The sequence below is a fragment of the Amblyomma maculatum genome, chromosome 10 (genome assembly GCF_055883805.1).
Source record: "Amblyomma maculatum isolate TAMU_Amacu chromosome 10, ASM5588380v1, whole genome shotgun sequence".
Taxonomy (NCBI): domain Eukaryota; kingdom Metazoa; phylum Arthropoda; class Arachnida; order Ixodida; family Ixodidae; genus Amblyomma; species Amblyomma maculatum.
Window position 1 is genome coordinate 179,409,433 of NC_139353.1, and position 144,179 is coordinate 179,553,611.

The 144,179-nt window shown below is 48.2% G+C and overlaps 1 pseudogene; it reads right to left on the reverse strand.

Annotated features, from left to right (window-relative positions):
- Positions 1–46,733: 46,733 nt before the first annotated feature.
- Positions 46,734–90,746, reverse strand: LOC146178030 (uncharacterized; annotated as a pseudogene).
- Between the last annotated feature and the right edge of the window lie 53,433 nt (positions 90,747–144,179).

Genomic DNA, 144,179 nt, shown 5'->3' on the forward strand with positions numbered 1-144,179 from the left:
TTTGATGGAGGCGAAAAGCAAGGCGCCCGTGTGCTGTGCGATGTCAGTGCACGTTAAAGAACCCCAGGAGGTCGAAATTTCAGGAGTCCTCCATTACGGCATCTCTCATAGCCTGAGTTGCTTTTGGACGTTAAGCCCCACAGGCCAAAACAACCAACCAAGCTACATGCTACGTGCAGAAAGACCCAGTTGGCAGTACATAACCGCCCACTTCCTCGATGCACGCCGAGCCTCCCTGATGTGGAGGTTCGCAAGAGGCATCTCCCCAATCACAAGGCGTGCCTTCGTCCCTGCGACGTCGGGAACTATTGACCTGTGTCCCTTCTGCTTGGCACAATCTTTCTCGACTGCCTAATTCCCACAGCACTCCTAGAGATATTTTCGGCCTCCCGGGGATCCCATACCCCACTGTGCGCTATTTCAACCCTCTTCCAAATGGAGGGCGCGAGCAGTTTGTCTTGACACTGGCAGAGGTCAACTATCAGGTGTGGTTGGCTCGCTGCAAAGCGGCCTACTCGAACAAGACTCCGAGCCTCCATGAAGTCAAGGCCAAAATGAGAAAATAACTATTGTTCCACATAGAGAGAGAGGAGGAGAAAACATTTGCGATGATACTGTTACTATGGGGGTAAGACATCGGAGCGCTGAAAAACAAGACGTTAGGGCAGGGAGCTCATCTGGTAAACGGCAGCGCGTCCGACACGAGAGTCGTTTTCCAACATCTTTCTCCTTCACTTGTGTTGTAAGCTTCGTCTTCTTTACTGTTACATTTTCCCCCTGGGCAGACGAAGCCCCCGGGCGAGGTAGTTATTCGTTTCCACGAGAGTGACACGGCTTCATCCGGGCGACATGGGTAACTTCGGTTCTGACTGAGCGACGACCACTGGCTGTCATACATGCTATTGGGTAGTTGACTTCGCTGACACGCTCAAGCACAACGTAAAGGCCAGCGTAATGCGGCAACATTTTCTGGGCTAAACCACGCTTTCGGAGAGGTCGCCAAAGCCACACTCACCCCCGAATGCAGAGATCTAATTTGACTTCGACTTGACTTACGGTGGTCTCAAGTCAGCCGCAACGCGTGCTATAAACCGAACTTGACTTCAACGGCAACTTGCACTAGACTTGACTTGCACGAAGTCAAGACCCATCTTAGCGAAGACGACCCATTTTTCAAGTCGGCCCCAGTGCTGTCTTGAAGCTGACTTCGTTCGTTTTTTCAACATGTCTGCCACCCGAAGAGACGTCGCTCGCCGCATTCCTGCCTTCGAGTTCGCGTGTCATTTCATGGATGTCGCGTTCTAGGAGGCATATCGTATGCCTGCGATACCTCGGCCACCTATTCGTAACCGGGGAAACCCGATAAAGCTTTAGGACGACCAGGAGTTTCTTGCACGGTACCGCTTCACGAAGACGACGGTGCGAAGGCTGCTCGCTATGCTACCAGTGCGGGAAAGCGCCGACAACAGGGGCCAGCCAGTGCCTCCTATGCTCCAGCTGCTGTTGGCACTGAGATTTTACGGCGCGGGAACATTTCAGACCGTGACTGGGGATCTCGTCCGAATCCCGCAGTCTACTGTGTGCCGTGCCGTCGGGAAAATGACATTCCTGATTGGAAAGCATCTGCGCCCCTTGCTTGTTAGCTTCCCTCATGTGTCGCAGTTTCGGCAGGTGATAAGGGACTTCTACAGTGTAGGCGAGTTCCCCGGCGTCTCGGGGTCCATCGACTGCACTCACGAACGCATCAAGAGCCCCGGTGGTCCAAACGCGGAAGTATTCCGGAACCGAAAGGGCTACTTCTCGATCAAAGTGCAGGTAAGCAGTGATGCCCTCCGTACAGCTGCGCATACACGCATTTTCTTTTAGAACGCACGTCCGCTTGTCTCGAGCGCTACAGTGGGGGATAAAATATAAAGTTAAAGAATAGCGCAGCGCTTCTTTAGGGCTCCTTTGCAGCGCAGCTTTGGACAAGTTTACATCTGCATGCGTTTAGGTTCTTGCAATCCAATACATATTTCCCAGGTGTTTCCGTAGCTAAACTGTTATATCGGCGTTAACTGACGTAGAAAAAAAACCCTACTATAGGCGCTAGTTTACGAGCCTAGGAAATGCACAGGTACCGCGAGTTGTGCTGACTACCATTTGCCCATTTGATGCAGGCGGTCACCGGGCCACAGCTGCAGTTTTACGACATTGTAGCCAGCTGGCCCGGGTCGGTGCACGACAGCCGCATCTTTGACAACTCCCGTGTGCGGGTGCTGTTTTAAGAGCGGCGTGTGCCAGGAGTGCTGCTGGGGGATGCTGGTTATGCCTGCCATCCATTCCTAATGACGCCTCTGGCAGACCCTGGGCCAGCTAACACACCCAGAGGAAGGTAAGTCAACATGAATACAGTGATACTGATATTGTAAACTTGGAGCACAAAAAAACAGCAATTATGCTCGCTACCAACTTCACTTTTGCTGTGCCGGGCAAGCTGCTCACGTCGTGACATCCCATCTCGAACAATTTCACGGATGGCGCACAGGAGGCTTTGAGATGGCGATTCTTTAATACTAGCCACTGTAGTCACATTTGCGAGCCGTCCAAATTTAAGTGTAATGCGGCGAGTCTTTAGGGCCTCTAATGTTCGGCAGTGCCGGATAACGTTAGAGACCGAACTCAAGTTTTCCTTGGCAATGAGGAAGTGGTAGACATCTTCCGCAATGCCCTTGAGCAGATGGCCTACTTTATCGTCTTCAGTCTTCCTGCTGTCGACGGTCTTGCACGACTTGAGTACGGCCTCTGTGTAGGTGGGGCAAGTTTCTCCGGCTGCCTGGGCCATCTGAGCAAGCGTCTGCTCGGCCTTTTTCTTTTTTGCAGCTAGGTCACCGAAACATTCCTTGATTGTTTCGACAAAACTTTCCCAAGTTGTCAGGGAGTCCTCGTGGTTCTATACCACATCAAGGCGGTTTGCACAAAAAAAAAGACATTGGCTTCTTTAGCCACTGAATCCCAGCGGTTATAGCGGCTCACACGTTCATAATGAGTGAGCCAGTCATCAACATCTTCCCCTGCTTGGCCGGAAAAGAAACTAGGCTCGCGAAACGGTAGCATCGCACTCGTGGTGGTCGGCAGCACATCGCGAGACGGTGGTAGAGGGTCCCGTGTTGATGTTCGGGGCTGCTCGGTAGTCTGCTGCACTCTTGTTGGAAAGGGTGGGAGAACAGCGAGGCGACGGCTCCGACGTAGCTCCAGTGGTTGAGGATGCGTCTTGAGGGTAGTCGTACCCAAAACCTGACCACCAATTTGTTACGACGGGGGTAAGACGTCGGAGCGCTGAAAAACAAGACATTAGGGCAGGCAGCTCAGCTGATCAACGGCAGCGCCTCCGGCACGAGAGTCTTTTTCCATCTTTCTCCTTCACTTGTGTTGTAAGCTTCATCTTCTGTACTGTTACAATATGATCTGGGAAAGGAGGTGCGTTCCTTGTGGAGCTGAGGGCAGACCCTATGCCGGGACGTCATTGGCCGCCGCCGCTGCCCGAGTTTTTTGAAGAATGGGGACACCCCATGGTGATCTTCAAAGAAGAAAATGGAAGATTAGAAGTGAGAGATTAGAAAACATGCTCACATCAGGCTTCGACCCACCGGGGGGGGGGGGGGGGGGCGGACGTGGTGCATATGCACTGCTACACCGGCCCGGTGGGAACAGGGCGGATTCCATGAGCCCCTTGGCTGGGAAAGGCCCACTCCCCGAGACAAAAACCCCCAAACCTTATGGTGCGACAGGCCTTGCCTGGGGTAGCACAGGTTGAGGTCTGTACCCTCACAGGAGGATCGCACCTAGTGCATCCTTTCTTCCATCTGACAAGGGAAGTAAGGGGGCTCGATGCCTATGACTACCCCTCGTATGTGACACGCTTGTCACTGAAACCGCTTCTGTTGCGTCAGACTATCTCTGGGCAGACGCTGCTGCGCACCGAATTGTTCCTGCACTCCCCCCCGAGGATCCACCTGTCCGGCGCTGCGTTCCTGTCGCGGCTGCCCGGGGCCTGGATCAAGTCATGGAACGACCTACCCCGGCACTGCGCCCGTCCAAGGCGCAGTGCTTCACATTTACGGTGCCGGAACCTGTTCCGGCGGACAGCCTCATCGACACTATGGAGGAGGTTGTCGTAGTAGGGGCTGCAGTACCTGCAGCACCTTGAAGGTCTTCGTTTCCTGGCCGCCTGTCCGGAAAAGAATTGCCTCTAAGGCAGATGGGAGCTCCGGTGGTTTATGTGACGGTGTACTGTCTTCTCTCGTGCGTCAGCGACAAGGCTCTCGCTGTGGCGCTTTCCCCGTACGGAAAGGTCATCAGTCTCATAAGTAGCGTTTCAGTCTAGGATCCACGTCCGCAACGGGACGCGGCTGGTCAAGTTGGAGATGACGCGGTCACCCCATCCAACTTCCTGACGGTAACTGGGACCCGCGTGATGCTGGAGTATCGAGGAATGAAACGCGTGTGTTCTAGGTGCGGCGTTGAGGGCCACATTGGCGCTGCCTGTTAGGCGGTGTACTGCGGTCGTTGCAGCGCTTACGGCCATGATAGTGCGAGCTGCCGCTCCGCTTGCAAGCGCTGCGGCGGCGAACATCAAACGGTTGAATGTGTTGCACCGCGCTCTTATGCAGCGGCTGCCAAGTCGTCCTCGGTGCCTGGCGTGCAACCCGAAAAGGCCGCGAACCTGGAGCTGTCCGCCGGCACCCAGGAGCCAAGCGGGGACGCAGAGAAGGACGACGACGAGGCCTTGACGACCACGACTGAGGCCCTCTCTTACGGGGCAACCACGGAGCCCTCCCCCTATAGCGAGCCTGTGATGGAGGTGAGAACCTCTCAGAGCGACTTCGAGACTTTCACAGACGTACTGGGCTTTGAGTCCCGAGCATTGGAGTCGCAACCTGTGGCGGGCAAGCACACGCACGCGACAAGCTGCAGACCAATCCCGCTCCACATGTGAAGTCGGCCAATCTAGAGGCTCTGCTGCACGCCCCGCGCCTCCTGCACTCGGTGGCTTCCGCCCATGTCCTCCCGAGTAAGGAGGTTATCCTGTCTGGCGTTACGGTGGCAAGATGATCTGGCTCCGCGAGGCCGCAGCGCCTGAGTGCGGGCCGCGCTATGAAAGTGCCTTTGGCGGAAGTGACGGCAGGCGTCACTTTTCCGGCACAGAGAGCTGTGCATCTTCTTCGAACGCATCAGCGCCACATGAGAAGCTGCGGAAGACACCACAGGGCTCCGAGATGGACTTCTCGGACGCCAAGTCGTAACCACCGTGGCGCCGCCTCTCAGGCTCAACAGCCGCTGCGGCCGCGGCTGCCCCACCTCCTCCTCTTCGCCTGTCTGGCGGTGGCTTCGACGAAGCACAGTCGGCGCCGACCAGCAGCCACCGCTTCTCGCTCCCGGCCTCCCAACGGTGAACTGCGTGCGTTCCGTGCAGTGTGTGTGTGTGTGTGTTAGACTATGGCTTTAATTGCACAGACGCGCGCGCCACACGGACCATGTGGCCGCCCGGGCCCGTAGCAATGAGCACTTCGTCGCATCCTGGCATCCTCTGCAGAGCTATCAGCTGAAGCTTCAACACGGAGCATCAACTCCCCGAGCGCCTCTCAAGTGCTAATGACACGTTTACAGACATTGCCCGTCGAACTTTTCCGTAAGTCTGTTATGTTCTTCTCTGTTCCTTTGTTTCTGTGATATGTATAGTCATCTTTGTTCCCCCTACTTTTTATGATGGCTCTTTTTCATTTTGAATTCTTTAACGCGCAAGGCTTTCGCCACTTTGACAATCAAAGGGAGGTGCTTCATTGTGCGTGTTTGCATCGAGTGGATGTTTTGTTTTTCTTCTGCACCCCGCCGATGTCCTTTCCTTTCGTTCTCGTTTTGATGTTGAGGCCTTTTTTTCGTTAACGGACTCACGGTGTTGTGGCGTAGGCGCGATCTGCCTTTCACCAGCATACAGGACATGTGCTCATTGTACATTAGGCATAGATGGGCGCGTGATTGTCGTTGACGTTTTCTGGATGGCCGCAGGACTCGTTTTGCCAACGTGTACGCGCCAGTCACGCGTAGTTTGACAAACTTGTTCCTTTGGTCTATCCCGACATACTTTCTCGACGACGCACCCTTCTTTCTTCTCGGAGATTTCAATTGTGTTTTAGACACAAAGCGCGACATCGGTGGGCCTGGTGAGCGCGCCTCCAATTACTACGCGAAAGAACTTGGAAAGCTACTGGAATCATTACGCCTAGAGGACGCGAGGGCCACTCTTCACGACCATTTCGAGGCAACACGAGTCTGGGGCCAGAGCTCGAGCCGAATAGATCGAGTGTAATTACATCCTCTCCGCCATCGTACCTGACTTGCTACAGTGTGAGGTATTGCCTTTCCCACCAGGCCTTTTATTTCCCGGTCACGGGTACTCTGCGGTCAGCCCCGAGCCATGAAAACAGCCCCTTGACGTGGCACATGGATGCAACAGTACTACGCGATAAAAAGTGTCGCACTTATATACGCGGAGAGTTGTGCATGTCTTTAGCCACAGTTAGTGACATAATACCTGCTACCTGGGACGCGCTCAAAACACGCTGGCGCGATGTCCTTGTGCGTGCGGGGAAGGCGCGACGTGTCCGCATTACGACCGTGCTGAAGGGCGTTCTGCGGCGTTTTGCGCATCGTACGTGGCGGCGAAACCCTTACGTTCGTGATGCGCGAATATCTCGAGACGCTGCGCGAGAGTTATCCCCGCATCCTCGAAGACCGTTCACGTCGTTCACGTGCATCACTCTCCGCTGGACCATCAAATTTACCGCTTGAAGATGCCGTGGTCATCGGACACACTCGAGCCGTTGGCCAGCGCAGTAACTGACGAACTCGCGTGGAGAGCGTCACGCTTGTGGACAGTACGACGTCTTCGGGAACCGCGGACGTCCGCAATTCGTTTACCGAGCATTTGGCGGCCCTCTTTTTGTCGCAAGGCCTCGCCTAGGAGGAGCATTTGCAAGAAGCTGTCGGCTCCTTCAGTAGGCCTCTTCCACAACTTCCAGAAGACGCATGTTCGGCACTTAAGGAGCCGGCAACTTTGGAGGAGGTGCGCTGTGCTTTAGGCGCCATAAACCAGTCGACCGCTCCCGGTCCTGACGGACTTGAAACCGATTTTTATTCCACTTTCTTTGACATCCTTGGTTCATGTTTACTCAGGCTCGTAAATTGTTTTCTGGCAAACTGCGCCAAACCACCCTGCTTCAGTATTGACCGTATCGTTCTAATTACAAAGGAAGGCATCATGCCGTCAAGTTCCTCATCGTGGTGACTGATTACCCTCCCTAACACCGACTATAAACTTGTAGCCACATTTCTGGTCCGAAGGGAGCGAATCTACCTACAGGATTTGGTTAGCCCATACCTGTCCTTTTCGGTACCTGGATGATCGGTGTTCGCTTCGCTGACACTGACGAGAGAAGTCTTCTAATACGCCTGTGCCAAATGGATCACTGGAGCTTTTGTTTCCTTGGACCAGGCAAATTGTTACTTGTTCGCCGTGCTCCGTCATTTAGTTTTCCTGACGAATTGGTTCAGCTCCTACGCGGCCTCTACACAGATCTTAGCAATGAACTAGTACTGGATGGACAAATTGCCGGCAGCTTTCCGATTACGCGGGGAGTGCATCAGGGGTGCCCGCTCTCGCCGATATTCTTCATACTTTTGCTCGACCCGCTGCTGCGTAGGATCGCCGCGAACAGGTGTATTCGAGGTGCTCCATCAGTAGGACAGGAGACTGTCGTTGTATCTGCATACGTGGATAACATTTCACTCTTCGTCGGTGACAATGACAGCTTCATTGTTTTTAAACATCTTTTCAGAATACGCAGCTGTATCTTGTGCGCAGCTCAACACGAAGAAAAGTAACGCACTCCGCTTTGGTCAGTTCAGGGGCCCTTTAGCCGCCGCCGTACCGTTTGTGGACGCAGGGCGTACTTGGCGGTCTGTTTGAGCCAAGCGGGGTCATGAGACGTAGTTCGCTCGCTAGCCACGCACGCCCTTTCTGACGCAGCGCGTTTCAACACGCTTAATGCTGAAGTTAGTGTCGTCAAGACACGAGCGTGCGCTTTCACCCTTTATGTGGCGCGTATCGCGCCGTATGGTGAACAGACTCGTGTCCCTTACAGGGACTTTCGTTTGTGATGGCAGGACAGCGCTAGTCGCCCGTCACATCCTACTCCTTCCGAGGAACAAGGGAGGCCTTGTCCTGCCGTGCATCCCGACAGTGGCTCGAGTGCTCGCGTTAAGGCTGGTGGAGAGGCTATTGGCTGACGAGTTTTACCCTGGTCGCTCGCTCATCCTGTACTGGATGAGCACGGCGCGCCGTGTGCTTACACCCGAAATTACCTTGGTCCACAGGCAGACAGACCTCGACATTTTTACCGCGAGGTTGCCGAGATAAAGTCAACTCTCGATGCACACCTGTCAGATGTTAATGTAGGCGACCTACCAGCCATACGCATCAGCGCATTAGTAGCCGTTCGCATCAGCTGTTGAGCAACGAGAGACCGCTGTACCCAAATGGCGAGCGTGGGCAGCTTGTCGGCTGCCAAATGAAGTGCGAGATTTTGGCTGACAGGTGCTGGGCGTCCTCCGCACGAGACAGCGCCTTGTTAGATGGGGTATTGCACCCAATGACCAGTGTGCCAATTGTGGTGCTATCGAGAGTCTCGCGCATGTTTTTTTTTTCGAATATGTAGTTGCAAGAACAATGTGGCGGCTCACATATAGAATCTTTAACGTCCGCATGAACCCCGGCGTGAGGCGCCGGCGCAACCCTTTTGAACACCTTGCGTTCACTGTGGTTCTGTTTGTGTTATGGCGTCGCAGGTGCCTCGCTATGGCGCGCCGCACTCCCGCCTGAGCAATGTCCCAGCCTTGCAGAGGCCGCGCCTCGTCATCTAAAGTAACAGTTAGAAACGGACGGCGAGACGCGGTTTCTGCAGCGCTTGCACAAGCGCTTCTATGTCGTACGGGGTAGCAGATTTGAGATGCCTGTCGTCCTTTACCTGACCCACCCCCCCCCCCCCCCCGTTTACACTGTTACCCCTCTCTGAGGAACCATATTGTTTTAGTTCATTATGTATATGTAACTTATAGTGTTCTGTAGAGTAAAGCTTTGGTTTGTGAGTAATGTGCGTTTTTGTATCTATGTATGTACGTACCCAATAAATTCTCTTTATGATGTCACAGCCAGATAGCGCATGCCAAAAACCGAGGCATCCATGTCTGTGCCACCTGTGGAAGGCCCCTCTATATTGACCTGTTTAGCACACATTGAAGGGCCAGGTACCGCATCAGAAAACGCGAGGCATCGTTTCGGTACCCTGGCCAACGTGCGCACACTGCAGCAACAAGGGCAGGCTAGCGTCCCGCTTTGGTGCGGACGACCGGCTTGGCGCATGCCGGCGATGGATGACATGCAGCAGGTGGACCTCCCCGCATGTCGAGCTCACTCGAGGAAAACAGCTTGATGAGTAGCAGAGATGCTGCCTCTGTAAACTTGTGCTTGATTTGGCATCCATCGCCGGGTTCCAGAGTGGCCGCTGGGTTCCCTGCGATACTTGACAGACACCGTCATGTCGGCCGTGAACTGCAACGCAGGAGGAGTGCGTCTAGGAACTTCGAGGTGAAGATTGGCGCATGAAGCACTCTTTGACGGTTCCTAGTATGCACTGACAACGTCATCGTCACTGTGAAATCCTTGTTATCTCTTGCTATTTCATTTTTTGTGACTTTAGGCTCTTGGAAGGTGTGGTATCTATGTAGGATTGCCTTCCGAGGGTACTAGCTTTTGTGTGTAGTGTGTTCAGGCAGTGTGTTGTATTCTTGTGGTGGATGATGCCCTTAGGAAAGCCTGTAATGTGTTTCCCATGAGCATTTTTACCGTGTCTGTGAGAGCACAAAGATGAAGTCAGAGAACTGCATGGTTTTTCATGTCTGGCGAAGTAGCTCGTACCACTTGGAACGATATAAAACACAAAGCAGAGAAACGTATCGAGCCAGCTAAGACATTTCACCTTTTTCTGAGCGGGCATACCTAATCGAGACCAGTATTGTTGCGAGCCCTTTTTGAAGGGGAAAGCTTCACAACAAAGGTCGGAGTCAAGCCTCGCATCGGCCCTATGCTGCAAAAGCCAAATTCTGCACATGCGGGAAATCAAGTAACGTCACGTGCAGCGCAGGTGGCCGCCGTCGCCGCCGCCGACTGCGTAGCCTGATCTTTCGCCCCAGCCGCACGCTACTGCGCATGTGCTCCGCAGCTACTACGGCCTGCTCGCCTCCTCGCCATCGTTTAACCTTTCAAAGCGAAAAGCTTCACTTTGAGGGTTCCAACTCGACCTTGGCGGCTGCGTTTCGATGGAGGCGAAACGAAGGGGCGTCCGTGTGCTGTGCGATGTCAGCGCACGGTAAGATCCCCAGGTGGTCAAAATTACTCCGCAGCCCTCCACTACGGCTCCTCTTTCTCTCTTTCCACTTTCACTTCCACCTCTCTTCCTTCCTTCCTTCCTTCCCTTACGGCGCGGTTGAGGTGTCCATAGTAAACAAGTCATACAATTACTTCGCCTTTCCCTTCCTGTGAATGAATCAATCAATAATTTTGAGGGTCGGAGCCGAGCTTCGGGTATGCCGTAGGCCGAGACGTCACATCCAAGCCCAGCTGCGCAGCTTGCTTCTGATTCAGTGTGGGCCCGGAGCCGATTTTGGTTTAGGCCTAATATCTCGGCGCGAACCTCCGCCTCCGTGATTGGCGCATCTAGGCCCTCGTTTAAGGGTCCTTCGTAATTCGGCAGGGGTAAGGTTTGTGTGTCGTCTATGTACATGTTAATTAGTTTCGCCTAGAGTTCCCCGTCCGTGCCCTCGAACACGTGTCTGGCTTTCGTCAGTCTTATGCCCGACTGAGTTTTCGAATTGTCAGGATCAAGTAGGTGTCTGAGTAGGCTCCATGTACTAGCAAGCCTCATGTTCCCTTCCATGCTGTCACGCCTACAACACCAGTTTTGTTCGCAAAGTTTTACTGCGTAATCCAATCTCTTTGTTCTATCTTGCTATCCTTCTCCTAAGGTTCCTGTTCCATCTTTGCGACCGGAGACGCCTCTCCATGCCGCATTTCGCTAACCACATATGAAGGAGTTTGCTGTCAACCGTCACCGACGCATCGTCCTCCCATAGGGTCGTGGTTGCTTTTCCTACTTGTTTCTTAAGCGTCTCTGCCCACTGCTGTATGTTTTGAATTTCATCTCCCGATTCACTGTTTTCTCTGATTTGCCTAAACCTCTCCCAATCGGTGATTTTAGGCTTTTAGAAGCGAAGCGTCTTGGCGCCCTTGCTCCGAAATTTGGACGATAATTCCATCCGCACGCTCACCAAATACATTAGAATCGTTTGTGATACAGGCCGCCTCCCACAACAGTGGAAGACGGCAAACGTAATTTTAATACCGAAGTCAGGCAAACCCCCTAAACTAGAGAACTTACGACCAATCTCTCTAACATCCTGTATAGGGACATTGATGGAGCGTGTAGTCCAAACGCGACTAACGCGTTTCATGGAGCTTAACGACCTGTGGCCGCACGAAATGGTTGGGTTCCGACCCGGCCTGTGCACACAGGACGTAATGCTCCGCTTGAGACACGACATCATAGAAAGCGAAACCAGGGACGCGAGGATACTACTAGGTCTAGACCTGACAAAGGCGCTCGATAACATAAAACATGCGGCAATTCTTTCTGGCCTCCAAGAATTTGGGGGTCGGAAAGAAAACGTACGACTACGTAAAAGGCTTCCTGTCGGGTAGAACGAGAAAGTTTCAGGACATTGAATCCTTCACCGTCAAACTAGGAAGCAGGGGTACGCCACAGGGTTCGGTCCTGTCCCCGTTCCTCTTTATATGTTGCCATGCGAAACCTCCCGGCAGAACTCAGAAAAACGGAACACTTGAAAATCAGCATGTACGCGGACGACGTCAACCTGTGGGCCACCCAGGGGTGTGACGTGAGCGTCGAGGAGCGCTTGAAAGCGGTGACGGACACCGTGGTGTCCTACGCTGCCGAAAGGGGCCTCTCGTGCTCTCCACAAAAATCGAATCTGTTTATCTACAACCCGAAGGCGCTCAGGTGCAAGCGCCAGATAAACATCAGCGTAACAGTAGACGGCCAAGCAATGCCAAAATTCGAACAAATTAGGATTCTGGGGCTGTTTCTACAAGCAGATGGGTACAATGATACAACTGTAAAGAAACCGAACGCGTACGTCACGCAAGTCACGGGTCTGTTGAGAATCGCACTCAAGGGTCAGGGCCATAAGGAACGAAGTCTCCTGAAACTAATGCAGGCTTACATCACTAGCCGCATATGTTACACCGCACCATTCCTAAACCTTTGACGTGACCACACATGATACACACTGCAAATATTATTCATCAATATTGCGAGCGCCCACACTGAACTGCAGGGTACCATGTGCAGTAACCGAGAACTCACACTTTCACAGAGAAACACATCATATTTTGATGTAGATTGAGTATATACACCTTCTTCACAACGGTAAAAAAAAATACCGCTTTTCAAAAAATGTCTCGAATGGCATTGTTTCAGAAATAAGCTCTTTGGCGCCCGTTCCTGGGTTTCGCGTCGTCGTCGCTATCGCCGTTTTCTCTAGTAACCAGTGGTCTGTAATTGCATATACATGCCTTGCTCGAATTATTTGCCTCAATCTGCCGAAAAGCTGAAACAGCGGATTTACTGCGCTCAACTTTCGCATTAGGAGGTACCGTAATCGTCGCTATTTTTTTATTTTCTTCTCTGAAGTGGTCAGGAGGTAGCGAAGACCTTTCAAATATACAGTATCAAGGTTGCCTATTGTTCGGAAAATAGGCAACCTTCTGCTGTATAGTTGCAATGTATTCGCTCCGTCCTGGCTACTTCACAGAAAAAAAGAAAAAAGACGCCAGCCAGCACTCCTGCACCTACGGCACCGTGACTTCTCTTAACTTCTAGGCACTATATCTTAACCTACCGCCGATTTTGCCACTAAGGGCCCATCGTGAGCAGATATCTGCATCGACAGCTCCTGCTGACGGTAGAGGTTGTTCCTACCCTTTATTTCCTACGGCCGCTTATCTGCTCGGCAAGAGACATATCGCCCAAGGAAGACAAGAAAGCCGCCCATTCTGGGCGACATTCGGCGCTCTAAGCGAATATTGGACTCAGACGCTCAGCCGCTGAGCTAAGCCTAACCCATCGCCGACAGTGACGGCGACATTAGCCGTCACAATGGGAGTAACGGTTGAAGGTCGCACCGTAATCGCAGCAGAGCTTGAGTTTGGTGACTGGAAACCAGTTATATACAAAGCCTATGCGTCAAGACCAGCCACGTCATCAAGCCTATCTCACCGCTCCGGCAACGCTACCAGAGAAGCATATAACCTGAATGCTCGGCAAGCGTACCGTGGAGGTGAAACCACAACAGGCAACAAGACGCGGGCCCGCCTTCCGCCTGCGACCATGGAGGCCCGTATCGCAGTGCAGCGCAGCAAACAGCTGCCACCACTCCCGCCGAATGCTGTTCGAGTAGTCGTTTGACCGCGCGGTGGACTGCGACTTCGAGATATTCCAACACCTTGACTCTTGAAAGCAGTGTAGACCGAGCTCAAAATCACACTGCCAGGGGACTTTTGCGTGCTCATTCACCCGACCAACAATACGTTCACCGTGGCGACGACACACATCCCAACAGTCGAGACGCTCAAGACCTTGACCTCGCTCAGCATTGGAGGGCGAGCCTACCCATGCGCGGCCTACGTGGCACCCCCCCCCCCCCCGCGGGCTACCAGAGGTGTAATCACAAAATGACGACGATAGCCCAACGCAACTATATCAAGGTCTGGTCCGGAGGAATCCAGAGCACACCATACTAGCCGCCCGGCGTATGGGCAAGATTCATTCTATTCTAATAAATTTGACGCTACCACAGTGCCGGGTTCCATCAAATACATGAGAGCCATGCACCGCTGCACCCCATACCGCGGCTGCCCGGACGCCTGCACCAACTGTAGACAGCCGGGTCACCGTCATGACGTATTCCCAAGCCCGAAGAACAATCTATGTCACCACTGTGGAACGCAGCATCCACAAGACTATCCTTGTACGCCCAAGTGCATTCTCTGAGAGGGTCCTGACGGAATCGTGTAAAGTACGCAGGCTTCACCAGCCACGCAAGCAATCAAGCCAGCAACAAACTCAGCTACAAGAATCGGATGCACCCAAGGACCATTTTTCCCAGTTGTGCGAACACAGCCAGCCCCACCAGCATAACCATGTCTGGACATTGCCGCTAAAAGAAGTTAGAACTGATGCTTGGGCGAGTTGGTATGCCATTCTGAAGAACAGCGCGACTTGGACAAGGACGGAAGGCATACGCGGACAGGCTCTAAAACGAGCCTGGGACGCTTCTGGCTCTTCATAAGGGCAAACAACCACGACCGCGAATACCATTCTACAACCAGCACGCCTTTGCGCAATCGCAGGAGGAGGCAGCGGCGGCAAAAGCGGAATATTCAGCAGCGCGAGCAGAAGCCGCCTCTCTTCGTCATCACATCGCCAGACGGGAAGCCCATATAAGTGCTATTGCCACTGGACCTAAAATGTTTCCCCCACAACTGCTTCATCTCAGCCTTCCCCATCTAACTTACCCAGCGCCGATACCTTGTCCACATCTCAAACGCTAGTTCCACTCCTTGTTTACTACCAATGGAAGCTGACACGGAACCCCTTAAAAACACTACTGCGTGTATAACGATCCCACCCTACACCCCCAACTCACTAGACAGCTTGCCAACCCTATTTGAGTCCTTTGCTGCTCGATTTGAGGCACATTAATCAGGAATGTGCAACACTCAAAGCTTCAGTAATCCCCATAACGCAAGACAACGCTATTCTTAATCACAGATTGAATGCCCTAAGGCAAGAATTCTTTGATTGCTATATAGATGTTTAGGCTGGGCTAATACTTACGCAACCCGCCTTCTAAAGCGTAGAAAACCCAAAGGAGCAGGAGGACAGGAAACTCCTCTGCCTGCTATAGTTCATGAATCCCATCCCTCCGTTTCGTCTACCCCTCCGATATGTTCTCATGATGGCATACTGAAACCATAATCTTACTGTTTGTCAGTGGAACTGCCGAGGCTTTGGCCAGAAGCGTCATGTAGTCCACCAACTGCTGACCTGCGTTGACATCCTTGCTCTACAGGAACCCTCCAACCCATTCACCCTCCCCGGCTACCCACCCATTTTGCCGAACTCCTGTTCCCTCTCGAGTAGCCTTTTTAGTTAGTCGCTCTCTCACCCCCACTACACATCCCCTAGCGATTGCAGACATTGATAACCTTTTAATCGAACTTGTGCCACAACTCACATGAGCGAAAGGTGTTTTTATTTCAAATGTATACAGTCATCTTAAGTGCCATGAAAACAACTATGAACGGCTATTTACGCTTGCGAAGCGCGCAGCTAACAAGTTTCCCATACTCATCCTTGGAGATTTTAACGCTCCACATACAGCCTGGGGTTACCCGCATGACACACCGAAAGGATGTCGCGTGAGGTTAGACATGCAACAAACTGGTCTCTCCCTTCTCACCGACTTTACCTTTCCTACCCGCACGAGAACCAGTGTCTGTAGAGAGACTATACAAGACATTACTTTCGCACATCTCCCTCACGCGTATTGGCGCAATACTCAAGAGAATTTAGGAAGTGATCATTTCACCCTAGAAATTCTTTTAAACATTCAGCTGCCCTTTAGGCCTCCCAAAGGTTCAGCTTTCGCGAAGTGGGATTCTTTACAAACATGTAGAGCAGTCTGCGCCTACGCCCCTGTTAACGACATTACTGAATGGTCCAAACAACTCCAAAACATTGTACAATCAGTATCTTGTCTCCTACCAGATGACTGCCCCAGCGGCACAGTTGATTCCCACCTCCTACATTTATGGGAGGCTAAAGGCGGTCTAGAACGACGCTGGAAACGGCAGCGTTGAAACCGGGCATTAGACGCCACCTAATCCGTCTTAAGAAAAAGATAGAGGCGCATGCAGTGGCTCTTTCACGACAGAATTTGGAATCCCTATGCAACACGTTAGATGGAAATATGGGTGTTTCATAACCCCGTGTCGACGCTTGGCCAGCGCCACGACGCTTTAACCCGTCGTTGTCCGGCTACATAATAAAGTTATACATACATACCTGAGTGTGTCGTAGACTTGGAACCTTTTTGGGCGCCTAATATACTCAAGTAGGACTAGGACTACCCAACGAGACAACCTCATTAGACTAATGCATACTTGCGATACACCTCCACCGGACCTTCTCCTAGAACTACGAGATCACTACTTCCCCAAGTACCCTTTTATACCACATCCCGACTATTCAGGGCCTCCTAACAACTTCTTCGACAACCCCATCACAGTACCAGAGGTGCAGGTTGAGCTACAGAACCTTAACACACCGTCAGCCCCCGGTCCAGATGGAGTAAATAATGAGGCATCCGGAATCTCGATTCCCAACCTATTTCCGCCCTTACCGAATGCTTTAACGAGTGCTCGCAATGGGGAAGTCTCCCACCGCAATGAAAAGAGGCCAAAGGTGTGCTTGTACCGAAACCTGGGAAACCTCCGCTAATTCCAAACCTTAGGGCCACCTCTCTCCCCTCTCCTGTGCGCAAACTAATGGAGCATATACTCCATACCAGAATGTGTCAATATTTAGAAGGCAAAAATCTCTCGCGCACCTGCATGTCTGGATTTCGTCCTGGCCTTTCTACACAGGATGTCTAACAGCTCAAACATCACATTCTTGACAGTCAAACCTATGACAGCAAAGCCATCCTAGGTGTGGATCTGACAAAAGCATTTGATAATGTTACACATTCAGCAATCCTTCAGAATCTTACAACCCTGGGAGTCGGAGCCAGGTTGTATAATTAGGGCCGATATGTCCTCACCAAGCGCACAGATACACTTACCTTTGGCGAGCACTGCCTTCCAGAGATCACACTATGTGCACGAGGTACGGCCCAGGGCACCATCCTCTCCCCTGTACTATTCACCATATTACTTCTTCACCTATAAAAAAAATTAGCTCCAATCCCCGGCATTCATTGCAGCCTCTACGCCAACGACATCACTATCTGGGCTAACCGCGGCAGCGATGTAGAAATAGAACGATACTTACAACTGGCACTGAACCCCATCGACACTTAAGTAAGGAAATGTGGCCTAACGTGTTCCCCTTCAAAATCAGAACTCTTTCTCTACCGCCCCACGCAATACGATACAGGCAGTCTGCCAATTTCCCTCCAGCTAGATACCCATTCGATCCCACTAGTACCCAAAATCCGTGTGCTGGGTGCAGTTCTTCACTTCCATGGTGAACACGAAGAAGTCATAACAACTGTCAATACACAATGTCAACAGACCACTCGGCTGATTCGCCGCATAACCATCCGCCGGGCAGACTTGCGCGAGCGAAACACAATTCGCCTCACCCAGGCTTACATTATAAGCCACGCCACATATGCCCTCCCATACCTCCCCCGCAAACAAAAGGAGAGAGACCGGGTGAACGCGCTCCTACTTCGTAGGGGGGGCAAGTCATACGACTTGCACCCCCCACCCCCACATCTAATGCCCGACTCCTTAAACTCGGTGTACACACCACTTTTAAGGAGCTGAGAGAGGCTTATTAACGGCACAATTATCCCACCCATGCAACTCGGCGGCTGGCCACATTTTATTATCTCACTTAAACATTAACCCAGTTACACACCCCATTCACAATGTCCACCTTTCTCCTAACCTCCGCTCTGACCTCATCATACCTCCCATACCTAAAAGCGTGCACCCTGAGCGAGACCAGAGCAGCAGAATAGCCAGGGCTCACGCCCTTCACGGACAATATATAACGAGGACCAAGAGGTGGACCACGAGGACGCAGCGGAATATACGTCATGCTCCCGTATGTCCTGACTGTAGCCAATAGTCCAGCAAAGTTGCTTACTTCCAGCTTTATAATCACCACTTCCACCACAGAAGTAGAGGAGGCAGCCACTGCGCTTGCTCTCATCTATACATATGCCACAAAAATTATCACTGACCCCAAATATGCGATTCTAAATTATGCCAACGGCTATATATCCCGCACCGCTGCTCGCATATGATGCTTCTGGAGCTCCGACACCCCATAAGCTTCATCTGGACGCCAGCACATGCCGGCCTCCCGGGCAACAATGAGGGAAATTCCCTAGCCCGAGGTCTTACTTTCCGGGCTAAAGGAATGAAGCCCCCTCTACAGGCAGAGGAGCGCTTTCTCTCCTTCTGTGATATTCTCTTGTACTACTGGGACAAACGAAGGGAATATAGACCTTCAGCCCCCTCTCTCATCATAGCGCAGATCTTACACTGGCGAAGCTTGCAGACTCTTACTGCTTCATACCCTATGATACTACATGTCCGATACCCAGACCAGTTTTCCTCATCATGCAGACTGCGGCAAACCAGGACACTTCCTACACATCCTTCTTACATGCCCCACCTTCCCTCATCCCCCATATCCGAACGTCGCAGAGTCCTGCTGGGAGTCTCTCATGAAGGGCACCTCAAGTCAAGACCAATGGAAGATCATTTCCAGTGCTATGAGGAGGATTGCTCTTCAAGGACTTTCTTTTGCGTTAAAAGGGTGTCTCCCACGTAGTAAGGGAGCATTCAAGTGCCATCCAGGGGACTTCCCCCCACTATTTGTTCCAATGGCAATAAAATGTTTCTACCACCACCACCTAACCCCGCCCCCACCTTTTCTCATTTCTTTCATACCCATCTGACCCCCTCCCCCTTCTCCTCCCTTCCCCTTCTCCCCCTCGACGATCCAATTACTTATAGCTGCAAGAAGCCCTGCGTCATGCACCCTTGAAGAAGGTGCCGAGCCGGCTTCGAAACGTAGGGTTTTGTAAAACAAAAAAGTATGGTTGGTGAAATTTCAAGGTTCACTTAGTTATCAACACAACAAAACAGGGAAACCAGTCGAAATGTTTAGCTTTGAAGCGAATTTAAGACGCTGGTGAGCTTAAACGCGCTCGACATGAAAGTCAAGAAGAGTTTAGCTGCTGGCTAACGGCGCAGAACACTGGAGAAATTAAATTCTTTAGATCCCGAGGTAGTCACTGCTTTTCGCTGTATATCTAGGCATAGCAGAGCTAAGCCATCTTGAATTTTTTTACTTACTCAAAGTGGCCAGTCCTCCCGGCACAGTTAGGCAGCGGTTAACTACTGCTTCTGGTTCGTATCTTTGGAACGAGAAGACTGGGAGTTTCGAGGGCTCTTGTCCGCTTACCAACAAAAATAGTCGCTTTAAGTACCCGAGACTTTAAAATTGTGTGCCGCGCGCCGGCCCTAAAAGCCACCTGGCGCATCATCGCTGATGTAGTTTACCGTTGCAAAGCACTTACGGAGTATCTCATGGGGTCCCCTCGCCGTTTGTTTAGAATGGCGGCATGCACGGGCCCGGCAACTGAGAGACCACCAATGTTTTACATCTGTTATTGTTAAAAAGATAACAAAAAACCCATCGATTTCTCGGGCGACACTGCAGTTAAAAAGAAAACTGAAACGGATGAAAAAGAAAAAAGCAACTAGTAATTCTCCGGAATTAGAACAAAAGATCAGTTTCCTTAGTTCTCAGCTCAAACAGAACACTATCACCGACAAACAGCATTACTTCGAAAAATCGTTACCCAAATTTATCTCTGAGTCTCCCGGGAAATTCTGGTGTTTGGTCTCCCCAACATCAAAGGTTAAAAATGAGTTTGAAATCAAAGGTGTTTTGGTCAGTGGTGCACAAACAGTATCTAATGAATTCAATGAACATTTTAAGTCCGTGTTTAAGGATGAAAATAACATTTTTCCGAAATTTGAAGCTTCCCTCCCGCCTCTGGATGACGTTGTAGTTAGTGGGCATGGCATTTTAAACATGTTACTTAACCTTGACATAAACAAATCACCTGGACCAGACAACATAACGCCTTTTTGAAAAGATACGCACAATGGACATCTCAGTACTTATTTGTTATATTTACACGGTCCTTACATGAGGGCCAAGTGTCGAGAGAGTGGGGGACTGCTAGAGTGAAACCGCTTCATAAACGTGGAGACAAGCAATTAATCAAGAACTACCGCTCTATTTCACTCACAGCAACTGCTTGTAAACTACTTGAACACATAATTCACAATCACATATCAAACTTTCTCGAAGCTAATAATTTTTTTACTAAATATCAGCATGGATTCAGTAGGGGTTACTCAACTTGTACACAGTTAGCAGTAACTATACATGATTTCGCCTCGTCAGTTACCAATGGAACGCAGATTGATGCCGTATTTGTGGACTTCTCGAAAGCTTTTGATAAGGTTTCTCACGAAAAGTTAATTTATAAACTGGATACAATACTTCATAACAAACAATTAGTAAAATGGATTTCATCCTACCTTTCAAATAGAGAACAATTCATTGTCTTTACCCACAATTCTTCTGACAGGCTTACAGTTTACTCTGGCGTCCCTCAGGGCTCTGTTCTTGGTCCTCTGCTGTTTTTAATATATACTAATGATATTGTCGTTAACATTCCTGTAAAAATTAGACTTTACGATAATGACTGTGTTATTTATACAAAAGTGAGAAATGTATCTCATCAACAACTACTTAATAGTGCATTACAAACAGTTTTCGCATGGTATGAAGCATGGCAAATGTACATAACTTTGAAAAAAGTGTACAAATGAGAATCACTCACAACAATAAAGTCTTACCCTTCGATTATTGTATTAACAGCATGACACTAACTGAAGTTGACAGAATATAAATATCTAGTGCTCTGGGTCAGTAACAATCTTAGTTGGAATAAACATGTTGATCTCATAACGTGTAGCGCTTTCCGTAAACTCTTTTCTTGAGACGGGCATTGCGGTTGTCTACCCCATCTGCACGCCTGCTTGCTTACAAATCTATTGTTCTGCTTACCTTAGATTATGCTTCAATCATATGGGACCCGTTCACGCAAACTAACATGAATAAATTAGAGAAAGTTCAAAAAAGGGCAGCACGATACATATATAACAATTACCGGCGTACATCAGTAACACACCTTTTAATTCAAGCTGGCCTTCCGACAATAACTGATCGAAATCGTTGTGCACGACTTAAAATTCTGTACCAATTAATTCAAAGACACTACAGATCAGAACTCACCGATTTGCTTGTTTTTCCGTCCGGATACGCAACCCGACAACGCCACCAGCTAACTTTAACTCCTTTTCGCGTTCGAAATAACTGCTTTAAATACTCATTCTTTCCACGAACTATTTCCGATTGGAATAACCTCACTAACAATGAAGTACTGCAGCCATCACTGATGTTGTTCCCGCAACATATCACGTAGTTGCTTTTTATTGTTTTTGTTATTTCACTGTAGTGTTGTATATTTTTGGTTTTATTCCTAATTGTGCAGAAGAGCTTCAACTTGCACTGTAATTATTGTTTATTTTTGCCTGTTTTGTTAAACTGCTTAGTTTACATTCCCACCCTGCTAAAATCCTAACACTGGGATTCCAGTATCAATAAATAAACAAATACATTATGAAATCGCCGTATATACTGCAAAAACATTATCAAACTTTGAGCTTATAAGGAAATGACCCCCACAGACATATGTGAATGCGTAGAAATTAATTGTTTGAGCAACGATTAGCGCAGAAAGGCTTATAATAGAAAACGGAAGCCGATAATTACTGCCTCTCTCGCCGCCGATGCCTGCGTTTTTATTTGGTTAAAAGCCGGCAGGCTCTACCAGCGGCCGACCGCCTTGTGTCGTCGTAGGGCGTAGCATCATCCGATGCATGCCCGCTGTGTGGTCTAATATGATTGGTTTGCTTGGTTTGGGTTGTTTCGTTTGTTGGGTTTAACGTCCAGAAGCACCTGAGGCTATGAGAGACGCCGTAGTGGAGGACTCCGGCAATTTCGACCACATTTTGAATCATGTTTCGCACGACTTTTGTGTAGCACACACGTTCTTGCACCTAGTGCCTCGTATGTTGCATGCTAGAATGTATTGGCAGAGCCGTCACAGTGACAGCGTTATAAAGCTTAATATGTGCATATGCATGTAAGTGCTTTGAAAGAGGAGGGGCCTGGCTGTTTTGCGGGGACGTCCGCAAAAAGCTAGTTTTCCAATGCTGTATAGGATAAGAACAATGCTCCACACATTTAAACGCAGGACTGGCAGCACTGGGACGTTTCTACAAGGTGTATCCTTATTCTAAACGGCAGTAACCAAGCCTATTGTTCCGTACTAATAACGGAGGGAAGTGTTTTTTACTTTAATTATGTCCGAATCCATTAAGCAAGAAGGCTACACAACTGTTATTGTTGCAAAGAACCTGTATGAGATATATTGCTACTGAGCGGTATTCGCTGGCCGTGCTGACGAAAAAGAAGTGCGACAGGCTCCCAGAAGAAGACGCAGACGAGTGCTTTTGCTGTGCGAGTGCTGTGCTGTGATCATCCTCAGTGGTGTGGACAACTGCCGTACTGTGAATATTTCCCGTAACATCTCTTGGTGGAGGTGAATCTTTCGATCCCCGTCCCAAGCTGGATCTCCGCAGTGGCCGACGCATCATTACCACCACTATGACTACTGACGCCGCTACATCTACTGCCGCCGCACCTGCTGTCAGAATGGCCCATCCCCATCACCCCGGAACCTTCTGTGGGACCGACGACGTTGATGTCGACGACTGGCTGGCCCTATGCGAATGAGTCAGCAAGCACAACAGGTGGGATCCCACACTTATGCTTGCTAATATCATCTTTTACTTGACTGGGACAGCGCGGGTGTGGTTTGAGACCCATGAAGAGGACCTCATATCTTGGGATATATGTAAGCAAAAGCTCCACGACCTCTTCGGAAAGCCCATGGGCGTCACCTTGCCGCCAAAAAGGCGCTCGCTTCGCGCGCGCAAACGTCTACAGAGTCTCACATCACCTATATACAGGACGTCCTATCCCTGTGCCGCAAAGTCGACCACGCCATGCCTGAGGAGGATAAAGTCGGCCACATATTAAAAGGCATTGCCGACGATGCTTTCAACCTTCTTTTATGCATGGATTGTTCTACCGTGGACTCTGTACCACAAGTGTGCCGAAGTTTCGAACAAGCGAAACAGAGGCGCATATCTCATCGTTTCGACCGTCTACCGAACGCGGCTGCAAGCTCTTCCTGTGTCGATCTTCCGTCTCCTCGACCGCCAACTAATGACACTACTTTGACCCGCATCGTCCGCCAAGAGCTCAAGGCAATGACTCCTGCAGCTTCACTCTCGCATACCCCCGACAATACCTTGGCTACAATATCACTCATTCAGGCTGTTGTTCGCCAAGAAGTTGCCAATATGAGTCTTCCTTCTACCTGCCGCACTGACACCGTGAATTCAGGACCTGCCCCTCCAGTAATTGCAGCTGCCTTACCCACCGCCGGTTTCTCGCCCCGATATCGGTACCGCAATCCGAATGAGTGGCGAATATATTCAGTGTATGTACATGACTGAGTGCTTGTCAGACCAATAAGTGTCTCAGAAAAAAGTGGTTTAGTTTTGTAGAATATTATAAAAAATAAGTCTCCTAAAACGATGAAGAACTCCGAATATTTTCTAAGTTTTATTCTTGTTTTGAACGGCAGAGTGACCTGTGGTGGTAAAAACATCTTCAGTAGAAGCTTAGCCCTTAGTTGATCTGAGAGGAGGAATTCCGACGATTTTGTACGAGGCCTAAATTTGTTGTGAACGGCATAGCGACCGGTGATGTTAGAAACCTATTTCATTGCCACATGTACAAATAGTGGGTGCGAATCCACCTGTATGGCACTTGGGTTCTCCCTTATAGCACGGGAGACACCCTTACGAGGCAAAATAAACTCCTTGAGGAGCAATCCTAATAGCACTGGAGATGATCCTGCGCTGGTCTTAGTTTGAAGTGCTCTTCATAAGATACTGCCAGTAACATTCCACGATGTTCGGTGATGAGGGATGAGGAAAAGTTAGACATGTAAAAAGGATGTGTAGGAAGTGTCATGGTTTGCCACAAAGTCTGCGTGATGACGCAACCTGGTCTGGTAATCTCGTATGATGAAGTGTAGGGTATAGACCAGTTCAAGTTGGTAAGCTTCGCCTGCGCTATGGTGAGAGATGGTGCTGGGGGCATTTATTCCCTTTGCTTGGCCCGGTAGTACGAAAGAATATCCCAGAAGCAGAGCAGCCGCTCCCCGGCCTGCAGAGAGGGCCCCATTCATCTAATCCGGAAATGAAGTCGTCAGGCTGGGGAATTAACCTCCTAGTTGCCAATGAGGCCGGCATTTGCTGGCGTCTAGATGAGGCCCATGTAGCGCCGGGGCTGCTAGAAGCGTAAAAAGCATGCAGCAGTGTGGGATATATATCCGTTGGCGCACTTTATAACTGCATTATCAGATTCTGAGATACATTTTGTGAAAGATGTTGAGATGAGAGCAAGCACAATGGGCACCTCTGTGGCGGAATTGGTGACTATCGATCTGCAAGTAAGCACCTTTGCATATTGTCTGCTACAGCCCGACAGGGGACCGACGTCCACGTAGACCAAGTCATGGTCCTCGATATATAGTTTATGTGAAGAGCGTGATCCCTAGCTATTCTGTGGCCCGGGTCTTGCTCAAGATCCATGTTTTTAGGGATTGGAGGTAACATGAGGTTAGGTGAGGTGAGTTAGAGGAAAGGGAACATCATCAATAGGATGATGTTCCCTAGTTGGATAGACAGGATATTTCTGCCGTTAATTTAGCCTCTCTAAGTTCCCTGAAAGTGTTGTGTATACCGAGTTTGAGACGTCGGATGTTAGATGTGCTGAGGGAAGTCGTAGAGCCGTTTCTGTGCAACTTCGTAGACGCGCGTTCACCCTGTCTTTATCCTTTTCTAGGGGCGTTACGGGATGACATATATGGCGCGGCTTATAATGCAAGTTTAGGTTAGGCAAAGTGTGTTTCGCTCCTGTAAGCCAGCTCGGCGATTAGATATGCGGCGAATCAGTCGGGTGGTGTGTTGGTTTTGTGATTGGACAGCAGTTAGACATCATGCGCGTCGTGGGAGTGAAGAAATACACCCAGCACGGCGGATTTTGAATAATATTGGGATCGAATTGGTATCTAGCGGAAAAAGGAGGACTGTCTGAATCGTATTGCTTGGGACGGTAAAGAAGGAGTTCTGGTTTTGAAGCGGAACTACTTAGGCCACGTACCACACATATGCGTTGACGTTGGTTAGAGCAATTGCATCTGTTTCTCTATTTCAGCATCACTGCCGTAGTTAGCCCAGACAGTGATGTCATCGGCGTAGAGGCTGAAATGAATGTTGGAAATTCGAGCTAATTTTCTGCGTGAGTGAAGATGTGCTATGTTGAATAGTATATAGATGAGAGGACGTCTCTCTGGGGCATACCTCGTGCACCTAGGGTGATCCCTAAAAGGCAGTGGTCGCCAAAAGTAAGAGTGGTTGTGCACTGGCTGAGGAAGGCTCGGATGTAATTACACAACTTGGCGCCGACTCCAAGGGTTGTAAGGTTCTGAAGGGTTGCTGAATCTAACATTATTGAATGCCTTAGTAAGATTTACACTTAGAATAGCTTTGGTGTCATAGGTTTAACAGTCGAGAATGTGATGTTTTTGCCATAAGAAGACATCCTGTGTAGAAAGGCCAGAGCGAAATCCAAACATGCAGGTGGGCATGATATTCTACCCTTGTAGATATAGACATATTCTAGCGTGGAGTACACGCTCCATTGGTTCGCCGACCGACGAGGTGAGAGAAATAAGCCCGAGCTTTGAAGTTTGCAGGGGGTTCTCAGGTTTTTTTTTATAAAAATAAACATTGGCCTCTCTCTATTCCGGCCTGGCACCTTTGCCAGCACTCGTTAAAGTATTTGGTAAGGGCGGAAATAGTTTGCACATCGAGATTCCGGAGTGTCTTATTATATACACCACCTGGACCGGGGCCTGATCATGTGTTAAGCCTCTAAAACTCAGCCTTTTCACCTCTGATACTGTGATGGGTTGGTCGATGAAGTCAAGTGATCCTGAATAATTGGGTTGAGTTGCAGAAGGGTACATGGGGAAGTATTGATCCCGTAGTTCTTTGAAGGGTTCCGGCGGAGCTGAAATCGCACGTATGTACTAGTCCAGTGAGCTTTTTTTTGGGTAGTCTTAGTAGAGTCTATTAATTGCCTAAAGATGTTCTAGGTCTGAGACAGACACATATATTTATCTAACTTGTTGCCTAACGATTTTAAATTCTGTCGTGAAAGAGTAGACTGATGGGTTTATTGAAAGGAAAGGCAGAGAGGTTGGCCAGAATAGTTTTAATCTGGCTTTCTACTTAGCACTGGGAAATGAGAAGGGGAACAAGAAAGAAGATCATGACAGCTGACGATGTAGGTGAAGGCATATGAAATATATTATACGAATGAAATGGTTTTAATACAGGTGAACATTCAATGAAGGACGGACGCACACGGCTCAGAAAAACTCGGATCAGTCTGCGCGCGCATCGCTTCCTCTGCTTCTGCTGCTTCTCAGTAAGCCGCTACGTGGCGTAGCGATTCCTCCGGGCAAACGATTCTCGTCCTCGAGCAAATTCGGCAGATCGAAGATGGCAGCGCTTCAGGCGAGCCACGTGAACAACTTGTGTCTTGCGCGATCGGCGGTTATCCGTCGTGACTTTGGTGATGACGTAATTCACATCATTGAGTCGGTCCAACACGACGAAGGGCCCACCGAACTTGCAGAGAAACTTGTCATATAATCCTGGCTTGCGAATAGGCGTCCAAAGCCAGACGTAGTCTCCAGGGGAGTAAGCAACTGCACGATGATGCAGATCGTAGTGTTCTTTCGAGCGGCTTTGAGAAGCCAGTGTGCGTACGCGGGCTATACGACGGGGTTCTGCGGCACGGCATAGTATCTGGGAAACAGACGCATCGTCGTTGGGGAAAATGGGAAGATGGTGTCTAAGAAAACGTTGGAAGTGTTTGCATAGAGTAAATAGAAAGAATAGCCAGTAACTTCATGATTTGCAGCGTTATGAGCGTATGTCACAAACGGTAGCACTGCATCCAAATTGTGATGGTCTGACTAGACGTACTACATGGACAGCATGGTTGTCAAGGTGCGGTTGGGGCGCTCGGTGAGACCGTTCGTCTGCAGATGGTACGGTGTCGAGTGTCAGTAGTGTGAACCACAAAGTCGGAGCATTTCTTCCATGACATCAGCAGTGAATTTCCGACCACGATCACTTATAATAACACGGTGTGCGCCATGGCAAATAATAACAGAATGCAAAAGAAACGACGAAACATCAGCAGCCTTGCGGTAGCGACAGCAGCGCTCTCCGCGTATCTGGTAAGATAGTCAGCGCAGACGATAACCCAGCGGCAGCCCTCTACAGTCTTTGGAAAAGGACCAAGCAGGTCAGTTCCAATATTTTCAAAAGGTGAGGTAGGTGGCTTGACGGGTTGTAAAGGCCCGGGCAGCGTGGCTGTGCATGCCTTAAGTTGTTGGCATTGTTCACATATCGCGAAGTACTCCTTGGTTGTCTTGGCCAATAAAAACGCTGGTGAATTCGGTGCAGGGTACAACAGATAGCCCTTTGGATTAGGCAACACTCCCGCGACGTTCAAGCGATTTATGGACCGTGGCCTCAAATGGGAAATATGCATGTCTAACCTTGATGATGTTATCATTTTTGGAAGACCTTCCAAGAGCGCAATGAGACCTCCACAATGTTCTTGAGTGCATTGGCAAAGCTGGCCTCATTTTGAATTCGAAGAAGTGCCATTTTGGAGTCCGACAAACTTTAGTTCTTGGCTTCCTCGTCAACGAGGATGGTATCAGGCCGGATCCGCAGAAGATTGCTGCAATACGCGACTTCGAAACTCCACGTACCCTGAAAAGTCTTCGGAGCTTTCTTGGACTCTCTTCTTATTTTCGTCGCTTCATTGCTGGTTTTGCGTAACTTTCCCACCCCCTTAGTTCTCTGCTGCACTAGGATTCGCAATTTGTGTGGATCCCAGAGTGCGAATTCTCTTTCAATCTGCTCAAGTCTTCTCTAACTTCAGCACCACTGCTACGCCATCGCCATTTTAACCCTTCTGCTGTGACGGAGGTTCACACTGACGCCAGTGGCGTCGGTCTTGGGGCGGTACTTGTGCAGCTGCATAGTGGGGCTGAACACGTTGTTGCATATGCCAGCCGCACGTTAGCAAAATTTGAACGGAACTACACAGTTACCGAATTGGAGTGCCTCGCAGCTGTGTTCGCTGTGCACAAGTTCCGACCACACCTATGTGGACGCTACTTCGCCATAGTTACTGACCACCATTCGCTATGGTGGCTCATCGGACTTCGCGATCCATATGGTAGTCTGGCGCGCTGGACATTACGCCTACAAGAATACAACTTTGGTGCCGCGTACAAGGGTGGAAGACATCACAGACTCAGACTGCTTGTCACGGCACCCATTGCAGACTTCCGTTAACGATGAAGACAGCTTCGACGGGTGTTCAGCCTCAATCCCATCGACGTTTCCCAGTATAGCGACCTTTAGGCGAGAACAACGCAACGACCGGTCACTACAACCTCTTATATAAGAGGCAGAAGGAAGAGCAGAGTCAACGCAGTTTACTATCGAAGACGGTGTTTTGTTCAAGAATAACTACTCAGTTGACGGTGCTGCCCTCTTTTTGGTCGTCCAAAATATCTCCGTGCACACGTTTTGCATGTCATGCACGATGACATTAACGCTGGACATCTAGGCTTCTGTCGCCCCCAGCCCCTCCACCAAAGGTAATGGATGCAATGGTTTTAATACAGGTGAACGTCGAATGAAGGACGGACGCACACGGCTCAAAAACCCGGATCAGTCTGCGCGCGCCTCGCTTCCTCTCCTTCTTCGTCACCTTCTGCTTCTGCTGCTTCTCAGTAAGCCGCTACGCGGCGAAACAATATATACAGGCACCGCAGCTTGCATTACAAGGGTGAATCGAGTCCGGTGGCGCACAAACAGCGGCAAAGAGCCCGCTGTGCCTGGACACTCTTCACCTTAACCTGCCAAGCCCCAACAGCAGTTCCTCTGACAGAGGCCTCTTGTTCAAACGCTTCAAGAAAGCGGCTAACATATTTCTTTTACACGCATACACTGGGCATGCTAATAATATATGGTCAACAATCTCGGGGATGCCACAAGTTGAACATTCCGGGGAGTCAACTTGTTCATTTAAATGTACGTACCTGGTCAGGAAAGCCACATTTAAATGAAATCTATGTACCACGAATGCATGATGTCACCGATAATCACGAGGAAAATACAATTTAAATGTTCCATTGAGCATTTTTAGGCGAATGTGTCGCGCGTCTGGCTGGGCCCAGTAAGTTGTCGTAGCATTCTTCATACAGCTCGTACGAAGTCACGCCATATCCACTCTTGAAAAAGGTACAGCTGTTTGGAAGCCATTGCTGAGAGCGCTTTTCGCTTCTACAAATATATTTCTCATTTCCATACAGCCCGCAGTGGGCAGGAATTCACTGAAACATTTTCCTGTGGCCTTGCAGTTCGGCAGATGTGAGGAGCTCAATAATGTTTAGTACCAGGGACTGGTAGGCCGAGTGGCGTAAGAAGTTTTAAAAATTTTGCACTGCTTACTTTTAGTCCGTGAGTATACACCATTTTTTAGGTGGTTCCCCACATGTGTAGAGAATGGATTCCCGAATGGCTACAAGGGCAGCAGCGGGTGATATAGAGGAAATGTAGATGTAGAAAGGGTGACGAAGGGAAATGTAGAGTCATTTTCTGAGCTGGTATGACCACAGCTGCAGCGGATAGCAGTGCTGCCACAGATCGGTCGGTGTATACGTGAATATAATTAGGATGGTGGAAACCAGCGAAAAGAGGACGCGTTAACAAGGAAGGAGTGTACAAGAACGACGCTTGTGCATTCCTTCTTTGTTAACGCGTCCTCTTTACGCTGGGTTTAACCTTCAACTATGCACCAACTGGTCCAACAAGCTCCGCTTCTTGAAATCTATATTTAGAATATTCTGGCAAGATGAGCGCCAGAGTAAGTTGTTTGAGACCACTAAGTAGCACCGTTGATTTTTTTAGCAATCAGGGAACAAAAAGGTGCACCAAAGGTAAGGCGTATCCATCACCCATGATGGTTGGGCGGGTCGATGTGGGAGGGCATATCCTGTCGGTACTTGCGACTGATGGCAGCGGAGTGCACTTGTAAAACTGCAGTCCGGCCGATTATCCAGAATCTTGCTGAGTGGGTGAAAACGGGGTCTTGTAAGTGCTCGTAAATATACACGAAGTGGTTCGTGTGACAAGCATATGCATACTGGGCGAGCATGTGACTGTGCAATTGTGCCTTTGTTAGAGGTGCATCTGGACAGTCCAAGGCATATATTCAGTACCTGCGCTTGCACGCTCTCTGAAGTCAGCCAGCAGGAAATGCTCATATTAGAGAGTACTGGGAGACTGTACCGGATGTACGTAGCCAACACACAGTCTCGTAAAGCCGTATCAAGTAGCGCTCGGTTGGACCCCATTTGATTCCAGCTATTAAACGAAGTACATGGCAAATATTGTTTAGTCTTTTCTTTACGATATTAATATTTTTCGACCAAGATGGTCGGACTTCTGTAATTACTCCCAAGAATATGTTCCTGGAGACGTTAGGTATTACAACTCCATGAGGAGTAATCGGGTAGCGGCTGACATATTTTTCCGTAAATGTGACTGCTGCACACTTTTCTACCACTAGCGTGAAAGAGTAGTCGCTGCGTGCGTCTCTATCCCTCTGTTAAGATAGGCGAGGCGGCGTCTATGTGTCCGGTTGCGACGCCACTTCCAGCGTCGTTCTAGGCCGCCTTTAGCCTTTCATACATGTAGGAGACGGGAGTCAACCGTGTTGCTTGGGGAGTAGTCTGGTAGGGGACAAGTTAGTGATTGGACATCGTTTGTAGTTGTTTAGATCATTTGGAGATATCACTGATGGGGGCGTAGGCGAGCTGCACTACACGTTCGCAATGAATACCACGTCGTGAAAGTTGAACCTCTGGGATGGCTACAGAGCAGGTGACTGCTCCAATCCTTCCGTAGTAGGAAGTTAGGCAATTGGCAGGTAGGCAATTGGTGTCTAATTTGCAAAGAGTAAGACTACACAAGTGTTATTATAGCAAAAAGTCTGTACGACATGTATATTGTGCTTATGTACATGAATGAGTGGTTGTCAGGCCTATATGTGTCCCAGAGAAATGCACTTGACGTTTTAAATTTTTATGGAAAGTAAAAGTCTCTTACGAGAGACTCTAAATTATGTCTTGTACAGCTGTTGTGTGGCGCGAACGTTCTGGTGCCTAGTACGAGCATGTTTCATGCCTGAATGCAGTGGCAGAATCGTTCCAGAGATATTTTCACGGAGCTGGTTATGTGCTTAACCATGTATATACTTTGGAAGCGGAGGGGTCTGGCTGTTTTGCTGGGAAGCCTGCAAGAAGCCATGTTTCGAATGCTGTACAAACTAAGAACATTGGTTTAGACACACTTAAATAAGGAATTAACCACACAGAGAGACGAAGCATCGCTCCAACGATTTCAAGCAGGCTTCCTTATTGTGAACGGTAGACTGACCACGCCTATCCTTCCGTACTAGGAAGCTAGGCAAGTGTTTTTGAATGTCTCAAAGTCATGATGTATGGTTCTAAAGAGGCAACGATACACATAAGTGTTATTATTACAAGCAAAGCGCCTGTAGGATGTATATTGCGTGTATGTGCGTGATTCAGCGCTTGTTAGATCAATAAGTGTCCCAGAAAAATACTCTTCGGTTTCGTAGATTATTATGGAAAATAGAACACTCTCGCAGCTCCTTGGTGCCTGTTTCTACGATTCGCAGTGTCGCCTGTCTTCCTATCTTCACCAGGAATTGAACCTACATTACTTGTATCCCTAGCCTAGCGCTTTAACCAACTGCGCAATGGTCGAGATTGTGAAACGTACATCACAATTCTTGTCTACTGTAAGGATGATAGCGATGTCAATGACGCTGCAATTAGTGATAATGACAAGGATGACACTAGCACTAAAAATCGCGGTGGATTTAGTTGATGATGTGAGCAAATGTGATGCACCGTGTGCACCAGCAAAGTTTAGGCGTCGCTTTTATGCAGCATTCTCAAAGGTTTACAACGCAGCACTGTGTAGCGCGTTCCTCCATTTTGCCACATCACCATTGTCTCTCGTAACCAGCTCCGCGGCTTCAAATTTCCGAAGACATTCTACATCTGCTGCATCGAAACCGCACGAGAGCCTTGCTGGCTCTGGACCTCATCAAAGCATTTCATAATATACAACATCACTCAATCCTTGACACCCTCTCCAGCCAGGGTGTAGGAGAACGCACCCACTCATATATCGCAGCCTTCCTCCGCGACCGCACTGCGGAACTCAAACTCGGTCCTATAGAATCCCCCACCTTTTCTTTAGGCAATCGCGGAACACTCCAGGGATCAGTCATCTCCCCCTACTATCATCATCACCCTCATCCCAATTGCCCACAAACACAACTCCCAAACCTCTTTCACACCCTCTATGCGGATTACATTAAACTGTGGACAACCATGGGAAATGTAGGAAACATACAGGACACTCTTCAAGGAGCAGCGGATGTAGTGGAAACGCAAGAAATACCCATCGGATTAGCGTGCTCCCCCACCAAATCCGAACTCCTGTTGCTCCACCCAAACCGCTGCCTTACCAATCAATCACTAGCCTCCATACACATCACCATAGATGGAGTACCCGAGGTGAGCACAATTCGAGGTCTGGGCATGCTCCTGCAAAACAATGGACTCAAGGTAGAAACAATCCTGAAACTGACTATCACCACCCACCAAACTATAACACTCATCAAACGAATAGCGTACAGAGACAGAGGCATGCAAGAGCACGATCTCCGGCGCCTTGTACTGGCATTCGTCATCAGCCGAACGGTTTATTCACTCCCGTACCTCTATCTTACAAAGGCAGAAACGGAGAAAGTGGACGCAATCATTCTTCAGGCATATAAAACAGCACTCCACCTCCCGAAGCATACTTATATCACACGGCTCCTGAATATCGGAGTGCACAATACAATCTAACAACTAATGGAAGCTCACAGTACTGCGCAAATCTAGAGTTTCCTCCACAGAGACGAGCAGGTTCATTCTCGCCGCGCTAAAGCTCCAACCAATTGGTCTACCCACTGAAAACATTCACCTGGTCCCCCAACACACCAGGGACAACCTTATCCTAAACCACACCCCCTACAACGCCTACCTAAAAATATGCACCCTACTCACAAGAAGGTACGACGAGAAGCTAGAGCCAAGGCGTTACACAAAGCCCACGCGACTGACACGAGCAGCCTATGTAGACGCGGCAGAATACAGTCACCCCACAGCATATGTCATCAGTGTGATTCCTTGTAACGTCAATAGTTTCTTCTGCCTCTGTCAAAGCAAAAACGTCGATAGAAGCCGAAGAGGCAGCCATAGCGCTAGCCATCTCCTCTTCCACTCCCAAACTCGTTTTCAGCTATTCTAAACCTGCCATTCAAAATTTCGCAACAGAAAAATACACCCAGTCGCCCATCAAATTTTAACCTCTGGCTCCACAGCTCCCCGAGCAATTCACATCATTTGGGTACTAGGCCGTGCAGTCAACCCTGGTGACGAGGCAGCCCACTCAACTGCTCGAGCGCACGTCCACCGAGCGGCGCATACCGAAGACTCGAGAAGCACGCAGAACATACTTCTCATCTATCATGACATAACACTTCACTACCGAGAACAACGACTCTTATATGCTCCACCACATACCTCACTCTCGAAACTCCATCAAATAATCTGCAGACAGCTACAAGCCAAACCTCTTCCCTCCCCAGCTTGGCTGACCTTGGCATATCCTGGATGGTACAACTCCTAGAGGCACTTTCGATCACATAATGTTTTTATGCAAAGATTTCAAGCCACCGCTTCAATGGGACCTCACGGACTAAGAGGGTCGGAAGATCGCGGTCTCCAGCTCGTACCCGGCAGCACGAAATATGCTGGTTGACTGGGCTGAAGCTGTCGCTGCCAGGCACGGTACCAGCTGCGATCAGGAACCACCTCAATCCTTGTAAAGTACCCTGGTTCCTAAAATAAATGTTTTACTGCTATGGGCTGCTTGCTGCTCTGGCGGTGTGCGCTTCTGGCGCCATTCAGATGACCGCAAAATAAGTGGGACAAATAGCATGCATTTCCTTCCCTGTGAATTTCTGTGGACACATGCACCGCATAGCAACAGTCCCGTGGTGACTTAGTGTGTTGGTTTATCGGAAAGCAAAGGCACAGTATCTGTCACATTTTAAGGCGAAAGTCTATTGGCTCATTGTCATAATCTTGAGTGCGCGAGACTTTTTCACGAGATTCTGCTAGATGTGTTCTTTTCTAGCCTGGCTGGCATCTGCAATCCCACATTTTAACGCGGGCCAAGGACCACCAAGTGACAGAAGCGACGGTGTACCGTCCAAACACGTTTGCAGGAGAAAGTGTGACCAATACAGAGCATTTTCTTGGTTTGGCGCCTGTAGGCAGAAGAAAAAAGAAAACGCACGAGCTTGCTACTGGCTCTGTAGCGGTCCCATCTCAGCTGCCTCGTGCGGACAGCAAAGAAAATAGAGAAGGAAGTAAAGGAAAAATGAAAGATTTGTTTTTTTTTATCGATATTTCTTAGCTCTGCTATGCGTGGATATACGCAGCGAAAAGCAGTTACTACCTTGGAATAAGAAGTTAATTTCTCCAGTCATCTGCACCATTCGCCTGCAAATAAACTCACCTTGGCTTTTATGTCGAGCTCGTCCAAGCTCACTGGCGTTCTATATTTCGTTTACAGGAAAGGAAAGGCGCAGCATCTGTCACTCACGGAAGGCAAAAAGCGCCGCCCTTCGAAGTTTAAGCACACTCGTTCCCGCTTAGTCCTCGTAACTGACGGCAGATGGGTGGCATCACCTACTTGACATCACCCTAATTGATTCGCTTAACTATTTTAGTCTTTAGTACTTACAAATTGCGCAACTGAGCATCCGTCACTCGCGGAAGGCAAGAAGCGCCGCCCTTCGGCGTTGCAGCGCACTCGTTCCCGCTCAGTCCTCATAACTGACGGCAGATGGGTGGCATCACCTACTTGACATCACCCTAATTGAGTTCCTTAACTATTTTAGTCTTTAGTACTTACAAATTGCGCAGTTGAGCATTCGTCACTCGCGGAAGGCAAAAAGCGCCGCCCTTCGGCGTTACAGCGCACTCGTTCCCGCTTAGTCCTCATAACTGACGGCAGATGGGTGGCATCACCTACTTGACATCACCCTAATTGATTCGCTTAACTATTTTAGTCTTTAGTACTTACAAATTGCGCAATTGAGCATCCGTCACTCGCGGAAGGCAAAAAGCGCCGCCCGGCGTCGTTGTAGCGCACTCGTTCCCGCTTGGAACTCAGCTGGCAGCAGATGGGTGACGTCATATCCTTGAGGTCAGCCTAATTGATTGACTTAACTGTTTTAGTCTTTTGTACTTTCATATTGCGCGCCAGTCGCAGCATCTGTCACTCGCGGAATCCCGCTATCATTCTCACGTAGACAAGCGGAATTATGGGAAGTCCTAATCGACTATCTCAATGAAAAATAATCTATCCTCAGCAACCTTTTGACGGGTGCAATAAATCTTATTTCTCTCTCTCTCCTCTATCTTACGTCAGCTACAAAGCAGCCGTCCACTACGGCTCCTCTTTCTCTCTTTCCACTTTCACTCCCATCTTCCTCCCTTCCCTTACGACGCGGTTGCGGTGTCCACAGAAAACAAGTGAGACAGTTACCGCGCCTTTCCCTTCCTATAAATAAATCAGTTTAAATCAAGCCCTACAAACTGACCAGCCGGTTTTACTTCTATAGCTGTTATTTGAAGTTTTATATTTTTGCCACTCTGCCATGACTTATCTGAATTTGTTACTCTTGTCTTTTTCACCTTATTTTACCCGCTGTTTCTGTTTTGTGTTTTTATCTTATCTTGTTATTTTCTATATTTATTTTTTCTCTACACTTCAATATTACTTTTATATTTATGATCATGTATGACTGCTGAACAACCCTGTTCCACCACCCCCTCCCTTATTTAATGTCCCGAACGGGACCTTTAAGGGTTAATAAATGATGATGATGATGATGATGAAGACCTTGAGGCAGAGCGGTAAAGCGCTCGGCTGGGGATCCAAGGGATGGAGGTTTCATTTCTGAATGGAGATTGCTAGGCAACGCCAGCAGAATATGGCGAGGATGCTGCGCAGCTGGCCATGGCTGAAGCGCTCGGTCTGGGATCCAAGGTATGAATGTTCGATTCCCCGATGGAGACTGATTTCTTTTTATATGGAGAGGAGGCGCATATCTCTTAAGCGCTGCTAGGCAACACCAGCAGAATTTGGCGAGAGGGCTGCGCAGCTGGCCTCTTGGCTGTGGCGTCACGGCACACGACACGCAGCATACGGCATACGCGAAGCTCGGCTCCGACCCTCGTAGGGAAGCTTTTCGCTTCACAAATTCCTGGGCCACTCCGTAAGGGAAGGGAGTAAGGCGGCAGTGAAAGCAGAAAGAGGTGCCATAATGATGGGCTACGTAAAACTTAGACCGCCTGAGGATCTTTAACATGCGCTGGCATCGCACAGGACACGGATGCCTCTTCATGTGTTGTGCAGTAAGGAAGGCGCAGTATAATTCGGGTGAATACTTAAACGCACTCATGGGCGTCCTGGTTTTCGCCTTCCTTCTGTAATGTTTGATGCCGATACCCAGGAAGGCAATGTGGACTATTCCATAGATCAGTCCTGGAGGTTGCAAGAGAATGCCGACGACCCTCCAGGAATATACCGGGAGCTCTGCCAGTGAACCCGACCGGACAGAGAAGAGGGCTCCATCGAGACACCACGGACTGCACCGAAAAGAAGCGAGTTATTAAACGCGGTTTTCTGACCCGGCTGTTTCATGAGGCAAATGAACTTTCGAATTCCGAAGGAGAAGATATTCTTACGTTAAAGCATATTCACGCAACGCTGCAAACGTACAAAGACTGCCTATGCATGCTAAACGAGAATTAAAGGTGACATTTGTGCAGAAAAGACCGTATCTGCCCTAGAGTATCACAAACGGGCTGTGCAGACAATCATGCTTCTTTGCTTCTACATCAAGACCCTTCAGGCTCATTCTGCCGACAGCCATTGTTCTACGAAGAAAGCAGATTTACCAGAGATTTTCGCCAAATCATCTTTCGACTGAACCATTTACTCTGTAACTGAGCTTAAAGAAAAGCAAGTCCAAAGTTCTACCACGGTCGCATCGGTGCATCACATCAATTTTCCCGAGTGGCTCCTAAGATATCATCGGAAGGACCTGACTACAATGAGATACCGCTCAGAGTCATGAATAAGAGTAACAAATTTAAGTAGGACCAGAGTGATGCCGCCAGTCAGCGGGGAGTGTCGCTGCCGTATTGTGGAAACACCTTTGGCAGAAGCACATTGAAACAAAGGACCGATACAGGTAGCGGCATCCCAGAGTAAAGAAAACATGTAGTCAATTACATGTATCAATAAGCGGATGAAGGATTCTGAGCAGTTTACAAGGACGCTTGCTGTCGAACCGCCAAATATAGAAGACTGCCAGCGAGCGCCTGATAAGAGACCTAGGGAGCGATCATTCAAAGGATTGTACATTGTCGGCTTGGAGAGGTACAAGACTTTCAAGGAGAATCTTATAGGGTGTAGCGAGGATTACCTCATACATCGCCCGTAGAAGCCATCAACAGAGGATGATGAAAGTATTCAGTGGCCCTGAGCTAATCAAGAAAGACTGTGAACAACACAGATACTCAGCCTACCTCGAAGAGCTCTGTATTGTAGATTCTGAGAAGCCTATGCGAGAGGCAGACCAGCAACAGTGATTCCAGTAGACACGCCAACCTCTGTAGACCTTACAAAATTTGTGATCGTGAGTGCGGAATTCTTCACTGTCGAAACTGACGCATAAATGTGCTAAGCACCTATCCAACCTCTCTTCGGGTCCGTCTTCCCGATTTTGCGGAGAAATTTTGAAATTGATCTGGGAGCCGGCCACCGCCACATTAGGCCTAGGCCTAACCATCACTCCCTCGACTTCACGGCCCACCAATGGCGGCATGCTGGGTACTGAAGATGGGACTACTGATACTCTATCGAGATGGGACCAGGCCATGGAGGCTCGACGCATGGCTCCCCCGATGTCCTCTCTGCCCAGCAAGCCACCACGAGTTTGACTCCTGAGCCCCCGAACGGCACATCCACACCGACGCAACCTATGCAAGGCAAGTCATCTTCAACCGTTCTAAAGCGTCCGCCACCTTTACCCAAGCACCCGACACGAGCCATTAAATTCGCGGAGGCCGCGACCTAATTAAACACAACGGGGATTATACACTGTGTTTAGAAACCTACGCACTGCAGCGACCGATAGACGCTGTGCTAGCACAGGACGCCATCTGAATCAACCCCAGGCACCATTCATTCACCATCAGCACGCCAGCCGAAAGCCGTGCCCGCCGATATGTACAACTAGCCCAAGTAGCACACATTAAGTGGCCCACCTGGGGCCCGTATGGGCAAGTTGGGCTTTGCCAACCATGATAACACCCATGAGGGCCCCCTTTAAGGATCAAGTGGGCAAGTCCAATTTGGACTTGCCCCTGCTTTTTTCTATCTGGGCATCATATAGGCGTGGAAAGGGCTGAGTACATTCTCCCCCATCTGGCCCTCAAGAGTCCCGCTAGGAGAATTTTAGGGCCGATGCAAAGAAAATTTGGGCTTTGTGTGCAAAAAGCCTTGGCTAATCTAATTGGGGCTACCCGCTCAAAAGTGCAACAGGTCCCGCATAGGACGCGGCGGGGCTAAATACGGGTATGCCCACGCATTTCCTATACGGGAACCTTGAGGGGTTCTGGGGGGAACATCAAACAGGAATGTAGGCTTCATGCAGAAAATTCCTGGGCTGTCCCAAATGGGCCTGTCCATCAAAAACCTAGATAATATCCGCATGGCCTGTAGCGGGCAGGAAAGTGTTCCTTCCTGCTTCTGCCCACATCGGTCTCTTGTGGAACACTTTAGGCACATATGGTGAAAATATGGGCCTAAAGGGAATAGTAGATGAACTAGCCCAAATGGGGCTGCCCACTTAAAAACTGAATAGGTCCCGCATGGTTTGTATCCGGGCTGAAAATCGGGCATGCCTCCACGCCGCCCACATGGGTATTTCTTGGGTTAATTGCAGGCAAATGCAACACATTTTCGTACTCCATGCGGTAAAGAAAAAGATAAGCCGAATTGAGGCTGCCCATGAAAGGCCGCAGTGGGCCCCAAATTTGCCGTAGGCGGGCTTACCGCTCTGAAACATTTTCACCCTATATTTCAGGCACCATTTCATTTATGAAATTCATCTTTTACTGGCCGCTAATTGCATCTTCTGGATTTTTCACATATCCGTGCCATGAATAAAAGCGATCTAATGTTACTCTAAAGACTACGTTAAGTTTGCAGTATTGGCAGCAAATATGCAGCAGTAACTGTTCCGCTTTACGAGTATGTACTGAACTACCTCAAATGTTTCCTGCGCCATTATTATTCTACATACACCACCGAGATAAATATTCAGACCAACCTTTGGGGGGTGATGTTGGCGAGCCTACATAATTGTAGTGAATTGGTAATAAATTTCTGTTATGTTACTGAGTGTCGAATACAAGATAAATAAATAGCGCTCAATGTTTCACACTTAATGATTAATGGAACTTGGGCAGCCCCGAAAATACAAGATTCAACACATGAGTGAAGCACGGGGGCGATCCCGAAACGGAATGGCCTCCTTAAAGCCCGCGCTAGAACAATTGAGGTATTGGAGGGATTAATCGACATTAAATTGAAAACTTTGATCAATGGAGCAGCACTGCCTTCATAAACGTAGGCGCCATTAACTATTCTTGTATGCTGCCCATATTCAGCTATCTGGGCTGAATGCGGGCAGCCCTATTTGGGCTGTCCACACGGGTGCAGATTGGGACCAATTGTGGCAAAATTGGGCAGCCCACGCGGGCCCCCTCTAGGTACGTATTGCAAATCCCGCATCGAGCCCGTATGGGCTGCCCCCACGGGCCCAACGTGGGCCCCCACGTTATAGCCCATTTTGTGCTACCTGGGAGAATATATAAAGATAATCGACCAAGTCTACCCAATGAACACATATATCGCTCCTCTGGACAAAATCATTCGAGGCATCATTTATAATGCTATCATCGACCCGACATCTGAAGAAATTTTTACACAGTTACAAACGTTCAACCAAAGCTCCTCTTATCTCATCACCGATGCACGCCAACTCGGATGCACCAAATCTGTTCTGTCCAACTTCATGAATACCAAATCGGTAGCTAAACAGCTGCGCTTCTGTGGAGCGGCCTACCATTGCCATCTATTCCTCGCCGTCGTCCGCGACATCGCAGCGACGTGTGCACAGCACCCAAAAAGGACTTATGCCAAAGACGTGGAGATACCCATTTACCGACCGGCCCTCCAACGTGTCCACCCCAGTGCATTCTATGCGGCGGCTCCCATTTTACAGGCTCCCGCGATTGCTCGGAGCAATTCAAAAGACCAGCCGACAAGAGAATGACAACCTCGACAGCTAGTGCCGACTTCGAGCAAACAACCCGGAAATCCCAGCGCAAGCACCCGACGAGTCCCATTAACCGCGTCCGCTCCAGGTGCACCGCGTCCGCCACTTCGACCAACCCCAAGAACCGCTCGCCGTCCTTCCCGCCCCTGACTGACCAGCCTCCGCCGGAAAATAAGGTGAGCTGGGGCCAACGATCTTCCTGCATGGTCCAAGAAAGTAAGCACCTTAAAGAAAAGCTGGAAACTCAGGGCAAGTAAATTCAGCAACAGAATGATCAAACAAAAAACTCAATGACCATATTGCAACGCTCACTCATCAACTGCAAGCGCTAATTCCCATGCTCTCCCCTGCAGAGGGAATTGAAAGTTCTTACACTCCCCTCCCAGGTCATCCTACCCCACTTCCACCTTGTCCTCTCACATACAACAACACAGCATCTACCGCTAAAACTCATACACCCGCCAAACGGAAGGCACCTCACCAAGACATTCCTACAGGGGTCGACTCCCAAAAGCCTGATCTGGTCGCCGCCATAGCTTTACTCGAAGACAAGCTTGGGGGAAAATTTTAACCTATGACCGCCAGCCAGAACGAATGGGCAGCTGGAGTAGATGCACGGATAGCGGTGCTCGAGCAGCAGATGCAGCAGCTACAGATCCAGATTCAAGCTGCTCTAGAAAAGCTACTCTCTACCCCAGTATATCAAATATTCCCACCCGCATCCTAGCCCTAATATGGCAGGATGTCGACAGGACATTTTGGTGTGCTAATTGAACTGCATAGGCTTTCGTTCCAAGCTTAGTAATCTGCAGCTCTACATTCAATCCCTTCCATCCGAAGAAACACCAACGGTAATCGCATTGCAGGAAACAAACTCCCCTGTGCAAAGGCTCAGTTACACTCCTCATACATCAACTAACTGTCATCCGTACAGACTGGAGACACTGGTTCATCGCAACTACACAGCAACTGATCACAACATGGGCGTTGTAGGTATCGACTTCCATTTGATAGAGCTGCTTTCCAAAGAGCGGAAAAGAACGAGTCCAATAATTCTGAATATATACAGCCCCCCGAAAGAAAAAATCTGCTCCTCTAATGGCGGCCATGAAAAAAAGCTCTTCAAAACAGCGGTAACCAACCGTTGATAGTTGCAGGAGAGTTTAATACCCGCCATATCGCATGGGGATACAAAACGACCTGCACTAAAGGCACCCGACTCTGGACACTTCTCCAAAATGAGGGCATACCCCTTGTCAATGTTGCACAACAGTACATGCGCATCGGCAACAGTGCAACAGTGTACAGAGCAACACCACCCCCGATCTTACACTCACGGAAAACATAGCACAATGCTATTGGATAAACACGGAAGCCTCTCTTGGTAGTGATCACTATATACTTGAGACCTCTTTCTCACTAGCCTGCAGAACCCCCGTGCAAAGCGGAAACTCAAAATCATCACCTGGGATCACTTTCGCGATCTTTGTACCGCCGCCCCGAAGTAAATTGACCACCTTACAAATTAGCTGGCTAACCTCAACAAGGATGTGAACATGGCCACATCAGAAATGCCATGCACACAAAAGTCGGAGGTGATTGACAGCCGATTACTCCATATGTGGGAAGCCCACTCGAGCTTACAGAAGGGATGGCTTAAAAACAAACACAATTGCACCCTGAAGCTACGCATCTCCGCTCTCATAAAAGAAATTGAGACGTACGCAGCACAGCTCAGTCACCAGCTGCTAACCAGCAAACTAGAAACTGCACTACCGAAATTTCAGCCGCCTCAGCAAAAGGAGGCGATGGAAAGCGACGCAGAGCCTAGCATGGAAAACAAACTAGAAGCTATGATGAGGAAGATACAGGAATCAATTCCCTCCATAGCATCACGACAGATAGCGAAAGCGATGACGATTCGCAAGTATGCTAACACAAGGAGACCCACGAATCCCGTAACTCACAAGATGCGTAGGGTGATCAGTGAGGGTGAGAAGTTACAGCAGCTCCCCCCACCCCAGAATAACAATCTCCAGGCACAACATGGCGGGACGAACTAAGGAGAGTCCTATAATTTTAACACAGTGGAATAGTCGAGGCTTTAAATCAAAGACTAAGAGAGCGGACCTTAGAATGCACCTTTCCACGTACGATCATACCCCGGCAGTGGTGGCCGTACAGGAGCCAGACGGGAACGCGAGCCTCACAAACTACAAAACGTTCCAACTCAAACCCCTAACATGCATCCTCGTGCACAAAACTTTCACAGACAATTTGCTAGATCTGGAATTACAAGCCAGCTTTTCATACGTGATGGTGACTCTCCTGCCCATAAAAAAGGATGATCCGCCGCTCCACATCCTGAACGTGTACTTCCCACATAAAGCAAAAAATGCAACCTTCTCCACGCTCTTGAGTAGGGCTATCAGGGAAGCGGGACGAGATCCGTTACTAGTGTTAGGAGATTTCAATGCGCAGAGCCTCTCATGGGGCTATAACCGAGAGGACTACGAGGACGGAAGCTAGCGGAGGCAGCGTCCACATTAGGCCTAACCCTTTACACCGACCAGGCGTACCCCACGCGAATTGGGAACTCGGCGCAGAGGGACACTTGTCAGGACTTAACTTTTTCAAAAAACGCGAGGCGAGTGCAGTGGACGAATACGGAGGAAACATTCGGTAGCGACCACTGTCTGATCAACATAACGATCCGCACTAAACGACTTACGAGTTAGACGGGGCAGACTAGGACGCCGGACTGGGCGAAATTCAGAAAAGAATATAATATTAGTGCTATCCAGGAGCAGGGATACCAAGCCTGCACTAAACAGCGGCTGACCAGTCTGCGTTCGACGGAAACGCGGGTAAAGCTCTCTGAGGTGGTGACGGATGTGGACACTCACCTCCTCCACCTCTGGGAAGCCAGACGCAGCATGGTTAAAAGATGGCGCAGGCAGAAACATAACCGCAAGCTAAAAACCCGGATCGCGCCGATAACGAATGAGACGGCAGAATACGCGGCGCAACTCGCGGATGTTAACTGGGTAGAGAGGTACAACGCGGCAGCTAGGTAGATGTCTTGCAAAAACACATGGCGTCTCTTCCAAGCTCTCATAGATCCAAACCAGACGCGCACCGAGTCGCAGAAACACCTGCAGAGAGCAATACATGCATTTCAAGGAAATACTGCCTAGTTAGCGCTGAAGCTCCGAGACCAGGACTTGAGCACGACCCAAGACCCAAGGAGAGAAGCTTACATGTACAGTGGAGACGAAAATGTTGAGTTAGATGAACCTTTCAAACTGTACGAGCTCAAGGTAGCCCTAGCGAGAATGAAACGCGGGACCGCGCCAGGAAGGGATGGGATCACGGTAAAACTCCTAGCAAACCTACCAGAGCACGCGTACCAATCCCTCCTAGAACACTTCAATTCGATCTGGACGGGCGAAGTTCTTCCCACCGAATGGAAGATGGCACTCATAACTTTCATCCCAAAGGCAGGCAGCGCCATAGATACGGACAACCTCAGGCCCATTTCTCTCACGCCGTGCGCGGGCAAATTGATGGAAACAATGGTCAGAGACAGACTTTCCGAGTATTTGAAAATAAGCGAGTCTTCGCCGACTCCATGTATGGCTAAATCGGCTCAGGACGTCCTGCTACAGCTTAACAAAGAAATATTAAATCCGATAGAACATCCGAACGGGGATAAGGTAGTGCTGGCCCTAGATCTGAAGGGAGTCTTTAATAATGTGACGCAGGAGGCCATCCTGACAAACCTTTCGGAGACGGGGTGTGGAAAGAACGCATTCGAGTATATAAAACGCTTCCTCTCAGACAGACAGGCCTACGTGAGGACCCAGAACGCAGAACACGGGCTTTTTATATTAGGCACGAGAGGTACACCACAGGGAGCGGTGCTATCCCCACTGTTTTTCAATATGGCAATGAAAAATCTCCCGGTCCACATGGAGAAAGTCTCGGGTGTGCAGTACGCGCTGTACGCGGACGACATCTCCATATGGGCCATGCGGGGCTCTCTCGGAAAAATGGAGGCCAGCTTGCAGGAGGCAGCCACCGCTGTGAATGAGTACGCGAAAAAATGCGGACTTCAGTGCTCACCAAAAAAATCCGAATTCGTCCATAATTGTATCTCCAAAAAATGCACAGACTAGATAGAATTGCGACTTGGATCAGAACCAATAACCGAGAGAGAGGAAATTAGAGTACTGGGCCTTTTCATTCACCAGCGTAAGCTAGCGACGACCACGCTCGACAAGCTAAAAAATGTGGGAGACCAGGTGGGCCGAATGGTCAGCAGAGTCTCAAACAAGAAAGGGGGACTGAGAAGCAAAGATGCTCTACGAGTGGCCAATGCCTTTGTAACAAGCAGAATACTGTACTGGACCTCCTATATTCATCTGAAGAAACACGACGAGAACACCATCGAGGTGATCACGCGCAAATTAGCGAAGAAGGCCCGCGACCTCCCTATAACCACGTCGAACCTGAGACTCCAAGGTCTGGGTACGATGAACACGTTCGAGGAGCTGAGAGAAGCCCACCTCACAAGCCAATGCACGCGACTATCGCAGACACCGTCGAGGCGACGCCTATTAACCCGTCTACACATACAACACACGACTGTAACCGAGGAAAGGGTAAGGCTTCCAGGGAGTGGCTATACGCCCTGCACGTAAAACCACTCCCCGCTAGTATGTACAAGGACGACCACGATGGTAGGCGCATGGCCAGGGCAGGGGCCTTAGCTCATCACTATGAAGGGAAACCCGGAGTGTACTATGTGGACGCGTCCGGCCCGCACCAAGGCCGGTGATACACGGCGGCAGTGATACACGAGTGCAAAACGGTAAACGGGCTCACATTTAAAGCCCGAAGCGTAACACGCGCCGAGGAGGTCGCCATCGCGTTGGCAGCAACACACTACGATTCCAAAACAAACATAATGGACTCGTGAGGGGCGTGTAGGAACTTTCAACAGGGCTGGGTCCCGTACCTGTCCTACCGGCTACTAAAAAACAGCTCGGACCTGGCCTACCGACTACTGCAAAACAGTTCGTACGTGGAGAGTCCATCCCGCCGCTTCATAGTCTGGGCTGCGTAATTCCGTCTCCTCAACAGTTGGGTCCCGCCACTTCTTCCTCCTCACTGGTTACTTCTCATCGTCTAGTCAAGGAAAGTTCTCAAGTAAGGAATTATAATCGAAACCCTGATTTGGACCTTTACAACTGCTAAAAAGCTTTCGATAATAATCATAGAAAGCAGCAAGAATACTAGGAGCAACACTATATGTGCAATCACCATACTGAATTTCCAATATTTCCTTCGTAAGAGCATTCTCTCTTTCATCACTAAGGGCCCGACGTGAAGGTTGCTCGTCAAGAAACCTTTGAGCCCTAGATGTTATTAGGGCCCCCTTGTCTTTCCGTCGCAAATTGTTGAAGCTCTGCCTTTACGTTATTAATTTCTTCAACATGGGCACCCGGGCTAACCCTCTCTAGCTCATGTAGCTCAGTTAGAGTGCGCCCAAGCTCACGAAGGTGGTGTCTTTTCAGGAACGCGATTCTTGCAGAGGCTTCAATCGCCAAGGTTTTGGTTTCCTGTCTAAACAAGTCCCATTTTTGAAAAACTGACAGATCATGGCGTGGTCATATGTCTTTCAAACGAGTAGGTACAGCACGCCTAAAGATTTCATCTGAGAGCAGACAGTTATTCATCTTCGACAGCTCCCACCGAGGGTGGAGTATCTGCCGGTTGTACCTCCCTACCTGAAGACACACCATACAATGGTCACTGAAGAAGATGGGCCGCACTCAGTAACCAAACACATTTGCTAATGTGTCTGCAGAAACATAAATTCTGTCAAGGCGGGCATTAGAGGAGAACTGAAATTGAGTGAAATGAATACTGTCGCCTTTTTGCTACCCCACATCCACAAGGTTATATTCACAAGCCAGATCGTTAAGTAATGCAGCACTAGGGTCATATCTCTTACATAATGCTGATCGGTCCTCATCCCTACAAACACGATTAAAATCTCCCAACAATATAATTTTGCGATCTGTGCACAAATGGTTAACTAATGAAAGAAAAAAATGCCTTCTATCTCGCTGTTTTACAGGGGCGTAAACACAAATAATTCGCCACTGCACACCTGAGATTGTGAGGTAACAGCATATATGTCGCCCCTCGTCATCTATGCAATAAGACATGGCTGTCATCTCTAGCGTTTTGGCCAGGAATAGCATACACCCTCCGGACAAGCCTCTAGCGTGGCTAACAATAATGTTATATTCCGGCAAAAACGGCTCAAGAGCAGCTTCCGTCTCTTCATCGGAGGACAACTTTGTTTCCTGAATTGCTGCAACAGACACACTCCATTTCTTTAACAGATGTCTTAACTGCTACTGTCTCCGACGATTACGCATACCCCTGATGGTAAGGGTAGTGACTTGATATGCTGCGACGCTAGCCATTTTTGGTATTAGTCCTTTTAAACATCATCTCCTGGAATGGGGTGGTCCGCCTGCAAATTGGCGGCCTTTCGAGCAGACATCGCCCTCCTCTTTAAAGTCACCCTTCCTGTGGCCTCTACACAGTGTGCCTTCTGGCCAGCACCATCGAGACAAACCTCATCATCTGCGGGACGCTTCAAAGTCACTGTGTTGTCCATGTCCTCCTCTGAGACACTCAAGGCTTCGGCCCACGAACCTGATTAGAGCACATCGCTCGCTGCCACACTGACAGCCGACAGAGAACCGGACGCACCAGAGATCGGCGCCACAGACGGTTCACTGTTACGCTCCAACGACGAAGGAGAATCAATGACGAAGGAAGATAGGCCAGCATTCACTGGCAGTATCTTCTCCATTGGCTCCACAGGAGGCATATCCAGACGTCCTTGAATGACAGGTGGTTCTTGGGCAGCAAGCGCAGCACTCTGAGTGGCACTCACAGGCGGGCCCGCTTCCGGTGGTTTTGGCTCTGGAGACGCTGGTTCTTGATTGCCAGTCACTGCAGATTCTTTTGTGTTGATGTGAGGTGCAGAAGGCTTCTGGTCCCCATCAATTTGAGGTTCACGACTTAACTCACCAGTTACATCAACAACCTCTGACACATCCATGATATGTTTGGACGCCACGTCATTTTCTCGTGACCACTGGCCTTGACGCAGTCTATCGCCATAACTTAATACACAGTTCTCCACAGTATGGACAAAGCGCCGGCAATGGGTTGCATCGAGGCGTTCGGCACTGACGCCGTACATGTCCTACCCGGCTGCATCGAAGACACAGTGGAGGTCTCCCTGGGATAAGAACTAATGCCTGCACCTCCACAAACATTAAGAGTGTGACGAATTGTACTTGCTGACACTCCGTCCTTGAGCGTGAGGGAGATTTCACGGTTCGCCATTTCCATGTGCTCCATCCCTGGGCACCGCCACTTTTCACGCTCCACAGATTGAATCGTTCCATAAGGCTCGAAAGCTTCCACAATCCTCCGGTGCTCCATAAAGCGGGGAAGCCAAAGGAGCTTAACCTTGACATTCTTTGTATCCGGGTCGAACACCATGATCCGAAGTCCTTTCACAGGGAACTCTGCTTTGTTAATTAGCTTCTGCTTTGAAGAACTACTCTCGCAGGTAACCATCCACACGTGGCTCATTTGGTATTGACCAATGCACAAAATTTCCCGGAGGTCCAAAATCTGTGCAAGTGCGTCTCGAAAGTCAGGTGAAAGTCGGTACGGGCGACGCTTAAGGTCGGCATGCAGGAAAACGGTATTAAGGGCAACATTACCGGTGCGCAGGCGTGGAAGGAGAACTTTGTACGTTTCGGTAGTGTCCTGAGGAGTCGAAAGGCCTCGGCCAACGGCCGATGCGCTGTTTCCAGCAAGCAAGGCTCTGACGCTCAGAACGGCTTCTTCTTGTGCGCCCTTCTGGCCATTGTTATTTTTACAATATTTCCGCTATCTGTCGCCAGGTGACGCTGCTCACAGGACCCTACCGTTGAGGGAACAGAATCACGCGTCTAGGCTCCGGCCCATTCTGGGCTAGGAGGAAATGAGGCAGCAGTTTCTTAAAGCCCTTAAAGTTTCTTAAAGCCCTATTACTCAAGCATGACAACACAATTGCATAGTTTAATTGTTTGTCTCGTGTGTTTTGTATCAGAGGTTACATGTGCTTTTCTTTATTATTTTGCAAGTGTTCTATACTGTATCACTAAGTTCAACAAACGGTTTTATTGATATCGTCTACAGCGGTATGTTTCATCTGTTTCATTAATTGCAGTTGGTTTATTACATAGCAATCCGCAATAAAATGCCAATCTTTTGTATTTCCTTTTTCCTATCCATAGTTATTTGGAGTGACTCAGTTTCACGCAATCAAATTTCTGTATTTGCGCGTTGTGTTTAAGATTCGAAGTGCTCTTTTGTATGTTTTGTATGCGTTTTTCAAACTGCACGCTGAACGTCATCCGGAGTGAAAGCCTTTGTCAGGCTCTGTAGCCTTTAGGTTTCGCTCCGGCTTTCTGTAATAGAAAGAAAGGAAGGAAAGAAAGAAAGATGTCGCCGCCCGCGCGCTTTCTAACCGGACAACCTCGTCTCCTTCCTGCTCAGAAGAATTCACATCAGCCTAGACTTTCAGAGAAATTACGCAGCTGTACCAAAACAGACACAATATTTACCCCCATCCGTGTAAGGGTTAACAAGAGCGGAGGAACGCGTGTTTCTTCGCCTCCTTACGAATACCATGATGTGCCCGACATCACTTAAACACTTTGGTAGTGCCTTCTCCGGGGAGTGCCTGCACTGTGGGGAAATATACTCGGACTTTTTCCACATGGTGTGGGCCTGCCCCTCCAACCCTGCCTTTGCACCTAACCAAAACAGCACCCGGGAGGACTGGGAGGCGACCCTACTCGCCTGCTCCGACCTGAAAGCCCAAACCGCTTGGTTAAACGAGCAATGGCGGCAGCGGAAGCCGCTGGGGTCCCGTACTAGTGACTCCACCTAGTGTTTGTGAGGGGAAGGGCACTAAGCCTGACGCCAGAGCAACCTTCATGTAATTTTATATTTTATTAAACGTTTTCACCACCACCACCACCAGCAATGGGGTAAAGTATGCGACCGCCTTGCTGGAAACCTAGGACGTAAGGCGCGTGGCGGTTGCTACAATGCCTTCTTGAACGCGATCACGCCAAGAATGTGCAGAAAAAAATGTGACTCGTCTTATCCACGGCATAGACATGGAGAACGACAATATATATTCAATCGTTAAAAGATACATACCTCAAAACCACACCAAGGACACCCTTACCACAGTACCTTGGAGCCCAAAACCATGAGCTAGACGAAGACATCACAAAGTATGAAATCAGAGCAGCCATGCTCAAACTCCGCACTACGTCTCCTCCAGGAGCCGATCAGGTCACGAAGAAAACACTTAGAAAACTTGATGAAACCTCAATCCAGGCAATAAAGGAACACTTTAACAAACCCTTGCAGAAGGAAACGCTTCCCTCAGAGTGGACACATGCTCAGGTTACCTTTATTTCTAAACCCGGTAAACCCCTCACTCTATCAACCCTTAGACCCATTTCGCTAACTTCATGTCTTAGTAAACGTTTTGAACATGTTGTCTTGAATCGGCTACATACACACATGCAAACCCGTGACCTTTTTCCTCACACAATACTGGGTCTTCACAGGCACTTATGCACCCAAGATGCCATGCTACAGATATCCGAAGAAATTCTCTATCCCCGACAATGCAAACGCACAACAGCATTGCTGGCTCTAGACTTGAAAAAGGCATTTAACACTGTCTATCACTCCACTACTTTGGATGCATTACCTAGTCTGAATATGGGAAACAGAACACATGCTTACATTTCAGCCTTTCTCCGGAATAGCACAGCGACAATTCGGTTCGGTCCTCTCAAAACCCCCAGTTTTACCCTTGGTAATAGAGGCACCCTGTAGGGATCAGTCCTTTCCCCTTTTTTATTTAACATCACACTCTTCCTCATGGCTAAAAAGCTATCACAGATCCCAAACCTCTCTCATTCTCTACATGCAGATAGGGGAGCGAATTCCGTCATCAGACCCCGAAGGCCGGAGCTCCTGCGATGGACAGACGTAGACACAAGATGGCGCCAGTCGGAACTCAATAAGCGGCTACTAGAGGTCATGGTTATTAAAAGATGTTTATTGCAATTATTGCAGTTACCGGAAGATAGTGAATTATTCTACTTCAGCCCATTAGCAAAGTTTATTTCATCACATGCCGCTAATTCAAGTAACCAGTCAACGTTTGTTAAATTTTATGCATTGAGATCAAGATGCGCTATACTCCAAAATCTCAGCTCTTAATTCCCTGGAATATTTAGGCCTGTGATTATGATAACTTCATTATATCCCATGCATATTAGTGGTAATTGCGCCGATTCTTAGCGAAAACAACTATCTCTACCAGCACAGAAAAACAATGGATATCATTGAAGCAAACATCCACAAAAAGAAGTCTTCAACCTCAATGCAATAGTTATTCACTAAAGACATTAGGAATGATGGGAATGATGTTGTGTATATTCTAATTCAGCTGAGGCTGCTGTGGCTGCACACATGTCGTACATCAAAAGTTTAACTCAATTTACAAAAAAAATCTAAACAACCAATCCAAAATAAGTTTTTCTAAGTTTGAAGATTAGGAAGAGCCAAAACACTAAAAATTGGCAATCTTGAAAATGTTTTTAAGCTAAATATATTACTTGAACCAGGAATATTTGTGAGCGACGTGGTCCTTTTGAAGAATGAAGGCGGAAATTCAATGTCTCTTTTTTTCTTGTGCGGGAAATAAAGGCATAGCCTTCATCCCCAACAACAATAAAAATATACACATACCTTGAAAACGTGCAGATGGTCTGCTTTTAGCTCAGTGATGTCTTGCATATTGTTAGGAAAACCACACTGCTCAAAAATGGTTTCTCCCTTAAATATTCATGCATCATATCTGTAGCCAAGCAGAGACTCCAAGAGCGGCAATAAAATCCAGTTTATCGCATTTAGAAAATGCGGTGACCTTTGAGCGGCTTTCAGGTAGAATTAGTTATCCTCTTCTGTGCAACTCCAGGCTAATTTAGAATGAAATGACCCAAATTCAACTTTCTTCAGCTCGCTCATCGTGCACGAAATCTCCTGTGACTTAAAAGCGGACTCATAGAAGGTATACGCACTCTCATTCGCTGTAGGAGAGAGAACTTCTGCTGCTAAATCGAGTGGTGCCATCACGAGACTACTCATTTTAAAACGAAACCCATGCTATTAAAGGCATCTGGTTCAATTCCAGTCAACGTTGCCGCAGTAGTACCAGTCACAGGTTCTACGACACGTGTTCAAACTAGGCTACACTGAAACTATTTTATTGGTCTAAATCGAGCTAGTTCCATTCCGTCATCACTAATCACCGCCTACTAAACAATCATTCACACTATTAATCATCCTCAATCAATCACCCGAAAGTATACATGTATCATGCAGATTCCATACAAGGCGCCCGTCATTGTTCTGTACCATTGATCATAATAAAAATTGGCTTTGGCTTGACCAATGCCATCCCGCGGGTATAATTGTGGAAGCGCTCTTCTCACTGTTTCGATGTTTCCGCTGGATCCTCGGCTTTTCTCCTGTCTTGCTGTCAACTGTAACTTCTCCTTGTCAACTGTAACTTCTGGACCCGACGAAGTTCGATGATTTGCTTGCCTAAGGCGCTCAGTCTCTGATCGGCTACACTTCTCCATGGCTGACTGCTCGTTCCGGAGCATCGGAAGAGCAATGACGTCATTTCGCATGTGCGGTGCGGCAATCGCTGTTGCGGCGGCACCTCTCAAGTCTTCCGCGCAGTGGAGGTATAGGTACTATAGCGGAGGAGCCGGCGGTGGCCCCTATTGTTTAATACCTATCGGGGTTCATTCCCGTGCTACATATAATTATAATTGGTTTACAGGAAAAGAAAGGCGCGGTATCTGTCACAATTATTCCGGTAGTTGTGTTTGGACGGAACACCGTCGCGCTTGTCGCGCTGCGCTCCTTGGATAAGTTCAAGTCTCCTCGGGAATGCTGACGGCGTCCGAGATTGCAGCGCTCCGTTTGGTCCCAGCGGCTGTCCGCTCGGAGGACCACCTCTCTCTATGGAAAGCGAGCCGCGTTCATCACACCTCGCCTTCTAGCCACCCTACCATAGTGGAGAACTACAGTGAAATTTCGACCACCCGGTGATCTTTAACGTGCGCAGACATCGCACAGCTCACGGACGCCTCTCCATTTTGCCTCTATCAAAGCGCAGCCGCCGGCGGTTAGGTTCGAGCCCAAGTACTCTGCCTATAACTACGCTAAACTTTGATGCGTTCAACTGAATGCTGGTTGAGTTCAATGTAGGAGGAGGCGGACGATAGATTTATAATAGCTGAGGAAGTCAGGAAGGTAGGCTCCTCCGCGCTAGGTGGCGAGGAGCCCTTGAGCTCTGACGACCTCGGTTACGCGCTCGATAGCCCGCAGTTGGATTAGCCAGTCCGGGCTAAGCATAGCAGCCTCCCACTGCCCGCAGGTGGGAAAGCTGCAGACCGCGCGGAGGGTGGTCTTGTGGGCATGCATATATTGTCACGGGTTCTATCGCTACCCGGACGGCAGTCCAGAAGGACAGGGTCAAATGATGGGGTTGAGGCACAGGAGGCAGAGAGCAGGCGCTTGACCAGGCAAAAGCAGCGGCGTCCCAGAACCACGCGCACTTCGCAGAACTTCTTCTTCATCTCCCTCGAGAACTGACACGGTTAGCGCGGGTTACACTACTCCTCCCCCTGAAAGGCGCATCGTCCCTATGCGCGCTCCAGCGTAACTGAAACGTTAAATCGAGCAGAGCTCAGAGTCAGAGTACGTGGTTCTAGCGTTCACAGAAAGTTTTGAGGCGCACCACATGCACCACTTCAAGATGAGGGGGCCGACGAGATGTGCTCGGAACAATCGGAATCACCTCGTAATTCACGTCGCTTATGCTGCGAACGACCTCGTCTGGGCCAAAGTAACATTTTAGCAGCTTCTCGCTGAGACCGCGACGGCGAACGGGAGTCCACACCCACACTTTATCACCAGGTGAAAAATGAACTTCACGATGCCGGAGGTTGTACCTGCGTGCATCGACGTGCTGGCGGTCTTGGATGCGTAGTCCTGCCAACTGTCGGGCTTCTTCTACGTGCTGGGTTACGAGTTGGACATCGTCGTAAGAGTAGGCCTCCGGCTCATGGGGAAGCATGGTAATCACCTCTCGGCCATGCACCAGGCGGAACGGCGAAAACCTTGTTGTTTCCTGAGTTGCGATTTTATAAGCGAAAGTTACGTAGGGAAGAATCTCGTCCCATGTACGGTGCTCGACGTCCACATACATAGATATCATGTGGCCATAGTCTTAAGGCGCTCAGTGAGCCTATTCGTTTGAGGGTGGTATGCGGTAGTTTTGCGGTAGTTTTGCGGTGGTGCATGTTGCTTAAACGCAAGATCTCTGCCATTCGCTGGGACACGAACACGGCACCGCGATCTGTGATCAAGACTTCAGGAGCACTGTGATGGAGGACGATGGACTTGGCGAAAAACTTCGCTACATCAGCCGCTGTTGCAGAAGGTAAAGCTCGCGATTCAGCATACCGTGTGAGGTAATCCGTAGCAACAGCAATCCAGCGGTGTCCCGAGTTGGACGTAGGGAAAGGTCCGAGCAGGTCCATGCCTACTGCTGGAACAGAGTCATAGGCGGCGGAATGGGGTGAAGATGTCCTGCCGGTTGTATGGGCAGAGTCTTACGTCTTTGACATTCGCGGCAGGTCCTGGTATAGTGACGAACAGTCTTAGCAATTTGAGGCCAGTAATACTTGGAACGAATTCGTGCGAGTCTTCGGCTGTATCCCAAGTGCCCGGAAGTTGGCTTGTCATGACAGGCGTCCATATTTCATTACGTAGGTCAGCCGGAATAACCAATAGCCAAGACCTCGCACTCGCTGCGAAGCTCTTTTTGTATAGCACATTGTTGCGAAGACGTAATGCGGGTAGAACGCGCAAGAAGACGTGTGGAGTGGTGCCTTCTTGACCTTCCAGATGGGCGATTACTTCACGGAGTTCAGTGTCGTGTCGCTGCCGCGCTGCCATATTGACCGTGCTTTTGGTACCTATAAAAGCATCTTCATACTCGTCGTCTTGACCGTCTGTGAGGTTATTTTCTTTAAATCTTCTGGCCACCTTGTTCTGTGGTTTATTCATAGACAGCAATCTAAATAGATGACCAGATCGACCAATCTAACGACGAATATTTTTATGTATACACATGGACGGGACGAGAGTAGGACAAGCAAGTAGGAAGAAGACTAAACACTAAATCATCTACAGTCACCAGTTCGTTGGGTGGAGAAGCCGGTGCAGACGCTCCGGGTGGTCAGAGTTTTGCAGGATCGGTGCAGTAAGGCCTCGGTAAGCCCAGCGGAAGGCTAGGCCACTGGACGGGGCCCAGTAGGGGCAAGAGGCCTCGGGTTGCCTTTCCACGGCCGATGCTTCAGGCTTCCCCGACGTGCCAGGGGCCCAGCACAACGCCGAACGCCCGTGTCGGTGATGAGCCGCAGTTACAGCAGCGGCGATGAGCTGCAGCTGCAGCACTCCCAGGTCTGATCCCCCGGGACAGGAGGAGGGCCAGGACAGGATGCAGTAGGCGGCCGCAGGTCTGGATCCCCGGGTCAGGCCTGGCAGAAGACGCACCGCTCCGAGCTCCTTGGACGACCGAACAAAAGCCCCGCTGCTCGCCTGTTCTCCCCTGCTGGTGCCTCGCGCTCCTCGAGCCAACCTCCACGTTTTCCTCTTCTTTCTCCAAACGTGGTTTTCTTTCTTCGTCTTTTATCAAATTATCACATGTTCTTCACTTGGACAGCCGGTCGGCTCCGCTGCTCACCTGTTCTCCCCTGCTCGTGCCTCGCGCTCCTCGAGCCAACCTCCACGTTTTCCTCCCCTTCTTTCTCCAAACGTGGTTTTCTTTCATCGTGTTTTATGAAATTATCACATGTTCTTCAAGAATATACCCCCCCTTTGAGAAGTTTTTTTTTTTCGGAAAAAAAAAACTTGGGGCCATGACACTGATGCACTCTTTCGGAGGACCGCACACCACAACACTGCTGCACCCATCACTGCACACCCCACAGAGTGGCCACACCATTGCTGTTGTCTTCTGAGAGACTGAGTCACTCGCGCACACAAAATAAAAAAAAATTGCACTATTACAAGTAACATTAACACTCAACACTTGTCAGAAGAAATAAACTCCTAGAAACATACTATGAACAGCACGACGACCCCTCCAGAAGCTTTGTATGAAATGTGCTCTAAGACGATATATCTCCAACGGCGTTGGAAGACAGCACAGAGATTAAAGGCCCACTGTCCACCCTCCGGTCGAAAATATTTTCTTCCCCGGTGACTGTGAGACTTCGCCCCTAGAACGCAAGGCCGCAAAATGTTTTTGAAAAGAGTAACTAATAACGCAGTTACAGCCACCGCAATCACCCGATTCTGTCATGCCTCTCTCCTTCCATTTCCTCGCAAAGGTTTTTCACTCTCCTGCCCGAGGCCGTCTAGCCTCCGCAATACAAATTCCCCTTCCTCCTCCGCGTTTGGCGGGAGGTGGGGCGTGGCTCTCCGCGAGCGCCAAAAAAAAAGAAACGGTCGAGGGAGCGCGCGCCGCTGGATTCAGCCTGGACGTGGCGAGGGAAAAGCGCGCTGCGAGCGGTAGACACCCACCCTTCTCCCGTCAGTCAGCGAGACGGACCAATTGACGTCGTTCCCGGTACGTACGTCATTATCGTGGCCCGTCGAGCCAGCGCAGGAAACGGGGAATATGGCTTCCCGGAGGAGAGCATGAGATAGCTTTGAATTGTATTTTCGATGCTATGCGGCGCGCGTGTCACAGTAGCATTTTGCACAGACTATCTCCGGTACCTGATCGAAACACTGGGCTCTTTTGCTTAAAAGGGCCTTCCCTGGACAGTGGCCCTTTAACAGTGTCTCCCGTATCATTCTCGATTCCCCGCCGGGGTGGCGCAGTGGTTACGGCGCTCGACTACTGTTCCCGAGGACGCGGGATCGAATCCCGGCCTCGGCGGCAGCTTTTTGGTGGAGGCGAAAAACAAGGCGCCCGTGTGCTGTGCGATTTCAGTGCACGTTAAAGAACCCCAGGTGGTCGAAATTTCCGGAGTCCTCCACTGCGGCGTCTCTCATAGCCTGAGTTGCTTTGGGACGTTAAATCCCACAAACCAACCAACCATTCTCGATTCACCAGTTCACTATTCTGTATCGAGTCTCGGTTCCCCAGTCCACTCTGGGACCAAGGTTCTTCACTGAACGTTGACAACGGAGTTTTCGACTCGACGTTATTAAGAACTACGAAGGATGAAGCTTGTAGGGCATTCAGTGGATGGCGCTCTTCGTAGCTTTTTGTGTTAATGGACATGCGTCCTAATGGAGCGTTCCTCAGGTTTCCTTTCGGCACAGTCCTCTGACATGCATCGAAGACGATGACTAAACACTAGGACGAAGTAGGACGAAGACTAAACACTAAATTGTCTATTCACCAGTTCGTTGGGTGGAGAGGCCAGTGCAGACGCTCCGGGTGGTCAGCGTTTTGCAGGGTCGGTGCAGTAAGGCCTCGGTAAGCCCAGCGGAAGGCTAGGCCACCGAACTGGGCCCAGTAGAGGCAAGAGGCCTCGGGTTGCCTTTCCACGGCCGCTGCGTCAGGCCTCCCCGACGTGCCTGAGCTTAGCACGGCGCCCGTGCCAGTGAAGAGCTGGTGCTGGGGCACTCCAGTGCCTGACCACCGTTCTGAGCTTCGTGGACAACAGGAGAACAGGACAGGAAACGGCCGGCAGGCCCCAGGTCCGGATCCCCGGGTCAGGCCTGGCAGAAGACGCACCGCTCCGAGCTCCTTGGACAGCCGATCGGCTCCGCTGCTCGCCTGTTTTCCCCTGCTCGTGCCTCGCGCTCCTCGAGCCAACCTCCACGTTTTCCTCTTCTTCTTTCTCCAAACGTGGTTTTCTTTCTTCGTCTTTTATCAAATTATCACATGTTCTTCACATCGTCATATGCTGATTCTATAGGGGCTCTCGAGAGGCAGTCAGCATCTGTGTGCCTGCGACCGGACTTATAAACTATAGTAGCATCGAATTCTTGCAACCGAAGGGCCCACCATGCAAGTCGCCCTGAAGAGTTTCTCAGAGTGCTGAGCCAACATAGAGAGTGACGATTGGTAACCACCTGAAATGGGCGTCCGTACAAGTAGGGTCTGAACTTATTAATCGCCCAAACTACCGGGAGGCATTCTTTTTCAGTGGTCGAGTAGTTAGCCTCCGCCTTCGATAATGTTCGACTTGCGTAAGCGATTACACGCTCGGTCCCGTTCTGTTTTTGAATGAGCACGGCTCCGAGGCCTTAGTTGCTGGCGTCTGTATGAACTTCAGTATCGGCGTCCTGGTGAAAGTGCCCGAGTACAGGGGAGGTCTGTAAGCTTTGTTTAAGGCGGTCGAATGCACGCTGCTGTTCATCCGACCACTGGAAGGCGACGTTCTCCTTCGTGAGATGAGTAAGTGGTGCAGCGATATGAGAAAAATTGGGAACAAAGCGCCTATAGTAAGCACAGAGGCCCAGAAACCTCCGTAAGGCGTTCTTGTCCGCTGGTGTAGGAAAGGAGGCGATGGCGGCTGTTTTATCGGGATCTGGACGAACACCCGCGCTACTGACGACGTGGCCAAGAAATTTTAATTCATCGTAGGCAAACTTGCACTTTGTTGGCTTCAGAGTGAGGCCTGCGCTTCTTATAGCTTGTAGTACTGCTCTCAGGCGAAGAGGATGATCGGAGAACGGGCTTGAGAAGATTACAACATCGTCAAGGTAGACCAGACAAGTTTGCCACTTCAGTTCGGCCAAGACGGTGTCCATTACGCGCTGAAAGGTTGCTGGGGTGGTACAGAGGCCGAACGGCATCACTTTAAACTCATATAGACCATCCGGGGTGACAAAAGCAGTCTTCTCTCGGTCGCGCTCATCAACTTCGATTTGCCAGTAACCACATTTCATATCTATGGGTGAAAAGTAACGGGCATGTCGTAGATGATCAAGCGCGTCATCAATGCGAGGAAGGGGATAGACATCCTTCTTGGTGACGTTGTTGAGACGGCGATAGTCAACATAGAATCGAGGAGTGCTATCCTTTTTCTTTACTAGTACCACTGGCGCTGCCCGTGGGCTGTGCGAGGGTTGGATTATATCGTCGCCCAGCATTTCTTGCACTTGGTTCTGAATAACTTAACGTTCTTTGAAAGAAACACGGTAAGGCGACTGACGAACAGGGTGAGCAGCGTCATCGGTAATTATTCTGTGTTTGGCAATGGTCGTCTGGCGAACTCCGGAAGAAGTAGAGAAGCAGTCTTCGAACTGTGCAAGCAGCGCTATCAATTTGGCCCTCTCGCTCACAGAGAGATTAGGTGCAATGATTACACCCAAAGGTGCATCGTTCTGCTGCAACGAGAAGGAGGAGAAAGCACTTTCGGACAGGGCAACAACTTGAATAGAGGCGGTAATGCTCTCCATGATACCAAGAGCCACACCTTTCGTAAGGCGCTGTGGAGTGCCACAAAAGTAGGTGACTAGGACATTGTACGCAGCCAGTATCCAGCTGCGCGATACCTCGAGCAACACTAAGACCCCATTCAAGAAGCAACTGAGCACTTCCTTCCAGCAGAACTTCGCCAGAAGCAATGTGGTCGGACGTGACAGGGAGCATAGTGGGCGTTGGTCGGTTGTCCTCCACGCGTCAGCATTGCTCATCCATTGCTGCTGGGGACGAAGATCGTACACAGGGATACGGGGTTGTGCAGGAAAGTACTGACGGCGAGCAGGAGGCGGTGGTGGCTGCTGCGGCGGCGGGCGACTAGCAACGGACACGTACGTCTCAATGGACTGAGTATGTGAAGAAGCAACGGAGCACTGTGGATAAAGGGCACGTTGTACTTCTTCGCGGACAGCATCCCTGAGGGCGCAGGATGCCGTACCATCAGCAGGTGGAAGCAGCTGCCGTATTTCCTCGCGTACAACTTCGCGGATGATCTCGCGTAGGTTTGCGGTGTCGAGGGAACCAACAGGAAAGCGAGCAGCTGAAAGGTTCGAAACGCTGGGACCTCCAGCAAGGCGACGATAATGGTCCGCTCGCGTAACCAAGGCTCGCTCGATGTCCGTCGCCTCATTTATAAATTGTGCCACTGTAGTCGGCGGATCATGAATAGGCCCTCCGAAAATGTCACTCTTGATGCCCCGCATGAGTGCACGCACCTTTTTTTCCTCGGTGGCACGGGGGTCGGCACGGGAGCTAAGTCGTAGGACGTCTTGAACAAAACTCGTTACCGTTTCGTCGGGTCGTTGTACTCCTGTTTGCAGAAGGGCTTCTGCTCGCTGTCGCCGATACCGATTGGCGAACGTCCGTCGCAGCTCTTCCTTACAGGTGCCCCAGGATGTAAGGGAGGCCTCGTGATTTTCGAACCAGTGCCGAGCCGTATTGTCCAGGCAGAAATACAAATTCTGAAGACAGTTTTCGGCATTCCAGCCATTGTGGCGGGCGACACGTTCGTACTGCTCCAGCCAATCCTCCACATCTTCGGAGGCATCTCCATGGAACGTGGCAGCCGCTCTAGGAGCCATCGGCAGGTACACCACGGACGGTGCAAAAAACGAGTCCGTCTGTTGACATTGGGTCGTGGTACTCCGGGCCATTGTAAGTCGTGAAGAGCCTGAGTTCGGCAACAGACCAAATTCAGGAGCAAGCCCTTGAAGTCGCCGGCTGGCACGTATCTCGGCCTCCTCGTCGAAGGGGCGGCGGCTGAGACTGGGGGCGAACTCAGAGTAGCGGGTTTTGAGGGGCTGTGCTGCATTTACCCCGCACCTCCACCAGAATGTCGCGGGTTCTATCGCTACCCGGACGGCGGTCCAGAAGGACAGGGTCAAAGGACGGGGTTGAGGCACAGGAGGCAGAGAGCAGGCGCTTGACCAGGTAAAAGCAGTGGCGTCCCAGAACCACGCGCACTCCGCAGAACTTTGTCTTCTTCTCCCTCCAGAACTGACACAGTTAGCGCGGGTTACAATATTATGTGGTGTACCTTGGCCTTCTGGTGGCATAAGTATACAGTAACGGGTCTAATTCATGGTATTTAATGGCGTAGGCTACTGCATTTGAAACGGAATGCGTCTAACTTTCGCAAGGTTAGCTACTCTGCCTTTGTGAGAGATTTCTTTGGTTTGGTTTGTTGTGTTTAACGGCCTAAAGCGACTCAGACTGTGCAAGACGCCATAGTGGAATACTCCGGAAATTTCGACCACCTGGGGTTCTTTTACGTGGACTGACATCACACAGCACACGGGCGCCTTGCTTTTCGCTGCCAAGGAAAAGCGGTCGCTGAGGCCCCATATTATGTGGTGTACCTTGGCTTTCTGGTGGCACAAGTTACAGTAAGGGGTGTATAATGCAGGGTATGCACGGGCGTAGGTTACTGGATTTGAAAGGAATGCATCTGTAATTTTCGCCAGGTGACCTCCTCTCCCTTTGTGAGAGATTCGTATCCCGGAATTGTAGGGTACATGCTTGACGGATGTGTAGGGTAATTTCTTGATACAAACCCACACGATCCCAGGTGTTCCAATTAGCTATATTTATTGGTGATTCGTTTGAGAGGCAAGCTGCATTTTGAGTGCTATAGGGATATCCTGCCTTTGCTGTAATTTTGTATTGCGGTTTTCGAGTCGCTAATTATATGAAGGGCTGAGGTAACGCTTATCGCGAGGGCGGTCGCAGCCGCCTCCGCTGCCTCCGGGTCGTTGTCATTGGTAATGACCACGGAGTACGATAGACAGGAGCGCTGACTCCGGTTTTGGGAATGGCCACATTTCATTCATGCATTCATAAACCTAATTCATGAGGATGACCTGAGGCCTAGAGGTGAAGGGGGTGGGTTAGGTGAGGTTGAGGGCGCCAGACTCTGACGTGAAGTCTAGCAGGGCACTAAGCTTGCGCTTGGCATTGGTATTGGGGGCTGTCCAGTCTTCGTAACTCTGAATGTGGTGAGCAGATGTGTAGCGTGCGCGGAGGCCAGCCGTGCCAGGACAGGTCCAGACCAAGTGCTGCAGATCAACGGAGTCAGCAGGGCAGTTGGGGCAGCTGATCTTGGCTCGGCGCCATTGACTCAGGATGTCCGGTGTGTACGCTGCACCGGCTCGCGCCTTGTGAGTTAGAACTTGGGCTGGACGAGAGAGGCCGGAAGGGATCGGAGGATTAATACCGGGGACAAGGTCCCTCAACAAACCCCTCCGCTCATGTTTAAGCCGCGTGATGACAGAGTCCGGTATGATGAAGGAGACGGGAGAACAGTAAGGGTGGTCCGAATTGGACGGGCCCACATCAAGGCTATGCCGACGGTCTTCCTCTAGCTGCGCGCCAGCGGCCTCGTGGGCCATTCTGTTCCCAGTTACTTGTGCGTATGTCCAAGTATCCAATGAATTCGTACCGAGACTTGTGAGGTCTCTCGCAGGTATCGGCAGCGCTCTTTGAAGCTGTGTTGTACTGAGGTCTTGCGAGCTTGCAGGGTTTTTATAGCCTCTTGACTGTCGGTGTAGATGTGGATGAAACGATCTGTTCCTTTGGTGCAGTGTTGAAGGGCCTCGTCGATGGCTGTTAATTCGAGTTCAGTTACGGACCAGTACCTGCGACCACTGTGGCTAGTAGCATGCAGCTGTGAACCCTCTTGGTAGTAAGCGGTGGTTGCAAACGTGATGCCGGTGTCATCGTCATGATATAGGGCGGCGTCGGTATAAATGCGGAGACCGATGTGCTGGTATTGTGTATCAATTATGTGGCGTTGTCGGTGATCTCTTCCTGGCCCTTTGGTATTGGTTGGAAGGGGTTTTCGATCTCTTACCAATGTTTCTGTCCATGGTGCTGTAAGGTGGTCCAATATGGGCAAGTGTAGGTTAGCTTCGTCAAAGATTCAAGTGAGGAGGCGATGGCCGTTGGGTGTGCGACGCAGGCGAGTTTCATGATTGGCTCGGTGCGGAGCAATACGTGCATCCACTGGTGGGAGCTGAGCGAATCTGTGGAGCACCGTGATGCGCGTGTGTACTGGTAGACCAGTTATAACCCTCAAGGCAGAGTTTAAAGTAAGTCAAGTGTCTTTTAATTGGCTGCGGTCAAGTCAAAGTAAGGCGCACCGTAGCGGAGCTTAGCGAGCAGAATAGCGACGGTGAGGCGACGCGCTACCTCCGTCCCTGCGCCCCCACTCTTGCTGCTGAGCCGTTTGATTAAGTGGAGCGTTGGCCTCCATTGAGATTTTAGCTGCTGGATCCAATCCTTAGCAGTACCATGCTGATTGATGGGAACGCCAACTATCCGGAGATAACCTTCCGGGGGTTGTGCGATGTTTTGACCGCCGAAGTGAAGGTTGACGTCCACGCCGCCAGGCGGTGGATGTATGACCAGAAATTTAGTTTTTCTGGGGATGGACGCATGCCTGTAGAATGAAGTTCAATCTCGATTGTATCTAGTGCTAGTTGCAGCGTCTCCGTTTGTTCTCGAGCCGTATTACGGTACGTGGTCCAGAGCGTGATGTCGTCCGCATATATTGTGAACCATAGGCCATCGATTTTGTCTAGTTGCCATGCGATTTTCGCCATGACGATGTTAAATAAGGTGGGGGAAATGACTGAGCCCTGAGGCACACCCGTGCGGTTTGTAAAATGTTGTGCCGTGTGATTAGTATCGATTTGAATTTCATAGGTTCTCTTACTCAGGAAGGATTTCACAAAGTTGATGACGCGGGCTCCAACTCCAGTGTGGATGAGCGCGTCGACAATGGCTTGATGGCCGATGGTGCAAAGGCCGTCCTGACATACTCGGAGCTGTCGATTTACGCAAGGCGTTCGATACCATCAGGGCCACATTTTGCTACTTCGGAGAAAGCTTAGTGGCGGATTCAATAGATGGCGCTAGGATTTTTCAGCGACTAAATTACCGACGCTGTTAAAGCGTGCCGCCGCCTCTGTTGCCGCCTCTGCTGCCGCTGCGTCAGTCATCTGCTTCCTATCGCTGCACTTGCGTATCGCCTGATTCGCTGAGGGAATGTCTTGAACTCGCGTTGTCTGCATCTCAAAGCTGCACTGAGGTGTCGTCTGTTGCCGGCTTCATATGAAGCTGGCAACTATCTCTTTCAGTCGCAGTACGCTTACGGTGTCTAGATGGGTAGGTGTGCCGACCGGCGGGGGTAACGCGTGCCTTTTCTTCATGACGCCGCAGTGGCGCCACCAGCGAAAGCCCGGTTCATGACCGTTTCCTCCGGCCGTCGCCACGCATGACAGAAAGCGACTCGCTTCACTTTTTTTTCAAATGCAAATAGTTTATTGCAAACAAGCTGTCTTACGGGAATAGGGAAGGGATGTAAACATATTACAAAGGCAGGGGAGCCGAGTTTTTTTACGTACAGCGTGTTTGCTGCGTTCCCGATTTTTCAGGCAAGCAACTCCAAACACTGTTATGTCACTTCCTCGTTCTTAATTTTTTTTTTCATTAAATGTTCCACGCCATCACAAGGCAACGCGAATATGTATTAACACAGTGCTCAGCTGTGATTTATGCGTGTGCATGGGCGTAAGCAGACCTTGCGAATAAATAAAATAAAACGAGTGCATAAGCTTGTATTGCAAAACGGTATCTTCTAGCTGAACTTTTGAAAGTGCAATAAATGACATGCACACATTAGTGTTTTTGAGTCAGTGAAGTAACACACCCCAAAATCATGCCTATGCGTTCAAAGCACGCGTCTCAATTTCAGGTGTTTTCTTTTTTTTCGCGCGTTTTCACGGGCCAGGTTCTTGCTATTGACCAACAAGTGGAGGCGCATGATAGAGTAAAACTTGACGATGCTGTTAGTGATCTCAATCTTATGCTCCTCACAACCGATCATAGGCGGAGGTTTGAGCTGCAGAAAAGAGGCGAAGTCTGCGAGACTTTCTCGCCTCAGTTCAGTGACTGTGAAGCAGTGACTGAATGTCTCCTCGAGAGATGTCACGAGACTGTTCAAAGCATCAGATGGGAATATTAAGTTCCCCATGCTTACGTGGACTGTGAGAGCGGCCACAGGCGGAAGGAGAGCTTCTGGCGATGCCAGCAAAACAGTGGCACAATCGGCACATTTAGTCTTTGAAAGAAACTTTCGCGCCACGTATCCTGCCAAATAGAAAATCAGCCGCGAATCACTTTTTCCTACCGCCAGGCTGCTGTGGTCGTTGTCAAGCTGGCAAGCGCTGAGCATTTCGTGTGCCGCCTGCACATTCCCTATGTCCAGTAAGTCGTCCACATACCTCTGCTGGGTCTCTGCTTTTGCTATATGACATCATCGGTGTCAAGCAAGCTGCTTAGTAGACCGGGTGAAACATTCCCATGATCAGGTGACTTGGCCAAGTTCATGAACTCCAGAGTGTTTATGGAGATCAAGAACTGATCGGGGGTTGGATGGTCGTTACTTCCTGTCATTTGTCGCAAAACCCCGAACAGTTGCTCCAAGATGTGTTGGCTTAGTCTGGCGGTCATTAAGTACCTGTAGCCTATTTTGGACGACAGATAATCCAAGAGGGAAAGAGTGCTCGACAGCGTGACTCGGAGGCCTTCTGCAGTGCTCCCTGATAAGAATCCCTCCTTCTGAGCACAGCGTTGCCACTCATCAAGATAGGTGAGGAAGTCACGAAGTCGCCGAGCTTTCGCAGAGTTCGGGCGGAGGGCGGCAGCTGGAAATCTTGAAGTCATGATGCTGATGATCTCCTGCATCAATTTGACAAGTTCATCGGTCGCGTGAACTGAACCGTGGTTGTGCTCAATCTGCTGTCTATACGTGAAAAGACCACGCCGGACATCATCAGAGAACAAGCGAAACGCATAATTTACGCGCATCTTCTCGAATGTGTCGGGCCTTACAACAGCTTTGTGCACCCTGGGCATTGCCTTCAAGCCGACATGGCTACGTTGATCTAGCTGCCATGCGGCATCAACGTGACTGATGTTTGCCACGCCCTGAGGAGTTGTTAAAGGGTGCTGGAGCAAGCTTTTTCTTACATTCTTCACCAAATGGGGAAAATCGGAGACGAAGTGCAAGGAGCGGTTCTTGTCCACAGGGTGCGGCGACTTGCAGACAACTTGTCCTGCTTTCCCAGAAATTCCAAAAATACGCCACATGGAATGATTCCAGCTAGCAGCGTCTGTTATGAAATCAACAAAAAGTGAGGCGTTTTCTGCCATTATCACACCCTCCACCGTAATTTTTGCTAGCACATCAGCTTTCACGTTCCCCTTCGAGGCGAAGACGCCAAGCACCTTCCCGTGAATGGTTGGAAGAGAACAACTAGGGCGTGATCCGCCAATTCTGAGCTGGAGCTAGATGAAAATTTTTCGAGGTCCACCAAACCGTTCACTTTCCTGTAGTGACTGACCGTCAGGTTCTCGGCAAGTTTAATTTCATCCATCATAATGCCGCCATGACGTTGCTGTTCCGTCATGCATATGCATTTTTCCTTCAAGGCAGCAAACACCCGTTTGTTGAAGCCGAATCCGCTTCGAAATCCGCGCAGGTACCCTTGGAGACACGTTCTGCCGGGCAGCAGCATGATCTTCTCCTTGCGCAGGTGCTCATAAAGCCGTTTGCTCCTCATCCGCATTATCAAGCATTCGAGCAGCCACTCGCGCTGGTACTTAAAACCCAACGTGCTTTTCCGCTTTGAAGCATTTAAACAGGACATGACTTGTGACTGTTGTCTTACTGGCAAATTTTCTATTCTTGACGTGAGCGCGCAGCTTTCTAGTTTTGAGTTCTTCCTCCTCATCTCTTCCAGTTTTGTCTCAAGAGTAAACATATTTCGCTCCAGTCTCTTGAACTTTGCGGTTACAAGCTTTCTCTTCTTTTCGCGCTCCCTCGACCTCTGGTCCTTTGTTCTTTTGTACGACAGCTGATTTAGGAGCAACGTTTTTTTCGTATCGGCAATGCAAACAGGAGTCTCCTTGACTTGTGGCGATGTCGACGCATTTGGAGCTGAATGCTGTGTTTCCGTGGATTCTTATATTCTTGGATTTCGCGAGGACGGTGTCAAGTTGGTCATTGCATTTTATGCCCTGACATGGAATCATGGCATCCACGTCAGCCAAAAGGTCCCCAACCTGTTCACGCGTTTCCAAATCCAGCTTCTGTGTTACGGCGCCTTGCACGGACACGTGGCTCGCAGTTTTGACGCACAGTGCTCCCGGAGTATTACTTTCACCAGAACGATGCTCTGTCCGCTTTTTCTGCAAGTCGAAACGCAGAGGCGCCAGAATCTTCAATAGAGTGATGTGTCCAGCCGCTGTGGGATACCGTGCAGGTATGTCAACCGGACGAGGTGACACTTCGGTTACAGACGTAGAGATACCTTCACTGGAGCTTGAAGGTACTGGATCGTCCGGCACTGTCTCAAGGTCGTGGCTGTCATTTCTGGCAGCCTTGGTTGGGCGGCAGCCTGTGGAATTCTTCGTCTTTCGTTTCGCGGTCACCTTTCTTGACAGGTAAGCAGGAGCATCGGGCAGGGCAGAAGGCACGGCATCTTTCGTCAATCGTGGGTGAGAACGTGGGAGGCTAACAACGTTGCCTTCTATCATATATTTGTAATCCCGTTCGATACACTCTTGGTCAAAATGCCGCTCACACACAACGGAGTGTGGCTGCAACCTCTTGTCGGCACGATGAAGAGCAAGCTCCCACCTTTTGAACAGTTCGGGATCCCGCGGCGCCGAAAACAGCGAGACTTTCAGTCCTTTTCTCGATGACTTGTAGCCGGATTTGCACAAGGGTGCGAAACAAGTTGTGTCCTTTTTGGTCTTCATTCCGATCACTTCTCACAAAAAGCGCAGTGCCTGCTCCGCTACGGCGCTTGCATGTGGACGATGACAGACAACAAACAGACGAGAAAACAGGTAGCTAGTGTCGTCTGTTTATTTCAATGCCAGACCGCAAAAGTCTCAGTTTCAGGTACTATTTTGACTGATAACGCAAGTAATAAGTAATGTTTTTAAACAAAAATGAGTTTAACAAAACGCGTGATGCGATTGCGACAAGTAGCAGACGATCCGCCGGTGAGCACCGGGCGGAGAACAGCAGCGCCAGTTTCGTCGTCATGAAGCGGAGGCACGCGGAACTACGCTTTGTGCCCTGCCGGTCGGCACACCTACCCATCTAGCCACCGTAGTACGCTCCACTGCTTCATAAAGTCCACTTGCCGCGTTCCGCTGACTCCTTCCTAAACGCGTAGATCCCAATTCAAACCGCGCGTTTAATGTCTGTTTTCTTTGGCGTTCTGTGGTTGAAAGCGCTGCGAGGAATACGATATGTTGTTGGTGTTCTAGGAAGGGGAAAAGAAAATGCACGCGCCCGCTACTGCCTCTGTAGCTGAGCCACCTCCGCTGCCTGATTTCTTTATAGGAAGGGAAAGGCGCGGTAACTGCCTCGCTTGTTTTCTGTGGACACTTTAACCGCGCCATAAGGGAAGAGAGGAAGGTGGGAATGAAAGTGGAAAGAGAGAAAGAGGAGCCATAGTGAAGGGCTACGGAGTAATTTCGACCACCTGGGGATCATTAACGTGCGCTGACATCGCACAGCACACGGACGCCTCTTCGTTTCGCCTCCATCGAAACGCAGCCGCCAAGGTGGGGTTCGAGCCCGGGTACTCCGGCACAGTAGTCGGGCGTCTTACCACTGCACCACACAGGCGGGGTCGCGTATTTGGGTTAGCTCGGTACGGTGGCTCCGCAAGGGACAAAGCAACAGAAGAGACGAAGAAAACGGACTGTTCCGTATAGCATCTACCGCCCACAGGAGCCGAGCAGCCTAGCGATTAGCGGCGCATGCTTTTTCAATGGGCGTCATGTTGGACGCGGCACTAGCTTGAGAAAGCCTATACTACTACTGCTACTACTATCACTACTACTACTACTATTATTATTATTATTATTATTATTATTATTATTATTAGTAGTAGTAGTAGTAGTAGTAGTAGTAGTATAGAGGAAGACCCGTTTCACTAAGTTGGCACTGAATTGTCTGTAGGTAACGGCCAAATTAACTGGCTAAATATTATCTTCACAGTTTTAATTATTAATGATAATATTAATTGGTTCACAGGAAGGGAAAGGCGCAGTATCTGTCATACTTGTGTCTGTGGACACCAAGGGATGAAGGTGTCCACAGACACATGTGTGACAGACACTGCGCCTTTCCCAACCTTTGAACCAATTATTATTATTATTATTAATTAAAACTGTGAAGACAATATTTACCCAGTTAATTCGGCCGTTAACTAGACAATTCAGTGCCAACTTCGTGAAACGAGTCTTCCTCTATACTACTACTACTACTACTACTAATGATAATAATAATAGTATTAATAATAATAATTAGCAGAGAAATATTACTGTGTATTATTATTATTATTATTATTATTATTATTATTATTATTTAGTAGTAGTAGTAGCAGTAGTAGTAGTAGTAGTGTATACATAGGCTCTCTCAAGCTTGTGCCGCGTCCAACGTGACGCCCATTGAAAATGCATGCGCCGCTAATCGCTAGGCTGCTCGGCTCCTGGGGGCGGTAGATACTAGTCGGAACAGCCCGTTTTCTTCGTCTCTTCTGTTACTTTGTCCCTTGCGGAGCCACCGTACCGAGCAAACCCAAATACGCGGCGGGGTCACCACCGCTGCCTCGTGCAGACAGAAGAGAAAATAGAGAATAAAGAAAAACGAAGAGGGAAAGAAAGACGCGCGCCGCAACAACCGCCGTCGTCCACCACCGAAGCGGTGGCGGGTGCAATGACGGCCTACAACAGGTAAAAATTCGGTGGCAGGCTAGTCCCGTCACAAGCGGCGGTGACCTACCTGCCCCAGCCCATTCAGGGGAGATCTAGGATTACAATATGAAAACCGGTACATGATGTCAAGTTCACATAGTATACAAAGTGTGTTCACATAGGGGAGCGGTTCCGCCGGGGTGGCGCAGCGGTTACGGCGCTCGACTACTGTTCCCAAGGACGCGGGATGGCATCCGCGGGATGGAGGCGAAAAGCAAGGCGCTCACGTGCTGTGCGGTGTCTGTGCACGTTAAAGAACCCCAGGTGGTCGCAATTTTCGGAGTCCTCCATTATGGCGTCTCAATAGCCTGAGTCGCTTTGGATCGTTAAACCCCACAAACCAATCAAACCAGTATAAGGAAACAGCGGACTATGTGGATGACTCTTGATTAATTTCGGCCACATAAAGTCCTGTTTATTGTATGTTGACATCACTTCCCGCACCTCAACGTTGTAGATGCACCATCGGTGGCAGAAGCATAGTTCACTGAGGAGCGAACAACTTGGTATGGCTGGAAATGACTGAAGATAAGTCTTGCAGCATAAGAGAGCAGTTTTTTGGCCATGTAGCCAAGTCCGTGTAAACACTCACCGGGACAAAAGTACTGTAATAAGTATCAATCGCTGAAAGCTACTGTGAATATTTTAGAAGTTTATTCCTAAAAAGATACCGGCCGCTGCAGTGTGCACTAACGTTCACCTATTATACAAGCACAGCGAGTAGCTCCGTCTGCTCTACACGACGCTCGCACGGCCGCCTGGATCGAGCTCGGGGGCATAAGCCGCGTCGGCGAGAAAAGGGAGCGGAGGAAGAGAGCACAATCCAAAGCTGAGCGCCAGACGCGGGCTCGACGTTCGTGTAGCAAAATCGCCCTACGCCGAATGCATTGCAGCGAGCCAGAGTCGGCGCTCCTGTCTTATCTTACCCTGTGGTAGTGACCGAACCGGCTTTGAGCTGTTGGCCCTGATAATCCTGATAATCACAATCCTGAAGGCATTAGGATCCGCATGTTCGGCTGCATCGTCACAGACCGTGTCTTGTTTGGACTGGTAATGCTTGCGCAGGGCTTTGGCGCTTTCTACTCATTTATCTGAATGAAATTCAGGGGACACATGTTTCGGGCAACGCTCGGTCGCCTGTAGCCAAAGCTTTTGCTCCACATTCGGTTCAGTAGGGTTCAACCCTCAAATACACAGCTGGCGCAGCGGCGATGGCACCTCGGTAAAGTGCTCTATTCCAGAGCACTATAACCTCGGAGTAACGGGGCAAACTTTTGCCCCGTTACACAGGCCCTTACCGGGTTTTGCGCCCCGTGACCGACGTCACATATGAAGTTGAATCTGTGCCTCCGAAATCCTCGTCCAGAGCACCATCCTCTGAAATAGTGCATATGTCCCGCCTGAAGCCCTTTTAACGCAGTAGCGTTAAGGAGCTCGTGTCGCAGAAAAGCCGGTGTCGTCAGCGCCGTTGGCCGTGAGCGATAAATCCCGGCATGCACTTCATAAATAAAAAGCAACTTCCAAGATGGGCTGGGTGGGAATCGATCCAGGGTCTCCGGAGTGTGAGACGGAGACGCTACCACTCAGCCACGAGTTTTTTTTTTCTTTATTGCGTGACTTGGTACAAATACATCAGTAAAAGATCGTGATTGCGATGCCCCTTGGCTGACAACCGTGTGTAATGGACTTTCATTACCACAAGTTCGCCCATCAGACTCAAGACCTCCTACGCAGCATCTTGCTGCTTCAAAATTTCTTTTAGTTTATACACTTGTTCAACAAAATAATCACATACAGATCGTGCATCGACATCACAGTGTCTATAAGCCATCCTGCTCTTCCAAATACTGTGAAGTCCCAGTAGCATGATGAGGTCATACCGAAAATCATCATTAATAGTTGTCAAGTACCGAATTCCACGTGGCGTCAATGGTAGGTCTTTTTTAAGTGTCATTTGTAACACATCCCAGTAAAACACCGCATCCCAACAATCCAGGAACACGTGCTCAACTGTTTCAGGTTTCCTACATATTAGACAGTTTGAGCGCCAAGGTACAAAAAGGCCCTTTTCTTCCATCCATGTTTTGACTGGGAGGGTTCCTGTATGCAATTTAAAAAAGAATGTTTTTACGCCCGGTGCAACAGTCATGTTTTTAACTCGTTTGAGGACATCTTTCCCTGGGCCTTCACAGTATAAAGTTCTGTACAATGGAGCTGGGAACAATTGTGAAATAAGATCCTTGTACAGTCGCTTAGGTGGTACCGTCGCTAAATACTCTACAGAGTACCTCACGCGCAAAAACTTGAACGACCACACCACTTCTCGAGAGAAGCGTGACACAGTGTATCCCCGAGCAGAGCATGATGAGACTATAAACTCTGGAATTGCACTGGATAGCATGATTTGCATAAAGGTACTCAGGAATGCATCTTTTTGGTCAGGTAGGAAACAAAACCTTAAAACCATCTGCGCACATATAGATGCATTAGAGACAACCCTCCGTCTTTAACTCGCCGAAAGAGATTATCTCTGCTAATTCGTTCCCAGTTGGACGACCAAATGAAGACCGCAAATACACGATGGAACCTTTGTATATTGCTTCGAGCACAATACAATACTTGAAGTAAATACAATATTCTTGCCACCAAAAAGGTATTGCATACAGTCGCACGGGCGAAAATAGAGAGGTTACGTCCCATCCATCCTTTCGTCCTTTCCCGTATTTCTTCCGCTTTTTCATTCCAGTAATTCGTATTTTCCCCGTATTTGTCCAATGGGACTCCCAATAAACTCCGGGCTTTGTAGCCCATCTTACTCCACAGAAAATTTCCTGTTCCTCTTCCCATTCCCCGTGCCAGACTCCGAGATTTTTCTTTAAATTAACAGCACTACCAGTCTGCCTGCAATACCTTTGTGTTACTTTCAAAGCTTCCGGAACGCTTTCACGATCTTCACAAAAAAGCGCCACATCATCAGCGTATGCCAATATTTTCACTTCACATACTCCCAGCTTAAAACCACGGATGTATTCGTTAGCAATTACCATTCTACACAATGGTTCCAAATATATAGCAAAGAGGAGAGGCGACAGTGGACATCCCTGCCGCACAGATGCTCTTACATCAATTCTTTCAGATAACACTGTTAATCATAAGGCGTGTAGAACAACATGCATAAGCCATTTTAACTCCTTTCAATACAACGCCAGCAACACCAATATGATCCAACAAACAGTACAATATTTCATGAGACACACGATCAAATTCTTTTTCGAAATCCACTTGAATCATGGCCACTCTCCTGTTTAGAGCATCGCAGCACTCGAACACACTACGCGCTACATGAATATTATTAAATATGCTTCTGGTCTTTATTCCACATGTTTGATGAGGTCCAACAATATCTTTTATAATGTATTGCAATCTCTTAGCTAACACCTTCATCAGAATTTTATAATCAGCATTTGTTAACGTGATCGGTCTATAGCTTGAAACTTTTAAAAGCATGGCTGGCTTATCAGTCTTGGGAACCAAGACCCTATGTGCGTTGCTAAACGACGGAGGCAGATACCCCACATCAAAGCACTCCTTGAAAAGCCTATAGAGCAAGATAGCTAACTCACTTTTAAGGCTGTTGTAAAAGGCCGAACTCAAACCATCTGGACCCGGGGACTTTCCGACATTCAATTCATCAATGGCCTTTTCTATTTCCTCCACACTTATTTCGTTCTCTAACTCTTCAGTAACTTCTTTGCCTAATATTGGCATCAGAGGCAAAAAGTTATCTCTAAACCCTTCTTCACTTGGTGCTTTGCTCGAAAACAACTCACGGTAATGTTCCACGAAGGCGCTCGTAATTCCGTCTTGCTCATCATGCCTCTGCTCCTTGTATTCAATAACCGTTATCTCGTTCGCGCGCGCATATCGCTTTTCATCAGCGAGGGCGCGTTTTGTTGGCGTCTCGCCACCGAGCTATTTTTCCGTGCGCGCTCTTATCGCAGCGCCTGTGTACTTCTGGGCATCCAAAGCTTCTAGCCTAACTTTGATGCCTTTTATATCATGCATGAACATACCCGGCGTTCGTTCTTCTTCACGCCCTAAATATTTTAAGAGCTCTTGCAGTTGCTTTTCTTCTTTATTTTCCTCATACTTAATAATGGAAGAGCGCTCAATTGCATTCATTTTAACCTCCTGTTTAAATCGTTCCCAGGATTCAATACAGCCTGTTTCGCTCTCATAAAAAATATCCATGCTTTCCTTAACTTTTCTTAAAAATAGTTCGTCTTCTGTAAGCCTCGAGTTTATTTTCCATAAGACCCAGTTCATTTTTTATTTAAACTGCTTCGTTCCGCCCAGCGTGACCGTAACTAAGCAATGGTAACTAAATGACACTTGCTTCACTTCATACTGTTCACAGGTAGGCGAAAACTCTGGCGACACATATATTCCGTCAAGTCGCGCGTGACTACTACCTTGAAAATGTGTGAAATGCACACGTTTTTCACCATTCACCAGGACTGATACGTCCTCTAAGCTGCACTCATTGAGGACACACTTCAGGAACTCGGCACTTTGGTCTTTTCCGACATTTCTTCTGCGCTCTGCGCACATGCAGAGCCATCTTGCGGCAAACACAGAAGAACCCCTCCTCGCAATGTGCGGCGCTGCCCCGACACGTGGCGCGCCACTCGCCCCTGACGTTTCGCCGTGCACGCTCACGGGTTGTAGAATCAAGCGTCTTTCCTTTCTTTAGATCACCATCTTCGCTCACCCGCTTCTCCCCTTCGGGCCGCGCGGGTACCGGTGCGAGGATGCCCCAATACCCTTGTGTTTAATAAGTTTTCTCGCTCTCTCCCCTTCCAACATCCAGCGTGCGTCACTCGAACAGTGGTGCTTAGGCGACGCGGCTCCTCTTTCCGCTCACAACGCGATTGCTAGGTGCAGCGTCTGATGTAGGACGGCTCTGACGTGATTATTAGAGAGGAGGAGGAGGAGGAAAACTTTATTTAGCCTTATATTATTTGGCTGTTTTAGAGCGCAGCTCTTTGGCCTCCGTTCCTGGGTTTCGCGTCAGCGTCGTCGTCGGCCTCGTAACCAGCTCCGCCCCCCTTTCATCTCCCCAGCGCTAGCAGCGACCGACTGATACCGCTGGATGCCGCTGACGCCGCTAGAGAGTCAAGATAACGTGACTGCATAGAACACCGTCGTCGCCATGCAGAAAGAGGAGGGGAGGGTCCCCCCCCTGTTTCTGTGTGGCGGATAGGGTGCTCTTCAGTTGCCGACGCGCCGGTTATTTCACGTCGACGAATACGTGACCACCTTCCCACGGCTAGACCTGGTTCTTGGCGCTGCGGAAGCGAGGGTATCATATTGTTTGCGTCGGCATCGGCGGCGTTGTCCCTGAAACCAACTCCGCAGCTTGGGTAGACTCACTATCGGCGTCAGCAGCATCAGTCAGTCGCTGCTATCTCTTCCCTCCTCCCTTTATCGCATTGTCCGCTTGCTGCGCGCGCTTCTACCCCCATCGTTTGCCGCTGGTTGTACACGCCGCCCCCCTCTCCCCTCTTCCTGCGAGTTTCCGGTTGTCAAAGCGCCGGCTCGAACTTAATTCCTTTCTTCGCTCCTCCTCCAATGCAACCCCTGTGCTGTGGCAATCAGAGAGACAGATCGGTGGCGGCGGATCTGTATATGTGCACCGCCCGAGCCGAAATTGCCGCTGCCGTTCGCCACTGCGAAATTATCTGCCAGTTCTTTCTGAGCCATGAGCGAGACGACCGGTGAAGTCCTCCATCTGCTGCTGCTGCTAAACGAACTGCCAGACCAGAGACCCAGCGGCGAGTCGAACATATATCAGTCTATTCCTCCGACCACAAAGCTTCCTTCATGACTGTCAAGAACTGTTAGTGGAGTCTTTGTTAAAGGAATACGTGTGAAAAATAAAGAAAAAATTCTGTGATAGCGCATACATGTGTTGCTCAATTTATTTGCCTCAATCTATCGAAAAGGTGAAACAGCTTATTGGCTGCGCTCAAATTTCGCATTAGGAAGTAACGTAATCGTCGGCAATTTTTTTTGGACGTCTTCAGAGATGTCTGCTTTTTGTATCCACAAGAGTCTTCTCCGTCGACTACGTCCACTTTTTCACAATGGTCGGTTGCCCTCAGTCCAGCGCTCCGCTGGCTGCTGCCGCCCGTTGGGCTCGCTGTACCAGACCTTGCTGGTCTTCGCAGCGGTCGCTGTACAGCAGAGTCTCCCATTGCTCCGCACTTGGGTTTCGAATTTTGGAGACCACATCTATGTTTTGACATGCCCATGTAATGTGATATAGTGTTGGTTTTTCATCGCACCACGGACATCTGTCAGCGTATATGGTAGGGTGCATTTTGTTTAGTATGTGTAGGTTTGGGTATGAACCCGTCTGTAATTGCACGGCCGCTCGATGGAAGCGCACTAGGTGCGGCCTGCTACGTCGCCCGAAACCGGCGGGAGGCGCCTACTTCCCGTCGCCACCGCCGCGGTGCCACCGTTCGGGGACAGCCGCGCGCGGAGAGCTGCGCCTGGCTGCGCTTTGAGGGAGGCGTCGGCGTGGTAGAAGCCTTTTATTTTAAGGATACAAGAGCTCCGCTGCACACAATTTGGCAACATGAATTAGTATATACTGTCATGTCTAGTGTGACCATGTCAGAACTTAGCGCTTGCTCGGCAAGAATATATACTGGAGTGTACATTGAAAAACCTAATGTGGCGGTGGTTCAAGGCCACTTGATTGGAGAGCTCGCATTACCGTGATGTTGCATTCGGATCAAGTTGTTTGTCACATGAAAATGTCACACGGCTAAGAACAATTCGAAGCTGTTGAGCTGCCATGGTAGCCTAATGGTTGGTTGGTTTGTGGGGTTTAACGTCCCAAAGCGACTCAGGCTATGAGAGACGCCATAGTGGAGGACTCCGGAAATTTAGACCACCTGGGGTTCTTTAACGTGCACTGACATCGCACAGCACACGGACGCCTTGCTTTTCGCCTCCATCGAAAAGCGGCCGCCGAGGCCGGGATTCGATCCCGCATCCTTGGGAACAGTAGTCGAGCGCCGTAACCACTGCGCCACCCCGGCGGGGTGGTAGCCTAATGCATAACCACTTAATTAACTATGTCGCTAATTCCATGTGTCATTTTCATACCATTTACTCATTCCTGCATACAGCTTTTATACACAAACTGATGTCAACCTGTTCTAAGCTGTCAGCGATATAAAATAAAAAAATGTACTACTATGAGCAACCTCTGTGAAAATGTGACATGTAACCAATCGGTGGAGATATGAAGATGATTATTAGGTTAAATCTAGATGATAACCTGGGATCTTCGACTCAGTTGGAGACCTTAAACTTTGTACACCGGAACGCTATCCGTCATTGCTTCCCGCATTTTGCATGACCGGATGAACTATGCGCGCTTCATAGAGCCGGTCTGCCTCAAGGTGAATTATATGCGCCGCAAGTTTTATTACTATTTTTATTGGCTGCTCGCAAACCCATACAATTTCGCTGGTTTGCAATTTTCAATGTAAGAACGCGCATCGAGTGCTCCTGTTGTGAAACTCTTAGTTGCGATCACAAGAATGTTCACGCTTCAGAGCGCAACTGCAGCCGAGATACAGCCAGCAGCCGAGTGCGCTAATTAAATGGGCGCACAAAAAAAGGAAGAAAAATACCAATCACAGACGGAAAACATTTCTTGAGAGAGGTTTATGCCATAGCCATAAATGTCGCTCCACTGTTGAGTTGACATTTCCAGCCCAGCTGACTATCAGTGGGTGCAGCAACTTAACGATATCTTGCATAGCGCCTCAGCATGGGCACGATTATTGTTTTTATAGATTAGCTGCAGGTACTGTGTAGAGTGAGAAAACAATGATGAAATCAAAAGTTTACCCAGCTTGCTACTTCGCCGGACCTCTTCAGACTTCCTCATCCTGTCAATTAAGGTTCTCGTAAGCTGACAAAGCTTGATTACTTCCTTTGCGGGGTAAATGAAAACTCCATTGTCCTTGGTTTTCATTAACCTGTAATTGGTCCAGTTGAGTCATTTCCTGCAACAGACTCTTGCACGACTGACATGTCGCCTTGAAACCATTACCAAATATTGCATAAATTAAGCAACAACCTGGTAGTGATAAACAAAACTTGGGGTTCTTAAGTCTCCTTGAGGAGCCTCGTTAGAGTACCCGCACTTTGCTGCCTGCTTATTCACCGTATCCCGTAATTGGTGCCTCTGTCGCATATCATTAGAATGCAGCCTTAAGCCACCGCATTATATTTAATAGCACCCTACACATAGCTATATAAAGCCCCAATTTACCGAAACCGTACGAACGTGCCCTATAGGAGTATAGTGTGTCCGACTTGGGATCTAAGGGTCCCACTTTCAATAATTCCCATTTCACCCTTACATCTTATTGACTCTCTCTAGTTTGGCAGCTCCTGCCACATTGAACATGTCATGTGTTCTCATTGCGCCAAAGGTGTCTGGCCATATCACCAACTGAAGTGCCTTTTACCAGAGAGGTATTTTTCCGACTTTTCGCCGACAGAGCGGGCGCCGGATTTTCTGTGGAACGTGACTTTTCAGTTCATCGCATCGGCTCAAGCAGTCTCACGAGCATAAACAAATATTGTATGCACAGACTCTGATTGCAAGGCCGCTCAGACTAGCGCGGCAAAATTTAGAACAAATTGTATACTTATATAAAAAAATAAACCTTCGTACCTTTTTTCTGATAAGTCCTCGCAACATAACCTGCGAGAAAAGCTTCTGGTGCTACCTAATCGCGTTCATCTGCCTCACAACACATCGTTAAAAATCCTAGTTCACTGGCCAGCTCCTTGGTAACTAAATAGGTTAAACAACGTGACGGGAACACAGGAAAAGAGGACGACACAATTAGCGCGGTTGTGCCGTCCTCTTCTCCTGTGTTCCCGCCACGTTGTTTGCACTGTTAACCTATAATTAATCACCAACAAGTCCACTCTGCTGTCCCTTGTAGCAAATTCAATGGAAGCTGATAAGGCATTAGGCTTCAGCCTTTGGACTTTTCAACCTCAGCGCCACTTTCATTTCAGAGGAAGCGAGTGCATTTCCACTCCTCGCTACTGCCTTTGCCTGAAGCGTGCTCAGCAGATAAAATTAGAGGGTCTCTTAGATGTCTCAAGCAGGGGACGGCGAAAGCCTACCCTTCTTCTATCATTTTGCCTCTCATCGCTTGCCACAGTTCGTCATTTCAAGTCGTCGTTTGATATATGTGTCGTTTCCCAGTCATGATGAGTCTGCCTGCGTAGTCATTGTAGCCCTTACAACTGATAACTAAGCAGGTTACTCATTTAGAATCAGCAGAGGTCATTAAATGTCGGCGTTTCACATATTGGTCATTTCGTAGTCAATAGCAGTAATGATGAGTCATGCCTAGCTACTATAGTCATTACCACACATCGCTAAGCAATTTTACTAATTTCTAATCAATGGTGGTCATTACATATCGTAGTTTGACGTACTGGTCATTAAAAATCATTTTATTCATTATTAACCATCATTAGTCATTACCTCTATCAATGTCTATTTATAACTTTTATTGATTACCTATCACCATCAATCATTTTCATTCTTAATCTCCCTCCTTGCACGTCCGCTTTTACGTCTGACACACCAGTGCACAGATGCGACGCACAGATTACAGGTTCAGCTTCTGCGCACAGATTTTCGCTCCATGAGCCTAGAACGGCTTTCGCCTTAAAAAACAAATGCATCCCGTCTCATCGTTAACGTGCTTGCACACGCGCACACAAAATAGTTTGCGTTTACCACGCAGACGCGAGGCGAACGCGTCCAAAAAGGAAGCAAACCACGCGCTCGTAGCCGGCGACCCCGGCGGCGACGTGTCCCCGAACAGTGGCGCCCTCAGCAGAAACAGCGGGCGGAAATGTAAACTCCCCAAAGACGCGCTTGCCCATTGACGGCGGCGCGATGCAGCAGGACGCACCCAGTGCGCTTCCATCGAGCGGCCGTGGTAATTGTCTCCATATGACAGTTTCCTCTCTGGTGAGAGAACTGTGCGGTGGGGGATATCGCATTCTTCTTCCTCTATAGTTTTCGAGTATGGCCGAGTATGCCTTGGGTGCTGGAAAAAGTTCCGCGGACCCGTCGGATGCTCGGAAAGTAGTGTATGCTCGAGCTATTCTGTCAGCCTCTTGGTTCCCTGCCACCCCCATGTGCCCCGGTACCCATATAATTTTGTGTGGTCTTGTTTTCTTCGTGGTTTTTAATTCTGTCGCTCGCTTTGAGGAGTATACGGAGCGCGTGACGATCCCAATACAAAAATCAGAAAACAATAAAAGCATCCACAGATTCATCCACTCCTTCGAGGGTTCGGACACCGACCTTTTAGAGAAGGCACGAAAAACCTGTTTCGGTGATCGCAACCCCTCACGATACCAAGGAACCTATCACGAAGCCGAAAACGAGAGACTCGACCGCCCAATAACTGTGGAAGAAGTTTATGCGGTCATAAGGAATACGACCAGAAACACGGCAGCAGGAGCCGACAGAATCGACAATGCCCTGATCCGAAACCTGATTGACGACCTCATACAAGAGCTCGTAAGCTTTCTAAACAAACACTGGGAGGCGGCGACGGTTCCCGAAGACTGGAAGCACGCCGAAGTAATTAGGATATCTAAACCTGGCAAACAGCTCCAAATTGAAAATCTCAGGCCCATCTCGCTCATGTCGTGCCTCGGCAAGCTTTACGAGCGGGTGGTGATGCTCAGACTGCAAAATTTCATGGAAGATAATGAACATGTACCACATACCATGTTCGGCTTCAGAGCAAACCTCTCGACGCAGGACGTGCTGCTTCAAATACAAGAAGATGTGCTCTGCAATGTACCCCGAACAGGTGAAAATGTCATAATGGCCCTTGACATCAAGGGAGCATTTGATAACGTTAGTCACGAAGCGATCCTTAGAGGCCTAGACGACCTGGACTGCGGACGCAGAATCCACGGGTACGTCGAAGCCTTCCTGTCAGATAGAACTGCCGCCATCGGCATGGAAAACCTTCGATCGAACAAAATTCACGCGCCAAACAAAGGAACACCGCAAGGATCAGTCATCTCACCTATCCTCTTCAATATAGCTATGATAGGTCTAGCACGAAAACTAGAGAAGATCGAAGGCATCAGGCACGCCATGTATGGAGACGACTTAACAGTCTGGACGAACACCGGTTCCCTCGGGGAGAAGGAAGAAAAACAACAGGAAGCGGCCTCATGTGTACAGAAATATCTCGGAGGAAGAGGACTCGCATGCTCGACCGAGAAATCGGAACTGCTTCGAGTGTGGACAGGAAAACAAAACCGGACCGTCCCAACCAGTGAGAACCTGAAGCTCAACATCTACCTGGAAGGAATGCCCATCCCTGAAAAAACAACAATAATAATATTAGGTATGTGGGTTCAAGCGAACCAACGCAGTAGTCACACTTTTACCATGCTCAAAACAACAACGCTACAAGTGACACGCATCATCACCCGCATCACCAACAGGCGGCATGGCATGCGCGAAGAGGACGCACTAAAACTAGTTAGAAAGCTGGTAGTGAGCCGAATTATGTACAGCCTGCCATACCAGTGCCTCAGCAAGAGTGAAATACAACAAGCGGATGCCCTGCTACGCAAAACGTATAAGACGGCGCTCCGATTACCGCGCAACACGTCTACAGAAAAGATCATGGCGCTTGGATTGCAAAACACATTCGAAGAACTACGCGAGGCGCAGCTTGAGTCGCAAAAACTCAGGCTGCTGCAGACAATGACTGGAAGAGCGCTCTTACAGAGACTCGGATACTGTGAGAAAATGCGAGAAATAGCGAGGACGGTAACGATCCCCTGTTACGACCGTGCATCCGCATTTGCGCGCTCTATTGTTCGCCTGTGGGCATGGAAAAGTATTGTGAATATGTGGTGATGGTCCAATGGCTCTAAGTGAGCCTGTTTCCAGGAATCCTGTTTTGTAAGCCTGTTTTGCTTTGTGGAGGCCTGCAAATGCCAAATTGACCCTGTCAAGAGAACGTCTGGAAAAACACAAAGAAACGTCCCCCTGCGGGAAATGCAGGAAGTGCTTTCTTTCTTTTGTTCACCCTTCCAGTCGATAAGCCCTATCGTCCAGTGAGGAATGCCTACTTTCCAAAGGAGACGACAGAGTGACATGTCCGCTGACGTGCAGGACAAGAAAGGAGCATGACGCATACAGCCATTAAGTGATTTCCCAGGAATGCAGGAAAGATTTGCAATTGTCGAAAACGGACAATGCTGGGAGCGGATGCGGCGCCACGTGCACTCGGGTTTCTGAGAAGTAAAACCACTTGTCAGAACCAGCCTGTGGTTTCTTTGCTGAAGAATAGAAATGTACCTCCTCTCCTCGCCGTTCCCAAGCTTTTCCCGCCAACAAGTGATCACGCCCAACGAATGAATGCCGGACCAGTCAGTGCTTCAGACCATCAGTGCAGTGATGTGTTCGATTGGATGCCGATACCTGAGGGGCGTGCCCTGGAATTGGTTGGTCAGCATCTTCAGAGAGGGGCTGGACATAGGGGGGGTTTTAAGGACGCTGCAGAGCACGAAATGTCGCTCTGGGCCCTGGGTAAACGGCTCATCCAGTCGCTTCTCGCTATGAACTCTTAACGCTTGCCATTTTGCTGATGTACCCTTCTTTTTCGTGTAAATAATCTTGTAAATAAGTTTCTCAAAGTGCCATTAAACCTGCTTGTACATATTTCACCAACTTCAAAGATTCAATCCTACTTCAACCCCGAGTCTCTGCACGCTACCAAGTGAAGGCCGGGTCGACGTAGCCCCAGCGTCACGACAACTGGTGGCAGCGGTGGGATCTGAATCTACAAGCCACGACAACTGGTGACCAGCGTTGGGATCTGAATCTACAAGCCACAACATCTGATGACTGGAGGTGGGATCTGGATCTACAAGCTACAACATCTGGTGATTCGAGGTGGATCAGAATCTACAAGCCACATCTTGTGATCGGAGGTGGCATCTCAAGCAACAAGCAGGCGCAACAATCGGCCAACAAGAGGGCAGCTCGGAACATCGATCGCATGTGTGGGTGAGTGCTTGGCTTTTCTTCTGATGTGGACCAGGTTCTAGAACAGGGTTAGATTTTAGAACTGGTAAAGAGAGTGTGGAAACGCCTTTAGGTTTGGTAGTTTGCACAGTTGTTTTGGAAGTAGCCGACACTCGGAGCGATCATGGACCTACAAAAGCTGCAGAAACCGGAACTGTTGCAATTGTGTGAGGAATTGGGAATTGATACAAGTGGTTTGGCACGAAAACCTTTGATTATAAAGGCAATCACAGATTTGGGAGCCGATGATGAGGAGCTCAGTGAAGCATGGAACCTCATCGCCCAAAAAAAGGAGGAACAGCTCAGACAGCAGAAAGAGCGGGAAAAAGAGGAAAAGAGGCGTGAGCGTGAACTTGAGAGGGAAAAAGAGGAAAGGGAGCGCGAACGTCAGAGGGAAAAAGAGGAAAGGGAGCGCGAACGTCAGAGGGAAAAAGAGGAAAGGGAGCGCGAACGTCAGAGGGAAAAAGAGGAAAGGGAGCGCGAACGTCAGAGGGAAAAAGAGGAAAGGGAGCGTGAACTTGAGAGGGAAAAAGAGGAAAGGGAGCACGAACGTGAGAAGCTTGAGAGAGAAGCAAAAAAGCGGGAGCTAGAAATTGAGCTCCGGAAATTAGAAGTAGAGTTGAGCAAGAGGTCGGGCAATTGTCCCCAGCTAGCGGTACCTCTTCTCAACAAGGAGGCAGATTTCAAGATGTCAAAGTACATGCAGCCATATGTGATATCAGGGGATATCGGTCTGTATCTGGGTAACTTTGAGCGAACTTGCGAAGAACTGTCCTTCCAGCGAGACACGTGGTCTCAGAGATTATTGACGGTTCTGCCCTGCGAGGCAGCGGAGGTTGTCGCGCGGCTAAACAAGGAGGACGCGGACAACTACGAGAAGGTCAAAGCTTGCCTTCTGATTTTCGGAGACAGAGATGTGCAGGCCTTAACACGTTCAAAGGCGCGAGAACTAGCTACACTGCTCATTTCAGAAAAATCAACAGCGGAGGAAACGGCAGTTAAAACAGTGGTAAATGCGGAAGATAGCGGGCCAGAAAACTTTGAGAGCGAGGCATCTCAGATAAGTCAACATGAAAGTGAGCTTGATAAGACACGGAATGAGGACGTTCTTGAAAGTAACCTCTTGCCGCCAGTGTCTAGTAATCTCACGAGACTTTTAAGTGGAACTCGAGAGGACTTAGCTATGGAGCAAGACAATGATCCTAAGATACAGGAGCTTCTCAAAAGGACGGAGCAGAGAGGAGAACTAAAGAAATCCCAGCTGTCCGATCTGGGCGAAATAATAACAGAGTTTGAGGCCTGCTTCGTGGACAGGCCAGGCAGGACTGATTTGACTGAGCACGATATTGAGCTGACTTCAGACGTGCCAGTGCGAACAAGGTGCTACCGATTCTCTCCAAGGCAAAGAGAAATTCTGGATAGGGAAGTAACTCGCATGCTGGAATTGGGAGTAATAAAACCCTCGGAAAGCGATTATGCTTCGCCTATGATCTTAGTAGAAGCTCCAGGTAAAGACCCTAGGCCTGTGGTAGACTACCGGAAGCTAAATTCTCTCACCAGGGATCAAGTGTATCCTATTCCGAATATTGAGGAGAGAGTAGAACAGGTCAGTAGAGCGGCATATGTGACTACGCTGGACCTTACTCGAGGATACTGGCAAGTACCGCTCACTGAACGCGCCAGCAGATACGCGGCTTTCGTCACTCCGACGGGCAGCTACCAGCCAACAATGATGAGTTTCGGGCTCAGAAATGCTCCATTTTGTTTTTCCCGACTCATGGATAGGGTTTTAAAGGGGTGTGAAACATTCGCGGCGCCTTATTTAGACGACATTGCGGTTTTTTCCGACTCATGGGCGAACCATATGGTACATCTAAGAGCTGTACTGAGCCTTTTGCGTCAAGCTGGACTAACCGTAAAGGCCGAGAAATGTTGCCTGGCAAGGGCGACCGTGGACTACTTGGGTCACAATTGTAGGTCAAGGTTTCAGGAAACCCAGCGAGATTAAGATTTCTGCGGTAGCAGACTACCCGCGGCCGAGCACGAAGACGGAAATTCGAGCATTCCTAGGTCTGACTGGATACTACAATCACTACATCCCTAACTATTCAGCTTTGGCCAGCCCTCTGACCGACGCTCTCCGCAAGACAGAACCGACAAATGTAGTCTGGGACGAACAAAAGGAAGCCTCCTTCGTAAACCTGAAGGCTGTGCTGATTAGCCGTCCGGTATTGCGAGCTCCAGACTATGACCGGGAATTCACGGTCCAGTGTGATGCCAGTGATCGAGGGCTAGGTGCTGTTCTCTGCCAGAGAGATGACGACGGTAATGAGCACCCCGTGCTCTACCTGAGCAGAAAACTGAGTTCTAGAGAGAGAGCTTATTGCGCGTCAGAGAAAGAGTGCGCTTGCATTGTATGGGCCATTCAAAAATTGCAGTGCTATCTTGGAGGGGCCAAATTCACCGTAGAGACGGACCATTGTCCCCTGGCTTGGCTGCAAACTGCGACATCGAAGAACAGTCGCCTTCTTAGGTGGAGCTTGATTTTACAGCAGTACAATTTTGAAATAAGATACAAAAAGGGGAAGTTAAATGGGAACGCGGACGCGCTTAGCCGCTCTTTCTAAGCGGTCCGAGATGTTCCTCACCATGTATCCAAATTGATAATCAGGTTTTTTTTTTTTTTTTTTTTTCGTGCGCTTGTATATGTGTGACTATGTAAAGCAGCACGTTTGGTTTTCTAGGAATACGTGGGTCCTGAACGTCTTGAGAGTGGGCTTTTCTCGAACAACAATGACAGTTTTCTTTTAACCTGGTCTCTTCAGACGGGAGCCGAGTGCTTGTTTAGACATGTGGTTGAGTTTCAGACAGCTCGAGCAATTTGGCCTACAACAATCAAGACAACGCGACAAGCAACAGCGAGCTTCAAGCGTTCACGTGCAGGCCATTAAGTCGTCTCTTCATGCAGCAGCGGCGACTGCTGCCCTCCGTGACTCTTCTGGCGGGGGAGGAGGCTGTTACGACCGTGCATCCGCATTTGCGCGCTCTATTGTTCGCCTGTGGGCATGGAAAAGTATTGTGAATATGTGGTGATGGTCCAATGGCTCTAAGTGAGCCTGTTTCCAGGAATCCTGTTTTGTAAGCCTGTTTTGCTTTGTGGAGGCCTGCAAATGCCAAATTGACCCTGTCAAGAGAACGTCTGGAAAAACACAAAGAAACGTCCCCCTGCGGGAAATGCAGGAAGTGCTTTCTTTCTTTTGTTCACCCTTCCAGTCGATAAGCCCTATCGTCCAGTGAGGAATGCCTACTTTCCAAAGGAGACGACAGAGTGACATGTCCGCTGACGTGCAGGACAAGAAAGGAGCATGACGCATACAGCCATTAAGTGATTTCCCAGGAATGCAGGAAAGATTTGCAATTGTCGAAAACGGACAATGCTGGGAGCGGATGCGGCGCCACGTGCACTCGGGTTTCTGAGAAGTAAAACCACTTGTCAGAACCAGCCTGTGGTTTCTTTGCTGAAGAATAGAAATGTACCTCCTCTCCTCGCCGTTCCCAAGCTTTTCCCGCCAACAAGTGATCACGCCCAACGAATGAATGCCGGACCAGTCAGTGCTTCAGACCATCAGTGCAGTGATGTGTTCGATTGGATGCCGATACCTGAGGGGCGTGCCCTGGAATTGGTTGGTCAGCATCTTCAGAGAGGGGCTGGACATAGGGGGGGTTTTAAGGACGCTGCAGAGCACGAAATGTCGCTCTGGGCCCTGGGTAAACGGCTCATCCAGTCGCTTCTCGCTATGAACTCTTAACGCTTGCCATTTTGCTGATGTACCCTTCTTTTTCGTGTAAATAATCTTGTAAATAAGTTTCTCAAAGTGCCATTAAACCTGCTTGTACATATTTCACCAACTTCAAAGATTCAATCCTACTTCAACCCCGAGTCTCTGCACGCTACCAAGTGAAGGCCGGGTCGACGTAGCCCCAGCGTCACGACACCCCGACGAACTTCGCAAGTCCCTTAAGGTAGCTCCAATCCCGAGAAACATGGACCCTAACCTCCACCAAGGTAGAAGAGAAGCAAGGGCCGATTTTATTCAAAAACCACACGCTCCTCAAGACACGACTGTGTATGCAGACGCGTCCTCGAGAGGAGGACACAACAAAATTGCAGTAGCCACGGTGGTCAATTCGTCTCTACGCGAAGTGACCGGCGCCTCTATCCGACACTCCACAGTAGCAGAGGCCGAGGACGTAGCCATTTCTCTAGCGGTGGCGAAGGGCTATAGAGCTGGGCGGTCGCTAACGATACTCACGGACTCTTGATGTCTTCCAGTTCCAAATGAAATCCGGTGGCGAAAAAGCGTTGGTCCGGTGGAATCGGTCAAAATTTGCGGAACCAAAGTGACGCGTGTCCGCCTGCTTCAACCGCCATAGAAAAATGCCATAATTAGAGAAAAGTTGTACAGTGCACTTAGAAGTGTCGAGTATGAATAACGCTATCGCGTTCCACTCTTCATGGCGAAGCTTAAGCGTCCTCCCAATTTTGTTAGGCACGTTCTGTTTCACAAATGTAGAACGCACCGGGACTGTGCTTTTCCTGAGGGGGGGGGGGGGGGATTGTGTTACTGAGCGGTATTCGCTGGCCGTGCTGATGAAAAAGAAGTCCGACAGACTCCCAGAAGAAGAAGACGCAGACGAGTGCTGTGCTGTGATGTGATCATCCTCAGTGGAGTGGACAACTACCGTACTCTGAATATTTCCCGTAACAATGGTTTGGTTTTTGAGTTTAGCGTCCCAAAGCGACTCAGGCTATGAGAGATGCCGTAGTGTAGGGCTCCGGAAATTTAGACCACCTGGGGTTCCTTAACGTGCACTGATATCGCACAGCACATGGGAGCCTTGCTTTTCTCCTGCATCGAAAAGCGGCCGCCGTGGCCGGGATTCGATCCCGCGTCCTTGGGCACAGTAGTCGAGCGCAGTAACCACTGCACCACCCTGCGGGGCGCTTTCGCAACAATGACTGGTGCACATGAAAGGAAAAGCTCATCACAATTGTTCTTTAGGCAGACAGCTGAGATCCCCAGGTGGTACAAATGACCGCCAGCCATCCACTATGGCACCCTTTTCTCTCTTCCCATTATCATTCCCGCCTTCCTCTCTTCTCCTACGGCGCGCTTGAGGTACACAGAAAAAAGCCCGCCGGGGTGGTGCAGTGGTAAGACGCCCGACTGCTGTGCCGGAGTACCCGGGTTTGAACCCGACCTCGGCAGCTGCGTTTCGATGGAGGCGAAACAAACAGGTGTCCGTGTGCTGTGCGATGTCAGCGCACGTTAAAGATCCCCAGGTAGTCGAAATTACACCGCAGACCTCCACTACGGCTCCTCTTTCTCTCTTTCCACTTTCACTCCCACCTTCCTCCCTTCCCTTACGGTGCGGTTGCGGTGTGCACAGAAAACAAGCAAAACAGTTACCGCGCCTTTCCCTTCCTATAAATAAATCAGAAAAAATGACCCGCCAGGGTGGTGCAGTGGTAAGACGCCCGACTACTGTGCCGGAGTGCCCGGGTTCGAACCCGACCTCGGCGGCTGCGTTGTGACGGAGGCGAAACGAAGAGGCATCCGTGTGCTGTGCGATGTCAGCACACGTTAAAGATCCCCAGGTGGTCGAAATTACTCCATAGCTCTCCACTATGCCTCCTCTTTCTCTTTCCACTTTCACTCCCACCTTCCTCCCTTCCCTTACGGCCTGGTTGAGGTGTCCACAGAAACAAGTGAGACAGCTCCCTCGCCTTTCCCTTCCTGTAAATCAATCGAATCCGCAGAAAAAGTGTGACATACTGCGCTTTTCCTTTTCTGACAACAAATTAAAAATTATGGGCCTTGGGGGGGGGGGCTCAATTTGGTTCAAACTTATGGTCTAATTGCTGCTACCCCGAGGTTTTGGTCTTAAGCAGTTCTTTAGGTTAATGCACAAAAATTGCTAATCAAGTCGAGCTTTAGGATGCGTGACAGAGTCGTACCGACGACCTGTCGTCACTGAAACTGCAACGGGGGTGTAACTTCCTGAGGTCGAGGTGATAAGCTGTTAAACTGCTTTGAAGGAAAGGAACGGCGCATGTATCTGTCACTATTATCTGTGGACACCTGACCCGCGACCTAAGGGAAGAGAGGTGGGAATTGAAGAAGATTAAATAATCTCTTAGATGTCTCTTAAGAGGAGAATGCTGAGGCTGATAAAACTTTACTCATAATAAGTGGGAGGAATTAGGGGTCAGCTAGCATGCCGCAGGCCGTGGAGACTTTTGGCAACGCCGGCCCATTCAACGGCCTTGAGCTGAATGACAGGGTCATCGCTGGACCTTAGCTTGTCTCAAGCTTCTTTAGAGGGATCAGGCAAGAGTTCTGAGGGAGGCTTATGGGCTTTGCACGCCCAGATCATATGCTCGAAGTTGTCTTTCTCCCGGCAAAAACGGCAGAAGGGATTCATATCCTTATTAATGAATTTTGATGTGTAGGTTGGATTGGGGAGGGTCCCCGTCTGTAGCTGTCTTTATATTACGTGTTGTCTTGTCAGTGTTTTTGGGGTGGAAGGAGTGTTCTTCTCATTGCCTTGTAATGTGCAGTGAGTTCGTAGTATGATACGGCTGGCTCACCGAAGGGTTCTGGTACTTCATTTTGCGCCACCGCTCAGCCGGCTAATCCTCGAGCTTATTGGTGGGCAACCTCATTTCCCGGATTCTCCGCATGAGCTGGGGTCCATATTAATTCAATATCTCTCTCGAGAGGAGATTCTCTCATTTCACTGAGTATTTGTGAGGCGGGTTTGAAGAACCTACCTCTATCAAAGTTACTGATTGCCAGTTTGGAGTCGCTTACTATGGTTGTTGCATTAGTAAATCGATGTCCGCAGCGATGGCGGCCTCCTCCACCACTAGGGGTCTGGATATGTGGAAACAGTCTCCGCCATAACGAGTCTCGCCGGGTTAGTGTTGGGCTGTGTGACTCCACATATCGAATATTTGTTAGGGTCTTCCGCGCCCTCGGCTGCGTCAACGTAGATGACATCCTGTAGCCGGCTCAGGGTTTTATGCAGGCCCTTAGCTAATGCTTTTCTTCGGCCTTGATGGGCGGGGTGCTTATGTTCCGAGGAAGAGGTTTGATGGTGATGCTCTTTCGGATATCGCGTGGACTAGTTTGAGGGAGGGCTTGTAGGGGTTCGCCCTCAATACCTAATCTTGGAAGTATTGTCCTACCGGCGAGCGTGCATCTTTGAGTTCCTCGTAGGTATTGGGGACCCCGAGTTTGAGAAGCTCTTCGTTGGGCGTCGAGCAAACCAGGCCCATTGCTGTTTTGTAAGCCACTCTGATTATGGCGTCGATTCTCTCAACTTCGTTAGTGTTGGGGTTAGTGTTGGGCTTTGTGACTCCACATATCGAATATTTGTTAGGGTCTTCCGCGTCCTCTGCTGCGTCGACGTAGATGACATCCTGTAGCCGACTCATGGTTTTGTGCAGGCTCTTAGCTCATGCGGTTTTTAGTCGATATTTATTGCCTCAGGGCATCAGTAGGTTATCAGTTGAAGGATGAATAAATGATTAAATGAATGGAAAAAGGTTGGCTGATTTTATGAAGTCCAGAACTGAGCGATGATGTGGTCCCTACGTTCAAGTGACGTATGAGGCAGGATTGGTTGCAGAAAGACCAGCTATGCTCAGGTGCCGGATTAGTGTTGGCTTGAGTGCTGGGCAGTCCCACAGCAAGTGGTGGATGTCGGCCTCGACATCTTCGTTGTTACAGATCGGGCATCCTGGGCGAGGATATAAGTGTTGGAAGTATGACCACGTCCTAGTTACAGCTGGTGTAAGGGCAACACCGACCCGGATCCTCCTAAGCGCAACCTCCTCTGCATGGGTGAGACCGCGGGGAAGGGATATCGCACACGGAGGGATAAGTGCACGTGTGCGGCGCCGGAGGTGCTCCTTTCTTGACAAAAGGAGGGTAGCGTCGTCGACTTCGAGAAGCCGTGGGATTGATCGTCTTGGTTCACGAGGCGGGTTGCAAAATCAGCTTGAATTTGGGAAGGCAGCAGATCCTGTGGGACCCACTCAATGCGTATTGATTGTGGGATGCGCGCCGCAAGTTGGTGGATGTCCTGGCAAATTTTAGGGCAGCGGCTGACACGTCGGAGCAGACGTACTGCTTGTAGTGCGTCAGTGCGGATGACAGCGTGGGCGGTAGGGAGCATGGTTATAGAAGTCACGGAGCAGAGTGCCTCCTGAACTGCCACAAGCTCAGCGCAGAAAGATGTAAGTAGTTCCGAAAGCTGAAACGTAGTTGTCTGATTCAGGCTAGGTCTCCGTGGACAGTAGGTTGCCGTTTTGGCTTCACAGCCTTGCAGGCTTCCATCTACGTACACTACTATGCAATCTTGAGGCAGGTTAGTATCTTGCTCTTCAAATCTCTGGCGCAGCAATGATGCAGAGCTGGCAGACGTCGGTCTGCGGATGTCAGTTGGCTTGTTGTCTCCTAACTGTATAAATTTCCAGGGAGGGAGAACTGGCGCAGGTGGCTGAAGAATAATGTGTGACGTTGCATACGCCCTCAGCGCTTGCGTGGAATGTGACAAAGTGGCCTTGAGTCTGCGAGCATCACGGCGCTGCTGCACCAGTTTATCGATGGTGTTGAGCTGCGCATTCTCCTGTAACGCTACGACCGGTGTGATTCGTGGAAGGCATGTTATGGCCCTCATAGCTTCTCGATTTACGGCTTCAAGGCGATCCCATTGTGCCCTTGTAAGATGCTGGAACTGGGCCTGATAAACAATACGGGGCTGCAGAACCGCCCTCACTAACTGGCGTGCAACAGACGAGCAAGCGCCACCCGTTTTAGGTGCAATTCTTCTTATTAAACTTATAGTTTGAAGTGCTAGTTTTTTTGCCTGAGAGATCCAAGCAGTCGCTGATCCTGATTGGTGAATTGTTAAGCCCAGAATTTTCAGGCTCGAACTTTCTTGTATTGGGGTGCCTGATAGAGAGAGACGAGTTGAATTTGAGGCAAGTTTACGGCGTCCCCATCGGTTGGCGACTGAGGTGTATGAAGTTTTACACACAGAAAGTTGAAGGCCAATGGAGGATGCGTAATCAGAGGTTACGTCTAATGCTGACTGAAGGGCGGCCTCTTGAGTGAGAAGATCATGGTGAGTGCTCCATACCGTGGTATCATCTGCGTACTGCAAAAACTTAATTTCAGGGATATCATGTAAGCGCCACGCCAATGGGATGAAAGTAATATTGAACAACGTCGGAGAGAATACTGATCCCTGGGGCACGCCACATAGTGAAACGAATGAACCAACAGTGTCACCGCTGAGGCGTATTGCAAATTTTCTTCCGTCCAGAAATGATGCGACAAAAGTGCGTACTCTCGGAGGGAGATGAAGCATGTCAATGGCATTCAGGATTGCAGCATGACTGATGTTGTCATATGTCTTTTCAACATCCATTGCTAATATGGTACGTACATTGCGGCTGCGGGTAGATGACAGAACTGCTGATGCCAAGACAGCCAACCCGTCCTCTGTAGCTATGTATAGACGAAATCCAATTTGAGCAGGGTAATAAAAACCGTGCTGTTCAAGCCACCAAGAAAGCCGCGTGGCTAGCATTTTCTCTGCGAGCTTGCAAAGCGTTGATGTTAAGGAGATTGGTCGTAAGTTGGCGAGGTCTGTTGGAGGCTTCCCAGGTTTGGGAATAGGGATCACGGCAGCGGTTTTCCAGCTCTCGGGTACGACACCATCTAGCCACACTTTGTTTATGGTGTCTAGTAGTTGAGGAAGTGCAGCAGTACTGAGGTTCTTGTGAACCTCATACTGAATTTTGTCCAGGCCGGGCCCTGTTTTCCGTTTCGCATCATCAATAGGGGATATTCAAAATGCTAAGTGTTCTGGCAACACTGGTAGCGACCGCCAAGCTGTAAGGGGCGCGATCAGATTTTTGCCATTGGATGCTGTGCGTGGAAGGTTCAGCAGGTGCCGCCTTGGGAGATCTTTTAGCTTTCCATCATGCAGCATACACCTTCAGCGTCAGTTCTGAAATGGTCACCAGACCTCAGTGTGCTTCCGAAGCTAACCGATGCATCCCTGGCGGCATTTTGTACGCACAATGATGCGTCCGGCAAGCAGCAATGAAAGGCATACAATTTCGCCGTTGAGGCGTACGCCGAGCCTTTTTCTGTGTCAACGTGCACGCCAGAGCTAAGGTAAGCACTTGAAAATCATTACCTTCACTTATAGATTGTTTGCCATCCGGAGCAAATGCGTAGTGCTTGCTGCTCGTCTTCAGTTTCAGAGTTGTGCTGCTGTTAAGCTCCCCGCTGACAGCGGTATGGAAGTCAACTTTAGAACTTAATAGGCACACAAGGCTTTGCTCTCACGAACAGTGCTTGATCCTCGATTGTACAACTGGACCTTTGCGAAAAGCTGCAGGACGAGCTTTCCGAGCCATCCCGTCGTTCTCTCATAGTTTCTGTAAAGCAAAAACATCCCATAGAGCGAGGCTGTATGAAACTTGAAGACCTGGTTAGCTTCAGATACCTTTGAACTGTTCCGCAATGAAGATTGAAACTTCGGGGAGGATACTTGGCTTTTCAGGGGGCGCCAACTCATTATCTTGGATAACCTGGGTACGCTGATTCGACGTACACGCTCTCACATTTTCCGAATGATGCCGCGTCCTTCGTTTTCTGCTTACTCGCCTACCGCGGACTGGTGGAATGCCGGCCGATAACTAGACAGGCAAATACTATGCTTTTAATATCTCATGCCCCACAACCTGTTGTTGTTGTTGTGATGAACTTTATTTTTCCACCGATGTAGGAGGCCCCCTACTCCCCGCCCCTGGCACGCAGGCCTATGGGACGGAGGCCGGGGCCTCCGCGACTAAAGACAGGCGAAGTGACAGTGTTTCTTAGCGGCTTCAGCCGCCAGGCGGACAGCTTGCTGCTGGTTGGCGGGGGACTCGCTCCGCAGTAGCAGTTCCCAAGCTTCTCTACTGTTTGTTTTCCTTAGCGCCAGGGGAATCAAGGCATTGCCAGATGATGTGATCAAGAGTGCCCCTTTCTCCGCAGGTTTCGCATTTATCGTCCGCCTTTTCCTCCACTTGCGTGTGGAAAAGCCAGACGGGACTTGGGAAATTCCCAGCTTGCAGGCGCCGCCAAGCGACGGCCTTATTGTTAGTTAGCGTTCGGTCCGGTGGTGGCAGGGACCTTCTGCTAAGTCTGTAGTGTTCTAAAATTTCCTTATAAGTTTGCAGCTTCTCGTCCATCCCATCGCAATCAGGCGGCTCTACGGCTGCCCGCAACCTGTATTGTGTTGCTGACGGCATCACATACTCTGCGCCTTCGTTAAATCCACCCGTGAAGGTAAAACAACAGTCCTCTGCTTTTTGTTTTTTTTTTCGTTTTTTCATTCCATTCTACAAGTTGTTTTTTTTACCTAGTTGCAAAGATGGTATGTAATGTTTGAGAGAACCCTTGCTCTCTTTTCGTGGTTGGTTGATGTCCAGCTGAGCACTTGCGATAGTATTCCAAGAGAACTGTACTGCATTTGATAACAGCACAATGCATGGTTAATGTAATGCTTGATCTGTAAATTGCTTGCGTCGTCAACTTTCTACTGCAGCCCCGATGTTGTTCTTACCGTGGCATCTGCTACAGAAGCTAGAAGAAGACTGGAGCAGCCTACCCTGTGACAATCACACTAAAGAGAGATACGGATGAAATAACTGCCAGCATTTGTGGGTGTCCGGCTGGAAACGGAGCCATGTGCTAGCTTTTCTGCAGCTCCTCACCTTCCTTCAAAAAGGCGGCTACAAAGAGGCGCCTCCAGCGCTATCCTGCACTGAGCTACCCCAGCAGTGGAGACGCCCTCGGCAAACAGGACTCAAACCAGCCAGTGTACAGACCATTGACTGGCGACGGGTGCATGATGGCGGATGCAGTGTGCCCAAGCGACTGAAAGTTTCGACGTCTCAATGCCAAAGTGAGGACAGTTGCCAAGTTGTCAACTCAGTAAACGAGCTTGGAGAAACCCTGGGAGCCCTGGGAAAAACCTCATTTGCTTCCGTTCTGAGCAATATGCGACCTTTAGTGCCGACAAAATCTGGCTTTGCACCACCCGGCTCACCTGCGACATACCACCAGTCTCTCTAGCCGTCTGGGTATGCAACTTTGCTAGGCAACCTGCTGCCTGGAACAGATCAGACATGCACTTTTCCGACCATTCAGCTTTTTGTCGATGCTGAAGAGCATGTCTTTGAAGAACGATGCTCGAGTGCAGAAAAGGCTATATTTGATGTAAGTATCTCAGTACCATAACTAAGAAGTTCTGCTATTTTGCGAAATGAAGGGGTTTTGTCTCGAGAATTTTGACTGCATCGTGACTTATAATATTAATAATAATATTTTATTTACACCTAATGTGCACATAGGATGAGGGAGCACAGCAGAAAAAGTTGTAATGACAACTTGACAAGGCCGCAGGCCCCCAAAACAATAACACTGGTAGCTTCACATCGACAATGCAGAAAATGTACAATCACAAAGTATACACACTAAAATTAACATAACGTTGCAACAGACAACAATCTTCACGGGGGGGGGGGCGGGGGATTGAAGTAGACATTGCCTTTTTAACGCGGTAGCGTTAAGGAGCTCGTGTCGCAGAAAAGCCGGTGTCGTCGGCGTCGTTGGCCGTGAGCGATAAATCCCGGAATGCACTTCATAAATAAAAAGCAACTTCCATGTGCGGTGCTGCCCCGACACGTGGCGCGCCACTCGCCCCTGACGTTTCGCCGTGCACCCTCACGGGTTGTAAAATCAAGCGTCTTTCCTTTCTTTAGATCACTATCTTCGCTCACCCGCTTCTCCCCTTCGGGCCGCGCGGGTACCGGTGCGAGGATGCCGCAATACCCTTGCGTTTAATAAGTTTTCTCGCTCTCTACCCTTGCAACATCCAGCGTGCGTCACTCGACCAGTGGCTTTTAGGCGACGCGGCTCCTATTTCTAATAATAATAATAATAATAACAATAATTGGTTCACTGGAAGGGAAAGGCGCTGTAACTGCCTCACTCGTTTTCTGTGGACACCTGAACCGCGTCGTGAGGGAAGGGAGGAAGGTGGGAATTAAAGTGGAAAGAGAGGAAGAGGAGCCGTAGTGGAGGGCTACGGAGTAATTTCGACCACCTGGGGGTCTTTAACGTGCACTGACATCGCACAGCACACGGACGCCCCTCACAGCGGGATGCAGTAGTATAGGCTTTCTCAAGCTAGGGCCGCGTCCAACATGACGTCCACTGAAAAATCATGCGCCGCTAATCGCTAGGCTGCTTGGCTCCTGGGGGCGGTAGTTGCTAGTCGGAACAGCCCGTTTTCTTCGTCTCTTCTGTCGTTTTGTCCCTTGCGGAGCCACCGTACCGAGCAAACCCAAATACGCCAGCGGGATTGCTAGGTGCAGCGTCTGATGCCGGACGCCTCTGACGTGATCGCTGCGCCATAGCGCTTCTGCTGGGAAAGCATCCCCTGCGATGTAATAACGCTATCGCGTTCCACTCTTGAAGGCGAAGCTTAAGCGTCCTCTAAATTTTTTTTAAGACAATGTGTCGCCAGATATGCGAAAAAAAAAGCAGGATTGTATGATGCCGGAATACGAGACTGTAGATAATATCAAGAAGAAAACAATGGGACTGCTGAAGGATGTGACACATAAATGCCTAAAACACCGTTTCCAGCTGTGATAGGTTTGTATGCTGTGGTACGTAGTGTGGGATTGCATGTCGAAGGTGTTAGTAGTTATGGGGATGGCGCACGAAACGAATTGTGATACCAGTCCTTCATTTATTTGCTACATCTTGAATTACTGCTAAAAAATAACAGGAGCTCTGCACGCTACAAGGTGCAGAGCAATTGTGCAGAATAGTTGTTTCATGTAAGCGCACGCTACACAACATCCCAGTTGAGGCAGCCAGTTGTCTATGGATGCAAAAAGTAAGGCGCCTGTGTACTGTGTGCTGTCAATGCACATTAAAGAACCCATGTTGGCCGAAATATCTGGAGCTCCGCACTGTGCGTACCTCATTCTAGAGTAGTTTTAGAACGTTAATACTCTATAAACCATTTAGGATGCTGCATAAATAACTAGTGCCCAACAAAGTCTTTGTATCCATGATCCTATACCTTAAACAGCATTATTTTCTTAGCACTTATCTCCTTACTTTTAATGCTGCAGCTTGCCATACATTAATTATGGTAGCTGATGGGAACTAGGTGCTTGCTAAGCAAAGGGTTACTCTACCTTTTACAGCCGTAGCCAATATGTGTACCTGTATAATCTTTGTCTTGGTTTATATACCATGCCATTGGCTGTACAGCTATCATCTCAAATAACGGGCATTCAAAGTGACCTATTTGCTTATGTAATTCTTTTTCTTCACATATACTAATCAATGAGCATAGCTCTCCTTGTCCGAATTGTTGTAACCTGGAAGTATCTGGCTGTCTAAAGATAACAACATGCCGTGATTGAATCCAATCAGCGCTTTAGTTTCGTGCCTTATAGTGTAGCTTTAAATCTTACTTATTTGCAGGAAATATAAATATCGGCTGAAGACGCCCGTGAGCTAGAGATGAATACGCGGCAACAAGCAAAGTGCCAATCTTGGATTGACGCTCGCCGACACAGGCTGACTACTTCAGCCTTTGGCAAGGTGATGAGAAAAGAGTGGACGCAGAAAGGCCTGCGCAACTTGCTCGACCCCAAAGACCTTTCTAGAGTACGAGCCATTCAATACGGCAGAAAAAATGAGGCTATTGCTGTCGTGCGCTATGTGGAAGTGGTAAGAAAACTGGCGCATGATGTGACAGTAGAACACTGCGGCATTGTTGTTCCTCCTTCGTTTCCGTGGTTGGGGGCATCATCCGACAGGTTGGTGTTTGACCCAGAAGAGGGAACTTTTGGAGTCCTTGAAGTTAAATGTCCATACTCGTTGAAGGATTCAGATGTGGAATCAATGAAGGCTTCTGACTTTTATGTTCAGTTTCTTGACAATGGTGAGCCTAGGTTATCACGGGATCATAAGTACTACTGCCAGTTAACCGGACAGATGGCTTTGACCTCCTGTGAGTGGGGGGGACTTTGTGGTTTTTTCTCAGGACTGGATAATCATTGAGAGGGTGTGCTTTGATTATGCCCAGTGGAAAGCATGAAACCTCGCATAGATTATATTTTTTTCAATGACATGCTGCAGTACTTCTGCCGTAAAGTATAGATCTCATATAGAAATGATGTACGTTACTCTTACTATGTTGTTTTGTGCACATTTTCTATTGTTCACCATTGAATCATTCAGTGTGCATTGTTCATTGTTGTATTCCTTGTCACTGCAGTTTTTTTGCCCTTGGCTTTTTATCTTAGTGCTATCTACTTTGTACTGTTTTGCACTGTTTCTTCTACTTGAGTTAACATTTCTTTGTTTTATTTAACTGCAGTATATAATTTTAATATTTGGCCTTCTAGTCTTCTTACCATTCCTGTATGAACCTGAATATATAAATTTTTATACTGTCACCGACAGTCTACTGCCCCTTAAATAAATTTCACAGCCTAACCAGGTCACAACCATTGTTATGCTTCACCCTACACGAAGGAGTAGTATTAGTCTTGCTGGGCTTCTTTAATTTGGGTAGCTACATCGCTAAGCAGTATGCTTCACAGTGTTTGCAAGGAGCATCAGTCTGGCATATTTACGGTCTTTGGAAAAACTGGCGGACTTATGCTCTTGAGGCATGCAATGTGGCTTTCTTTGCATCTCCAAAGTTCCAGATATGACATAGATGTAGGGAACTCTCGTCCTTAAATTTCAGGGCTTCCTCCAGTATTACAAGAGCCCCACCACATGTCTTATAAACAAATCTTGTGAGATGTATATTTTTGACAATGTTCATTCAAATCTGAGCTGCAATGCCCATGGCTTTGAGCTAGGACCCACTTCACTTGGCACCTGGACACAAGTGCCAGGATCTGTACATTACTGGTTCAAAATGCTGACAGTGCAGTTAGCCAAAATGATAGTTAAACGACATCGCAGTGCGATATGAATTGTGACACCTGTCACAAAATAAGATGTTGCTAGGTGACGCGGCCCGAGCCAAAATCCATCCACTCTATCATGTACGTGAAACAACTGCTGTATGGTGCAAACTGTCAAATGTTTAAGAGATTTACAGTGGCCATGTCATAAAGTGCTTGTTTTTGATATTTTTTAACTGTTTCTGGTCCATGCTACTGTTCGTCACTTAGAATAAGCTTTCCCAGCATGTAATGCTTCTGTTACAGAACTATTTTTTTGTGTGTCCTGCCTTGTAATTACACGCTTAAGTGGTGATTGTGTTGCATAGATAGCTTCTTGCAATATTCAGTGCTTACGTCATGGAACTTGTTTGTGTTAAGAAGTGGTGTATGGTACATAAAATATCATATTAAAGCACACTGCAAGGGGAGATTCCACTTGTTAACTCTTCATTTATTGCGCTGTGTACTACTATTTCGTATGTGCTTGACAGGAGCATGCACTCATACTCTGCTCTTGCTCTTGCTTAGAGATGAGGTCTGACTGAAAATTAGTTAGTATGGCAACCACAGTCCACATCTGATTAATTAATGGTGCCAGTGTAAGAGGAACAGGGCGGTCAAAAATGTGGAAGGACTTAATTCGCTGTATTCTTCTCTCAACATGAATCCTGATAGATGCAATTTCTTGTGTTGCTTTCACTTCTTCTGCGGAAAACTTCCTGTTACACAACAATGGAGGAATGTTCAGGCCCACACCTTTCTTTTCTAGAATATCGCCAATCTTGAAACCTTTATCAGCGACAACAGCATCTCCTGTGTCAAATTGAAGGTTTAGAAAGCCACTCTGAATGACTACTTCTCTTTCAGTAGTTGAGCCTTTAAACAGCTCCGAAACAAAGGACAGAAGGCCATTTAGCATTATGCCGACAAGTCCTTTGAACGTGTTTGCAGACTTGTACGAAGAATATGTGCTTGACTGCAGTGCTAGCGAGCTGGGCACTGTACACTTGACTTCAGTCGCATCCAGAATTACTCTTGTTGCTGGATACTTTTAGACGAACACAGCAGGCATAGTTGCATCCACAGTTTCTCGTGCTGCCCAAAGAGGTAAGTTTTTCAGCTTGGCATAGAGCAGATTGATCCAAGTTGTGCACATCCTGGATACGGTTGCTTGCGACATGATGAACCTGTGAGCCAAGTCCTGCTCAAAGAGGCCAAGTCTTTGTCTGACCAGTACCAGAAAGAGATCGTCGTCCTTGGCCAACTTTCTTTTTCTTCCTTGACTATACAGGTCCTTTGGTTTTCTGCACTGCAAGTTAGTGTTGTCGTCGGGGTGGATATATTTTAGCAATGCGACAAAGTGTTCGTAATCGGGGAGCCCTGTATAAAACATAAAATCCTCATTCGATCCTTTAATACGGTCCAAGCAGAAGGCAGCAGTTCTTGACTTTTCTGCTTCAAGCTGACGTCGCAATCATTGTTGTCGCCTTCTAATTTATAAACTGCCGTTTTAGCTTGTGCCAGTTCATTCCTTAAAGTGCTACACTGTAGCTTCAGTCGATGAATTTTCTCGGCCTGTGTCGACATCAAACCTTGCCCTTCAGCAAGGCAACTTTGCTGTGTTTGGGATGGCAGCTGCTCGTCTGCAATGCAGACTTCACTTTCCATTCCTTCCTGCGGTGTTGGACTCTGTTGCTCTTGCGGCTTTGTCTTTCTTGACGGCAAAGGTGTGCGTGCTTTCGGAGCTTTTCTTTCTTTTTTTGCGCGCGCGAACACGAACACGCTGGGAACCACTTCATCTCTGAGCATTCTTTTGCCACTTGCCACTCCTGGTATAAAGTCATCTCTTTTAAAGTGCTTTGAGCATACCTGTGTAAGTATGGTGACTTGAAATAAATGGCCTTCATCCCGTTTTATGGCAATAATCCATCTTCTGCGGAGAGCAGGATCTCGCGGAAATCCGTGGTAGGAAACCTGAACAATAATTACAAGAGGATTTAGCAGCGATGAAAAGGCACACAGCGACACGATTCTAATATTGCGCAGCTCTGACGGCGAAAAGAATGCCCTGAAACTGTAGCGCAAACTTAACATGGACGAAGAAAGCTAAAATACAACTGAACGAGCACGAATTGCGGTAGAAATCGCCAGCATTTTCGCTTGTTTGGCGTTTTTCTCGCGGGAGAACAGCATCACTATAAACACGATATACACGAACTCAGTTCACTTTAAAAAAAATTCTGCTACCTTCTCTCTCCCTGTCACAAGTTTAACTTGTAGAAATATTTTTAGAAACGAGGCGAAGTGTTACGCAAGCACTTTATGGTGCCATTCAAGTGTGTGCACGCGGGCATGCAATATCGTGCATAAGAAGCAGCTTGTGTCGAACAAAAACGAGTAAACGTAAACTACGAATGCACAGCATATATTTGACACGGTGACGCACGACGGCATCAAACTAAATCGAGGTTGACACGACGCCGAACAACTGGCAAAGCATTGAACGGACGGGTGGCGGCGTTTCTTTTTTTGAATGTGGCGCGTGAAATCACCGGTAAGAAAAAAAAAAGAATTCCTACCTTGTTTCCCGACTCATCCCTGTAGCCTCGCTGCGTACGCAAGGGAACACAGTAGTGGGACGGCATCGTTCGCGGGAGGGAGGGTGACTGCGACCCATGGAAGAAGCTGCGACCGTTCCTGCCGTTCCACTGAAGCAGGGATGGATGGATGGAATCTAAGAGCGTCCTATTTGAAATAGGGTGGTAGCAGTTGCTATCATGGTCATTTTTCCCCATATATCCTAATTATTGTAGCATTGAGCCAATCATAGAGCTAATACAAGCTCTAAGGAACCAATAGAGCCGCAAACGACGCCCCTGACAAAATGGTGCGCAGTAGTTCGCGTTTTTCCTCCTAGATGGGGCGCCTTTTTGAATATCGCCTATTGTTCCCTTCGATAGATTGTTTCTTTTACTTTAACTGTGATGATCTGGTTTCTTTTTTGATCGCTTCCAAAATTTGCACAAACCGACAGTTGAACTTCAGAGTAGTCGGCGGGATATTTATGAGCGTACTCCGCAGAAGGGAGTTACTTGGCAAGTCTGAGCGCCATGACCATGCTTCTTACAATTGAAATCGCGATTTAGGCTTGGGATATATGGTTTGAGGTCAATGGTTCTGTAACCTACCTCAACAAGCCGCGAGTTGTGCTCGGAACGATGGTATAGGACAGTATTTGGTTCCGATTTTCTGTTGTCAAGCCTCATTTTTATTCTTCATACATTAATGACGTATTGATCGTTCAGTTCATTTAGCAGCTTTTCCTCGGCCATGCACCTAAAATTAGACACAGAAAGGACTCCACAAAGAGCACTGAAATATCAGTGTAGGCGAAGCGCGATCATTGTGTCTCCGAAAGCACTGAACGCTGTTGTTTCTTTTAGTAATGTTTTGTGGAACTTCCAAACGCAGGACTCCATTTGCAATATTTTTTATGTGATATCCTTTGCCTCAGGCATTAATTAGTGTCTTTGCAACAGCGAATGATTAGACACGTGTTGACGGTTTATTCTGAATGCTCACTGTTGATTACATAAGAGCGTGAAAAGTAGTTTTTATTTTCTATAACTGGACAGCTTGTTCGGTCCGCGCGTGTTTCGCAGGATGGCGATGAGATGACAAAGAGGAGCTAGGCAAAGAAAGGTAATTTTAGCTACCAAGAAAAAGAGAAATGAAGAAAGTACAAGAACACAGCAAAGCTTTCGGAGAGAAGGTGGGAAAGGAAGGATGGAATGGAGGACGGAAAATGCCGACTGGTGCACCCGGAGGTGACTTGTACAGTACGCGAGGGCTGAAATTGGCCTTTTTCCTGACCTGCTACCACAGGCCTGGGTTTTCTGGCTCCATCTAAGAACAGCCGTTGCAAATGGCTTGTGTTTTACCGTATGGAAACGTGGGTAAAGAGAACGAAAGTACGCGCCGTTGTGGCTCATTGATGAACACATTCGCTACTGAGCTCCGTAAGCGGGTTTCGAAGCCGACTGAATCTAATACGCTCCGATTATTTTCATTTCAGAGTTAAAGCTTTGCTAATTGGTCGCAGTCAGCGATTAGTCAGTCATAAGCTCCATTACTCACTGTAATGGCTGCAGAACGTTCAAAACTTTTCAACTGGATTTAGTTAGAAAGACCAACCAAAGGTCATGTGGTTGTGGCCTCACGAAACAGCTTAACCAATCAGAGTGACTCGCAAACAAGATTGGAACATGTTCTTGGTCGGTAGTGGTGAGTGCATAAGTGATGTAGCACTTATTTTAATCTACTAATATAAAAATGAGTTGCCGTCTGCAGACGCTAATCAGGCAGTCGATGCACAGGATCGGCAATAACTATAGTTTTAATACAAACAAAGCACTTGTGGCGAGATATTTACGCAGTATTGAAATAAAAATACAGTGGGGACATTGCTCGCACGCACGAATATAGAGATTATTGGAATACCATCATGTGGGCGTGAAATGTTTCCGCCAAGAACTCCAACTTGTTTTGTATGCATAATTAGATAAGATCAAGTATTCTCATATTGCTCTTGGGATAGGAAAGTAAGATGTTTGGCTTGGTTTGGTTTATGGGACTAACGTTCCAAAGCGACCCAAGCTATGAGAGACGCCGTTTTCAAAAATGCCGAAATATTAGTACAAGTTCCTTCTCTTGAGAGATGGGAGGCCGTTCTGGTCAGCTCGGACCAGAACTCAGCTTTGCGACCGAGTGGGCCGCTAAGGTCGCCGCCAGCCATGGACTGGTGAACGATAATTATCATTGCGTTAGAGAGATTTCCCTTGCTCTTTCCTGCCACAATTGGAGCAGTCGCGGCATCTCTGTGCCATCTCCGAGCAAGCCCGCTTCAGGGATAAATTCGGAAAAAATTGAAAGAATTATCATTGCAAAATAGAAAATCTGCCATTTTTTTTGCAACAGCCTACCATGACTGCATTTTCCGTTTCGATGTCTTAAAGCGATACCTCCGCGAGAAAGCTGTATTTATAGGTCTACTCCAAGTCACAGTCGAGGCACTCTTGTTTAAGAATCATCGTTGGAAAGTGTGCGTCATGTTAACTCCATAATTATAGCTGTCTGACATCGGTACTGATACATCCACTTCAATTTCGCATCATGAATAAAAGATTCTTTGTGACACATTTAACCCTAGACGTAACCCACACAACGGATGAAGAAAACATTTTGCTCTCGAGTCTGTCACATAGTATTTGAATAAAAGATTTTCCGTAACATACTCACAGCACTAAGAGGTCCATCGGTGTACTGCCGCTGATTGATGTGTGTGTGGAATGTTTTTCATACTTGTCTTAAAAAAAGCTTTTTCGACGTCGAATAAACTTCAATACCACTCATGAGCAAACATTTAAAAGGAACTGAGTCCGACAGTATCTTACTGGTACGAATATGATTGTGCCATAGAGGAAGCCTTCTGGTTATACCAAACCTATTGTTATAATACGCAAAATAAGGGACGATACAACTCAGCACTGTAAGAGTTATTTCACTTTTACAGACACTATTCTTTACTTACACATCATAATATAACGCGAAGTGCTGAGAGCAGCACAGCTAAACGAAGAATCTTAAATAAATGTTTTTTTATAAGTAGCTACTAACCATCTCGAGGGTCTGACTCACAGCTCTTCAAGTCCCCTGTGGCCGTGTAAAGAAAGCCGAGAACAAGGAAGATTTTCAAACGCATGCTGCGACTCTGGGGTGCTACAGAAGAATGCTGGCGGATGAGAAAAGAATATTTCTAGCCCAGTGCACAAAAAAAAAAAAACTAAATACGGACAAGCGGAAATTCATATTTTCAGAACCGCTGATTCCACACCCGACATTAATTTAGTGTTGTATGAAACACCTGCGTATATTAAACAGAGAGAAAACCGTTCGTATGAGCGGAATACATGGTCCGAATATCTTATGGAACCGGTCATCATTAGTCATTTTCTCCTTTATTCACCTTTTCTTTCGCCCACTCTAAAGCGTGTTTGAACGTACGAACATCTGCTGCACATCAGGTAATTGAATAATGTTGTCTACATGATCTTATTTGCTCCTAAAATTTAAATTTTTTTAGAATCAGCCCCTTCTTTTTCTATACAGCCGGTCGAACATATTTCTATTGTAGGGATGTTTTTATTCAGTAAACCCAGATGGATCCAGCCGCTCAGGAGGAACTCGCAGCGGACCGTCAGGCGTGGCGAATCAGCAAGGCAGCGACCAACTTCTTCGTCCTCGAGTGTGCCAGCATGCGATGCATGGCAGTGGCTATATATTTGCTTAGATCACAATTTTGCCGTCGTTTCAAGAAATGTTTGTTGGTAAGTTATAAAACAATATTCATAAATATACACATACCAGGTTTTTAGCGAATATTTTCGTCAGTACCTGAACATATTAGGTTTAAAATTTAAAATAGAAACATTTCTAACGGCGAACATTCCGAAGCCCCGGCGAACACAATTTACTACAGAACACCCTAATTATCCAGGTAATTGGAAAACTCACTAATTGCCTTTTTATTTATGGTAGTTAGTTGGTTGTTCCCCACTGGTAAATGGTGTGAACAACACGGTACCATATACCTTTTTAAATGAATGAAATGGTCTTCGGTAAGCGGCATGACTACTGTTTGGCCGACAATACCGAGGCGTCGCGTAACCGCGGTGTATGCTGGCCGTGCACATAGCATGGATCAGGCGACGCGGCGGCGGCCTATGTCGTCACCGGCTGCGCCGATTGCCAGACCAGCAAGCTGTTCACAAAGAAACGAAAATGCTAGTTTTAAAGATATCTGCAGCTCCGATGCCGCTGAAACTTCGAGGTTTAGTTGCTTGGCACATCAGAAATAAGATGCAATAAACTGTTTGCTCCAAACTTGATGGACGGCGGGTGGCTGCTCCAGGTCCTTTCGACTCTTTCGACAGCTGCCGAAAGAGTAGGACGTGTTTCGCGGAGCTCCCGCTGCTCGCGCAACCCAGGCTCGCGCCCTTGTTCGATCTGCCCCGCAGCCTCGCTCCGAGCTGCGAGGCCTATCTTTTTTACAGGCGCTCCTGCCTTTCTGCCTGCCTGCGGAGCTGCCCGGGCCTTCGGCAGTGGTCGCGGACGGCGTCGCGACTTCCGCTTGCGGGCCTGCGGACCCGCGGGCGGTATTTTTAGCCGCATTTTGCGGCTCTGAGCATCTCCGACTTTGTTCCGGCGGCGGCCCTGCTTCGGCTGCCAACATCCTGCGACTGCCTGCCAGCGCTTCGGCCACAGGGTAGGACCGCTACCTTCATCGCGCTGCGCGGGTTCTCGGACCTCGTCCGCGACCTGCGCGGATCGGCACGGTCCCCCCGCCCGCTTTTTGCGGGCTAGGGACATAGCCTCGCTTGCCCTAGCGAGGCTTAGGCCTCGGTCCAGTCCTGCCCTTGTGGTGGCCGGGTAGGCGGTCCCCCGCGACCGCTCCCATGCCAACCACGAGGTCCTCGATGTCGGCGTCGCCCACCGGGCCGCCTCAACAACCGGCGGCGTCAGCATCGAGCTCGCCGGATGCCCGCCGGGAGACTGCCTCTGGCACCGGCGCTGCAGAGGCACACCCGCTGTCTCCCGACTCCGGCTCTGGCCGCTCTGCACCCGCTCCCGGTGGTGGCCAAACGCCGCGGTCCCCGTTCTCGGATGGGGGCGACGCGACCGTGGCGGCTGTGCCGGACTCGGATCTGGCCCGTTCGAGGTCCCCATCAACTGAGGCGACCACTTCTGCGGTTTCTGCCGCCCCTACGGGGCGACATCCCGATCAATCAGTCCCACGGTTGGCGACTGATCTTGCGACGACCCCTCCGGCGACGGGGTCCGTTTCTGCGATGCCTGAGCCCGTGCCCACACCCGATACGGATGTCCCGCTGTGTGCTGACCCGGAGCGGGACCGGGCTCGAGTCGACCTTAACTTTGCGGCGATGCCGCAATTCGCGGACGTGACCAAACAGCAAGAAAAGATAACAGCGTTCCTGGCGGCGCCCGAGAACAAGATCGGCGTCAACGCTCGCCAGGCCCTCGCCCAGATGATCAATGTGATCATCCTTCGCTGCGCGGAGTACCACTCCCTGGCGTCGGACGCGAGGGCTCACGCGGAAGTGCTCCGCGAAATGTGGAGCACCGAAAGAAAAGACGCGGTGGATGCACGAGCCAGGGCTACGTCTGCGGAGGTCCGGCTACAGACGAGCCTCACGTCTCCGCCGGCTCATCACCATCCGGCAACGTTTGCACAGGTCGTCGCCTCCTCCACCGGGCTCCCAGCGGAACCCAATCAGCCACCTCCGCCTGCGCCACGGCAAGTACAGGGCCACTTGGCATTTCTCACACCAACCAACCCCGACGCAGTCACACCCGCGCAAGTAGTCCAAACTTTAAAAGCAAACATAAATCCAGAAGACGCGGGCATCGGCCCTATACAAATTCGGACTAATTGAAACGGCGTAACAATAGTGGCACAAGACAGAACTACCATCGAAAACCTTCAGGCGGCGGTTAGGGCAAACGCCGTAACCTCAAACGCGTTTAGCGTACGGATAGCGGAGAGGCGACGACCTCATATTCGCGTATGGGGCGTGGACCCGGATGTAGCGGACGACTCGCTAATAGCAAATATAGCTAGCAAAAACCCCGACTTAGAGTTAGACCAGACCGCTGCAGCTCGGCGATACACATTTAAAGCACGAGACGGAACCAAAACTCACGTCGTCTCAGTGTCGCCCGGCGACTTCAGAAAAATTATGGCAAAGGGGCGCTTGAACATCGGCTGGTCCTCGGCGCAGGTGGCCGAGGACCTCCACGTCCCGATGTGCACATATTGCGCACAATATGTCCACTCAAGGCGAAACTGCCGGGCGGCAACCGACGCTACTCGCGCCGTATGCACGCGCTGTGCGGGTGACCACACTGCGGCTTCCTGCACGCAGACGGCGGCAGACGCGCCGGTCGCGTGCGCAGTTTGCAGGCGTGCAGGACGGCAGGGTCCGCCGCACAGGGCCGGGGGCAAGACCTGCCCTGTACTACAAGAAAGAGTGGTTCGGATGCGCCACCGAACCGATTATGGCCCGCCGTAGCTGCAGTGGTCTGGGACTGGGCGAGAGGGAGACCGAGCATACAGGTTTCTTAACTGACGTACACTGTACATCATCACGACGGAACATTTCTCCTCTACTTTTATCATTAACCCGCTTAAAGAGCTTACATACCATAATTCGTAGTAACACATCCTTTCTGTTAAAATTGTTATTCTCTATTAATTTCCTACAACTTCCTATATTGCAACAATTAGCTCTCCCGATTGTTTCTCACATTGCTCGGTCGTCCCTCTCGCCCACAGCCCTTATCAACCACGCACGCGGACGGCGCTTTGAAAATACTGTCAATTTAGAAGCAGTAACAAATAACAAGGCAGTTAAAACGTGGAGCGTAGTTTTTTTTTTTTTTTTCCTACGCGTCGCCACTATCGATGTTTCGTTCCCTCTCGTATTACATTGGCATTCTTGCAGATCTATTCCCCATTTTATTCCAAATTTTCAATCGGCTTCTAATTTTTTAAAATGACATCTCAAGTAGCTTTCTCAATCATCCAGGCCAACTTGGACCACTGCAAAAATGCCACTACAGCATTGGTAGATAGAATTAAAGAAGCAAATTTTGATTTCGCTTTAATTTCAGACCCCTATACGAGAGCGAACGAAATACCGAACATACCGCACAATTGGACAGTTTTCAAGGCGCCGTCCAATCCTCGCACGGCGATAATCATCTGCACCACTCGATTCGACATATTTCCATTGTTCACTTCATCACGCGTCACTTCCATTTCTTGCTCATTAGCAACGGCATCGTTCACACTTATTTCAGCATACGCACCACCACACTACCCCATGACACCTACACTCGACGATATACGCCAAACACTCATACACACGGAGGACACACCAGCAGTCGTCGTTGGTGACTTTAACGCCAAACACACTGCTTGGGGACCGGAACTCTGCGATGCGCGGGGAGCGGAGTTCCTCGGCTTCGCTATGGGTTCCGGTCTTATAATCCTTAACGATCCGTCATCCCCTCCAACCTATACAACAAGTTACACAAACAGTTGGATAGATATCTCATTAGCTACACCATCACTCGCTAGGGCAGGTTACACGTGGACAGTGACAGATAACATAACATTTTCTGAACACAAACACATAGAAATACGGTTTGGTTCACCTACACAAACAAACGTTCGCAGACTTACATACAGGGGCACTACACGTTTACTAAATTCACTCTCGTCATCAGGTTACATGGATGCCGTTGCTAAAGCTCATTTGACTTCACCGGCAGCATCAGATTTAATTCTCCAAAAATTTCAATATCTATTCGACCACTTTAGGAAACGAAATCAAACAAGAACCCGTCCGACTTCTCGACTTCAATTCAATAATTCGAACCAATGGTGGACGACCGAGCTGACTATCGAGCGCTCCAGGGTGCGCGCCATGCGTAGGCGCTATCAAAGAGCTACTGAAATTTTAATTAGAAAATACTACGGTGACATTTACTACACCGCATTGGCTACATATCGTTCCAAAGTTTCGGAAGCCCGAGACTCATATTTAAGAGAATTGGCAAGACAATCAATCAGATCAGGTGTCTTCGGGCGTCCGTACAAAATTGCGTTCCAAAAGCTTTCTGCACCCGTTTTGTTAACATCAGTGGAGCGGCCGGATGGAACAATGACGTCCTCTGTGCTGGAAACAGCACAGACGCTTTTAGATAGTCAGGTCGCGTCCGACACAAACGAAATCGATACGGATGCCCACAGGGAGATGCGTCAATTTGCGGCGTCCCCGTCTCTTGGAGGGCCCGACGATGTGCCGTTCACCGCTGACGAAGTGGACATGGCGGTGTCCCGCGTCAAGTTGGGGACGGCGTCGGGTCTTGACGGAATGACGCCTCGCATAGTACGCGAACTCTGGGGGCGTCATCCTAATTTTTACCTATTTATTTTCAATGCGTCCTTGAAACTGGGTCACTTCCCAGTGGCCTGGCGGAAGGGGCGCATCATATTTTTGCCCAAGCCAGGTCGGCCTCCGGAGATGCCCACTTCATACAGGCCAATAGTCATGAATTCGACATTCGGCAAAGTGTTAGAGCGTTTATTATACGCCAGACTATACCACTTTCTATCGCGACGCAAATTACTCCAATCGAACCAATTCGGCTTTACAAGACAACGCGGAGCCGTCCAGGCTTTACACGCGTTAGTTTCCAAATTACGAGAAATACGGAACAACGGCCTCCACGCACTGCTCATATCCATTGATTTCCGTGGAGCGTTTGACAGCGTCTGGCATCCTCTGGTTCTGAGTTCGCTCGGTAACTGGGGTTGCCCGAGAAATCTCTGTGCACTGCTCCGGTCATTTCTATCTGACCGAGAGGTGGTTTTCCGCTCCCAAGCGGGAGACGCGGTAGCGCGTCCCACCTTAGGCAGCCCACAGGGTTCTCCGCTGTCACCTCTCCTGTGGAATATAGTGGTGAGTGGATTGCTCGAGCTCACGATGCCAGAGGGTGTGTCGGTGCAGGCTTATGCGGATGACGTTGTCATCCTTGTGCCTGCATCCGGCAGGAAGGAGCTGACGGACCTGGCGGAAAATGCTCTCGGTAGAGTGGCGACATGGGCGGAGAAAGCTAGAGTTAACATCTCAAGGGAGAAAACGGTGTGCGTCCTTATTTCGCCCCCAAGGAGTGGAATGGGACGCACATTACCCACCGTGCGGCTCGGCGGAGTTCGCCTTCAATTCAGGCCCTCCGTCAGAATCCTCGGTGTCGTTTTCGACCGCACTCTATCTTTCATACCCCATGGCGACCTGCTCAAGGAGAAAGCCGAGATGCTTGCCGCGCGCCTCAGCACCTTCATGCGGCTCAGCGGCACACCGGCACCGTCGCAGCGCAGAGCCTTATACAATCAGGTCGTCCTTCCATCTCTCGCATATGCCTCACTCGTTTGGTGGACCGAGACCGCCCATTCGGGACTGCGTGCTCGGCTGCTTTCAGTGCAGCGCGCCCCGTTGCTGGCGTTGACGGGAGCGTATTCCACCACGAGCACAAGGGCATTACAAATTTTGCTGCATGCGCCGCCACTCGCGCTGGACCTTGAACGGTTCAACGCAGAGTTCGCGCTCTTTACGCAGCGATTGGATGTCACTTTTGGTCAGAAAACATACCGCGCATCGGAAGTGGCGAAACCGTTTGACGATACGCTCATACACCCGGCGGAGGTAGTTTCATTTGCGCACGTTCGTCTAGACAGGGATGGCGCGGAGGCAATGGCGCTGTCACCCGTCTACCATGTTTACACGGACGGTGCATATACCTCCGTCTCTGCCGGGGCGGCCTACGTCGTCATGTCACCAGCAGGCCGCATAACATCAGTCGGCCGCTTCAGAGTAGAAGGAGCTACTGGTGCGTACGCCGTAGAGCAAATAGCGTTTGAGGAATGTCTCCGCTATATACAGGGATTGCAAGGGTCGACGCCTGTGTACATCTACACAGACTCTTTGTCGACTCTTTCTGCCCTAGCCGCAACTAAAACAGTTAATTCCAAAATCTTTGATATCAAGCAATTGCTTACATCCATAATCATACGAAGGCCGATTAAATTATTTCACGTACCTGCACACGCAGTTGTCTTGGGCAACGAGCTCGCAGACATAGTCGCGTCTCGAGCACATATGTCGAGCCGGACCAGATTGGCATTAGCATCTAAATTTGTGGTCCGTGCTGATTTCCGTCGGGTTGTTGTCGCGAGATGGGCCACCTGGTGGCGAAATAACAATGAAGGCACGGGAATCTTTGATTTTGTTCCCGATGCAACAAAAATACCCATCTCGTTCCCTCCTGTGAAGTCAATCATCCATCTTGTCACCGGTCATGGCCGATTCCCTCATTATTTGCATCGTTTCGGCCTTTCACCATCATCAAACTGCCCCTGCGGTGCATCAGAAGGCACTGTTACACATTATCTCACCTCATGCTCACTCACATCATTACATCGTCAAAATTTAAACCCGCCAGCTCCGCAATCTTATGACGCCTTTATTTGGCGTAATTGGTTAGATAACAAAAAGAACTGTACGTGGTTGATTAGGCTAGTTAATTTTATAAGCAATTCTTTGCCAAATTACAAACGACAAAATTTAAGTGCAGATTAGACCTCAAAATTAGTTGTAGCAAAATTTGACACGTCGGTTGGGGCCACTCAGGCCCAACGAGGTGAGCACAACGTTGTGCTCGCCCTAAACCAACGCATCGAATTTGCGACCGTTTTGTGTATATACTGTACATAATTTCTGTAAATAGTGTAAATAGAGTGTATATACTGTACATAATTTCTGTATATATTCTGTCATCACCCCTTTTACCAGCACTTTCACACACCATTCAATTCTTAATTCAATCTTAATTCAATCTTCCAAAATCCTTTCGAACACCACTATTCCTTCTTGTTTCCTATTGCTGTCTGCTGTTTGTTCCTGTCTTTTGCTTTTCCACTTCTCTTTCCAGACTCATCATGGCCATCTCCTACTAATCTCCTGATCTGCCTGACTTGTCCTGCAAATCATTCCCTTGTCTTTCCGAACCTTTTTCTATAAATAAATTGGTTGTGGTGTTTTTTTTTTTTTTTTGTGTGTGTCTGTGCTTTCTTGTTAAAGTTATGTTAATATGTTGATATGTATATATGTGTCCCTGGGCACATTTATTGTTTATTATCCAAGAAAATTCAAATAAAACAGCTCTGCGAGGATAGCCCACCCTCTGTGCTCGTTGAGCCCTTAGGATGCAGATGTGTTACCGTGCCCACTTTTTATTTTTCCTATTGGCTTTTTCCACCAAATTAAACACTTTGGCCGACTGGGCCTTATTCATTTATTTTTGATTGGTTTAAGCCTGATATAGCTTAGCTGGTGCAGGCATTTTCTCATTCCGCTTTATTTTTTAATTTATTTTCCAACATTGTCAGGAATGAGACTTTGGATTGGATTGGATTGGATTGGGGCTGTGACAGGTAGGTCATCACCGCTTGCGGCGGGGGCTAGCCTGCCACGGAATTTTTATCTGTTGTAGGCCGTTATTATACCTGCAACCGCATCGGTGGTAGACGACGGCTGTAGCGGCGCGCATCTTTTTGTTCCTCTTTATTTTCTTTCGTCTCTACTTTCTCTCGTCTGTCGGCACGAGGCAGCGGAGGTCGCTCAGCTACAGAGCCAGTAGCAGACAGGTGCATTTTTTTCTCCTTCTTCGAAAAGCCACAAAAACAAAAAAAAAACTGCCATACGTAGCTTCTCGCGTGGCAGAATATCAAATACTGCCAGAAACACCTTCGCGGATATCAGACTTGACAGAGAGATACAACTCCTATGGACACCTGCACAGTCAGGGAATCAAGGCAATGAGGCTGCTCATCAACACGCTCGAGGTCTTGTCGGCCGAGCGGTGAGACCTAATGCCGAAGAACTTGAAATGGAAGAATTGCTCACATACAGCGACCTTATACAACACATCAAACTCTCTAGGAAAGTATACCCACCACTACACAAATCACTAACAAATTGTTTGGAGGAAACTACAAACTTCTCCAACCCTGCGGTTTATTCACACATATTTCCAGACAGCATATGCTCGTCATGCACTAAGAGCGGAGAGAAAGCCGACCTTAAGCATATCCTGCGGGGTTGCTCAGATCACCCGCCTCCAAAGGCTCTCATAGAAGCTCCCTCACTTGAATCCTGCGAAAACAAGTGCTACGTAACGCGAGCCCCGATATACAACTGGGGGCCGTAAACCGCGCTTAAGAAGTCACCGTAAGCCACCAGCTAACGGCCACTTTGCTCTTCCACTAAAACCCAGTAAGACTACTCCCGACAATATAGTTTTTTTCTCTCTCCCTCTTTAATAAAATTTCTTTGCTGCACATGATGAACCGCAGTAGGAGCATTGAGTTTTCCTAGGCTGAATTGTGCGAGGTGGCCACGAAGAAAGGGGCGCATAGCCGACATCCACATATATCACAGCACGATAGCTATTTACACGTGTCTTCATCGGTCATCATGTGCGCTTATTCCGCCCCCACATCTCCCACAGCCTCCTACCGCGCAATGATATATTGTACTGTCAACTTATACACATCCCGTGAAATGTCACTGCACCCGTCTATTGCAACACTTTTGTGAAAATACATTCTCTGGTTAGGGTAACGCTATTGTAGCGCAGGTGCGCAATAGAGATACTCATATTTTCCTCTATCACTACCCACTCGACTGGCATGAGCCCTTCACTCCAACCCAGTCATTGGCACAAGTTGTATTCGTAAAAGGCTAAACGTAAATATCGCCTTAGTTGTTTCTGTGGTCAATTCAGAGGGCAGGTTTTGCCGACTGACCCTCCTCCGCGTTATAGCATAGGAGTCTGCTATACAGCCGTAGCGGCGTTTGTTCTTCCGCTTAGGATATGTGGCTATTAAAGTTTCACAGAAGCCCCGCTGTTGTGGTGAGTGGTTAGGGCACTCGACTGCTGTCCCCAAGGATGGGGGATTGAATCTCGTTGGCGCCGACCTCGTTTCGATGGAGGCAAAAGCGAAGCGCACGTGTACTGTGCGATGGCAGTGCACCGTAAAGATCCCTAGTGGTCGAAATTTCCGGAGTCCCCCACTACGGCGTTTCGTATACCCTAAGCCGCCTAGGAACGTTAAACTCCACAGACCAAGTCAAACAAGAAGACCAATCAAGTAAAATAGGACGAGACCATAAAGCCTATTTCTATGCAAGCACTCATTTTGCAACCAAACCTCGGGAGGCTACAATTAGCCAGAGCGCTTCTTGGTCGTCTCCGCGTTGATGCCCATAGCTAATTGGTGGCGGGTAGCTAGAAATGCATTCCAGGTTGCCTATAGTCCCAAAATGTTGGTTAGTGTAGAATACAAATTTTTTGTAGTTGTGTCTGTAGGAAAAAGGAAAAGAAAATGCGCGGGCCAGATACTGACTCTGTAAGATGAGTCACCTCCGCTGCCTCGTGCGGACATGGGAGAAAATAGAGAAGAAAAATAGATAGAGAGAAACACGGATGTCGCAACAGCCATCGTCCGCCACCGAAGTGGTGGCGGGTGCAATAATGGCCTACAACAGGTATGGAATACAAACGTTTCGCGATTTTCTTTTCAAATCCCTGACAGCTATCAATGTCTGTTCTCATTGGCCCTAGACAAGAGTGGTTTCAGGGGCCGCTCAATTCAGACTAATGTAAATGCTCCGCATACAGTCTTAAAATCCTGCTAATGCTTTCATGGCCAAATGGTCTTACTTCACAACATTGTTACGAAAGTATCTGGCAGTGTTCGGCAGTAGTCCATTTTTGTAGAGAAAGCTACATTGCGCTAGGTTTTCGAGCCGTCTGCGAGGCATAGTGGCACCATGTGCCATATGCGGTATGCTCCGCGGTGTGTTGCGCCGTTGCCTAGCAACTGTTACGTGGTATGGACCGAGATCTGGGCCAGGCGTTCATGCCGTCGGCATGGCGCGGCGGCCGTATGCTTAGCAGCGCGTCGCGCTGTTCGATAAGCACATGATGCGTAGAGGTATATGATATACGGGTAGACAGCACAGACGCTGGCAGAAAGGCGATGGAGTAGAGATGGATGGCTCAGGAGCAAGCCGGATATTTGTAGCAGCTCTTTCAAAACAGCGGTTGAGCGGCAGCTCACTAAAATGGATCGGCGGTTATTTTAGTGAGCCGGCTCTCTCGTTCAATGATCCGATTCGTGCCGACCGTTCCTTTGGAGTCGGATCTTCTCGGTGCAACCTTGACACCATCTATTAGCGAAGCGAGATAGCAACTTCCCTCCGGCTTGGCCCCGAGATCATCCAACCCTGCCGTGCACAAGAAGAAGCTCGTGCGCGAGGGGGATCTCGGAGGCTATGCATCCCGCCCTTGCTCACGAGAGTCACAATCATTCCCTCGCCTTCGACTGGCTTTTGAGGCGCTTCTTCAATAGACCTGTTTAGTTTCAATGCCTGGGTGCAGCCATCTAGATTTCGGAAAATCATTGATAAAGTTCCACATCAGCGATGTTTACTTAAACTTTCATGATTACGCATTACTCCTCTTGTATTGAAATGGACACGTAATTTCCTGACTAACCGGAAGCAATTTGTTTACGCTAACAAACTCTCATCAACTTGCTCCCCAGTCCTCTCCGGCATTCCCCAAGGCACTATACTTGAATCCTTGCTCTTCCTATTCTACATTAATGATCTGTCTAGCAACATTGTTTCTAACATCCGCCTATTTGCAGACGATTGCGTCATCTACCGTCCCATCCATAACCGTTCCGATTCTCGCATTCTTCAAGATGACCTTAAACGCGTTGAAGCCTAGTTCGTCAAATGGCTAATGTCTTTAAACATTATTAAAACGTCATTACTCTCTTTTCATCAATGACGACACTATCAACCCTCCAGGTATGTCACCTGTGGCTCCGAAATTTCATCTGTCCAATCATACAAATACCATGGCATCACAATCTCTAACACACTTAATTGGTCTGCACATTTAAAGAAAATTGCTAACGAAGCCAATCTCACTCTTGGTTATCTTCGTCGAAACTTGCGCCTCACCTCTGCCTCGATTAAAGCACTAACTTACCTCCCGTTTGTTCGATCTCAAGCTAGAATACGCATGCTCAACCTGGGATCCTCATCAAACCAACCTTTGTACCATCCCCGAATCAGTTCAAAATCGCACGTCAAGATTTATTGTTTCAGACTATTCTTATCACTTCCGCGTAACGGCTCTTAAATCTCAGGCTCACCTTACTAATCTCGATTTGAGACGTTGCATCTTTAGGCTTTGCCTCTTTCATAAATTTTATCACACACCACTTGATGTTTCAGTTATATTAACATCTCAACGCTTCTCAAACCGCACCAGCCATCCCAAAGTTGTCTACCCTCCCCCAACGCAACTTCAGCTCATCTTCGCTCCTTCTTCGTCAAAACTACTAGGGACTGGAACAATCTGTCAGTCGATTTCGTGCACCACTCCAATCTATCTCAATTCAAGGCAGCCATCGAATCTATTTTAAAATAAAATAGCAGCCCATTCCTCTTGCAAAACCCCATTCCTGACGCATTTAGGGTATTGATAAACATAAATAAATAAAAATAAAAAAAAATCTTAGTTTGATGGCGGCGCCATGTATGAGTCAAACTGGTTAAGTCCGCTCCAGCTCCTCTTGACGCCATCTTGGGCGGGTTGATGTTGCGGTGCTGTATACTGTAAAAGCGGTGTTTTTCAGTGCTCGTGAAAGCTATCCGACACCTTGGTGCTATTTGTGCTTTGTTTGAGCGCGCTAGCAAACCGTATACCATCCATTTGGCATGCCGGCAGCTGTTGGAAACAGCAATAGCCACCGGGGTGACTCCGAAGGACTGCGCTCCACTTCCGCAGTGAGGGTGTATCTGTTGTATCTTTCATAAAACATGTATTTTCAAGTATATTTTATAATCGCAATGGTAACTGTACACACAAACACACAGCCAATGAACCGTACAGGCAACTACCGAACGCGGAATGCAGATATTACGAAAGACGCTTTCCTGTTATTGCCGCATTGATTTAATGTGAAGTGCGACCCATTTCGATATACGATCGAGCTGTGCTGCTTCAACGATGTATACTTTGAAGTTAAACCACGGTTCAAGACCAGCACATAAAAGAAGTAGTGTCTAACGTACCATTCGTCGACGTTTTTATGCAGCCTTGGTGTCCGTATACCGCCGTATAACCCGCGTCCTGTACGCATACATCGTATACTCCCGTTCCGTATGTCGTAGCAGCATCGTTTGCACGACGTGTTGTTGACTAAAACGTCAAAACACGCGCACTCTCAGCTTCACCATGAACGAAGACGACAAATTCGCAGCACATACAGCATCGCTTACGAAAGCGGTGCCGCCGGCTGGCGAGGCGGACTACGGCGCTCTCGTCAAGCGCTACTCCCTAGTCGTCGCTAGGCCTAAATTATGGCGCATCGAAGGCACATCTGACAGCACTTTGTAATTGCTCAGCGTTAGAGTAAATGGTCTCTCACGGAACTGCCTTACTGCCGATCCCATAGTATCAGTAAAAGAAAGATGTAAATTTAGGTGGTGCCTTAGCAGCGGAGCCAGCGTGCAGACAATGATGGCCCACGCGCCTCACCAGCGGCAACGTGTGCGTAATTTATTTGTATTGCAATTATCAATAGCACGGGATTGGTTAAAAATCCACAAGAAAGATTTTTTTTTTTTTTTTGCTGTCGGCCTATTGTTTAAATAAGGAACAGATTTTAACACGCTCTTCTTGCGCTGGCCGAAGAGATCTACCGTATCGTTGGCGCCGAGGGCTTGGGGAGGATCGGCTGCCCGGCGTGCGTAGTTACCACGGCGCAGGAAGTGAAATGGGCATAATATTCGCATTAGGTAGCGACATACTGGAAGTAGTAGGCGAATATGTCTACTTAGGACAGGTAGTAACCGCAGATCCGGACCATGAAAAGGAAATAACAAGAAGAATAAGATTGGGATGGAGCGCATTTGGCAAGCACTCGCAGATTATGACTAGCAGCTTACCGGTATCGCTAAAGAGGAAAGTATACAACAGTTGCATCTTACCTGTACTCACCTAAGGGGCTGAAACATAGAGGCTAACCAAGAGAGTTCGACGTAAGTTGAGGGCAACACCGGAGGGCTATGGAACGAAAAATGGTATGGGTAACATTAAGAGATAGGAAGCATGCAGAGAGGGTCATAGAAATAACTCATGTTACTGACATTCTAGTGAAAATTAAGAAGAAGAAATGGGCATGGGCAGGACATTTAGTGCGAAGAGAAGATAACCGATGGTCGCTTAGGGTAACAAATTGGATTCCAAGGGAAGGAAAGCGTATCAGGGGGCGGCAGAAAGTTAGGTGGGCGGATGAGGTTAAGAAGTTTGCAGGGGTCAAGTGGATGCAGCTAGCACAGAACCGGGTGAAGTGGAGAAATATGGGAGAGGCCTTCGCCCTGCAGTGCGTATAGTCAGGCTGATGATGATGATGATTCGGGATTCCATCATTGGTACTATAGTCCATCTGGCTTACATAAAACGTTCATAGAAGAATTAAATCAGGATAAAGTGGAAAGTGGTGAAGCAGAAACATATCACAGCCGAACTCGGACTGTCGATGCATGCTTCCCGCATACGCTCTCGGCATTCATCTTGCGATTTCTTTGATCGTTTGTGCAGTCCAGGATCACGTATTGCAGACCCGATGATATTACCACTAAAATAGGCGCTATTATATGTATTTAAGTCTCTTAAACCACAATATACTGAGGTGCCAGGCCGTTCTGCTATACATGAAGCGTGCGAATGCACAGCCCACTCGGTACTGGCAACAAAGGGCCGGCGCAAGGAATCTGGCTAGAGAGTATTTTCCTCCTCTCCTGCTTGCTCTCGGTAAAACGGTCTATAGAGCGAGAATGAGCGGCGGCTCTTAGAGATCCGGTGGCTCATTGGGCGGCGGTTCACATGCATCAAGTGTTTCGACAACATCGCCAGCTTACAAGTTATAAAATTTTTCCTCCTACAGTACTGTTGCCTAAGCGATAATTAGGAAGCGTGGCATGAAGGTATTTGCTGCTCAGCAGTTAGTAGTACCAGATACACGTGTGATATTCCCGTTACATTAGAGGGGCCCACAAACACCTCCCGAGCACTGCTCACAAACTATCTCAGTCGCTAGGTTATGCTGCGATACACATCTGAACGTAATAAAACACGTCTACGCGCAGCACAGGTCCCGCAATCCTATTTGAAAGTTGGCGCTCTCTTTCCTTCCACTTTTGCGGTCCCCCATCTCCACTGTGCAACGCGTCTACGTACATGCGTATTCGAATGACTATTGGTCTGCTTCTTTGCGACGTCACGCATCCATAAAACTACCACTTCTGCGAAGATAATTGTAATACGCTTAACTTTTAGTTATCAGGAAAGAAAATTAGAATGCTTTGTAGACAGAAACATTTTTTGAAAGTTTTTTTTATGCACTTCCGGTATCGCGCGGGCACCGCGGTAGCAACGGTAACCACGGCGCGGTTGCGCGCGGCGACCTCGTTTCAGTTCCCTGCGGGGCGCTTTCCACCTGTGTATGTTGTCGTTTCTTCAGTCCCCCATGCGAAATGGACTTCGAAATCGGCTTACCGGTCTCCAGCATTACGTCGCTGCCTTAAATGCCGTGCCCCAGTGCACCGCGTCGTACGTAGTGCAGCAAAATTTCGGGGGCAACCGCTCCGTTCCCGTGTCCACCAAACCAAAATACGCACATCGGATCGAGTCAAGGCGACAACATACGCTGGTAAGTAATGTGTTTACAAGCCTGAATAGAGCGCACAGATAAACGACGGTTTCATAGGTGCAATGAGTTATTCATTGTTGTGATGTATCAATACTATGACGGCTTTTAAAATCCTGCCGTCTCAATTGTTAACTTGATTGCGTCGAATTTTTTTTGTCACGTAGTAAGTTTGTAGCGTATGATTTTTTGCTTATAGTAAATTAGCTAAGACAACTGTGCCTACCTGGCTCGACCATGCGTTATGCGCGAACCCGCGGTATCATGTGCCGGTGTTGGCAGCTTTCGGCCCCTGCTACTGGCGCAGATTGCGGGTTCTCATTCTACGCGGCAGCAACGAATTACGCACCCTTACCTAACTTACTACGAGCAAATAAAAGTTACCGCAATATCCAAGCTTCGTGTGCAGTTTCACCACAAACTACTGAGCGGTTACGCCAGAAAGATGCAAGACGCCGCGGTAAACTCGTATTAGGATTCGCATGCCTTATATGACCAATTGCAAGGTTTCACATGACGTGCAGTGATGAGGAGGCACCGAAGAAACAAAGAAACAACTTTATTTTGAGAGAAGGCCTACAGCATTTCTCTAGATAAGTCCTAGAGCACATTGCATTATGTCCTGAGGCAGTAACCAAGTGACACTATTAAAAAAAAAATTCTCTCCGCGGCGAAGCGCTGTGCTCTGTTAGTCGCTCAGCAGTGTAAATTACCGCTAAGAACACATTCTTATATCGTGCACATAATAATAATCAGCGCAATTACACTGATGTCTTGTAAACTGTGTACCTTAATGGATGGGGAACCGCGACCCCGTGAAAAGAGAGATGTGACATGGTCACTTGTGAAGTCTGCTCATTTTAATTACTTCCATTCACTTTCAGCTTGACCTCAAGAAGCTGAACAACTCTGATCGGCATAATTATTCGCAATCTAGCTTTACACACCATTTGTTCTCTCTTTCCTACTTTTTGTTTCAAGCGGCAGCTTTGATGCAATACTTGAAGGGCCTGCGAGCGGTCGCACACCATGTGGAGTTGCCGCAATAAGCAAACAGCAACATGTTTTGTGTGCACGTTTGCTTGGCCGCAGCCAGAGGCGAAACACAGAGGCATGGGTACAAGACTGCATTCACTACGACAGAAAAAGTCATATGAAACTGAGCTCCAGCAATTGTAAGTCACAGCAAACATATAGAAACAACTGTTTTGGCTCCAGCTGCCAATGCTTTGCCTCGCTGATGCCAGTCTGCTGAGCATTTGGGTTAAGTATACTGACAGTTGTACTTTGCAATTGAATAGTCATGATGAAGCAAAAATCCGTGCATATGTGCAGCAATTAGTTCTTTTGACGGTCTTACATAGGCATCAGCCATAAGCTGGCACTCTGAAGCTATGCTTGCAGCTGTGTCTCTGTGTGAAGAGCCTTGAGATCGTTTCTCCGCATCCTGGAAGAGCCTCTGGACGTACGCTGCGTGAAATAGTCATCACTTAGTTTGTAGTGTAATATTATAAGTAGAACAAAGTTTTAACTTACAAAAAGTGTGCTCCATTTTCACTGCAGCGGCACTGAAGTGTCCTTTTCTTGATTTTGCCATTTTCACTTTCAAGCCGTCCTCTCCTTTTTTTTCTGTGCCTGGAGCTTAGAAGAATTTTTATTGAAGTGAATAACAGCCAGATGTGACCTAAAAAGAAGGTAAATATGCATGAATTTCTCATGCCTTGGAAACAAATGTGTTTCTTGTTGCCTACTAGCAAAAGTCTGCCAAGTAGAGGCTACTATAAGGAACCATTAAGCATTATATTCACATCACTGCAGCAGAGATTGCTTCTGTTTTAGCTTCTATATCCAGCGCCTTTATATCAAATTAGGAATGTGATGCAATGATTGTCAAGCAGCAAAATGAATGTATGACATGGGCTATACAACTTCATATCGTGGATCACCCGTGTTCTCTCTGCTGTCGTATTCTAGCGATCATCATTAGTCCAAGTGATCAAGTGAACCTTGCGCATTCTTTCAGTTTCAATAAATTAGCTTAGGGACATTCGAGACGGTTCTAGAATGGTCGAAAACTTGCGCTGATAACTTCCAGTTCTTTAAAAACTACCTTTTTCTTGGGACTGCACTAAGATGAGGAGCACAAAAGAGAGACGAGGTGTTTTTCCAGCCAGCCCTCCATGCTTGCCCTCAACTTTGCGTCATTGCAGTGTCTCAGCTCATGTCATTTCTGTCTGTATATATTCCTGGTGCACTGTTCTTTATCTCATCCCATCTGTCTATTCTAATATAACCGCAATGACTTTCAATGAGGACTCTTAGGTGGCCTGTGCAGTATGTCTAGCAGTGTATTTACTATCAGGTCGGAAGGATTGTAGCAGCTGGCTCATAAGGTGCATTGAGTTCCTACTTTATGCAGAAGCTGGAATTGAGTTACGTGGTGGGCACTTCTTTTTTTACAGATGTCAGGGTCGACTCCTGTGAATCGCAATTGTAGGGTCTCGCTATATTTGGCCTGATAACATGAGAGCTCCAGATCAAGCACTGCACTAAGGAGACTGAAGTCAAGCCCAACTTCTATAAAAAGAAGGCGCCAAATACGTCCAGTAACACAGCAGCTTCTCCCTCCTCACATATAAAAAAAGCGAAAAAAAAAAACACTTGAGCTCTTTTTCTCTAAACCTCAGCACTACACCATGAGAAATACTGTTCTGAAGTGCTTGAAATTGGCCACAAAGCAATGTTTCAGCCCTCCAGGGCTATTCCATAGCACGAACTAAAAGCTATCTGCTTAGTTTCAAGTTCCAATGGGCTGCTTGGCAAGTTGAAGAATCAAAAGAAGCAAAAGGAAATGGAGCAAATGAAGCACAAGCTTTTATATATTAACTTCTGTTTTCCTTTTTCGCACAGTGTTCTATTTCCTTTGACCTCTGTTCCTTTTATAAATACAATTCTATGTACATACATTAAAAGCTTCATGCAAGGATTTACTGTTTGCACATGCCATGCAGAAAAGTTGGACTTCACCATCACACTGGAGTGAAAAATAATGTCTTAGTCTTCCCTTTCATTCAACTTACCTTACTTTCATCCCACCATCCGAGTATGCAATTAATTTGGGAGCAAACTTGATGACAAAGTTGTGAAAAAATTAAAGGGAAGATATTTGGGCATTCGGAGACAGTTTTCGAGTGTCAATCAAAAACCGGGAGTTCTTCAGACTGGAGTTCAGCTTCTTGAAAGCACATGAATTTGTTAAAAATATATACATAAAAAATAAATATTTGGCTGATGAGTTGCAGTGTTGGTGTGTGTTCTAGTCAATCGTAGATGCTGAACCTGCTTACTGCTGCTCCATTGCAGCTGAAAACAGTTTTAGCATCATGTTCATAAAAAGACCCCAGGTCTTCTACTACTATATTACTATGAAAAGAAATCTAAAAGATGTTGTCGAGTAAACATGCCGCACTTTTTATTCTTTGAAATTGTCAGTATAGGACAGTATGGAAAATCCCATTGTATTTGTGTTCCATACTGGCATGTAAAACCAAGCTGCCTCAGTATTAAAATATCTTGCAGTCTCAGCACTCACATTTAGATTATTTTGTTTCTACACTTCATTATGAGTCTCTTTATCGGCTATGTCATTTGTGAACTTGCTGTTATGCGCGGATGTGTAGAAAGCTTTTTCCGTGAAATTCTATTTGAATTACCTATCTCTTCAATTTATCATTGGTTGACAAATGCCACAAATATACGCCGTGCCCCTTCCAAGCAACAAAGAGAAAAGTTTGCAAAAAAAAAACGTATACAAAACAGATTACCTCTGCTCATCCATTGCCTGTTTGCAAGGAGCTCATGCCAGCATTTGCTGTAGGGTCTGTCATGGCCATCATGCTTATTGCATATGTGGTTCAACAGGTTGCACCACATGCTGATGATCAGGTCACCATCACCCTGGCCCAGGGCAGCAACATAGTAAACATGACTTGTGATTGTCTGGATCCATGGTTCTCTTGCTTCACTGCCCTTCGACCTGCCCACAGTTTTCAACTTCTTAAATGCAGTATAGAATAATGTTATTACCCATGTGTTCGCCCTAATTAATAAAGCAAGCAACTGCGCGCATCTTTAGTAATGTGCCAGGCATCAAAGTAGGGCTGTATGGGCTATTTGCTGCTCTTGCAATATGTCCGGATAGCTGGGTGGCGGTCTGTAGATAGATGAAATTAAAAACTCACTACATAATAATATGTGTCAGCAATCGACCTCTTCCCCAATGGTTTGCAACAATGAAACATTTTGTCATTAAATTGTTTGTATTATATAATGATTAATTTGAATCTTTTTATGTATAGACATGCAAGCAGCACTTGCCAAGGGCACTCTTGATGAGGTTGAAAATAATTTCTCCTAATAATATGCAGAAATTATCGCCTTTGTTAAAGACTGCAGTGAGACTCTTTAAGATGAGGCCAGGCCGCATGTTCACGCTATTGGGCACTGCAGCTGACTTCACACAGTTAACATGAATTGCAGCTTGCGAATTATCGTATCGCAGCATTGCCTTACCTCTCCTATTCTTAACTGTTCGCATTGTAGAATATGATCAGTCTGAACGACAACAACGTTGTCCGTGCAGTACTTGGCGCTGTAGCCCGGGGTGTCGCAACGCCCATCTCCTGCGAGGTCCACTTCCGTTCCATCCAGCTGGCTGATGATCTGCACTCGCTGTCCCTGGAAAACCTGGTACAAAAATAAATGTGCATTTCTGAGCCACTTGCAACATTGCGCCGAACTGTGTCACTCGATCGTTGCATTGCTGCAATCGGGCGCGCGTATTTTTTTTTACGCAAGCTTGCCATAAGGCATGTTTTAAAAACCCGTGTAAATTATTTTCCGTTAGGAACTGGAGAAGGCTCCTGCTCTTATATTTGTTGGAGAGCCGTTTAGAGAAGTCCACTTGTTGCGGTTTTTCTCCCCCTCCGGCCCCCATCCCGCAGAAAAAGTTTAGCTTTGTATAACTTCTGTCTATGCTCCTGTCAACCACCACTTACACTTCCGATCGGCAGCTGATCGCTTAGGGATTAAGAGGCACAACTTTGAGCGACTAAGCCAGTTCACGCGAGTGATAAAGTTGCATTCGCGACCGCTCCCCCCCCTTGTTAAAAGGTAAAGCCCCTTGGCACGTTTTGTTTTTTTTTGTTTCCATCTCTTCGTTCCTGACCAGTATCCCTCCTTTCTTCTTCTTCTTCGTTCTTTTATCAACCGCGCATCTCGGTTGTCACGTGTTTCTTACCTGGCCGCTTCGGTTGGTGAACTTGGACGCGGCTCCATCCGCGTGACATTTCAGGGTGCGCTCTGCAGAAACACCACACGGCGTTAAAAAAAAAAAGAAAGCTACAGGGCGGGAGTCATGTTGCGATCATAATCGGGCACCGAACAGAGTTTTACTTCATGTCGGCGCGCGCGTTCGCCGTTTTCCCGCAGTCAGCTGACGCCGAACCGCGGTTGACAAACCGCGGCTGCGCACAACTACGCAACCCCTTTCTCCTCATCTCCCTTTTTTTTTCTTTAATATAGATGGTTATCTTTCACGAAGGAGCATCGTATAGTAAAACGCACGAGGAGCCAAAACACGAAGGTTTCAAGGTTCGAGCAAGGTGCAAGAGAGAGTTTCCCTGTGTGACGCCTTGAAGTCCGCTCTCTGCGATCTCGATTCTGAATTTCTAGTCTTTCGCTGACATCTCATAGCCTTGCTGCGGCACGAATATTATGGATCCGAGCTCGAAAAGAATTCGGCGAATGAGTGCCGAGATTGGACTCTACCCCCAAAAATACACGCCGTTAAAGAATCCGGTGCTGAATCCCGGCGACGATAGTATACGGCTTATATGGGTGCATTGGTGCATGGGGTCGACTAGTGTAACAATAAAAAATATCAAAATCTCATCGTAAGCTCGCCCCTAGTTTATTTTGAGCAGTGAAATTCACAGGGATCATGACAAATCTCGCTTATGCACGCCGCAACGTCGAGCAAAATTGCCTGAGTTCAAAAAAAAAAAATCCACACTGTACTGTGATAACGCGTCTAAAGCTAATATTATCACAATCGTATCATTTTAAACTTACCGGCAGTGTTGGAAGAAACAGCATTGGTACTGCTCCTTCACGCAGGCGCAGTCTTGTTGGGATCCCCAAATGGCGAACGAAATCCGGGTAAAAATTATACGCATCGGAAGAGAAATGCCGTCCACAAACGTAGATAAAAGCTTTCGTCATCGATGCTGGCTATCCGATGAGCTGTAGCCATTGTTTCCGCAGGTCGGCGTCTTGAGGAACGTTATGCCGAATGTTTTTCCTGCCGTCACTAGCAATAACTTCGCAGCCAGGGACTGCACACTGTAGCAACCTCCCGCTCAGTCCCGTCAAAACAATTCAGCGCTTCGATAGATAAACGCTTTCTTCATCGATGCTGGCTATCCGATGAGCTGTAGCCACTGTTTCCGGAGGTTGGCGTCTTGAGGCACTTTATGCAGAATGTTTTTCCTGCAGTCCATAGCAATAACTTCGCAGCCAGGGACTGCACACTGTAGCAAGCCCCCGCTGATGTCCCGTCAAAACCATTCAGCACTTCGATAACTGCCTTCGCGAACTCAAGAGAGTGGCCAGTCCAGCCCAGAGCTGTCCTGCACCCGTCCCGCACAGAATGTAACACAAAACTGAGGGTGAGGTCTACGCCAGGGATGTATTGCGTGGCAACAAATCTTCCGAATTGCGCCGAAGGGCGATGATGATGCAGCAGCAGACGACGAGAGGCCCTCGGCGCCAACATTGCTCGGCGCCTCGGCGGCGCGTCGGCAAGTAAGCGCGCCAAAACGGAAGTTGCGGCGTGCGGCACCTAAGCAAAAAAGTAAAAGCGCAACTGCGTCAGTTGTGACGTGTCAGTGAGCGAGGCCCGCGGAGGAGAGGCAGCCTTTGCGCGCGCTAAAAAGTTGAAAGGAAAAGGAAAGCCGCGAAAGCGCAGATATTCAAATTTTTATTGCAAATACCTCTGCTTCCAAATGCCGCATTTCAAAAATTCTTGCGGGAAAGTTATTTTACATCGACATTCTTTCATATACTAGGTGTAGGGAAACTGTATTGCTAAGGCTGTTTATAGAGCCCCTTTAATGTTTATACTGATGGTTGTAATCTACAGTATTCATCGGCGTCTTCATTTGTGATTCTGCACCTGTATAAGCAACGGCCGTGTAAACTAACTCACTTGACAGAATCAGCGACTTTTCAGATTTACGGTGTTCTTTTGGCTCTCCAGTTCATCTCATCAGTGCACGACCCGCGTATGTTGGTAATATTTAGCAACTCTGTACCTGGAATGAAATCTCTTGACAGTGCTATTTCCATACCATGGAAGGCTCGACTGAAATATTAGGTTCATAAGTATTCTTTCAAGGGTACCAAAAAGAAGCATATTGTTGTTTCGCAGAGGATATCCGGACAGTCTTTTATTCCTGGAATCAGAGGCTGATGCGGCGGCTAGGCAATCGCACTATAATGCCTCTACTTCTAAACTTCCGTTTTCCAGAAGCTCAATGCGCCGCTTTTCGAAATACATGCGTAATGAAATTAACTAAAATATGCGATTTTGAGCCAAGCTAATGAAATTCAATCTGCATTTCATGGATTCTTTCGTGGCAGTTTTTATTCGTATTTCATGAGCAGAAGTTTAGAAACGCTCCCTTACCGCTTGCGTTTAGGAACGGCTTGCACGGAGCACTTCCTTCATTGCATTGGCCGCGCAGTGAGCTCACGGTGTGTGTGTGTGTGTGCGTGCGTGTGTGTGTGTGTGTGTGTGTGTGTGTGTGTGTGTGTGTGTGTGTGTGTGTGTGTGTGTGTGTGTGTGTGTGTGTGTGTGTGTGTGTGTGTGTGTGCGTGCGTGCGTGTGCGTGTGCGTGTGCGTGTGCGTGTGTGTGTGTGTGTGTGTGTGTGTGTGTGTGTGTGTGTGTGTGTGTGTGTGTGTGTGTGTGTGTGTGTGTGTGTGTGTGTGTGTGTGTGTGTGTGTGTGTGTGTGTGTGTGTGTGTGTGTGTGTGTGTGTGTGTGTCCGTAGAAATGAGAGGATGTGGCTCAACTGTAATTTTGTTGTCGGGTGCATGCAAACTTCAGGTTGCGACAGAAGAGAGACTTGAACGCTCTTGACAAAATACCTTTAAGTATACGAAAGTTATTAGGCCCGTGGCTGACGTGTACTGCAGAAGTGATGAGTTGTGGCAATTATAACATTCCTAGAGGACAGTGGCATCCTTGAGAACTACAAGCTTAGTGCATGTGTCCCAGTCCAATGTTAGAGCTCCTCTCTTTACGTGGGTTAGTGTGTTGATGTATTCATTTTTTACTTTGTTGAGCATGCCGCATATAAGGTTAATTTTGTTCTTATTTTCTTGTTTATTCATATTTATTATGTACACTGTAGCATGTCTTCTTTACAGAGGTACACATTTACAGTAATCTACCTATATTTCTAGAGTTCATATCTCTCATCAGTGTTACTTCTTTGTACTTGTTTTATACGCTGTGTACTGTTTGTATTTGTCTAATGTTATGTAGTTGTGTAAATGTCATGTTGAACTGTAATCGGTAGAGCAGGCGGTTCTTATAAACTAGTGAAAACGAGCTGCCGGAGCCACTACACGGCATCACCCTCTCGTTTATTTTTCGTTTAAATAAAGCGAACATGAATCTTTGGATTCAACTAGGGAACAACAGCTGGTGTATTTCTAATCAAAGTATTCAAAGATCCTATTCTCCTCTGGAAAAGGCGAAAACTCTTAATGTGCGAACGTTCATATATGAGCTATCAGTGCCTATTACGGTCCTGTTCAAAGATAACGGCGGAAAAAGTTTCTAATTATTTTCAAACCCACAAACACAATTCAGGTCCAATCCATAATGCAGTTCCAAGCCCATACTGACGTTTTATATTCAGCGTAGAGAGTGCTTTAGCGTCGACAGTTGTGCAAATTGTTTTAGTTAACTTTAAAAGGAGCAAGTACGATCGTTAAGTAGTCACTCCACTACTTCCTGCACTATATAAACCGAAATTCTTTCCCGGTTTCTTAAATTCGTTAATGATTAACAAATTCGATAATGATGAACATCTAAACATTTTAGCTGCAATAAGGTTAAAATAAAGGTTAACTATTTTTAAAATGCTAATCAAGTCTTTGGCTTTGATATGGGAACGTTTCCCATGCTATATTTCAGTTGACAGAGTCTACGAAGCGCTAGCAAGACAGATCTGGCACATTTTCAGATTGGCTGCAGTTCATACGGTTAGGCTTATCGTGTCAATCCTCGAGATTTGCAGCCGCGACCTGACTTGAAGTGACATATTTGCACACAACGTACAGCACCTCGTTACCTGTCATAAAGCGATTTCCCTTCCGAGGATTTTGAAACTTACTAAGGTTTTCGACATAACGTGTGGGTCTACATCTTGGCTCTGCATGTTTATGCCATTGATTATTTCGATGTTTTTCTCGAAACTCTCACATTCCTGTTCTATGAATGCCTATTCTAAGGCAAATGTGCGTAAAACTGGACTGATTGTTTCTTTCTGCATAACACTTTTTATAATTGAGAATTATATACCTTACTGAGGACTGCGGAAAGTGAGGAGATACTATAAACTATTAAAGTGTTTTAGATGTAAGTATTCAACAACCTGACTCGCAAATCTTGTATGAGTTCTGACGCCATGTTACCCAAGACATCTAGCGCTCATACACTAGCTTCAGACGCTGACTAAAGTTATCTCTTGGGGCGAGGAGATCATCATCACACGACTTATGTCCACTACGCGATGCATCCTGTCCGATTATTCCTTACCTGCTCCTCTGCTGCAGCTTCTGCCGCCGCCGTACAAGCTCCGTGACCTACTGTGCCCACTTTACACGCCTCTTGGAAAGGTATAAAATATTTATGCAGTGCTTTTGTTATGAGGTGCCATGTAATAATCAATGCGTCTGGTTATTTCTCAATTGTGTATAAGCCGTGGTTGGCGTTTCCGCATTAGACCGAACATGCATCTGAGAAATTCCTGCTGGCTCTGAGAGACCTCTGATATTGTGAATATCAATATATTCGTAATTATAAGTATAAAATGCCAGGTGATATCGGAATTTTAACAGCGCCCACTTTAAGGTCTGTCTTTCTAAGCGAATCGCCTTGTTGCAGCTTAGAGCGGTGCTGCAGAAATTTATATTGTTATAATTTCAGTACCACACAAACGCTCACCAAAATAAGGGAATGAAATAATGTACGTCTCTTATAATGTGTAAAGAACCTCTCCTTTAACAGTTGTCGAGCACAAGCCAAAGAAGCACTGGGGCTGGTTTATGTTTCAACCGAACATAAGTGTCAGCGTTCGATAAATTATTTTGTTACAGCCTGTCATTATGTGAAAGAGTAAGGTGTGTTGTTGCGATGGCCTCTCGAGTAGAAAAGATAATACGCAAACCAACTGAATACATCGGTGAGCAACATTTCAAATGCAAAAATGAGGCAAGTAGGAACAAAAACGTGAACACAACCATGACACAAAAGACAATGAAAGCATGCATTACATTACAGGCGCATTGCACGAGCACATAAACTAAACCGAAAAAAGAGACGGGTGGCCACTGCTTCACGCCTGAAGTTCCTGATCAGATTTCAACTAGCATGGCGCTGGCTGTAAGGCGGCCATCTCTGTGCGATAAAGCACGCTCTCGGGGTCGATGCCACATTTTCTGGTGTATAAGACGCGTTTGTTTTTGCAATATGTTCGGTAGTGCGTCCTATACAACCGTACGTCTCATGTGCATTTTTCTTGCGTTTTGCCGAATGTTTATTGCGGAACTTTATCGCAAAACGGTAATGATAGCGATTCCTGTGATTACAATAATTAGAGTCGTTATAGTGATCTAGAATTGTACAGCCTTCTCGGTGGCAGAATGCCAAAAGGTGACGACGTCTAGGCCCCTAGCCTTTTGCACGCTGCCAAGACAAGCCAGATCGAGCCAACTCGCTTTTCCAGTTACGATTTACAACATTGTTTGGTGGCTATTGCATCTATGTTTTCTCCCTCCTGCATGTGCTCTGCCGCGAGCGCCAGAGCGCATGCGTGCAGCAACGATCAGCTCAGTGATTATGACCGCAAAGAGGACGCCTGAGCGCTGTCGTGAGAAATCGGCGACCACGTAGAAAGTTGAAGCCTTTCAAGGGTTTGACTGATAATAAAGTGTTGCTGCTATCACTCAGAGTTTTTTCACGCATAAGTGTTACCTCCTCTTTTTATATTGTCCGCACGCGCGCGTAACAGCCTTTCTTTCAGGCACATAGCACGCGATGGTCGAGCAAGCATATATTGTCGACTCCTACTGCCCTAACTTAAATAAATTAAGGTGCGTCTTATGTACGATTTAATTATTGAAAGCGTATAAATATGAGGGGTGCGTCGTATACAGATGCTCATCCTATAAACCGGGAAATACGGTAGTTTGGCACTAGTTATGCAGTAGACGACTCATGTAACCTATTGCGCATTGTTTTTATCGTCGACTGGGCTGGCGCCATGCAAGAGAATATGTATGCAACGTACGAATACTTACGATGAAGGACCGGGAGGAGAGAGTCTGAACTCTGCAAGAGCCTCCTCCAGTGTCAGCATTATTTTAACTTATGCATCGCCAGCGCACGTCTTCGAAGCAAACACATTGGCGCTGCTCTGTAAAAATATGATATTGTCACCTTCGCCTATAATACGGCGCCGCAGGAAACCACGAAGTTTACGCCGTTCCATCTCGTATATGGCAGAGAGGCCCGCACGATGTTGGACGCGATGCTCCCGTGCGGGGAAGAAGCGGTCGATCCCGATGCCGCCCATTTCGCAGAACAGGCCGAGCGAGCCCGTCAGCTGGCCCGCTTGCACATCAAGGAGCAGCATGCCACCGACGCTCGACACTATAACCTCCGGCACAAGGAAGTCCACTACGAACCAGGGGACCAAGTGTGGGTGTGGACCCCCGTGCGCCACAAAGGCTTGAGCGAGAGACTACTCCACCGCTATATCGGACCCTCTAAAGTCCTGCGCCGCTTAAACAGCGTTAATTACGAAGTCATTCAAGATGGAACTGTGACCGTCAGTGTTCGACGCCAGCGGCCTGAAATTGTGCATGTGGCGCGCTTAAAGCCGTACTTTTCGCGTGACTGAGCGCTTCCTGAAGTGAAACCTTTCGTTATTGTACAGTTCACCTGACGCCTAAGTTTTTTTTCTCCTCTCACCTTGTCATCGGGACGATGTTTTCTTTCACGGGGGGGAATAATGCCACGTGCCTAGCGCCGCGCGACAGCCGTGTTTTGTGCCGACGATGACGAAGCGGTTGTTGCCACGAGCGGTGCGCTGGTGCGGGACTCTGTGATCGGAACGACAAGCCCACCTTATTCTCTGGTCCTCGGCTACATGTACCTTCACGGCTCCCTGTGACTTCAGTCGTGACAATATTCCAAGTTCGTGCTCTGCCTACAAATCCTACAATGTCACCTATATCACTTAGAACTCCCTTCATCGTGTTGTGTTAGCCGCGTCGTGCGTTTCGCGCTAGTTTAGACCAGAAACTTCCTTAATGATCATTTAGGCGGACGGCAGGTTTCATTAAGGTACGACGCCTGGCACTCAAAGCAGGATTTGATACACCACGCCTCGGGCCCTTTTTTTTCACAATGATTTTTCACATGGGAGGGGAGACATGACACGGAGGTAGTGTTATGTCGCCAAAAAGTAAGGAAACGTTAAAAGCTCTGGAAACAGTCATAACGAATAAGCAAATTCCGGACAGCTGGCGGCAGAGTAAAATGAATTTGATTTATAAAGGGAAAGGAGATAGGATGCACATAAAATCCTACAGGCCGATTACCATAACATCTGTTATGTGCAGGTTAGCCATGCAGGCGGTGAAATTAAAGGTGCAAGCATGGGTAGAAAGTAACAAGATACTCGGAGAACTTCAGAACGGCTTTAGAAATGGTAGGCGCTTAGATGATAGCCTGTTCGTGCTTACGCAATGCATCGAAATATCTAGAGTGGAAAATAGACCTTTGTATTTGGCCTTCCTGGACATAAACGGGGCGTACGACAACGTAAGCAGGGAACTCCTGTGGAACATATTAAAAGAAGAAGGTATCGGTTATGAGATAATAGAGTTCCCACAGGAAATATACCGGGATAACAAAGTATAAATTACGTGGGAAGGGATAAGAAGTACGGAGGATGTCAAAGTATGCAAATGATTAAGACAAGGCTGTCCTCTATCACCGGTGCGGTTCATGCTTTATATGATAAACATGGAACGGAGGATACAAGACAGTAACCTAGGTTTTAACCTGTCATATAGATTAGGTGGAAAGGCGGTAGAGCAGCGACTCCCCGGTTTGATGTATGCAGACGATATTGTGCTGCTAGCTGAGAGTCTGGAAGAATTGCAAACTTTAGTTAAGTATTGCGGAGACGAAGGGGACGCTCTAGGCTTCAGTTTCAGCGCCGTTAAGTCGGGTCTGATGATTTTCAACGGCTCAACTGACCAGGGTCTTAAAATACAAGGCCTTGAAATACCTAGAGTAGCAGAATATAAATATCTGGGGGTATGGATAAACGAAAGATTGGCATACATTGGAAAGCATGAGCAATCACTTGAGGCCAAAGAGCGAAGGAATGCCGGGATAATGAAGCATAAGGCATTGTGGGGATACAATAGGTATGAGGTTTTGAGGGGTATTTGGAAAGGAATTATGGTGCCCGGACTTACTTTCGGAAATGCGGTTTTGTACCTAAAATCAGAGGTACAGTCGACATTAGAAACAAATCAGAGATCCGTTGGACGATTAGCACTAGGTGCCCACGGCAAAACTACAAATGAGGCGGTACAGGGAGATATGGGCTGGGCATCTTTCGAAGTACGGGAAGCTCAGAGTAAAATATTATATGAGGAACGCCTGAGGAAATTGGACAGTAAGAGATGGGCAGCTAAAGTATTTAAATACCTGTACCTAAGAAGCGTTGACTCACAATGGAGGAAAAGAACTAGGAAACTAACTAGTAAGTATGCTAGTAACAAGGACGGAGAAATGAAGAGCATTAAGCAACAAGTGAAAAACACAGAAGGTAAAAATTAGATAAATTCGATGGAAAAGAAACAGAGTGTGGAATTATACCGAAAGTGGAAAATGCAGATCAGGAAGGAAGATTTCTTTGATAACTCAAGAGGCAGTGCCCTACATTGTGAAGCTAGATCAGGGTGCCTTAGAACTCGCAGCTACAAAAAGAAATTTAACAATGGAGAAGACGCATGTGGTGTATGTGGAAACTGCAGTGAAACAATTGAGCATATTATACTCGAATGTAATGGTATCTATCCGGAAGTTGGCAATCACTGTTCCTGAAGCTCTGGGCTTTAGAGATAACAGTGGCCGGGTGAATAAACCGGCGGTGGAAACTAGCAAAAAACGACTGGAAGATTGGTGGCTTAAAAGCAGAGAAGTGACATTATGTTAGTAATGTAGGAACAAAATTTAGTAAATAGAATGGTGGTTTAGTTAACCATTCTAAATCAATAATTAAGATATAGGGAGAAAAATGAGCATGACAGCTACTGCTACCACCCCGTTTCAAAGGGGACGCTCCTATATTCCATCCATCCATCCATCCATCCATCCAGTGGCTATTGCATTGTTCGCTACCCTTCCTTCCCAGGAATATGCGCTCCGAATGTTTCAATGAAGGCCATGTAGTTTTTGCTAGTAATGACGCAACGTACTTTTCAAAATGCCTTACTCTAACCAAAGCAAGATTTCACGCAAAACCTACTGTCCCCACAACGGAAGTGCCATATCTTTTGTGGATGCATCTGGTGCCAATACAACAGTGAAAATCCCGCTTCTCATTCGAGTGCAAATGGCGTGGCATAATAACATCCCAAAACCGCATAGAGCTGCGATCAGCACGCAGCGCAGCGAAGGAGCCGCTTCGGCAGCATCCCCGGTTCTCAAAATTTCTTCACGCGAAGTCTTAGCCAATCACAGGCGGTGGCGCCACCAGCAGTGTGCCCTGTCGCTAGGGCTGCGCATTTCTGCTGAAAAAAGGCTATTTCTGTTCTTTTTTTCGTCTAATTTCAATCTGACATTCGCGTTCGCAGCATGAAAAAGTGTAGGTTTCTGGTGAAAGCCCAATTTTCGCAAAACATGCTGCTGTGTCCCTTTAAAGCTACAGCTGGCCATGTGACAGAATTTTTGAAGGCCTATAAATAGGACGGCGTAAGTGGTAGCTCGATGGAAGCAATGTAGCTACCTGTTTTTCTAGAAGATCTAATACTTTTGCTTTGATACGTTTTCCCTCGAGCCAATAATTTAAGTAATGGCTAAACAGAAGGGCTGCGACCCGCAAGTTCAGCACAGCTTAGTTATATTTCTTAGGTTCTCAGTACATTTATCAAGGCCAGTCCGTTTTCGATTTTCCGAGCGCGAGCTCTGGATCAGGTCTATGAGGCTGCGAGTTGCCACACTAGCACCCTCTGATTGCATGACTGTTGATGATGTTGATATAGAATCTACTGACGCATTGTGATTGGTTTTCGTCTTCTTGCAATCGCATGTGAAAGAAACTGTTGCACTAAAGCAGCACATCATTTTCGACATTATTTCGCCCAATTAGGATCTCGTTATCCACTTGGCAGGTTCTTTGATTTTGACCCGCACGCAGCGATGAACCTAGATTGGCCAACAGCTATGAAAGCTGCGCAGTTAATGGGTGGAAATTGTGAATAGGTAAGACATGTTGAACAACTGAACTGATTACCATGAAATTACTCCCCGCTCAATAAAGCTTGCTAGCGCTGCCAACTAAGCAAGCGGCCGAAAAAAACTTTTTTATTGTTTCTTCGCTTGCATAGAGGACGTATAAATTATGAGGATGGCATGCTAATCTTGAGTTTCCGGTAGAAGTCATTAGTGCGATTCGAGCTAGCCGGTTTTTTCCACAGAAACGTAGCTGCTCCTGCCTAGAGCTACTCGTGTGGCGTCTGCCAGCTCCGCTACTTAAGGCTCAACGCAAATCGAGCACGTCTTGATTTTAATACCAGTTGGACTTCCATGTAAAGAGCAGACGAAGGTCCAAACGTGGCTTGTTAGCACCTCCGTCGCTACCGCTTTAATTACAAACCGGCTAGACCTGAAGATTACTATTGCCTGCAGGGCGCAGCGGAGTTTGCGGAGGGGTGCACCCGTTTGAGGCGCCGTTGCACCACATTTGTGCACGCATGCTGCCGGTGGCCGTGTACAGCCGGCAGTCCTGATCACGCCTTTGCCTTTTCCAGTAAAATTGTTAAGTCAAGCAGCGCCCTGACAAAGCTGTGCCGTATTACAGAGACAACAATGCTGAGGGTGGTCAGATCTAAGCTGCCATAAACGCCAGTTGTGCGGACTGCTATGCTTCTTGATCTTTCGGTAACGATATAATTCAATATCATGTATTTTTTTTCTCTACCGATCTACTTTTGTTACCAAAAAGGTTCTCTTTAAGGACGTCGGGGCACCTCAAGTTATTTTTGTAGGTTTTTCTTTGCCTTGCTCCCAGCTACTGGTTGTAAATTAACTTTGAACTTCAAGGAATTACTCTGCGCAACAAGATTAAGACAGTGTTTGCGTTGTCCAAGTGACCGTAACAATGGATATTAACCAGTGATGTGCTCTCTGCCATGCATTTTATTTACTGCTACATATAGCTCAATGCGGAGAATACAAACAGCGGTTTGATGGTGCCTACGCTGCTCTTTTTGGTGACGGCAGCTCCAATTTCTCAGCCGAGTAGCCTCCTTACGTATGATATGGAGAGTTTGACGACCGCAACGCTTCGAACTTGCTCGGCTCCACAGTTCTGTGGCCAAACCAAAATAGAAAATTAAACATATATTGAAAATTCATTCTAACTATGCACAGGACGCAAAGATTGAAGCAATGGCTTCACATATCCTAACCATAATTTGTTTGAATATACTCTTGTTGTGTTATGTTACTTCTAATCAGCAGCAGTTAAGAACAGCTATGTTTAGCGATTGGGTGTGTACAGTACTTCTAATATTTATGGCTGGTTACCGCAGCACTACTATAGGTGAGGGGTTTAAAAATTTTCTCTCCTTAGAAACCCCATCATCACAACCTGGCTAAGTCGCCTGTGCATTATTATTTGTTCTTCTTCTTTGTCATAGTAGATTTAGCAGTAATTCTTTGCTATGTCGCCTGTGCATTAACATTTGTTCTTCTTCTTTGTCATTGTAGATTTAGCAATAAATCTCTTGAATTTCCCAATTTAATTTTTATTTTTTTCCCACCTCACAGTTTACATCAATCTTCTAAATCAAACTGAAAATCTAAAAAAATGTAGTCACATGATAATTATTTAATACTCTGTGCAGAGGTGGCTTGCCTGGCTAGGCTTCCCACAGAATTATGTGAGGGCTTGCAGGGATTTATTAGGCTATTTTCCGCGGCAGCTCGGCTATAGCGGGCCATATACGCATTTTTCTACTTCGGCTGGTATTCACTTTTCAACGCAGATGGGTTCACTTGCTGCTGAATGCCACGCTGACGCCGCTAATGCCATCGAAACGCCTGGACGAACGAGCAATGGGCTGTGGACGCTTTCCGGCCTTGGGCTCGGATCGGCTAATTTGGTGTTGGGGCCCACGCGAACAGTCACAGTGCCCACTAGTTCGCGCTGTCAAATTGGCATCGCATTGTTCCCCATGCATCGCTTCAAACTTTTTTGCTCGGCGGTATAGGTATGATGATGGAGCAATTTGGCTTGCTGCCAAGAGCGCCAAGGTGCACCGCATCTGCCGGCGCTCACTGTGAGCGCCGCATCTAGGCGCACAGCCGAGGTCTTGCCTGTGGACGGTGTGACTGTTATGGCTTGAAATCGATGAATAAAAGCTAACCCTCTAAAATGTAGCTATGTTGTGTGTGTAATGTTGTAGCTATGTTGGTTCTGTGACTGGTTCGCACGCTTCGCAAAAAATGTGATACATCCTTGGGGAGCGGATCGCGGAACGCATAAAGTACAGCCGGTACCATATTGTCGTTGTCCCTTGTCTTTTCCCACGCTAGTTGCAATGTCACAGTCATTTACAGCAACTAGCTAAACTGTCTTCCCTCATCTAAACGCGACTCTTGTTGATTACGTACAGGAAAAATAAAATAAGTTAAGCCCTTTGACATGTGGCCTGACGAGAACAACTGCACAATAACATTTTCGCAAGCGCTCACCACGTAGTCGGTCATCATCATCATCAGCAGCAGCATTACTATACCCACTGCAGGACGAAGGCCTCTCCAATATTTCTCCAATTAACCCGGTCCTGTGCTAGCTGCATCCACTTGACCCCTGCGAACTTCTTAACCTCATCCGCCCAACTAACTTTCTGCCACCCCCTGCTACGCTTTCCTTTCCTTGGAATCCAATTTGTTACCCTAAGCGACCATCGTTATTCTCTCTTATGTACGATACGTAGTCGGTATCGACGATTTTTATGTGAAAGACATAATGTTCCTCTAACTTTAGCGGACTGCGGGCCAGTATACTGGGTGCAACGGATTTCAAAGGGGCCCATCCCTGAAACTGCCACGCCATCGACGATATGACGACTAATCCCTGTAGGGACAACAATGTCACACACTTGAACTATTGACGTGTTTTATTACTAGACTGCCATGACATGACATTGGAATGCCACTAGCCTGAATTGCACAGGACAACTCAGGCAAAGAACCAAGCGCACTCATATGCGAAATTTCATTAAAAACAATAAGGTATTCATACATAGTGCACAAATGTATAACGATCATTTCATAAAAGTGCAAGAAGAGAGATTTTACTGCTACTGTTAGCTGTGCACTTCCTACAAGTACACTTTTCAATACAATAACAGCGGTACGAGAGATTGTACCATAAAAGTACTGAAGTTTTAGTTTACCCGCACTTTTTGGCACGTGGAGCTCAAGGAACATACTTTCCAATTACTTATTGGCATTCCCTACTTAGGAGCTTCCCTGTTGCTTATATTCAGAATATTGTATAGGAATGTAAACAAGAAGTGAAAATGTTGTTACAGCACTCTTGGAAAAGGAACATTCACTACCAACAAGCCCCGCGCATTGAATACCAGCAAGCCCCGGGGAGGTGCTTATGTTGAAAGCAAGAGGGCCATACTTACCGCTGCTCGTTTGATGCACGCGATTTCCTGACTTGTGAAACGCGCTGTTACGTTCTGAAAAACAAATAAATGCTCATCGTTCAAGTCATTTCTTGTTCTGTAAACAAACCACAAAATTGAAAGTTGCTTTCTGCGTTCCTAAACATACCGCATTCTTGCACAGTATAAGCAGAAAAGCTAATCTCGTAACCCAACGCCTGGCTAAGAATAGTGGTTCTAGAAGCATGGCATAACTGATCATTGTGGAAATTATGTCAAGGTCTGTGATAAGACCTCAGACTAAGGTCACGCCATTTCTTGCAGGGAAGTGCCACTAAATATCTCGGCTTATAGAGCCACAGACTTTCTTCCAAGCTTGGTAAGCATTCACAGGGCACATGCGAAGAAAAGTGACCCCGTGAAAATAAAAAGGAAAATGTTTTTTTCTTGTCTATAACAGCGACATAATATATAGTAATGGAGATAACTACCTAAAACTAGAACAAAATACTAGCCACATGCCTTCGGTGGAATTGAGAGTCATGGCCTTTAATCTTCGTGCAGGGATATCTGTCCATTGGGGTACATTCATGGCTTTCCAGTCTACTTTTTAATGTATTTATTTTCTGTCTAACCTATTTTAGTGTTCACCGTCACCGCCTTCTTTAATAGCGACAGAGGGGCAACATTGTGTATTAACTCTAGTGCCAGGTTGAACGTCCTCTGATATCTCAACTGTTGGATAACCCTCTAATGCTACCTATGACCTCAAGGCTGCCAACATCGAGGTCTTCGTTAGTCTAATGAGCAAACAACTATACGAAATACAAGAAAATCTAGGCTTCATTACGAGATACATAAAGTAGCCAATAGCCAGTTAAATCAAGTAAATAATAAGTGATTGTTTGCGTTTATAAATGTGTAATAATGTAGCAAAAAGGGGGCAATGAAGTGAAGGCCTCGTTTTAGCCGATGTCGGTCATGCCAACTATACCGGCGGGCTCAGTGCTGGCACTGAAATGGGGGCCGGTAAGCTTGAAGTTTGCTGTCGACAAACGTTTTGATGAGCCCCACTTGAGACCAATGCAGGTAGCCCTTATGAGGCTTCCCACTGTCGGCCCACATTGCAATATGTTCGCGTCAGCTTCCGACAGATTTCGGCACCTTTTTTGGATGGAGGTTTACTTTTGAGTTTGGCCAGCCACTTCCAAATTTCATGTGGCGATGCGAGTTCCACAGAGCTTGCCAACATCATTCCAGTAGGGATCAGACGCAGACAATTAACAAACATCTGTAGTCCAAGTTCTCTCAATTATTATTTATGGTAATAATTATTCTCATTTTATAACGTCTGCCTTTTGTAAACAGCTTCTACATAAAATTATGTCATTTCACAATACTTTCATATAATCAGTCCAGGCTAAATTACTGTGTTCGGAGCGATAATATTGTACGGCGAGTTGCAGGCTGTTAAGGGCGACCACTTAAGAAGTAACAGTTAACAAAGTACATGTTCCAGTCTTTTATCACAATTTACATTTACATTTACAGCACGCCAGCCTTCTTGTCCCGTTACGGCCAATGTGGGACTTTAAGCAGTGTAGCTATGACGGCCTCATCTGTGCATCACGAAAGTTTGCCTACAATATCTCTCATTTATATCCCATCTGCCCTCAAATAACCTATAAGGGACCGAGCGGGACAACATGTGGGCATTGTTTCGCCTCCCTACTGCCGATGTAGGTCTCCCAAATGTCTCTTCAATTACAGATTTATTCAGGGCTGCCCTATTTCGGTTCTACGAGAACGTTAACACAAATACCCCACATTTAGATTGTATGTGCCCTGAGATATCGACAAGGGACCTTCTATCGATAAAGGAAGTCTGAGTTATTCCGAGCAGCACTGATATGGGACACATGTAGCAGGAACATGGGAAAGCCCAAATCGGGCTTGCCTACTTTTCCTATTGGGAACCGAGTCTGGTAATATGATGATTGCCCCAGTCCTACTTGCCAACAAGGGAGCAGTTGGGGCCCAAAATGGGTGCTACCTGAACATGTTATGCCAAATTTTTGCAATTGGCGTTACCAACAAAACAAAATATATCGATCCAGAGACTTACACTGTTATCCCCAAGCAGCGTAATGATGCAGTCTTTCAGCGCCTGGAATGCGCAAAGCCCGAAGTGTAATGTTTGCCCTCAACTGCACTATTAACCAAATAATGCACTTCAGCACACATGACATATTTTAGGCATTCTTTTAAATTGGAATATCTTATTATATATTTCCCTGAAAACCTGCTTAGTTGAAGCATATTTTTAAACATAATTTGAATTAACAATACTATTTATTGTGTGTTATTCAACAAAAAAACATGTAGCCCAGAATTCGTCAATTAAGTCAGAAATGCAATAATGCTAAACATTAATTGTAGGTATGGGTGCACAACTGTAGATGTATGCAGGATCACCTGGCACTGAACCTTCTATGTTCGATAGGTTGCGTAACTTAAGTACCTCGAAGAAATAGAAAAAGCGAATATGTCTTCCACCAGCTGCAACTTCACAAGAAAGTTCTGCGCTGCGTTTGATTTTAATCCGCCGCGCTGAGGTAATCACTTGCAAATAATAGAAAATAAATTTATAGTCACCGCTTCCGTACATGTCTACTCAAGTCAGCCTTGCCTATGGAAAATACGAAAAAAAAAACGAATAAACCAGTGCAATACAAGGTAGAAAACGTTATAAAAGAAAACATACATAAAGCAAGTGCATTTCCGTATTCATATTGTCTTAGGAGTGAAAAAATCTGGTAGTAGGAAATGAATATAGATCAGTAAAATCTAAAGTGGCAAAGTTACTGCCGCAAGCAGTTAAGGTTTGGAATATGTAAAGTGATCATGTTTAATTTGCATGCGAAAGCACAAGGAAACGAAGGAGGACACGCATAGGCGCTGTGTGTGTCCTTCTTTGTTTCCTTTTGTCCCGTTCCTTCGTGCTGTTGGACCACCATGCAGGACCAACTAGCCCGTACACTCGCGAATCATATTGACTGAAAATTCGCTAAAGATTATGCTTCAAAATGTGTAGTTTGTAATTAGGTTGGAAGCTCTAAGTCGGCGTCTCAATTTCTATTGACTCAAAAATAAAAATAGTGTACTGTGATAGTCAACACTTCAGCCATCGACATGCACCAGTGCGTTGTGCGACGAAGACAAAGAAAAAGTACGCTGGGCTCGCTGTTGCAAGGTCCTCTCCTCACAGCTCTCCATCTGAGCGTCAATAAACGCCCTATTACAATTGGTGGAGGTGCGGGGTACGATCCCATCCAAACTGGAACTGCGAAGCCGTACACTACCCTCTACAACCGCCATGCAAGACGAGTCCACTTCTACGCTGCCGGCCGTTCCACCCACGATCATGTGTTCTGGCGTCGTGCGCCAGCGTGACCCTTGCCTCTTCAGTGGCACGGCCGACCAAGATGTCGACGACTGGCTGTCATCGTATGAAGAGTAAGCAGCTACAACAAGTGGGATGACTCATACAAGCTCAGTAACGTCATATTCTATCTGACGGACGTGGCGAACCTCTGGTTTCGCAACCATAAGGCTGACCTGTCATCTTGGTCGACATTTAAAAAGAATTTCGCGGAAGTGTTCGGCCGCCCGGCAGTGCGTAAGCTTCGTGCCGAACAACGTTTGCACGATCGTGTTCAGCGCGCTGATGAGACCTTTACCAGCTACATAGAAGACGTCGTTGATCTCTGCAAACGGGTCGACCCGGCCATGCCGGAAGCGAACAAAATCCGCTACATCCTCGAGGGTATTTCTGAGGACGCCTTCCAGATGCTGGTAGCGAAAGATCCCACCAGCGTTAGTGAACTCGTAAAGCTTTGCCAGAGCTACGACGAGCTCCGCAAGCGGCGCGCTTCTAGGCGCCGCTCCAGTGTGTGCGACGAAGGCGTATCCGCATTAGCCCTGGGTGGTTCGCCAACTTCTGAAGGGAGCCCGCTGAATCAACAGATCGA